We start from the raw sequence: 144,179 nt of genomic DNA, 5'->3' as shown, positions 1-144,179 counted from the left end.
ATTTCAATTGAAAACATTCATACGAATTCTGGACCCTAATATCTTAATTCGAAGATTAAACTCAATTTTGAGCATGTTATTGAACTCCAAATTCATCATATGACATACCAAAATGATCAAGATCAAATTATCTACAACATGCAAGCATCAAATCACACAAACAACATCAAACTCAAAAATTCATAATTAAATCCAAAATAGTTTGAACTTAATAAATATTATAGAAAAATACCAGTTGATGCTGCAAATATATGGATTACAAATTCTGAAAGTCCTCTTCAAGACCTTTGATTTGGTTACTTGAACGCCAAAATCGGATATCGATAACGCCTTGAAATTTGGGGTTGATTACGAAAAACACTATGAATTTAGGGTTTTTTTCTGAAAATTTATATATTTTACTAATTGCAAATGATTATTTGCACAAAAAAGAATACGGTAAGGCCTATTTATATTTACGAAATATTGGTACCCCGTTGGATCATTTCGGATATAAAATATAACACTTAATTGATAAAACAGATTCAATTCAGTACCGATTTTAGGATAATTATCTTAAACTAAGCATTTTGTAAATACAAACTTGGTCTAAGCACTTTGGTTACACAAATTACGAGAAGATAATATAATAGTTTAATCAAAAGATTTCGTTTCTCGAAAATACGGGTTTTATCGATTTACCAAAACAAATATTATATTGGAAATTTTGCTCCGGGACCCGCACATGGAAAACTGTACTCCGGATTGAAAAAGTTAAAAACATGGAAAATGCTCAGAATATTCAAATTAGGTTAGAAAGGAGTTTCCCGAGACTTCCGGGTTGTACAAACGTAAAAATGATTGAAGTCGGTTAGTTCCCGATTATACAAAATAGTTTATAACTACTCGGTAAAATAATTTATTAAATCCATAAATCCTTTATAAAATCATATTACAATATAAAAATTAATAGAGAAATATAAAAATTATCTATAATTTATTTTGGACATATAAAAATTAAAATACTCAAATTTTATCATATTTATACATTCAAACACAAGTATCACTTAACAGATAATTCACCAAAAATTCATATATTAAACAATGAATATTTATTTATTGATAAAAATAATTACACGATATATCTCGGATATTACAGAAACCAACCATGCACAAATCCTGAAGAATTAAGGATATTGTTAAAAACCTAATTCAAAGCATGGTTTCAGGCAAAGGTTGAGAATGATGATGTGAACGATCCACGTTTTGGAAGCTTAATTTTGGGACCGGAAAAAATGACATTATTTTATCAAACTTGCACGATAAGTGGCTATAAATTTCGGACCAAATCTACTTCAAGTGGTATTTCGAGAGTTATGGGGGCATTATAAAGGTGGTATCAGAGTTGTAGTTATATTCTTAGGAAACGAACCCCTAGAAATATCATACGATGAGAGAGATATGAATAGTAGAGTATGTTTAAATATTATGCATAGATATAGCTATTATAAGTGACGTCTATAGGGATATAACAAGAGGCTAAGAGGGAATTATCCCTTTACTTTAGATGATTCTTAGTTACTTATTGTAGATGAATCTTAGTTACCTATTGGTGGCCATATCTTTACTACTTTGAGTATTAGGCTTACGTATAACCGTGATAGATTCCCTACTCCCTACATGGGAGACTATACAGACTTTACATCATACTTCGAGAGTAACCATTACGATACGTATGTTGAAATAAAAAGATATATTCTAGGCCTACTCACTATGACCATTTAGTTTTAATTAGCATTAAGACTGGGAAATAACCTGCCAAATTTTCACGAAGTTATAGATGTTGTCTTTAACCAATCCATAGTGAGACCCGCACGAGGTACGCGTACCAGAGATGGATACAAAGGAAGCTGCAATAATGTGTTTCAAAATAAAGGCAAAACTATTTAAGGACTTTCTCGAACATGATGTCTGCGTATGAAGGTATGAAGGCTGTGATACATCTATTACGATATTCGTGTAACCTTACATTCAGTTTTAAAGATTTTCAATCCCTAAATGTTGCGAATAATTATGAGCGTATCTATAGTTTTAAATTAGAAAACATTATATAAGCAACCCCATTCAAGTCTATTATGATGATTCATATAAACCATAAGCGAATAGACCTTTTATTTGCTCGTCGAAAAGTAACCCTATTAATTAGAGGATTAACTTACTTGTAGTGTGAACCCTTTTTATTTCCTTCCTTATCCATGGATATCCCTCAGTAAAACTGATGAACAACCCTATTCATATAGGGGATAAAGGAATTTTTTCTGTATGATAGAAGTCTGGTAGGGAGCCACCAATTGGTCTGTTGCGTGTCATTAGATTACTAAAGGATGGCCACCTTCTGTACTTTGACTATTGTCCTAATGATAAGGTATTAGATGTTCACTGATCATATTGATCTCTTAGCTGAATCCTTTAACAAAATATCTTAATTATAACTGAACCTACCCAAACCATTACTTGAATTTATTTTGATTCTATTGGTGATTAGTGCTTGTGAGATGCATTAGAAAATGAATATTTAAGGAGTTACGAAAACTTCACTTTTTGGAAATGAAAATGTCGAGAAAATAATTGTACATATCAGTTACTAATTAAAGGATATACTATCACACTAGTTTTCCACCAGCATCTTCGGAACATATACCTATTATGCCATGATTAGGGCCTGATAACCCAAGATTTCTCTTAAATAGAGCAATTACTGAAGTGAATTTATTCATGGAGATGAGCAAAGTGATGTTGAATACACATAAAGTATGTTATATTTTATCAGACGTGTGGAGGTGTTTTATTCGGGAAATGATAAGATATACCACTGATCTTCCGTACGGATTATAATAGTTAAAGGATGACTTAACTCTTAAAAGTTTTAATATTTGATGTTTAAGATACCTAATCGGATTGTACACTTATTGAACCTCGGAAGAAAGTATTATGTGTATTAGATTATGTTAGGTCACACAACACTGTAGAAGGGGGTTGATTACAGTGTTAATACAATCAAATTGATTTAACACAAGTATGTAACAAAGATCAAGTATATTGAATAAACTCTGTTACAATATGAATTGTTGTTCTCTCTCAGTGATGAAAAAATATCAATAAGAGCTGCTAGGTTACAATGTATAATCTTCTCGATAATGATAACATAGATAGTGTAAACCCTAAGTCTGTGTTTATATAGTACACAGTTACAAGATAACTTCTAATTGATATCGAATATAATTCTATCTCCTAAAATATATCAATCAGATATCTTCTACAAGTCTTCTAGTCTTTAAACTCTTTCCATGCATATCTTCTTTTATTTCAGTCTCGATCTTCTACTATAAATCAGCTTCCTTCCTTATATGAAAGTCTTCCCGCACTTAAGTTCTGATATGACCTTAAGTTCTGATATTAAGTTCTGACTTCCAGTAAGTCCCTATTTCGGTAAGTCCTGATATGTCCTGTTTATTAAGAATTGAAAACTAAACATGAATCATATTAGACATGACATTTCAAATATATCTAACAATCTCCCCCAACTTGTAAATTATGCAAAATATACAAGTTAATAGATTTGATAATGTCAAAAACATTTAAGTACAAATGTAATAAGAGTTTAACTATATAACTAACTACAACTTACAGTACCTGTAGCTTTTGCCAATCTCACTGAGTCAATATGAATCCATAATGATTCTTGACAAAACTTGATATCAGCTTTTCTTCTTTAATTCTCAGGACTTGAGAGAGCGTAGTCTTGACTTGCTTCATCTCTTCATTCTGACTTCCAATCTGATAGATTGCAGTCCTTAAAGCAGAGATATGGTTTTTTTCTAAACCATCATTCAGTCTTATTACCCTAGGATGAGAAGAATCTTCATTGTAGCACAGACAATTCTCATTCAGTAACACTTCAAGCTTAGCAGAATCCTTCTTCATTGGAGTTTCACTTTTATCATCTTCAACAATATTAGGAATGAATTCTGTAACTCTTGAACCAGAATTTCTTGCTTTATCTCTGATGGTCTTCAATATGAAGTTTGACCATCTCCTGGTAATATCAGACTTTACCTCTAAAAGGTAATAAAAGAATGAAGTTCTTTCAATGATTTGTTCAGCACATCTGATTCTGACATCTGATATGTCCTTCCATCTTCCAGAAATAGAATCAGATTTTCCTTGACATTGTGCTTGTCATGAGCATCCAGTACTTGAACAGAGATAACCTTATCAAGATGATTCTGTGTAACATCTTCAAGCGGTCTGTCAGTCAATAGAAATGGATCTCTAGTAGCAACTTCAACTCCTGTATTAATCTTAGCTTCATCAGAACCTAGTCCAACCCTGTCTTTTGGTTCTCTAGCATTTAACCCAATAGTCATGAAAGTAGACATCATTTGGCTTTTCTTTGGATCTGATGGTTTGACATTTTTCCACAGAAGTTTCTTTTTATTAGCTACTTCCATTTTGTCTAAATCAACTTGAGCACTATCAGAGGTTGACTTGATGACTTTATGAGAACTTGTTGTTTCTGTTATAGCTTGCTGTTCTTCACTCTGAACAACTTGAGTCTTGTCAGAGGTTGTCTTTGATTCTTCAGAAATCTTCTTTCTTTTCAGAGTTTGAACATCTTTATCTTCAGCAAGATTATCATCAGTAATTTGAACCATTTTGCACACTGGCTTTATCAAAATTTGAGGAATTTTCATCTCCGGTGGCTTGGTTGGTTCATCAACTTTTCCTTTCCCTTTGTCTTTAGGATCAATCTTAGATTGTGATCTTGTTTTGGTCTTTGATGCCTCAGTATGTGACTTCTCCTTGATCACATTGCCTTTTACCTTAGGCCTTGGAGGTTTCTTTGCAACAGAAGCTTTTGGCCTTAGATTTTTCTTTTCAGCTTTAAATCTAGCTTCTTCCTCCTTGAGATTTTCTAAATCCATTCCTGGATTATGCTTTAGAAATAATCTTCTAGCAATTTCCTCATCAAGTGTCTGAATCTTGGGATCCTTGTAATAGACAGTAGTCTGTTTTCCCTTGAGCTTCAGAGTTTGCATAAACCTTTGAAAATCTTGAATTCCACCTTGTATGAGAACATCAGGCTTTGTCATCAGATTTTGCTCATCAGAACTTGATATCAGATTTTGAGTTTAAGTACTTGCTATCAGATTTTGAGTTTGAGCAGCTTCAGAACTTGTCTTCTTTTGAGTAGAAGATTTGCTTGCATCAGTAATTAGTTTCCTTGAAGAAACCTTGCTGCTTTGCCCTTTACTTTGAATTTGACCTCTACCCTTGCTAGGGTTTCCCTGGTCATCAGCTTCATCATCTTTCTTCTTCAGTAATTGATCATTAGAGCATTTGGACTTAATTATCATCTCCCCCTTTTTGGCATCATCTGATAATAGGAGTGAGAGAAGAAGTTCCACTGAAGATTGAATATCATTTAATTGAGCCTGTTGAGAATATTGATTAGCCAGAACCTCAGTAATTTGGGGTTGTTTCTTCTCTTGAGCTTTCTCAATTGCTTCTACTTTCTCAGAAATAGGTCTGATAAACCTCTTTTTGTCAAGCTTGGTCTCCATTTCTAGCTTTTCAGCTTTTTTAAGAAGCTTATCAACCTTTTCTTGAGTTTGTGAGTATAGACCCTGAAGGTTCTTGGTAGATAGAGCAGTGATCTTGAGTTGTGTCTTGATATCAGAATTTATCACAAGCTCATCAGCTTTAGCAATGTGCTCAGTCAGAACATTAGAGCTTGGAATGAAATCAGTTTCATTCCACTTCTTGGTCCACTCTACTCCTCTATGAGTCTCATTCCAAGGTACATGTGCAGCTTGCTTAACAAACTTCTTGACCAATGCTTCCTTTCCAAGTACAGGAGTTGGAGTATGTACAGAAACACTATCTCTAGAACTTGAAGAAAACACAATATGTTCTGACAACACTAGAGTGTGTGAAGCAACTGGAGATTCAGGAACAACTTCTTCTAGAATCTGAGCATCAGAATTTATCTCCAGAATAGGTGTTGTTGGAGTAGATGGTATCTCAGCATCAACATTTAAAATTGGAGAATGAGTTGGAGATGTCTGAGCTGCTGTAGGAGCTTCTAAATACAGAATAGTAGGAGTGTGCAGCCTGCTGATGTCAATTTCAGGACTTAAGCCTGAATCTTCAACTATAACATCTTCATGAAGAGGAGAGATTGGAGGTGTAACAACTGTATCAGGAACAGTGTCTTGGGCTTTAGCTGGAGGTGGCAGAGATTCAATGATAATTGGCTCTTTTGAGATCAGAGATTCCTGATCTCCTTCCTCAGCTTCAGTTGTATCCTCAGATGTAGTGTTGAATATATTTGAGATGTCATGTCTAATATGTTTCATGTTTAGTTTTCAGATCTTAACTAACATGAAATATTTGTTCTTGCTGAAATTAGGACTTACTGGAAGTCAGGACTTAAGGATATCAGGACTTAGATTATCAGAAGATAATATCAGAAGATGGATATCAGAACTTAAGTACTGGAGGACTAACAGTTAAGGAAGGAAGCTGATTTACAGGAAAGAAGATCGAAACTAATACGGAATAAGATATGCATGGAAAGAGTTCGAGGACTAGAAGAATTATATAAGATATCCGGTTGATATATTTTAGGAGATAGAATTATATTCCATATAAACTAGAAGTTATCTTGTAACTGTGTGTCTATATAAACACATACATATGTTAACTCTATAAGAGTTACGATCATCGAGAAGATTATATATTGTAACCTAGTAGCTCTTGTGATATTTGTTCATCATTGAGAGAGAACAGTTCCATGGTAACAGAGTTTGTTATATCGAATACATCTGTTTTCTGTTACTTGTGCTTTAAATCGATTTGATTGTATTTTACACGGTATTCAACCCCATTCTACAAAGCTTATCTGTTGACACACATACAGTAAAGATCCAAAACAATCATGTCTGAAGAAGCAAAAAATCCAACAAAGCCCGCTAAAATTGAAGAAACTCCAAAGACTCAAACCCATAGTCGATATGAGACCATCAGGGTTCCCATGCTGAGTCCGTCTGAATATCCCATATGGAAAGTGAAGATGGCTATGTTTCAGGAAGCTACAGATCCAGAATATCTTGACAGAATTAATGAAGGACCACATAAGCCAACCAAGCTCGCTGTTGTAGTTGCAGATCAGCCAGCAAAAATCGTACCAAAGGAGAAAAGTGAATACATATCTGAAGATATCTCATCTATTGCCAAGGATGCAAAGGTAAGGCATTTGCTGCATAGTGCCATTGATAATGTCATGTCAAATAGGGTAATTCACTGCAAGACTGCAAAGGAGATATGGGATGTTTTGGAGACAAGGTGTCAGGGAACTGATGCAATCAAGAAAAACATGAGGACTATACTCACTCAAGAGTATGAGCACTTTGACTCGAAAAGTGATGAGTCATTAACTGACTTATATGACAGGTTTGTCAAACTCTTGAATGATCTGTCACTGGTGGATAAGGAATATGAAATTGAAGATTCAAATCTAAAATTCCTTTTAGCTCTTCCTGAAAGTTGGGATTTGAAAGCCACTATTATAAGAGATAACTATGCTCTTGATGAAACTACTCTTGATGAAATTTATGGAATGCTCAAGACTTATGAACTTGAGATGGATCAAAGAAGCAAGAGACATGGGAGAAAGTCAAGAACAGTTGCTCTTAATACTGAGGAGGAATCCCCCAAAATGGCTGTCTCAAAGAAAGGAAAATGAAAGGCTCTCTTCATAAAGTCTGATTCAGAATCATCAAGTTCTGATGATGATGATTCAGAAACTGAAAGTCTACCTGAAGTAGATGCTGATGAAGAGATGATAAAGCTGTGTGCTCTTATGGTGAAGAGTATCACAAAGATAGCCTACAGGAAATTCAGAAGAGGAAATAAGTTTTCAGGAAAGGTAGAAGTTCTGATAAGAAGGGCTTCAGAAAATCTGAAGGCAAAGGAGGAAAGTCTGACAGAGGAGATTACTCAAATATCAAATGCTACAACTGTGGTGAGAAAGGCCACATATCTCCTGAGTGCAAGAAAGGAAAGAGTGATAAAGGCAAGGCATTTGTCACAAAGAAGAAAAGCTGGACAGACACCTCAGATTCTGAAGATGAGGAGAACTATGCCTTGATGGCAAATGCTGATAGCAGTTCTGATGCTGCTGAGTTAAAGGTACCTCAAACAACTTATGCCTTTCATACTGATGATATTATTGAGTTGAGATTATATCTTAAAACCATGTTTATTAGCTATAGAGATCAAACTTTAACATGTGAAAGATTAACTTCTAAAAATCTTGCTTTTAAAAAGAGGAATGATTATTTAGAAAAGGAGTTAGATATGTTCCATCAAACTCAGAAGGATAGAGATGATGCTTTCTATGTGAGAGATGAAGTGCTAAAAATGAATAAATCTCTAAAAACTAAGTTAGAAAAGGAGAGAGATTATCAGGATTTGAACTAACTCTGACAGAACAACTCAGAATATACTAAGTAGTGAGAATTTGAAAGAGGGCTTAGGTTATGGAAATGAGAAAAGTGAAAAAGTAATTGAACAAGTTAAGCCAATTATTGTTAAACAGACTACTAAGACAAAGGTAAATCTTGTTAAATTTTTAACTGAAACTGTAAAGTCTGATTCTGAAAAGATGAAAGATGTTGAGACAGAAGTGATAGTAGAGTCAACTTCTGACAAATTAGAACAGGATAAACCAACTGAAGTTAACATAGGCTTAATGACAAAGAAGCAGCTTAAACATAAGCTGAAAGAGATTACCAGTGTAAACGAGGTAAAGGAAGCTAGGAAACATAGGAATGGAAAAGAAGGTGTGAATAAAAGTAACAATTATATGCCTGTTCTTAATGCTCCTAGAAAGAAATGCTATAACTGTGGAAATTCTAACCATCTGGCTTCTTTTTGCAGGAAGAATAAGAATATAAACTCCTTACCTTTTAAGTCAGGAGTTAAGAGTTAGTCATTTTAGGTTTAAGCCATAAAATCCTTGTTTTCATTGTGGTAGTGTGTGGCATTCCATTTATACTTGTAAGGAATATCATAGTTTATACTATGATTATTATCAGATAAAACCTTCTTTGAAGAAAGTTACTTTAATTCCTTCTAGTGTAAAGTATGATGCAAAGTCTGATAATGTTAATACTGATAAGAAAATTGTTAGCATAAACTCTTATGTTAAATCCGCTGCAAATGTTAACAAACTTAAAAAGGCCAAAGGATCCAAGCAAGTCCGGGTCCTTAAAACTAACCTTTAGTGGTCTTTGTGATTGCAGGGCAACAGGAAGAACATCCTAGTTCTGGACTGTGGATGTTCTAGACATATGACTGGAAATAAGCCCTGCTATCATACTTTGTGGAGAAAGCTGGCCCAGGAGTTTCTTATGGAGATGGCAACATTGGGAAAACTCTAGGATATGGCAAGATCAATCTTGGGAATGTCATCATTGATTCAGTAGCTCTAGTCTCAGGACATAAAAACAATCTATTGAGTATAAGTCAAATCTGTGACAGAGATTATCATGTGGATTTCTTTGAAGAACACTGTGAAGTTATAAGTAATTCAACAGGCAAAGTGGTTCTGAAAGGATACAAGCATGGTAACATTTATGAAGCCAGACTTTTAACAAGTACTAATGGTTCTGCAATTTGTCTGTTGAGTAGAGCATCAATTGAAGAAAGCTGGAATTGGCACAAGAAACTCTCTCATTTAAATTTCAACAATATAAATGAGCTTGTAAAGAAAGATCTTGTGAGAGGACTGCCAAAAAACAGTATTTGCTCCTGATGGCCTTTGTGATTCATGTCAAAAGGCAAAACAAAGAAAATCTTCTTTCAAGAGCAAAACTGAGTCATCATTTCTTGAGCCTTATCACCTACTGCATGTTGATCTATTTGGTCCAGTCAATGTCATGTCTATTGCAAAGAAGAAATATGCTATGGTTATAGTGGATGAGTTCACAAGGTACACATGGGTGTACTACTTGCACAAGAAGACTGAAACTGCATCTACCCTAACTGATTATGTTAGATAGCTGGATAAATTGATCAAAGATTCTGTTAAAATCATAAGGAGTGATAATGGCACTAAGTTCAAGGATTCAATCATGGAAGAGTTCTGCAAAGATCATGGAATCAAACAGGAATTTTCTGCACCTGGAACTCCACAGCAAAATGGAGTTATAGAAAGAAAGAACCAGACTCTCATTGAAGCTGCACGAATAATGCTTCATGAAGCAAAGCTACCAACCTATTCTTGGGCTGAAGCTGTGCAGACTACTTATTTTACACAAAATGCAACACTTATAAATAAGCATGGAAAAACACCATATGAAATGGTGAAGAAGAAGAAGCCAAATCTGAAATACTTTCATGGATTTGGTTGCAAGTGTTTTGTTCTTAAGACTCATCCTGAACAGCTGTCAAAATTTGATCTTAAAGCTGATGAAAGAATTTTATTGGATATCTAGTTCCACAAAAGCCTTCAGAGTCTACAATTTATGAACAAGGGTTGTCATGGAATCTATCAATGTATCTTTTGATGATAAGAAGTTACTGGACTTGAAGATTTCAATAATCACGATCAGCTCAGATTTGAAAATGAAGACTTAAATTATGATTCTGTAAATTCTGATGACTTAAACTCTGATCCTGTAAGTACTGATGTCATTGAATCTGTGGAAAGAGATTAATTGCAGCTCAAGACCGACAGGCAAAGTACGCGAATCAAGAGCGGAAAGATGTACAATTCGAAACTGGAAACAAAGTCTTGTTGAAGATATCTCCTTGGAAAGGTTTAACTCGATTTGGAAAGAAAGGAAAGCTAAGTCCAAGGTACATTGGACCATTTGAAGTATTGCGACAAGTTGGGAAAGTGGCGTATGAATTGGCGCTGCCGCCTCAAATGCAACATCTGCACAATGTATTTCATGTATATCTCCTAAAAAAGTATAATGCCGACGCGAGCCATGTGATCGAGTTGGAACCAGTAGAAATCCAACCAGATTTGTCCTAAGTGGAACAACCAGTGCGAATTTTGGATCGAAAAGAAAGGACGCTTAAAAATAAAGTTGTACCTCTAGTTAGAGTGTTGTGGAGAAATCCACTAGTCGAGGAATCGACTTGGGAATTAGAAAGCGAAATGAAAGAAAAGTATCCCCATCTATTTGCTTAGATTAGATTCTGGGGACAGAATCCTTTTAAGGAGGGTAGATTGTAATAACCGAGAATTTTGCGTCGTAATTAAGAAAGTAAAGTATGTGTTATGTGATGAGATTATGTGATTAAGCGGTGGTTATTTGTCTTATCTGTATACTAGAGTTAAGGAGCGTGGATAAAAACGTTCCAATTTAAAGAGTCAGCTTAGAAGTCGAGCTGTGGTGTCGGGCCGTCAGGTAGAACGGAACCCGTCCTAATATGGAATTAAATAATATAAAATGTGAATTATATGTGAAGTGAATGAATAAAGTATTTCATCTTAAGAGACGTGTTGATTGGCAAATATAATGAGAAGCGTAATCGAAACGCTGAGCGTCGGGCCGTCAGGCGGAACGTGACCCGGTACGCGTAAAAGATGATAAAGAATAAAAAGGGAATACAGATATAAAGAGGAATAAATTTGTGATCAGACCTGAGTCGTTATATGATCGTATATGTGTGATTGCTAGCCCGTGTGCATGACTGTGTGCTCTGTGACATTTTTTATGGATTTAAAGGAATTATTTGATTTAAATAAGGGTTTATTTAACCTTCGTGCATTTTTATAAAATCATCCGAGTAAGATAAAAATATGGGATTTATTCTGTTATCCTTGTAAAGACCTTAGAGACTTTATAAAAATGATAAGTGAATTTGATTGTTGATCTTAGCATTTTTAAAATTGATTTTATGTGGAAAATGTATTTATTAAAGCAAGTTTGCGAAATTCATATAAAATTAACCGTTCGCTCAAATTCTTATTATGAGTAATGGATAAAAAGCTAATTTCGAGACCTACGTGTTAAAATTGTCATTTTCAATAATTCTCGACTTCCCGAGAGAGATATATTTTATATTTGAATTTTGTTGCATTTAAGTAAAAAGAGAAAGTATGTGTGAGTCAAAAAGGAATTATTAAATTACCATCTTGCCCTTGCTTTGGTGGAGTATAAATCAACCCCTTCCTCCCCATTTTCTTCTTTCTTTCCCGAGCACTCATTCTCTCTTCTCTCTTTTTCTTTCTTTCTCCCGAACACACACTCTCTCTCTCTCTCACTCCCTCTCGGCTCTCTCATCTCTCACCTCTCTCACTCGCATGCAACTATTAAAACACACTCAAACACCGAGATATTGCTTCCAATAGTTGTTATTCTTGGTATATACTTCAATTCCTACTTGCATGTAAGCGATTAAAAAGGTTTTGTTGAAGTGATCACTATGGTTGTGTTTAAGAAAAACAATTTCTTGAAGCATAACTATAAGAGTGATTTTAAGAGGTTTTGGAGGTCATAAACTCGAGAAGAGATCCGTCATGGACTCTCTCAAGTTCGACCACCACCGGCCATGATCCAAAGGAGAGCCGGTGGGTTTTCCATGATGTGATTGTTGGATTTTAATGTTGCATGTTATGGTTTCTTGAAAGCTTGAAAAAGGGTTTTGTTTCTTTTGTTGAAAATTGAGTATGTGATTGGTAAAATGATTTCCTTGATTGTAAAATAAATATGTGCATATGATTATTGCTTAGAAAATCAAAATTTATGATTTGCATGTGAGTTTTTGCTTCGGCTTTATGCTAATAAAAAGGGAAATTGAATTTTATGACTTGATCTTGGTATGAACTAAGCTTAATTAGTAGGAAATAGAGTTGCATGTTGATTTAAAAGAGGAGTTAGTGATGCATGTCAATGTTTGGTTCTTGGATTGTGAATTTTGAATGTTTGCCGAATGGAAAATGAGTTTAAAAGAGATTGATTTGTGATTAATTGAATGCATGCATTGAATAATTTGATTAAGGTTGAGTCATTAGGTGATGTTTGGCTTTGTGCTTCGGAAATCTTGATGAAAATGAGTTAAATGACTAAGTTATGGCTTAAAACAAGTTGAAAATGTGATATAGGACTTTGCATGTCAAGATTGATCTTTGTATGTGTGTTTTCTTGATAAACCCGAATGGGTTGAATCTTTAAAGTGGTTTGTTGTGAGTAGACTTGATTAAAGTAATGATGGATGGTGATTAGATTAATAAGGAATGAATTATTGTTGCATGCTAAGTTTAGGTTCGAATTTTTGAGTTAATAAGAAAGGAAATTGACTTTTGTGAGATAATCTTGGTAAACACTAAGTGTGAATAGCCTAAAAGTGATTGCATGTTAGTTTTAAAAAAAAGATCAAGATGTGCATGTCATTGATTTGTCCTTGAGATGTGAATTTGAGTTATTGCCGAATGAAATGGAGTTAAAATGGATTAATTTGATGAATGAATGGATGCATGTTGTAATTTAGGAGAAAATCAATTGTGTTAAGGAACTTAGTTGGCTTACTTGATAAAGATAAAGTGTTTGATATCGTGATAAGTTGAAATTGAATTGCATGTGAGCATGTATGTATGTTTTGGTTCGAATGGTTGTTGATCAAGAAAATGGTGCTAGTTTAAATGTGGAATCATGCTAGAACTAAGTTGTATGATGTGATTTTTGAGAAATTTGATTGTATATGTATGATTATGGTTCGAATTTTTATAATTAAAAGAAAGGAGAATGATTTTTTAATGGTTTAGAATAAGCTATGTGTTTATATGAATTAAAATGCGTATTTGGTTGATTTTAAAAGATATAAGTGATAGTTGTGGACGTAAATGTTTGGTTGTAAATGGGTCTAGTACTCGTAAAAGAGTCGTGTTAGTGTGATTTGAGAAATAGCCTAGGTCAAGCGAGTACGCTTTGATTGCTAGGTATATAAGGATATAAAAACTTCGAGAAAGGATTGTGCTATGTGCTATGTGCTGTGTGCTTATTTGTATAAGCTATATTCGTATGCTCGAGTCAAAGATATAATCGAGTTATCGTATAGAGAGATCGTTCCGGGAACGAGAGTTGGGAATCTAATTAAGATTTTTGGTTTTTATTATAGATTCGGAGCGTGAGGGCATTCGGGCTAGGAAAGGGAAAAGTATACTAGGTGGCAGTAGTTCAATCCTCAGGAAAGCAATTTCAGGCAAGTAACTCTGATTACTTGTGTAAATGATTATAAAGGAAATGTTGTTCATACCATGTAGAGTATTGAACTGTTAAAGTATAAAACCCTTGCTTTATGAAACCCTGATATTGATTTGAAGTACCCTTGTTCTTGATAACCTGTTATTGATAATCCTATTAATTTCACCCTTTGATAATCTGCCTTTCTGTTCCAGTTTCCTATAATGCCATGAATCATATTGAACCTTTAATTATCTTGTATAACTCTGTTAATGATACCCTGTTTCTCTTGATCGCCCTAATGATCCCTAAGTTATTACTGATCCTTCAAATTTAGTACCTTATTATCCTTGATACAGAATTCTTGAGAATTGTTCCTTGCGTTCTTTGATTCACTCCCTGAACTTTGTTTCTTTAAAATCTGAATTAAGAATGAGTTTCGACTTGAAAGAGTCCGAATGATTTCAAATGCTTGGTAATGATAAAATGGATTTTAGAAAACCTATTTGTTTTTCCAACTCAAGGTTTTCCGAATGAATTCCTGATGGATTGGATTGAGACGTAAGAGGCTAGTGGGACTAGTCCAGTCATGGTAAGAGGCTAGTGGGACTAATCCAATTTAAGGCTGAAATTATGCCGAATGGTACCTTAAAGATCAGAATGGAGGTCGATACGGGCTGATCACCCATATATAATGAAATGGAAAGATAAGTGATCCAATCAAGGGTTCTAAATGATTATTTAAAAAGGGAACTGAAACTTTTATTCAGTAAATTGATTTTTGGAAATGAAAATGGTTTATACTGCTTTGAAAAGAGTTGATTATGTTAATATGGAGCTTAAAGCTCAGAACCCTGATTCCTAAAATTATTGATCATATGAATGATTCTATATCTTGAAATATTGTTGCTTTCCTCTACCGAAAGATCTATTTTGATCCTATAATGAATTGTGATGAATGTCGGCTTTCGCCCTGTTTCGAGCTTTGTTTCTTGAAAGCCCAACTATTCTTCGGATACCTTTTCCTTATCCCAAAGAATCAAAAAAAATATATGGAAATCTGCCACTTAGATTAGCTAAAGTAGAATGCCCTAGTTTGTTCAAAGTATATTGAGATTTGATATTGTAGAACTGCTATTTAGTTACTTGCTGAGTTTTATACTCATTTGTTTTGTCTTAATCTAACCATGGCAGTTAAGCAAGAAGATGGTCAGGCTTAGGCGCACTGCTCGTAAGAGCGTACCTGGTGGTCCCTACCGTGTTGAGGGCTTCCAGTTGCCAGAGCAGGTAGTACAGGTTCTGAGTGAGCTCGCGCCTAGAAAGAGGTGTTTAAAGATACAACGGGTTATCTGTCGGTTCCCAGCCGGAATCGATATTGATTATTTAATAATATTTTGGGTTTGTAAGTTATATTTTATGATTGGTAGTTGTAATCTTGTCTCATACTTTATCCTGTTGATCCTGTTAGTAGTTAATCGGGGTTTATGCATATTTTATTATTGGAATAGAGGTGTGTGAGTCCTCATTTCCTAACCCCGAGATTGAGGGCGTCACAAGTTGGTATCAGAGCTACAGGATCTAGTCCCTGAGACAAATTAGGTTTTAAAAAAGGGTATTTTGGGAATATATCTATATCGCGAGAGAGTTCGACTCATGTAGAGTTGAGTTAGACTATTAGGTATAGTCTAAGGAAAGTGTTTGATTGGTAAAGCAGAAACTAGAGTTAGGGTGTGAGTTAGCTAGAAGCTTTATTTGACCCTAACATTATTTCTTGGTTGCTGTTTTATGTTTTCTCTCAGGATCCTAGTAGTGGTAGTGATTCAGACTCAGAGATTAGCTTGACTGGTACCCTGTGGACCCTATTCCACCCTCTCTAGAGGAGCCTGTTTATGTTAGTTCAGACCCAGAGGAGGACCCTTCTGAGAGTAGTGAGATCCCCATGCAGGATTCACCCTTGAGGCCTGATTCAGAGACCCCTGCCCCTGAGCCAGAGTCGGAGATGCCTAAGACTGTTCCTATCAGTGTTGGTGGCAAGTTAGCCCAGGACCGAGACTTTGTGTACTCCCGCATTCCTGAGTTGGGAGGTTTGGTGGATAGGCTAGCCAGAGAGTCTAGGCAGAGTGTTTCTGTTATGGATGATGAGTGGCGAGTTCGGGTGAAGATGGTGGAGCAGGTTGCCAGGAAGAGATTGGATGAGGGACCATCCACTAGTGATGCTGATGCTGAGGCCCGGAGGCTGCATAAGATCATTCGCTGGATGTTGGTTGTGTTGAGAGAGATCCTAGATGATTAGACGGGACTGTTGGTCGAGCCCGTAGATTGTTGTTGTTGTTTTCAGCGCCGGTAGGCTTTGGGATACTTGGTCAGATGCCGGGATCCCTTTTTCATTTATCTTGTTGTATTTCAGACCAGTGTAGTAGTAGTAGTAGTTGGAAGTTAGGGGTAGATAGGGGGATGTTTTCCAGTTTTTCCTCTGTTTAACCCTGCTATTTATTGTACCTTGTTTCAAAACCTTAAAATTGTTGCTCAATCAGGTTTGTAAGAAATGGCCAACTCACCAGATCACGAAGAAGAAGAAATTCCCACCCAAGACCCAGAAATAAACCCAGAAACCACTTTGATGAGCAGACTTGCTCAGCTTTTGCAACAACCTGTGGCCCCAAAAGTTGGAAATTTCAAGCACTTTCAATCTGTTCATCCTCCAGAGTTCTTAGGTTTGCCAGATCCGATTAAAGCACAGTCGTGGTTGAGAGAGATGGAAAAAGCCTTTGAGCTAGCCGAAGTTAAGGACGATAAGAAAGCTCAGTACGCAAGTTATTATTTGAGGGATGAAGCAAGTTTCTGGTGGGAGTCTTCTAAGGCATTGTTGGAAGGCAAAGACTTATCTTGGGAGAAGTTCACTGAGATGTTTCTGGAAAAATATTTGCAAAGTTATATGCAAGATCAGTTGGAGATGAAATTTTTGGATCTTAGACAGGAGGAAATGTCGGTAGCAGAATATGAGGTGAAGTTTTCGGAGTTGGCAAGGTTCATGCCAGAGTACGTGAATACTGAAGTAAAGAAGGCTAAGAGGTTCCAGCAGGGACTTAAGCCGTGGATTAGGAGTCAAATAGTGATGTTGGAGATCAAGAACTATGCTGCTTTGGTTCAGAAAGCAATGATAGTGGAAGGTGAGTGGGAAGCTGCTCGAAGAGAAAATGAAGGAAGAAAGAGGAAGTTTGAAAGCTCTAAGCAAGAGCAAGGAAGTTCAAAGTTCAGAGGAAAGTTTGGGAAGAATGGTGGAGGTCAGAACAAAAAGTTCCAGAAGTTTAGACCCGGGAATGGAGCTCAGAAGAACCGTTTCCAGAAAGCTGGACAACCGGGAAAGGAAAGCAGACCCCAGATGCAAGAATGCAGGAACTGTGGAAAGAGACACCCGGGGAGGTGTAATAAGCTGGATATAACATGTTTTAAGTGCAACCAGAAGGGGCATTATTCTTCGAAATATTCAAATGAAATAAGGAAGCCTGATTTGGCTTGTTTCAAGTGTGGCAAGGTAGGCCATATGGCTAGAAATTGCAAGGAGCCTGTGCAGAAGGCTAATGTTCTCAGAATTGCTGGACCGCCGTCTCTCCCAGCACCATCAGCTCAACCCAGAGCTAGGACCTTTAACATGTCAATGAAAGATGCGGTGCAAGATGTGGACGTGGTAGCAGGTATGCTTGTTATAAACTCAGTAGAAGTAAAAGTTTTGATGGATTCTGGAGCAACCAGATCTTTTATTTCTGAAAGCATTCTTGATAAGTTAAATTGTGTTGCGTACCCTCTAGAGCCTAAGTTGATTATAGAGGTAGCAAATCAAGAGAAAGTTGTTGTTAATAAGATTTGTCCTGATTGTGATGTGTCTATAGAAGGTCGGCACTTTTCTGCTGACTTAATTCCTTTTAAGTTAGGAGAATTTGAGGTTATTCTAGGAATGGATTGGTTGTCAAATCATGAGGCGCAAATAGAGTGTAAAAGGAAGAAAGTGAAGTTAAAAACCAAGGATGGTGAGGAAGTGATATTTAAAGGAAAAAGGCAAGATAAGAAGTTTCTAACGGTTATTGAGGCGAGAAGATTAATGCGTCAAGGATGCGAGGTTTATTTGGCTCATGTCGTGGACGTGGAGAAAGAATCTGTAAGGATCGACGATATTTCGGTAGTAAGAGATTTTCCGGACGTGTTTCCTGATGAATTGCCTGGACTACCTCCAGACAGAGAGATCGAGTTTACGATTGAATTGGCTCCTGGTATGGAACCAGTGTCGAAAGCTCCCTATCGTATGGCGCCGGTTGAAATGAAGGAATTGGCAGCTCAGTTGCAAGAGTTGTTGGACAAAGGAGTAATCCGACCGAGTGTATCCCCATGGGGCGCACCAGTGTTGTTTGTAAAGAAGAAGGATGGAAGTATGCGATTGTGTATCGATTACCGTGAGCTGAATAAGTTGACGATCAAGAATAAGTACCCTCTACCGCGGATTGAGGACTTGTTTGACCAATTAAAAGGAGCTTCGTGTTTCTCAAAGATTGATTTAAGATCTGGGTATCATCAATTAAAGATCAAAGCGGAAGATATACCCAAGACAGCGTTCCGAACAAGATACAGACATTATGAGTTTTTGGTGATGGCATTTGGCTTGACGAATGCGCCAGCTGCATTTATGGATCTTATGAACAGAGTGTTCAAGCAGTATTTGGACAAGTTCATGATTGTGTTTATTGACGATATACTTATTTATTCCAAAACGGAGGAAGATCATAAGGAGCATTTGAGGATTTCCTTGGAAATTCTATGAAAAGAGAAGTTGTATGCAAAGTTTTCAAAGTGTGAATTTTGGCTAAAGGAAGTGCAATTTCTTGGTCATGTAGTTAATAAAGAAGGAATTAAAGTGGATCCAGCCAAGATAGAAGCTGTAATGAATTGGGAAATACCCAAGACTCCGACAGAAGTCAGAAGTTTTCTGGGATTAGCCGGATACTATAGAAGATTTGTGCAAGATTTCTCAAAGATTGCCGTTCCATTGACAAAATTGACGAGAAAGAATGAGAAGTTCGTTTGGACAGAAAAGTGTGAGGAAAGTTTTCAAGAGTTAAGAAGAGATTGGTAACCGCCCCAGTGTTGGTATTACCAGATGATAAAGGTGAATTTGTGATATTCAGTGATGCTTCCTATAAAGGACTTGGATGCGTGTTAATGCAACACGGGAAGGTAATAGCATACGTGTCAAGGCAACTCAAGCCGCATGAGCAAAAGTATCCAACGCACGATTTGGAATTGGCAGCAATTGTATTTGCCCTTAAGATTTGGAGGCATTATTTGTACGGGGAAAAGTGCGAGATTTATACGGACCATAAGAGCTTAAAGTATATCTTTACTCAGAAAGAACTAAATATGCGACAAAGAATGTGGTTGGAATTGATCAAATATTATGATTGTGCGATAAACTATCATCCTGGAAAGGCAAATATGGTAGCTGATGCTTTAAGTCGAAAGGAAAAGTTGAATATGTTAACGTCATCAGAAGAATTAATCAAGGACTTTGAAAAGATGGAAATAGTGGTGCAGACTCCAGAATGTGGAGGTGAAGCCATTTATGCAATACGGTTTCAACCTGAAATTTTGGAAAAGATTAGATGCTTTCAAGAGCAAGTGATGAATCGCGAAAGGAATAAGTTGACGTGAAAAGAAATTAAAGCTCAAAAGGATGGAAAAGGGATATACCGTGTTAACTCACGTATTTGGATACATGATGTTGTGGAACTAAAACACGAGATTTTGCAAGAAGCGCATAACTCGAGATTTTCAATTCACCCTGGGAGTACGAAGATGTACCAGGATTTGAAAGAAAATTTTTGGTGGCCAAACATGAAAAAAGAAATTGCGGAATGGATAAGCAAATGTTACACGTGCCAAAGAGTTAAAGCGGAACATCAAAGGCCAAGTGGATTGCTTCAGCCACTGGACATACCTGAATGGAAATGGGAACATATCGCGATGGATTTCATGGTAGGATTACCTAAAACTAAGTCTAATCATGATGCGATTTGGGTGGTAATTGATCGATTGACAAAGTCAGCACATTTCTTGCCGATAAACGAAAGGTTTTCATTAGAGAAGCTGGTCAAATTGTATCTGGATGAAATCGTGATGCGTCACGGAGTTCCTGTATCTATCGTGTCTGATAGAGATCCAAGGTTTAATTCGAGATTTTGGCGACAATTCCACGATCATTTGGGAACGAAATTGAAAATGAGTACAGCATATCATCCACAGACAGACGGACAAAGTGAAAGGACAATTCAGACAATTGAGGATATGTTGCGAACCTGCGTAATAGATTTCAAAGGAAATTGGGACGATCATTTGCCCTTAGTTGAGTTTTCCTACAACAACAGTTATCACGCAAGTATTGGCATGCCGCCTTATGAAGCGTTGTATGGAAGAAAGTGTAGATCCCCTACTTATTGGGACGAAGTTGGTGAGCGCAAGTTAATTGGCCCCAAGCTAGTGCAGCAAACGAAGGAAAAAGTTGAAATGATACGAAAGAGATTAATTGCAGCTCAAGACCGACAGGCAAAGTACGCGAATCAAGAGCGGAAAGATGTGCAATTCGAAACTGGAAACAAAGTCTTGTTGAAGATATCTCCTTGGAAAGGTTTAACTCGATTTGGAAAGAAAGGAAAGCTAAGTCCAAGGTACATTGTACCATTTGAAGTATTGCGACAAGTTGGGAAAGTGGCGTATGAATTGGCGCTGCCGCCTCAAATGCAACATCTGCACAATGTATTTCATGTATCTCTCCTGAAAAAGTATAATGCCGACGCGAGCCATGTGATCGAGTTGGAACCAGTAGAAATCCAACCAGATTTGTCCTATGTGGAACAACCAGTGCGAATTTTGGATCGAAAAGAAAGGACGCTTAAAAATAAAGTTGTACCTCTAGTTAGAGTGTTGTGGAGAAATCCACAAGTCGAGGAATCGACTTGGGAATTAGAAAGCGAAATGAAAGAAAAGTATCCCCATCTATTTGCTTAGATTAGATTCTGGGGACAGAATCCTTTTAAGGAGGGTAGATTGTAATAACCGAGAATTTTGCGTCGTAATTAAGAAAGTAAAGTATGTGTTATGTGATGAGATTATGTGATTAAGCGGTGGTTATTTGTCTTATCTGTATACTAGAGTTAAGGAGCGTGGATAAAAATGTTCCAATTTAAAGAGTCGGCTTAGAAGTCGAGCTGTGGTGTCGGGCCGTCAGGTAGAACGGAACCCGTCCTAATATGGAATTAAATAATATAAAATGTGAATTATATGTGAAGTGAATGAATAAAGTATTTCGTCTTAAGAGACGTGTTGATTGGCAAATATAATGAGAAGCGTAATCGAAACGCTGAGCGTCGGGCCGTCAGGCTGAACGTGACCCAGTACGTGTAAAAGATGATAAAGAATAAAAAGGGAATACAGATATAAAGAGGAATAAATTTGTGATCAGACCTGAGTCGTTATATGATCGTATATGTGTGATTGCTAGCCTGTGTGCATGACTGTGTGCTCTGTGACATTTTTTATGGATTTAAAGGAATTATTTAATTTAAATAAGGGTTTATTTAACCTTCGTGCATTTTTATAAAATCATCCGAGTAAGATAAAAATATGGGATTTGTTCTGTTATCCTTGTAAAGACCTTAGAGACTTTATAAAAATGATAAGTGAATTTGATTGTTGATCTTTGCATTTTTAAAATTGATTTTATATGAAAAATGTATTTATTAAAGCAAGTTTGCGAAATTCATATAAAATTAACCGTTCGCTCAAATTCTTATTATGAGTAATGGATAAAAAGCTAATTTCGAGACCTACGTGTTAAAATTGTCATTTTCAATAATTCTTGACTTCCCGAGAGAGATATATTTTATATTTGAATTTTGTTGCATTTAAGTAAAAAGAGAAAGTATGTGTGAGTCAAAAAGGAATTATTAAATTACCATCTTGCCCTTGCTTTGGTGGAGTATAAATCAACCCCTTCCTCTCCATTTTCTTCTTTCTTTCCCGAGCACTCATTCTCTCTTCTCTCTTTTTCTTTCTTTCTCCCGAACACACACTCTCTCTCTCTCTCACTCCCTCTCGGCTCTCTCATCTCTCACCTCTCTCACTCGCATGCAACCATTAAAACACACTCAAACACCGAGATATTTCTTCCATTAGTTGTTATTCTTGGTATATACTTCAATTCCTACTTGCATGTAAGTGATTATAAAGGTTTTATTGAAGTGATCACTCTGGTTGTGTTTAAGAAAAACAATTTCTTGAAGCATAACCATAAGAGTGATTTTAAGAGGTTTTGGAGGTCATAAACTCGAGAAGAGATCCGTCATGGACTCTCTCAAGTTCGACCACCACCGGCCATAATCCAAAGGAGAGCCGGTGGGTTTTCCATGATGTGATTGTTGGATTTTAATGTTGCATGTTATGGTTTCTTGAAAGCTTGAAAAAGGGTTTTATTTTTTTTGTTGAAAATTGAGTATGTGATTGGTAAAATGATTTCCTTGATTGTAAAATGAATGTGTGCATATGATTGTTGCTTAGAAAATCAAAATTTATGATTTGCATGTGAGTTTTTGCTTCGGCTTTATGCTAATAAAAAGGGAAATTGAATTTTGTGACTTGATCTTGGTATGAACTAAGCTTAATTAGTAGGAAATAGAGTTGCATGTTGATTTAAAAGAGGAGTTAGTGATGCATGTCAATGTTTGGTTCTTGGATTGTGAATTTTGAATGTTTGCCGAATGGAAAATGGGTTTAAAAGAGATTGATTTGTGATTAAGTGAATGCATGCATTGAATAATTTGATTAAGGTTGAGTCATTAGGTGATGTTTGGCTTTGTGCTTCGGAAATCTTGATGAAAATGAGTTAAATGACTAAGTTAAGGCTTAAAACAAGTTGAAAATGTGATATAGGACTTTGCATGTCAAGACTGATCTTTGTATGTGTGTTTTCCTGATAAACCCGAATGGGTTGAATCTTTAAAGTGGTTTGTTGTGAGTAGACTTGATTAAAGTAATGATGGATGGTGATTAGAGTAATAAGGAATGAATTATTGTTGCATGCTAAGTTTAGGTTCGAATTTTTGAGTTAATAAGAAAGGAAATTGACTTTTATGAGATAATCTTGGTAAACACTAAGTGTGAATAGCCTAAAAGTGATGGCATGTTAGTTTTAAAAAAAAAAGATCAAGATGTGCATGTCATTGATTTGTCCTTGAGATGTGAATTTGAGTTATTGCCGAATGAAATGGAGTTAAAATGGATTAATTTGATGAATGAATGGATGCATGTTGTAATTTTGGTGAAAATCAATTGTGTTAAGGAACTTAGTTGGCTTACTTGATAAAGATAAAGTGTTTGATATCATGATAAGTTGAAATTGAATTGCATGTGAGCATGTATGTATGTTTTGGTTCGAATGGTTGTTGATCAAGAAAATGGTGCTAGTTTAAATGTGGAATCATGCTAGAACTAAAGTTGTATGGTGTGATTTTTGAGAAATTTGATTGTATATGTATGATTATGGTTCGAATTTTTATAATTAAAAGAAAGGAGAATGATTCTTTAATGGTTTAGAATAAGCTATGTGTTTATATGATTGTTGCTTAGAAAATCAAAATTTATGATTTGTATGTGAGTTTTTGCTTCGGCTTTATGCTAATAAAAAGGGAAATTGAATTTTGTGACTTGATCTTGGTATGAACTAAGCTTAATTAGTAGGAAATAGAGTTGCATGTTGATTTAAAAGAGGAGTTAGTGATGCATGTCAATGTTTGGTTCTTGGATTGTGAATTTTGAATGTTTGCCGAATGGAAAATGGGTTTAAAAGAGATTGATTTGTGATTAAGTGAATGCATGCATTGAATAATTTGATTAAGGTTGAGTCATTAGGTGATGTTTGGCTTTGTGCTTCGGAAATCTTGATGAAAATGAGTTAAATGACTAAGTTAAGGCTTAAAACAAGTTGAAAATGTGATATAGGACTTTGCATGTCAAGACTGATCTTTGTATGTGTGTTTTCCTGATAAACCCGAATGGGTTGAATCTTTAAAGTGGTTTGTTGTGAGTAGACTTGATTAAAGTAATGATGGATGGTGATTAGAGTAATAAGGAATGAATTATTGTTGCATGCTAAGTTTAGGTTCGAATTTTTGAGTTAATAAGAAAGGAAATTGACTTTTATGAGATAATCTTGGTAAACACTAAGTGTGAATAGCCTAAAAGTGATTGCATGTTAGTTTTAAAAAAAAAGATCAAGATGTGCATGTCATTGATTTGTCCTTGAGATGTGAATTTGAGTTATTGCCGAATGAAATGGAGTTAAAATGGATTAATTTGATGAATGAATGGATGCATGTTGTAATTTTGGTGAAAATCAATTGTGTTAAGGAACTTAGTTGGCTTACTTGATAAAGATAAAGTGTTTGATATCATGATAAGTTGAAATTGAATTGCATGTGAGCATGTATGTATGTTTTGGTTCGAATGGTTGTTGATCAAGAAAATGGTGCTAGTTTAAATGTGGAATCATGCTAGAACTAAAGTTGTATGGTGTGATTTTTGAGAAATTTGATTGTATATGTATGATTATGGTTCGAATTTTTATAATTAAAAGAAAGGAGAATGATTCTTTAATGGTTTAGAATAAGCTATGTGTTTATATGAATTAAAATGCGTATTTGGTTGATTTTAAAAGATATAAGTGATAGTTGTGGACATAAATGGTTGGTTGTAAATGGGTCTAGTAATCGTAAAAGAGTCGTGTTAGTGTGATTTGAGAAATAGCCTAGGTCAAGCGAGTACGCTTTGATTGCTAGGTATAAAAGATATAAAAACTTCGAGAAAGGGTTGTGCTATGTGCTATGTGCTGTGTGCTTATTTGTATAAGCTATATTCGTATGCTCGAGTCAAAGATATAATCGAGTTATCGTATAGAGAGATCGTTCCGGGAACGAGAGTTGGGAATCTAATTAAGATTTTTGGTTTTTATTATAGATTCGGAGCGTGAGGCCATTCGGGCTAGGAAAGGGAAAAGTATACTAGGTGGCAGTAGTTCAACCCTCAGGAAAGCAATTTCAGGCAAGTAACTCTGATTACTTGTGTAAATGATTATAAAGGAAATGTTGTTCATACCATGTAGAGTATTGAACTGTTAAAGTATAAAACCCTTGCTTTATGAAACCCTGATATTGATTTGAAGTACCCTTGTTCTTGATAACCTGTTATTGAGAATCCTATTAATTTCACCCTTTGATAATCTGCCTTTCTGTTCCAGTTTCCTATAATGCCATGAATCATATTGAACCTTTAATTATCTTGGATAACTCAGTTAATGATACCCTGTTTCTCTTGATCGCCATAATGATCCCTAAGTTATTACTGATCCTTCAAATTTAGTACCTTATTATCCTTGATACAGAATTCTTGAGAATTGTTCCTTGCGTATCTTTGATTCACTCCCTGAACTTTGTTTCTTTAAAATCTGAATTAAGAATGAGTTTCGACTTGAAAGAGTCCGAATGATTTCAAATGCTTGGTAATGATAAAATGGATTTTAGAAAACCTATTTGTTTTTCCAACTCAAGGTTTTCCGAATGAATTCCTGATGGATTGGATTGAGACGTAAGAGGCTAGTGGGACTAGTCCAGTCATGGTAAGAGGCTAGTGGGACTAGTCCAATTTAAGGCTGAAATTATGCCGAATGGTACCTTAAAGACCGGAATGGAGGTCGATACGGGCTGATCACCCGTATATAATGAAATGGAAAGATAAGTGATCCAATCAAGGGTTCTAAATGATTATTTAAAAAGGGAACTGAAACTTTTATTCAGTAAATTGATTTTTGGAAATGAAAATGGTTTATACTGCTTTGAAAAGAGTTGATTATGTTAATGTGGAGCTTAAAGCTCAGAACCCTGATTCCTGAAATTGTTGATCATATGAATGATTCTATATCTTGAAATACTGTTGCTTTCCTCTACCGAAAGATCTATTTTGATCCTATAATGAATTGTGATAAATGTCGGCTTTCGCCCTGTTTCGAGCTTTGTTTCTTGAAAGCCCAACTATTCTTCGGATACCTTTTCCTTATCCCAAAGAAACAAAAAAAAATATATGGAAATCTGCCACCTAGATTAGCTAAAGTAGAATGCCCTAGTTTGTTCAAAGTATATTGAGATTTGATATTGTAGAACTGCTTTTTAGTTACTTGCTGAGTTTTATACTCATTTGTTTTGTCTTAATCTAACCATGGCAGTTAAGCAAGAAGATGGCCAGGCTTAGGCGCACTGCTCGTAAGAGCGTACCTGGTGGTCCCTACCGTGTTGAGGGCTTCCAGTTGCCAAAGCAGGTAGTACAGGTTATGAGTGAGCTCGCACCTAGAAAGAGGTGTTTAAAGATACAACGGGTTATCTGTCGGTTCCCAGCCGGAATCGATATTGATTATTTAATAATATTTTGGGTTTGTAAGTTATATTTTATGATTGGTAGTTGTAATCTTGTCTCATACTTTATCCTGTTGATCCTGTTAGTAGTTAATCGGGGTTTATGCATATTTTATTATTGGAATAGAGGTGTGTGAGTCCTCATTTCCTAACCCCGAGATTGAGGGCGTCACAAGTTGGTATCAGAGCTACAGGATCTAGTCCCTGAGATAAGTTAGGTTTTAAAAAGGGGTATTTTGGGAATATATCTATATCGCGAGAGAATTCGACTCATGTAGAGTTGAGTTTGACTCATGTAGACCACAGCCACCTGAATCAACACCATGGGAATTATAACACAACAATCTGGACTGAAATAAACATGCGTATGCATATATATATATATAGATATAGATCCATAACCATGACTGAATCGAAGCAAGCGGCCAGCACAGAAGAGATAATCGGAAATGAGGAAGGCAGCGGCGGGCAACTTACCGGAAAAACACAGGGGCCGCTGGAAAGTGAAAAGAACAGGGAACCTGAGACGAGTGGCAGGAAAGGAAAAGAGATAAAGAGTATGGCGAGATTAATCGAGAGAAATCGAGAGAGAGAGGTCTCGAGATATTGATGTTTAATTAGTATTACCACTGTCTCCTTCCCCTGTCTTTGCCACACAGGTCTAACTAATAGAAGCTAAACACGTATTAATAAGGATAAGAATGCTAGTCTCTATCTGATTTTTTTTCTTTTATTGCCCCGATTTGACACTCCAAGGAAGCTATTAACGATATATATTGTGCGTTACATATCGTCAAAACAATTCCAAGATGATTTTAAAATTTCCGGAATATTAAAAAGTTATTAAAATAAAATTTTCAGAATTTTATATGTATTTCTTAAATGCGCCACATACCCGAAATTTATAATTAACGAACCGAGCTGGATTTAAAATAAATTCATAAAATCACGAAAATAGTCTTAAAATATTATAATTATCCCTAAGTTTATAATAACCTAAATTTCGAAATTTTAAAACAATTTCTAAAACACAATTTATACCCGCTTTTCTCAAATAAACGAATCAATGTGCGGGTAAAATTAATTCCGAAAATTCCCAAAATAATTTTAAAATTCCCGGAATATTCCTAACTTAAATAAATACGAGTTTTCATAATTTTTGAAGAATTGGGGAATTAAATACAGATTTTACAAATAAATGCAATCAGAAAATCGTACAGGGTTAAATAATTGATGAAATATTGATTTCCTGAATTTTATAAAATCCCATAAATAAATATTGAGATTATAAAGTCATAAAAACAATTTTAAAGACAATCCACATATTTACAAAAATAAACTTGTATTAAATCCACTTTTAAAAGTGAAAATAATTCAATTCAAGCCCATAATTAATTACATGAACCACCCTGAACACCGTAATTCACAAACATAGATAAAAGTAAAATAACACATAGCTGATAGAAGATATACACATATATTATTCACTCAATAATTTCATAATTACACTATAATTAAATATAAAAATATACGAGTCGCTACATCCTTCCCCCCTTAAAAAGATTATGTCCTCAGAATCTGATTTAACTAAACGAGTGAGGATATTTGTCAAGCTTATCGGACTCTAACTTCCAGGTAGACTCTTCTACTCGGGGATTTATTCATCGCATACTCGCTATAGATATAAATTCATTGCTGAGGACTCGCTCTCAATGATCTAGGGTTTGGATCGATCATTCTACGCATAATAATTTTGGATAAGAGAACATTGGCCCCAGATCAATAATTTGATCCGGATCAGATACATATCACCTTAAGATTGATACGTAAGACATATTATATATATACTGCAACTGCAGCAGCCACATCAACTCATGGCAACTATACCTATATTTATCAATACCTCGAATGATTCACTATATTGAGGACTCAAATTGTCCCTTCTGTTCAACTTAACCAATCTCTTTCAGGGTAAAACTTTCACCTATACCCTGATCCTCATTCTATATATTCATACTCTTTCAATGAGAATCCGCTTTCTCTCTTTGTATATTCCGAGTCATTTCAACTCTTTCCCGAGTACACGACCACCCTCTCGATGTACTAAATTAATTCAGGACTTAACAATATCTCTACTCCCACTTTCTCTCAATAGAGGGAGGACTCGCGCTTTTGTCCACACACCACTTCGCAAAGTAGTATTCTCTTACTAGCAGGGTAACTATTATTATAAAAACTCAATCCATGGTAGGTAATTACCTCAGTTTCCTTTATAACCTAACACATATACTCTCCACATTTCTTATATTGTCTGAATCATCATCTCACTTTAACCCTTCATCTAAAGATGATAGGTAATACTGATTTTCAATTTAATTTCCAACATCCAATCGCTTCTTACTCATTTTCAACAATTAAGGCTGGAAAATAATCTTATATACTAACTTCTCATCACTTTCAGATACTCAACTTCAATTCCCACAGTTTCCAATTCCTTTACTGATTCCCTAGCAATCTTAACCACATTTAATCATTTTTCTCTGCACGAGGCATAAATCACTACACTGGCTTTGCTTAGATGGTTATTAGTGAATTACCCAAAATCTCTTGTTATTTTCAACCAAAATTCATACTTTAAAACTTAGCATATAATTGCTTCCCTTTTAATCTTCGTAGGAAAATCCTTGGGCGTTCTACACAGATCTTCTTAATCCTTAGATAGCTGGGGATGTTATCAATAAATACAATTTACTTATCCAAGTACTCCTTATATACCATATTCCTTGATTACTTGTAGATAACTGATGCACTTATTACTCCACATAATATCACCAGATATTACAATGCTCATAACTCATTCTGATCGCAATCTTTGTCATTTCCTCAGGCTGTATCTTAAGTCAATCCTCGGGAAATAACAAAGTCTTTTAATTAGGTCACATAAGTAACCAATTCTTTATAGAGGTTACCTATTCTTATTTATTATTTTATTAAACTCCCGATAATCATTACGCAACCTCATAATTCCATTCTTCTTCTCTACAACATCACTGGTATGCTCACTTTCCTCCTTCTCATAACTTTTACAATTACCAACTAATTATTTTGTTCCACTTGCCTCCAGACACTCCGGGGTATTTATTTATTACTCAAACTTTTCAACTTCTAATAATCAGCACATAATCTTCATAAGTCCATTCTTCTTTCCTATAAACCACATTGGTACACAACACATAATACACCTTGTCTCATTATTCTTTCATTTCCCAATTCTGAAGTTTCCTTAACTAATTACTTGACTCCTACTGGTTCATAAGATCCGGGCTTTTGACACCAGCCTGACTCTGCATAGTAACCACTGAGAAATTATCTCTTATGTTCCGAGGTAATCCTGATAAGTCATTCAATAAACCTTTGGGATCTCACTTGTTGTCTGGATTCTTTTTAACTTAGGTACTCTCTTATTATTATCTTTTATATGCGCTAGTCACGCCTTAAATTGCTTCTGCATCCAGAAACTTACCTTACTATCGGCTTCTGTACACTTTATACTTTGCTTCTTCTGAAACCACTCCTTGCCGTAATACAGGACAACCAACTCAATCCTAAAATCACATCAAACCCCTGTAGCTCGGAGGGTGTCAGATCAATTGTAACTACGTCCAACTTCTAAATATTTGATTTCTTGGTTCTTTTGAAAGTTCTATCTCTAGATGAGCTGGATGTTGGCCCTTGAGATGTAGTACCTTGAATACCCATTCCACAACTCCTTGATTTCCTGGATTACATTTCGATGCATAATGACCCTTATGTCAATGCCTGAAACATCGCACATTCTTCTTGCACATACCACTGTGTCTCCTTTCACAGGACTTGCAATCCACTTCTCACTTGACTGACTGAGCTGGAGTGGAAACAACAGAAGTAGCACTAGACCTAGCCTGAGAAAAGCTCTATCTCAGGAATCTCTTACACCTGCTTCGGCCAAGCTGATTCTACAATACTTGACTAGATTCTTCTTGTTCTGCCTTGTCCCTAGCACCACCAGACTTCCTTTTCTTATCATTCTCTTCCTTAACAACCAACTTCTGGTCACCTTCCATTATCAGGGTGACCTGAACCATAGAGGAGTATGTCTCGAGTTGCAACGCCATAACTCCTCTATGAATTTCAGGCTTCAACCCTTGTTGGAACCTCCTTGCCTTTTGAATCTCCGTACTTACATACTCAGGAACTAATCGGGCCAATTCTGTAAACTTGGCCTCAAATTCCAACACACTTCTTCCACCTTGTTTCAGTTCTAGAAACTCAATTTTCATTCAATTCCGCACACAATCTGGGAAATACCTTTCCAAAAACAACTCAATAAACCTAGCCCATGAAACAGGGCCTTCCCTTCTAACGCTCTGGTTGATTCCCGCCAATAATTCACTTGATTCCTTAAGGAGTAATTTACATACTCAGTCTTAAAATTTTCACTTACTTGGAGAAAATTGAAAGCTTTCTCCATCTCCTTTTAACCATGCTCCAGCAGCTACTGGATTAGGTTCACCTTTAAACTTAGAAGGGTTAACGTTCTGAAAGATTTGAAATAAACACTTGGGTTTACTCCTTGTTGTTGCTACTGCAACAGTAGTTACCGCCACTAAACCTGTTAGATTAACTGCAACTGTTGTTGCTACGGCTGGCGCAACAAATCTAGAATTTCATTTATAGTTGGACCCTTCGCAAAACTACTACTATTTTCTTTAGACTGGGTAGCTTTTTTAGGTGGCATTTTCCTGAGACATATAAATAAGTTTATTTAAAATATAACAAAATATTTAACAAAATATCACCGTTTTAAAATAGTGCACCCGCATCAGGAAAATGTTGTCCCAATAAATTACCCATGTCCTTAATATCGGGGTCCATGTACAAAAGAAATCTAGATTAATAGCACTAGCAATCATAGCAACAATGACAGTAGCATAATCAATAACAGTTCAAGAAAACTAAAATACAAAGAAACTAACACCGTAGCATGACTCCTCAATACAACAACAACTAACCACTTCCCATCACTGCTCTATTACCTCATTAACACCAATCTGGTATACAATGAAACTTGGTCGGCTATAACAGCCACCAATTACACAGAACCCACTAGTAATTCAAGTCAAGCTTAAGGAATGCTAGACTCCTCTAGGCACCATGGTCCAAATTTCAACCAACCATTCCTTCAGGGATGATTTCTTATCACCCTCAATTGATTCATCAATCACTGAATTACCCTTTCTTCCCAAAGCGACTTCTTATCTCCTACCATAACCTATCTTTCACAGGGTTAACTTTTCTAAAACCGCAACCTTCAATATCGAATCATGAATCCTCTCTACTATTATCGTTTCTGAGATAGCTAGCAATCCGATGTACATCTTCTATTTCCTCCAGACAGTCAACTCTCAATTACTTTCAATGACCAGGACTGTCTAATTACAAAAGCTACTGACAATCCACTGCCTCGGGACTTCAAATGAAATGTCAAAGTCAAAGAATCAATAATACAGGGAGGACAGGAGAAGAAAACATAGGTATGACTGAGAGCAACCATACCACTACATAAGATGGTCAGTCTTAGTACCATACGGTCACAACACATAATTCGGTGGCATCCTACCAGACCCTTTTGCCACACAGACAAATGGTCAACTCGTATGCATTGTTTGCCCCAATCAACCGATAGAATTTCTGAGAAAAGAAACAATGTTAAAAAGAAAATTCACAAATAAGAAGGGGTGAATCTGATTTGTAATGATATCAATGGAACCCTAAGTAGCTTACTTCGGGTTCACAACTTTCTCACAGGAAAAGTAAACAACTTAGGGAATAGGAAACAATTACTCTGGAAGCAAAATACATTTCAAGAAAGAGATAGAAGGGTTCAAAGATATCCCCTCCCGTTCTGATCCACATTCACTATAAAACTTGGTTGTCATAGCAGCCCCTGACTATTATCATGCTATCCGAACTCACCAAGGTCACACAATCAGTCCAGTAACATTCCTTGACATAGAAAATGCAATATGTGGGAGCAACGCTGGTGTCCCCTCAGCTGACACATCAAGGGTCTGCTCAAACATTGAACTCTCGCGATCAAACTCATTTTTCTCAAGAGAAAAAACTAGGAACCTCTATCGAATATTATCAATGATACATAATCGAAGGAAACGTACTCTAGGTTAGGGCAGTTCCAGTCAATCCCCAATAAACGTCAGGGTTACGCCTCTGAAACCCTTCATTGAACTTCTAAACTTGCTCCTCTGATTGAGTTGCTGACTAACATCTATATATAAACCTTCCTGCACTCTTTTGACTCTACTCCTAACCTAAATCAGGGATTCAAACATGTAGCTCTGATACCAACTGTGACGGCCTCAACCCCGGGGTCAGGAGTTGACGTCATCAACAACAATAATAACAATCATAATTCAATCTAAATCATTAATAACACATAACTAAGACCCCTTTACCAAGACCTATTCCAGGTTTGAGTATGATTTAGGTTACAACTAACATAAACCAACTTACGACAATCGTCCTGACGCAGCTAACTTAACACAGCAACTCAATAGACCACCCTTGGTCCAACACAACCATCTCAGAGGAGTCCGACACGAAGGGAACTGGAACTCTGCCCGACGATCACAGAAGAATCTCCTAGGCATCTGCAATACATATAAAATATTCTGCAAGGGTGAGCAATTGCTTGCTCAGCAGCACCACTATATGAATAACAAGTAAAACAGTTTATGATAAAGCAATGATAGGAACAGAGATTATAGCTCGCTTGCAAAATATGTAAAATAATTCATAATCTGGATACTAAAACTAGCATGCTCTGTAGAACAATAACATCTGTAGTGTGCTGTGCATAAATACCAGAGAATAATTCTAGCATGCCATTTTCATTTCCAAATCCGCTATATCAACTACTCATGTCCTTACATGAATCACAAATCCAAATCAGATACTTAGCGGATATGTGAAGACAACTGATCAGGCTATCAACACCAGACGGCTCTAACTGCCATCCCATTTACCTGTTCCAGAATGTAGAGACTAGCTAGGTCTCTGACCTGCTGGACTAATTTTTTTATACAGCGCGCGCATCCGAATTAGCCTCTTACGCCACCTCAATAGGCCTACTCTGCCCCCAACATATCCTATATCTGATCGTTCTATCCAGTTTTCAAAATCACTTTTACCTATCTCTTGTTAAAATCAATTCTGTCACAGCACACTATTCAAATCCTCTTTTCATTTTAATCACGTTTAGAGATAGGTGTTTTCAGAAGTTACTTTTCCCCAAAATATAATTTTAAACAATATTTTCAAGTACAGGGGATACGTAACTTAAAACATTTCTGTTCCGTTACGAAAGTAAAACATTAGCTATTTATACGTACTAAACCATAAAAGAATGGTCAGGGGTACTTTCCTTGCAGAGCTTTATGACTATCACTGACTAATTTTGATAGACTTGAACGTTCGGGCTCTCATGGAAAAATGACTATCTCACTAGAAGACATCTCTGCTTCGCAACAATCTATCTCAAGATAGGATCCAAGACTTTCAGGGTTCTTCGCTTGGAAATCTCGAGGCACTTGTCGACTGACCACTAGATTATCTTAGTTCAATATCAATTCTTGAGTCCTTCGACTAGAACCTACAGAGCCGAAATACCCTACGTTAGGCGTCTAGGTATGCTTGACATATCCCCAATAACACATCTACCCATTCGATATCAATTCCCGACTAGTAATATACATAGCCTTCTAGTACTTGAAACAGCTAGGGTCCACATGCCCAAAACTTGGTTTGGCATTTACTTTTGTAAAATACATATAAGCGTCGTTTCAGTAAATCAGGGTCATCGAATATTTTGCAAAATATTTCATCGCACACGTAATTATGATTTATACAATATTTATAATTAGGTAGTTATGCGTTCGATTAGTATTCCTGATAATACACAAGACACGTTCCCGCAATTTTCGAAATCCATTTCTCGAAAATTGGACAACATCTCCTCTGTTTATCAAACTACCCGTCGAAACACAATGACGTCAAACCAACAACAATCAATCTCACAACAATCATAATCCAACAATCCAACAAATCACACAATCTAGATTTCACAATTTCCCAATCACCGCTTTAACCCAATTAATTCTTATCATTATACGTATTTTATATTTTTAACTCATATTTTATTTATTAATTTTAAAATATTAGGACTCAGAAATAATCATCACGGTCCACCGTCCGATCGTAAAAAGTCATCGCGGACGGCGGAAAAATTTATTGGTGCCCGATAACATTTGGGCTTCCAAATAAATTTCGCCGATTAAACTTTCGTAATCAACACAAATAAAATTCAGGAATCAAGAATATTTCATCGAATTTTATTTTCCGAAAATCCAGAAATCACTTCGAATAATTCCCAAAAGAAAAAGACTCGAAGTAACTCGCAAGACCATAACCACATGAATCAATACCATGGCAAATAGAACACAACAATCCGGAATGAAATACACATGCGCATGCATATATATATAGATATATAGATATAGTTCCATAACCACGAATGAACAAAGCAAGCGGCCAGCATAGAAGAAATAATCGGAAATGAGGAAGGCATCGGCGAGTAGCTTACCGGAAAACACAGGGGCCACCGCAAAGCGAAAAGAACAGGGAACCCGAGACGAGTGGCAGGAAAGGAAAAGAGATAAAGAGTATGGCGAGATTAATCGAGAGAAATCGAGAGAGAGAGGTTTCGAGATATTGATGTTTAATTAGTATTACCACTGTCTCCTTCCCCTGTCGTTGCCACACAGCTCTAACTAATAGAAACTAAACACGTATTAATAAGGATAAGAATGCTAGTCTCTATCTGATTTGTTTCTTTTATTTCCCCGATCTGACACCACAAGGAAGCTATAACGATATATATTGCCCGTTACATATCGTCAAAACAATTCCAAGATGATTTTAAAATTTCCGGAATATGAAAATGTTATTAAAATAAAATTTTCAGAATTTTATATGTATTTCTTAAATGCGCCACATACCCGAAATTTATAATTAACGAACCGAGCTGGATTTAAAACAAATTCATAAAATCACGAAAATAGTCTTAAAATATTAGAAATATCCCTAAGTAACATAAATTTCGAAATTTTAAAATAATTTCTAAAACACAATTTATACCCGCTTTTCATAAATAAACGAATCAACGCGCGGGTAAAATTAATCCCGAAAATTCCCAAAATAATTTTAAAATACCCGAAATATTCATAACTTAAATAAATATGAGTTTTCATAATTTTTGAAGAATTCGGGAATTAAATACAGATTTTACAAATAAATGCAATCGAAAAATCGTACAGGGTTAAATAATTGATGAAATATTGATTTCTGAATTTTATAAATTCCCAAAAATAAATATTGAGATTATAAAGTCATAAAAATAATTTTAAAGACAATCCACATATTTACACAAATAAACTTGTATTAAATCCACTTTTCAAAGTGAAAAGAATTCAATACAAGCCCATAACTAATTACACGAACCACTCTGAACCGTAATTCACACACATTGATAAAAGTAAAATAACACATAGCTGACAGAAGCTATACACATATATTATTCACTCAATAATTTCATAATTACACTTTAATTAAATATAAAAGTATACGAGTCGCTACAAAAAATGTGGAAGGGAAGACCCAAGTGCATTGCTGGTATTAAGTAATATGCATTAGAAAAGCAAAAAAAATTTCTTGGTGACTTTTCACACTCTATGATTACTGGAGAAATACTCTGATAACAGCATAAATTCTGATAAGCAGTCGTGACTCACTTACACTGAGAAGCCACTGTAAAAAGGAATTTCAAAAGATGCATATAATGAACACAAACAGTTGAGGTGGACTCTTGCATAAATTTGTTCTATAGTAGACATCATGACTGATGACAGATTTTAAGCAGTTTTCTTAGTTATGCCTTATTTCTAAGATGTACTGAAGTTGATCAGACTTTAATCTTTATCTGATATTTTTCTAAATGCACACACTTTCACTCCATATGAATGATGAAAATTACTGCGGTGATTAAGTTATTTCTGACAAACAGTTAAGTGTCATTTGCATAAATTCTGAGGACAAGTTCTGATGGAAGTCTGATGATTAAACTCTGAAGAAAACAAGTCAGTATTTGTATGAGGAATCACAGAAAAAGATATTCACTATTTGAGTACAGAAGCCATGTTATGATGACTGTTAAAATATGATATAAGTTAAGTTCTGATATTAAATCCTGATGGAATCTTTGATGCTTACGTGGCATTTTTCTTTACTTGACTTATTTGTGGTAAAATCTGAAACAGTCATATTTAAATCAGAATAAATTTGGGTAAGTTAAAAACAGTCATAATTATTATGGGTTAGTGATTAACGTGTTGGTTTTGAATAACTGCATGTGCACGATAATTATTGCCTATTTTACGTGCCCATTAACTCTTGTTTTAACTTTTTACTGACTATTCATGCGTTACCAGGTGAAAAGTGTATCCCATGCTTCAAAAATATAACTGTTGAGTGGATAGAGTATATATATGGGAGTTAAAAGATTTTCTAATCTTTTATTTACTTTTTTATTTTTCATCTCTCATATTCTCTCTCTCTCTCTAATATTCTCTAAAGCGGTTTTCTTTCAGGACTTTTATCAAACACCTTGCAAGCACTCTCTGTCTCACTTAATTTCTTACAGAGATGGCACCAAAAGACGTGATTTTCAATGGAGCTAAGTTTGTCCTAACAACTACTCTGCCATTCTTAGCAAGGCTGAAGCTCCATCGGAACTTCACTTCATTCAGGATTTTCTCACTAATTCTGATATTGGGTACGCTCTAACCCAACCTGATGTAGTCTCTGGAACTCAAGTGCTGGAGTTCTGGAGAAGTGGAGTATATGATGATGGTGGTGCTCAAGGGTCCCCAAGTATAATCTTTTCATCAAGGGAGGACGAGCATGTCATAACTTTGGCTACAGTACGCCAAGCACTGCAGCTGCCTGAGAACTGCGCCTATTCCACTTTTGAGGAGCCAATTCTTTAAAATATGATGGCCAGTCTGGGGCATGAAAGGACATTGGCCAAGCTGGGACAATTGAAGAGACCTTACATAAGGAGGGAATGGAGTTTCTTCTTTGACTGCATCACCAAGGCTTTTGTAAACAAATGTTCTAATTTTGATGCCATCCCCATCCTGAGTCAACAAATCGGGTATGCTCTCATTAATCAAACTAATTTTGATTATGCAAGTGTTGTTTTAGGTTTTATTGGGGATAGGATGACATAAGATAGAAATACTGTCTATTTTGCTAGATTCTGTCAGCTTATTTATAGCTTTTGTTGTGATAATAAGCCCCAAGTAGCTCATGAATTACTTCCATCATTCAAACTAGCCAAAAGAGCTTTTAATGACTTATTATCTACTGATAATAAGAAGGCTATATTGAGACCCCTCCAAATACCTTTATCTATCAAACAAGCCTTAATAATCTATGATCTGGTGAAATACACTGCATTATATCCTGATATCCAACCATCAGAACCTCAACCATCAGCACCTACCACCTGTACACAAACACCTCAGACTTCTCAACCATCAGCACAAACAACAGACCTTCATCTTCCAAACCTTCTAAGAGAACAAAGTCTGTTCTTCAACCTCCACAAAAGAGAAGGAAGATGATTCTCAGATATGAGTCTGAGAGTGAAGATGAAACAGTTGAAGCACGAGTTCATGCATCTGTGATAGTTGAAGCTGAGAATGTTACTTCTCAGAAAGAAACAGCAGCTCAAAGTTCTGATACTTTGAAAAGGAAATTTGTAAATTATGATGATGTTGAAGCAACTCCTTCATTGGCAAGGAGATTGAAGAAAATGAAGGAAAGGAGGTATTTTTCTAAGGCTATATCAGAAGATACTGAAGAAGCTGAGGAAGGGGATCAGGAATCTCTGATCTCACAAGAACTAATTATTATTGCAACCCTTCCAGCTCAAGCCAAAGACACTGCTAGTGACACAGTTCTTACCCCTCATGTCTATCCTATTAAAGCTACAGATGATGCTAAAGAACAAACTGATAATTCTGAAATAGATATTCATAATTTGAATATACCGAAAGTTCTTTATCTGGAAGCTCCATCTACATCAAAGACACCAGCTCTGGAGATAAATTCTGCTGATCAGAATTTAGATGATGTTATTCCTGAATCTCCAGTTGCGTCACACACTGTTGAGCTCTCAGAACAGAATGAGTCTTCCTCAAGTTCTGATGACAGTGTTTCTGCTGAGACTCCAGTACCTATTCTGGGCAAAGAAGAATTGGTGAAGAAATTTGTTGAAAAGGAAGCACCTATTCCTTGGGAGGATACTCACAGGGGTGTTGAGTGGACCAAGAAGTGGAATGAATCAGATTTTATTCCATGTTCTAAAATTCTGACATAGCATATTGCAAAAGCTGATGAGTTGCTCACAAATGCTGATTTCAAGACACAACTCAAGATCACAGCTCTGTCTACAAAACATCTTCAAGGTCTACATACTGCTACTCATGAAAATGTTGATACACTCAGAGAACAAGCTGATAAGCTCGCTCAGGTGCTCAAGCTTGACAAAAACAGGTATATCAGACCTATTTCTGAAAAAGTTGCAGCCATTGAGAAAACTCAAGAGAAGCAACAGGCCCAAATTACTGAGGTTCTGGTTAATCAATCTTCTCAGAAATCTCAATTGGATGAAATCCAATCTTCAGTTGAACTTTTTCTTTCTCTCTTACTTCCTGATGATGCCAAAAAGGGGGAGAAGGTAGTTAAGTCCGAATGTTCACCTACTCAAGAACTAAAGAAAAAGGATGATAAATGTGATGACCAGGGAAACTCTGAAAAGAGCAGTGGTCAAAGAAAAGTTCAAGGAAAATCTTATATTCAGAACAAGTCAAGTTCTGATGTTGTGATTGCTCAAAGACTAAAGTCAAGTGGTGATAAGCAAAGTCTGATGTCAAGTTCTGATATTCTGATTCAGTCAGGATCTGAAGACTTTGAGAAGTTCTTGCAAACTCTGAAGTTAAAGGGGAAGCAGACTACTGTTTATTACAAAGATCCTAAAATCCAGACACTTGATAAGGAGATAGCAAGAAGATTATTTCTGAAACAAAATCCAGGAATGGATTTAGAAACACTCAAGGAGGAAGAAGTTAGATTTGCTGTTGAGAAGACAAATCCTAAGTCTAAAGCTTCTGATGCAAAGAAACCTCCAAGGACAAAGGAAAAAGGCATTGTAATCAAGGAAAAGTCAAATTCTGAAACTTCAAAGTTCAGAACTAGATCACAGACTGAGAGTAATCCCAAAGACAAAGGGAAAGGAAAATTTGATGAACCAACCAACCAAGTCACTAGACTTGAAAAATTCTCAAGATCTGATGAAACCAGTGTGTAAAATGGTTCAAATATCTGATGATAATCTTGTTGAAGATGAAACTGTTCAAATTCTAAAAATGTTGTACAAGACATGCCTGTATCATAACAAGACTAAGTCATTCTGCTAACCCTAAGATTAGTTGTATTGTAACCTTAATCTGTAATTCATACAACACTTAATGTCTGTAAAATATAAATGGTTCAGACTGGAGCAATTTTCACTAAACAGTGTCAATCCTAAGAATTCTATCTGGAAGAAGATCAAGAAGGTCATGCCTCAGAAGAATTATGAAGAAGCTTGGAGTTGAATAATTCTATTTGGTGAAAAACATTCTAAGTCAAGATCTCTACAAGTCACATAATTAGTGTTATAGAGAAGTCATTCGAGAACTCAGAATGACCTATCGAGAACTCATGAATTGCCTATTGAGAACTCAAGAATTTCCTATCGAGAACTCAGGAATTGTCTATCGAGAACTCAGGAAATGCTATTGGAGATATCGATAAGTCAGATACCCATTCGAGAACTCAGACATATCGACAAGTATACATTCATTAGAGAACTCTGAGTTATCGATAAGCCAAAGTCCATTAGAGAACTCTGAGTTATCGATAAACCAAAATTCACTAGAGAACTCGGAGTTGTCGATAAGTCAAGTCAACAATGAAGTTTCAGAGATATTGACAAGCCAACATGCCTATCAAAATGTTGAGTTCTCTACAGCTTAATTGGAGATCTCGAAGTGAAGAAATTTCTCTAAGTACAGAATTGGAGAACAGTTCAATATACAAGGTTGCAAGACAACAAACAATTCACACAGCTGGATTGACAAGTCTACAAAAAGCAGCTTGAGAGATGTGCAAGATCAATGACAAAGATTAACTGACAGAGGAGATTAAACTAAACACGGGATGCTAAAGATATGCTATGCCAGAAATGGAAGGTTTGCTTTTCTATAAATAGAAATTACAAGTGACAGTTTAGAAAAGCTAATAGCATGTTTATTATCCTCTGTGTAAACCAGCAGTTAACTGAGTTATAAAGTTAACACGGTCCTCCAGTCAGTTGTAACAATCTAGATAGAAAATCTTGTATTCTCTCTCAAGAAAGGAGCTAAGTTCTAAAACAAGAACTTAGAGATTTTGTAGCAAAACACTGCTTGATTTTTAATATAAAATTATGTGAGTTTTGAAGATCTTTTTTTTTACATATTTGCATTGTTATTTATTTTAAATATCTATTCTACTAAATCATTGATAACAACCAACTGCTAAAGCCAAAGTCGATCAAAAGGTAAACATTTAAGATAAAACACATTCACCCCCCCCCCTCTGTGTTGTATTCATACCTAACAAGTGGTATCAGAGCAAAATATGAAAGTAACAGATTAGATCTTGGAAAAATGAATACACAGAAAATCAGTAGTATCAAGATTCCTCCCTTTGATAAGGCCAACTACACTTTATGGAAGAAGAAAATGTTGTTGTTTATAAGAATGGCCAATCACCTTTATATTCAGATCCTCAAGAATGGGCCCTTCACTCCTATGGTTAGAGTTGATGAAACCACATATGGTGACATGGTTATTCCAGCTCATTTTTCTCCCAAGGATCCCTCTGAGTATACTGATATTGAAAGAGAGAAAGTTTCCCTAGACAGTGCTTTGCAACTGATACTAATTGAGTCACTTGACAATGTAATGTATAATTACATTGTCAACTGTGACACTACTAAACAGATCTGGGAAAAGATTGAGATACTCTGTGAAGGAACTGAGGAGGTTAGGTCAAATCAAAGAAGGATATTGATTTCTCAGTATGAGGGTTTTATGGCTAAACCAAAGGAGGGTATTACTGATGTGTTTGAAAGGTTTAATAAGCTAATAAATGACTTGTAGCTTCATGATAAATTTTATGATGTTGAAGAAGTGAATTTGAAGTTCTTGCTTACTCTCCCTGATCATTTGGAACAAAAGATCTCTACAATCAGAGAAGGAAGGGATTTGAGTAGAATCACACTAGAAGTGTATGTACTGGACGGCTCAAGTGCACTGATTGTGAATGATGGCCAGACCTCTAATGATGAGCAAAGATCCCAAACTCCAGAAATTTCTACAAGTGAGAAAAGAGTCAATGACACTAAAGAGCAAGTCATACTAGAATTGGATGAAGAAGATGAGTTCTACACTCTTGATGAGCTGGATGAGCTAGACAAATCAATGGTTTACTTGGCTAGAAAATTCTCTAACATTAGAGTGAAGAAACTAAGATTTTTCCAGAGCAAAGGACAGTCATTCAACAAAGATAGCAGCTGGAAAGGAAAAGGGAAGTACACTCCTGTTAACAAAACTGGCTACAAAACCGGATCTATTGATAGATCAAACATAAGGTGCTTTAACTGTGATGAGTTGGGCCATTTTGCTACAGAATGTAGGAAACCCAAGAAGGCAAAGAAAGACAAAGCCTATCTTGAATTGGAAGCAAAGTATGATGCTCTTCCAAAGAAGCAACAAGGGAAAGCTTATATTGCTGAGGGCAAGAGCTGGGATGATTCAGATAATGATGAGGATGAAGAAGTTGGAAACTATGCACCCATGGCCTTGGAGCAAGGAGACTCTTCATCATCTAAATCACAGGTACCAACTCTTACCACAATTGATTTAAATGTGAGTCAATATAAGGAAACTGTTGAAAAGATGAGCACATAAATGTTCCACATTCATACAAGCATGGTTGCTGCAAATGAGGAAGTTAGCAGATTGAAAAAGATCAATGAAAATCTTGAGAGTGAAAAACAATAGACTGAATTGTTGCTGGTTGAGCTTGATACTGCTAAGAAAGAAAATGCATACTTAAAGAAAAAATTAAAGTGTGTAACTGAAATTGATGCAGTATTGAGAGAAAGGCTGGAGAAGAATGAAGTGAAACTGAAATCCTTCAAAAATGCTTCTGAGTTGATTGGCCAATATCATGAAAAGAACAAGCCATGTGCAAACATTGCCATTGGTCTTGATTATGAGGGTTTGAACAACAAAAAGAAGTCTGTCAGTGACAAAGGAAAATCAACTGAAACTGAGGATGTTCCAATTATTTTGAAGAAAGTTGAATCACCTTTGTTCAAGGCATGTGAGGTGAACTTCAGTGAAGAAGAGTTGATCATCAAACAGGAGATAGCTGATGAGGACAAAGAAAAGAAAAATAATGAGACAACTCAGTCTTCCATCTCTGTTGAAACACCAAAAGCCAATCAAGAAACTAAGGAGCCTGTGAAGGAGATTAAAGCTGAACAGGTCAAAAAGAAAAAGAAGAATAAAAATGGAAAGATTGGGATAAACAAAAGCAATAATTTTTCTTATGTTGCAGATGCTCCTAGAAAGAGGTGTGAGAATTGTGGATCAATGAATCACCTAACTCATCTTTATAAAAAAATTGTTAGCAATCCACCTGAAGGAGTTTGCAAGTACAATAAAGCTAAGGCTAATGATCCCTATTCATTCTGTGACAAGTTTGACTGCATTCCCTGCAACATGAAAGTGATGAAGAGTTGCCACAAATTGAGAATTGATCTCATAAAATCAAAAATTGGTTCTATATCTGAAAGGGAAAATGCTCAACAGTCTATGAATTCCATTTTATCTCAAAATTCTCATTCTATTTCTGCAAAATCAGTTAACAAGAAGAAAGTGCCCAACACAGCTTGGGTAGCTAAACACACTTAATCCTCATTGTGTGCAGGGCAAATGAAAGAAGGTCTATGGATAATTGATAGTGGATGTTCCAGGCATATGACAGGTGATAAGGCCCTGCTATCACAATTTGAGGAGATGGCTGGCCCCTTGGTGACTTTTGGAGACAACAACAAATGATTCATAATGGGATATGACAAGATTGTTTCTGGAAATGTTGTCATTGAAGATGTAGCACTAGTTACTGGATTAGAAGTAAATCTTCTAAGTGTTAGTCAATTTGCAGACAGAGGTTTTCAAGTTGTTTTCAACAAAGAAGATTGTGCTTTTATTAGCAAAAAGACTGGTGAAATTGCTCTTAAAGGAGTAAGAAAGGGAAGCTTGTTTATTGCAGACGTAGACTCAACAAATAAGGATGGAGTATGTTGTTTCTACACCAAGGCATCAGAAGAGGAAAGCAAATTATGGCATAAGAAGCTATCTCACTTGAATTTCAAAGCAATCAACACCTTAGTCAAGAAGGAGCTAGTGAGAGACATGCCCAATCTGGAATTTGCTCAACTGGAAGTTTGTGAAGCTTCTCAGAAAGGAAAAATGAAAAGATCAAGTCACAAGTCAAAATCTGTGAATTCTATAAGTGCATCTCTGCAACTTATTCACATGGACTTGTTTGGGCCAGTAAATGTCTTGTCCATTTCAAGGAACAAATATGCCCTTGTCATGGTTGATGACTTTTCAAGATACACTTGGGTTGAGTTCATGTACTCTAAAGATGAAACTCCAACCATTATAATTGAGCACATCAAGAAAATTGAGAAGCAAGCTGAAGGAAAAGTTAGTGTGAAAAGATTGAGGAGTGATAATGGAACAGAATTCAGAAACTCAACATTAAGTGAATTCTGCAAAAGTAAAGGCATTGTTCAAGAATTTTCAGCAGCTAGAACACCTCAACAGAATGGAGTAGTTGAAAGGAAAAGTAGAACATTGGTTGAAGCTGCTAGAACCTTGCTACAAGATGCTCAGTTGCCAACTAGTTTTTGGGAAGAGGCTGTTAATACTGCATGCTACACTCAAAATAGATATCTCATCAACAAAGCTCATGGTAAATCACCTTACTCAATCATGTCTAACAGGAAGCCTACAGTAAAGCATCTACATGTGTTTGGAAGCAAGTGTTATATTCTAAAAGACAACTCTGTATATGTGGGAAAATTTGACTCTAAAGTTTTTGAAGCAATTTTTCTAAGATATTCATTGGAAAGAACAGCCTACAAAGTTTATGTGATTGATCAAAAGAAAATTATGGAAAGTACATATGTGACTTTTGATGATGACAAGTGTCCAGGCTTGGAATGCCTTGAAGTAAATGATGTTGAAGCCCTTGTATTTGAGAATCTAACCATTGATAGTGATTCTGATAGGAAGATGAAGTTGTGGCACAATAAGTGACAAATGAAGAGACCTCTGAACAAAATCATAGGAATGAAAGCTCTCTTCAGACACCAGAATTTGATGGCACAAACTCAGGCGGAGAAGAAGAGAATGGAAATAACAGTCATGGTAATACTGAAGAAAATGATGAAGGCACTAGTCAACAGACACACACTAGAAAGTGGGATAGGAGTCATACAGTAGAAGCTATTATTGGTGATCCCTCAGCTAGTGTGAGAACTAGAAGTGCAACTGCTAATGAATGCCTACATGCATGTTTTCTATCTCAAGTAGAGCCTAAGAAAACTGAAGAAGCCCTATTGGATCCTGATTGGATATGTGCTATGCAGGAGGAGCTGAATCATTTTGAGAGAAACAAAGTTTGGAAATTAATCCCTGCACCAAAGAACAGAAGCATAATTGGAACTAAGTGGGTGTACAAGAACAAAATGGATGAAAATGGAATTGTTACTAGAAACAAAGCAAGGCTGGTTGCTAAAGGCTACTCACAAGAATAGTGAATTGACTATGATGAGACTTTTGCTCCTGTTGCAAGACTAGAAGCAATAAGAATTTTTCTGGCATTTGCTGCACACTCAAATTTCAAGGTGTATCAAATGGATGTCAAGAGTGCTTTTCTTAATGGTGAACTAGAAGAAGAAGTTTATGTGCAACAGCCACCTGGCTTTGAAGATCCAGAATTTCCTAACTTTGTTTACAAATTACTCAAGGCTCTATATGGATTGAAATAGGCACCTAGAGCCTGGTATGACACACTGTCAGAATTCCTACTCAAACATGGTTTTACCAGAGGTACTACTGATAAGACTCTCTTCTACAAGAAGTATGGTGAAGATATGATCCTAGTTCAAATCTATGTGGATGATATCATCTTTGGATCTACAAATGAATAGCTTTGTCAAAGATTCTCTAGGCTAATGCAGAGTGAGTATGAAATGAGCATGATGGGAGAATTGAGTTACTTCCTTGGCCTTTAAGTTAGTCAAAGAAGTGATGGTACTTTCATCAGCCAAACAAAATATGTGAATGACTTATTGAAGAAATTTGGTATGGTGGATAGCTCACCTGCATCTACACCAATGTCTACTACAACCAAGTTGGATGAAGACAAGAAAGGCAAGAGTGTGGATATTTCAAGCTACAGATGTAATATCCGGGATATATCGTGCAATTATTTTTGCTATTAGATAATTATTATATGTATTCAGTATCTATTCTGTTAATTATTTGTTAAGTGTTAAATGTGTTTGGATGTTTAAAAATATTATTAATTGAGTATTTCAATTTTTATATGTCTAAAATAAAATATAGATAATTGTCATATCTTCCTAATTATTTTTATGTTGATTTATGAATTTATAGGAATCATATGAATTTTATAAAATCTTTTTCTGGGTATTTAAAACCTATTTTATAAAAATGGGAACCAACTGACGTCATCCGTGATTACGTTTATAGATCCCGAAACTCTTCCGAAAACTCCTTCCTAACCTAATTGCAATATTCCGAGCATTTTCCAAGTTTTGACTTTTTCGATCCGGCGTACGGTTTGTCCTGCGCGGGTCCCGGCGCAGCATTTTCGATACAATATTCGTTTCGGTAAATCAATAAAACGCGTATTTTCGATAAACGGGAGCTTTTTATTAAACTATCATAATTATCACCTCGTAATACGTGTAACCAGGCGCTGAGACCAAGACCACAGTACAAATTGTACTGATTTGGATAATTATCTCGAAAATCGGTACTGTTTGGATCAGCTTTTATAAATAAACGTACCGTTTTATATCCGGAATAATCCAACGGGATACTAATTTTCCGTAAGTATAAATAGCTTCTACCTTATTTTTTTTGTTGTACCGAAAATCATTTGTAAAAAGTTAAATAGATAATTATCCAGAGAAACGAACCGTGTTCTTCGTGTTCTTCGCAATCAAACGAGAATTTGAAGACGTTATTGGAATCCGATGGAGGCGTATGAATAGTCAAAACGAAGCCCTCGACGAGACAATCGTAACCGTATCAAAATCTTCGAATAAGGGTATTTATTTTTCAATTTCATATTTTTCAGTTTTTAATTATTTAGACTTAAAATTCGGATTTTGATTTAACGGAATTGTTTGATGATTTCGTTGGTTGATTATGATTGTAGGGGTCCTAAGGATGAGTTTCATATATTATTTGCGCGATTTGGTTCAGTGAATAGTAAAAACGAGTTTTGGAATTTTACAAGATTTTTAAATTGATTTCTTGGTTTAATTTAGTGTTGTTGAATGTTTTGGATAGTAGGAACGTATTATAGATGATCCCAGCTTCATTTTGGTACTGGATTGATTGAGTTTGGTTAAGTAATCAGGGACATCGACGTTTTAGCCGGAACTGAGCTCGAGGTCGCCGGTTTCCATTGCTTTTCGCCGGAAATCGCGAACCACAGCTCATCTGTAGTGAATATTGCCATATATGTATAGCTGGGATGTTACTGAATGAAACAGGACTGAAAAACACATGAAACCGTGTTGTTTTACTCGCCTGTGAATCACCGGAACTCGGCCGGAGTTGGGGCTCACCGGCCGGATTCTGGAAAACCCAGAATTTTCGGCGGTGTTCTTCCCGACCCACCTGAATTCCTGGTAACCCGGATTGCGACCCGGTTATAACCTGGGTTTGATCCAGTTTTTCCCTAATTCAAAATCTGAAACCTGTTTCTGGTTATTTCATTTTAAAAAGAATTTATAAATTCATTATTTATTTTCTAAAATTCATTTATAATTCCAAAAATCATTATTTTTAATTCTGAAAATTATTTCTAAATCCAAAAATAAATCTGAATTTGTAATTAATTAATTTTAGTTAATAATTAATTATTTAATTAGTCAATTAATTTAAATATTAATTGATTAATTAATTTAATTACTTATAGATTAATTTTAATTAATTATTTAATTAGATTTAATTATTTATAAATGATTTAAAAATTCCGAAAATAGTTTCGAGCTTTAAAATATTATTTCAAATTGTTTCCAAGGCTCAATAATTATTATAAAATTATGTTGAAGCCAGATTTGGCCAACCGAACCCTGTTTATTACTCTGAAATTGATCCAACGACCCGTTTTAATTCCGAAAAATGTTTTAAAAATCATTTTAATTACCTAAAAGCGTGTTTATGACCCGAGACTTCTTTATAAACGATATACCATTGATTATTTGACGTGTTATGCGTTATATGTGATATGTTGGTTGACTGTCGGTCTATATGTTCGATGTTTACTTGTTTATAGCGTAACTTTCAATCCGTTAATCGGATTTGGGTAAAGCGAAGGGTAGATAGAAGTGTATGTTGAATAGAATCGTATGAGTTAAATATTGATAGATATTTATAATGCCTAGCAGAGTAAGCAAGGCGTAAGAAAGGGAAGCATGTGATCAGAAAATAGAATTGACATGTAGAAAATACTGCAAGTAATCAAAAAATAGAAGCGAGGCATAAGAAAAGCAGACGAGTGATTGTTGAATGGAGTCAGTAGATAAGTACAAGTGAAGATGAAATCGATTATAATAAGGCAAGTACTTATAAACCTTTCTCGAGATATATTACAAATATTTCTAAATTCTCTTGTGACATACTGTTAATACGCAAAATAGCTCTATTTTATACCAGAAATACTTTGAATCCTTCAGCCTTGAACCTGAGCCACATCATTTGATCTTTGAGCCATAAGCTTTATTCTTTGTGAACCATTTCTTGTTGATTTACCAAATATTAAACCACACAAATACGATACTACTCCACAAATATATAACCATCATATACCAAACCCTGGAACAAAATTGTTTTAAACATACAGAAACTTTTATACTCAACCATACCTTGTGACATCAAAGTATCAAAACCCTGTAAAAACATTATTCATCTAATACCCGATTGTCCTACAGGCTGGAGGCCACTTCTTTATGTACTTTGACATACCCTTTCAGTAACCATGAATTTTTACCATGCTTTTATACAAATGCTTTATTGTTATTTATTGTGATCTGGTTTTATTGAATTCTATTGTTTATCATATTGAACTGCTTTAGAATTGGATAGTTTTCTTTGTGTGGACCAGATTCGTGGTCAGACCATATCGATGTCAAGTTAGGCCAATGTGTGCCTTGGATCCAGTAGTCAGAGCAATGTTGTGTGTTTTGCTCGGGGTTAGTGCGTGACTGATCAGCAGCCTAACCTTGGTTTTAAAAACTTAAAATGAATATCCATTTCTATTGGTTGTTTAACAAGAAACTTGATTCCTTGGAATCACCTCGTTTATTATTATTTAACCTCAGTTACTGATAATATGACTTACTGAGCTAGTTAGCTCACTCTTGTGAATTTTTTTTATATATTATACAGTTAAGAAGGATATGGTTTATAGCGAGGTTTCCCAGTTCAATGTTCGAGCTAGGATTCCAGATTATGATTGATCGAGCTAGCAGGAGCTTATGGCAGTAGTGAGATAGTAAGGTTGTAAGAATAATTTCATTTCAGTTGTAATTTAAATTAGTTGGGATTTGGTGCGTTATAATAAAAGTTAAGGTTGTGGCTTGTTTTCATACTTTAACCTGTTGCGATCCGTGGTTATGTCAAGCAGGGTCATTGTAAATAATAATTTATATACAGGTTTATATATTAAGTATGTGTTATGGACCCCAAACTTCCGACCCGGGTTTGGGAGGGCGTCACAGGTTGGTATCAGAGCTACAGGTTATAAGTCACTGAAACAAGCCTATAATGTCGGGATTGGGTAGAGGGTTAGGATTAGGAATAAGAAATAGAAAGATAGGTCATCGTGAGGTAGAGTGCGACTGTATAGTAGGTCTCCGGCACGGGTCGTGTTGCGATTCAGGATTCTCAACTAGCGACGTGATATCCAGGCAACGACAATGGCAGATCCTGATTTCCCTGCATCAACTGATCGTTTGGAGCTTTCCATTTAAGAATCGTCATCTTCTTCCAGATCCGATTTGTGCCTTGTTCTTCCATCAGTATTAGCGGTATTATCTTCTTTTATGACAGTTGCGCCTCCCCAAGTTATTCAACGCTATTCTATCATCTCTCGATATGAGACTACCTATTCAAGAACCTTCATTTGCTTATTCTTGTTCTTTTGAACATTCTACTATGAATGTATCTTTTCTGTTTACTATACACCATATTCTATATCCTCAGTTTAAAAACCTTCCCAATGAAATAACAACAATTGCGAGAAAAGACACGATAGCTGTAGTAAATGGTGAGTATTGCGATACAAATTAAGGTGAGAATGAGTTTATAAAGAAGATTCAAGTGTTCTCGAGGATGGCTGTTATCAGGTTACAAGAAGTTATTAGTAATTAGGCCACTCATGACTAGCTTGTGAAATAGAGTAGATAAATGTTGAAGAGAGAGAGTTAGAGGAGATTAGGGATCTGAAGATTTCTTGAAATTAGAAAATGGTGTTGTAATGATGTGAGATATATTTTAACAAGATGATGTGACATTAGCTGGCTTGTTGACTATTGGATAGTCTGTTCCACTTATTGATTGCAAAGTGGTTAACGGGAGTACTACCAGTATGAGAGCCTTAATGTGAAGCTACGAATAAGATAATGTGCAACGATAGCGGAAGTTTTCATTGATTAAGGAAAATAATAGACCCAATGAAGGAGAGGGGATAAATGGAAGTGAATGGACCTTTGAGTGACCGTTCTTTACCTTGGTATTTGGTCATAAGAAGGACAACAACCAACTCATACAGTAAGGACAACCGGAGGAGTGATTTTCAAAATTTTCAAAATTTTTAACAAGTTTTCGAAAAAGATTTTCCTCACAAAAATTTCTAAAAGCCTTTTTGACTAAAATAAGTTTTAAACCTTGGTTGTCAAGTTACTACTTGAGTTTCTTGTTTGTTAAAAGACCCGGATTACCTGGAAGGATGCTGTTTCAGACTCGGTATTGTTAATTCGGAGAATGAGGTAACCTGCGATTATGAAGAAGTTAATTATTCCTAACAAGGTGTAAGTATTGTATGATAGGATTAACAACAGAACCAGCGTACGGAGTAACTATTCATCCAATTACTGGGATTATCAGAGTTCGAAGAATTCATTGATTTAACGGAAGCCTGAGCATGACCAAAGAAGATTTGGAAAAATTTCCAGACTTTTCTAAAGGAAGAATATTATTAATAAAAGATCGCTATATTGAAGGATTCATGATTATTCCAAATTAAAAAGAGGAAACTCAAGGTTATCGGATAAAAACGCCATTATGATCGAATTGTTAAAGTATTATACGTGTAGGTGCGACGTTAAAGACGCGAGACTTAACAAGTAAGAATCTACCATAATGCTTAGTTGCGAAGGCATTTTAGCATACTTCTAAAGTTGTTATATGATACAATTGGGATATGATCGATCAAACTCGAAAGATGAATACAAGTGAAATGTGGATGGTGATCAATGGTATCATTCTCATCCTCAACATTACAGTGTAAATTCCTTTTTAATTCCTAAAAATGTATGAACTCCTTTTCTTAATAGATTCTTTCTGATGATATCAAAACGTGGGATTTTGTATTCCTTACAAATTTAATTGTTCCCCTCAAGTTTTTCCTTCTGATTGGGACAAACAGTGTTATGATGAGACACTTTTTTGGAATGACGAAGAGTCGGGTGGGACGCCACCTAATCATATGCTGTATGCCACACGGTATGAAAGACTGGCCATCTTAAGTACCAATGTGGTTGTCTCATTTATATTCAAATCATTACTTCTTCTTTCTTTTCAACTCTAAGTTTATTAAAATTTTGAATCCTTCTAGTTGTTTCGTTGTACCGTTATTCTTTGCGAGAGCATTTCAAACAAAAGTCAACGTATTATACCCCAGCGGGCAAAGTCTCATCTACCTCTCATGCATGGAAAGGAAACAAGGGCATATGGCAAGAATTGCAAATCACTAGCCCTAGCCAGGGATGTACTAAGAGTCAAGGGAATCTACTTCAATAAGGAATACGTCTCCGAGAACAAGAATTTACGATTTTCCTGAGAAATATGTTATTTAGAATATGGATGTGATGACGTGGATGATTATTGAGGATACCTTATGCGTTAAAGTATTGAAAGATGTGGAAGCAATTTGATTGTATATCTCTCAAGGTTTTGTTGATAAGATGAATTACCCTGTCGAATCAATAAGTTTATGACTAAAGGACTAGCAAGTAAAGAACGTGCAGTTATTGAATAAGTAAGTACCCATGGCGGAATCGATATTTCTGGCAATAAGTTGCGAAGAATTGATATCATTTGAGATGAGGGAATTTGACGTTATTTTAAGGAATGGATTAACTATTCAAGTGTGATGCCCAGGTAGACCGTCGTGATGGAAGATAGTTCTGAAGACGCCAAATGAGAACATGAAGAAGTTTAAAGGACAAAGGAAAGTAAAGAATTTGTTAAGAATGATTTAAGATTACAGTGACCCAAAATATAAGTGCTATGGAGATTATAACTAAGAGTCTGGAGCAAACCGAACTTGAAGATTTTACAGTCTCAAGATATATTTCCAGATGAGTTACCAATATTTCCTTTAGATAAAGAAAATATGTTTATGATTGATTTAGCACCTGAAATGAAACCAGTGTTCAAAGCCCCGCACAGAATGGCACCAGATAAAATGAAGAAGTTACCAGAGCAAACGCATGAGATGATTAGAAGAAAAAGCAACTAGACCTAGCGTACCCCCTAAAGTGCACCGGCACGATGTGTTAATAAGAAAGATGGAAGGGTGAGATTATGTGTTAGCAAAAGCTCAAAAAGTTTACTCTCAAGAGCAGATATTTGTTACCTCGAACCAATGATTTGTTTAATTAAATGAACGAAGTAAGGTATTTTTATAAGATTGATTTAAGACTGGGTATATTACCAAGTGAAGATTGAACTTATGGACATATCAAAGATAATTTTCAGAACTCAGTACTGTTGTTACAAAATTCTAGAAATGTTAGTTGGATGAACTGATATACCAGTGATATTTAAATTTGATAAGTAGAATCTTGAAAGAAGAATCTGGATAAGATATACTTGTGTTACTTATAAAAAATTTTGCAACCTATACACTGATAGCTGAGGAGTCAAAGAAGAAGGAAGCGGTATACAAAGTTTACTAGGTGAAAACTTTAATGGCAGAAAGTATAATTCTTAATATAGACAGTCAGTAAGGAGGAGACAAAGGGGGATTCAGCAGAAAAAAAAAATTAAAAATAATATGAATGAAGAAAGACCAGAAACACCAATAAAAGTAAGTAGTTTTATCGTGGGCCAGTTATTATCAGAAATTTGTGCAAAATTTCTTGAAAGTTGCAATAATCTGGATGAAGCTAACAAGGAAAAGCAAGAAGGTTATATGAAATGGAGAAGGGTGAAGGAAGTTTTGCGAAGTTAAATGAAAGAATGGTTACAACATCTATTTTATCACTTTGAAAGTATTAGAGAGATTTGGTAGTTTATAGTGATACTTCTCGTAAGAGAGTAGGATGTGTGTTGACGCAAAGCAATAAAGTTATTGCATATGCATCTAGACAACCGAAACCTTATGAGCAGAAGTACCCTACTCATAACTGGGAATTAAAAGCAACAATAATATTCGTTTTGAAAGATTGGGAAATATTATAAGTATAGAGAAAGATGTGAGATATATACGGACCACAAGAGTTTGAAATATGAACTCCCGAGAAAAAAACAAATATAGTGGCAAAAGATGAGTAAGAAGGAGAGAGAATGAACATAGAGATTGTACTAGAAGAATTAGCTATGGAATTCTAGAAGTTGGAATTGGAAGTCAGAGTTCATGATCCAAAAAAGAGTAAGAATGTATAAGTATGACTTTTCAGTAGGAATTGTTCACAGAAGATAAAGAAGTGTCAGGATGAGGTAATGGATCAGGATATAAATCATTTAGTAGGTAAAGAATTATGCACGCAAAAAGGACGATCAAGGTATTCTTAGGTCTTCTTCTAGAATTTGGATTCCACCAGTGACGGAATTGAAGAATAAAATTTTACAGAAAGTTCATTCAATCCATTCAGGGAGTACGAAGATGTATAGAGATTTAAAGGAAAACTATTGGTGGCCAGATATGAAGAGGGAAATTGTGGAATGGATTAGCCGATGTTACATACGTCAAAGAGTTAAAGTAGAGCATCAGAGACCAAGTGGATTGCTACAGCCATTGGAGGTTTCAGAGTGGAAGTGGGAGCATATCGCCATGGATTGCATAGTTAGGTTACCAAGCACAAAAGCTAATCACGATACCATTTGGATTATAATGGATAGATGTACCAAATCAGCTCATTTTCTGTCTATAAATGGAAGATTTTCACTGGACAAGGCAGTTCATATGTACTTAAAAGAAATTGTAGTTCGTCATGGAATTCCTGTGTCCATCGTATCCGATCGAGATCCAAGATTTAATTCAAGATTTTGGGGAAAGTTTTCAAGAATGTTTGGGGACGAGACTGAATATGAGTACGGCTTACCACCCGCAGATGGACGGCCAAAGTGAAGGAACGATCCAGACAATCGAGGACATGTTACACGTGTGTACTATTAACTTTAAAGGAAATTGGGATGAGCATTTACCTCTGGTAGAATTTGCTTACAGCAACAGTTATCACGCCAGTATTGGGATGCCACCCTATGAAGCCCTTTAGGGACGCAAATACAGATCTCCAGTGTATTGGGACGAAGTAAGAGAACGCAAAGTACTTGGACCTAAATTAGTGCAGCAGACAAAGGAAGCTATTAAAGTTATCTAGAAAAGATTGATAGCAACACAAGATCGTCAAAGGAAATATACAGATTAATCAAGGAAAGATATGGAATTCGAAGAAGGGAATTTGATATTACTAAAAGTATCACCGTGGAAGGGATTAACGAGGTTTGGAAAGAAAGGAAAACCGAGCCCAAGATATGACGGACCTTTTGACATTTTAAAGCACATTGGTAAAGTAGTTTACGAGTTGTGGTTACCTCCGCACATGGAGCAAATTCACAATGTTTTTCACGTATCGATGATTAAGAAGTATAATCCAGACTCCAAGCATGTAATAGAGTAGGAGCCAATAAAACTCCAGGAAGATTTGTCATATGTAGAGAGTTCGATAGAGATTCAAAAGGCAATATAGAAAGTATTGAGAAATAAAGTGATAAGATTAGTAAGAGTATTGTGGAAAACCTAAAGGTTGAAGAGTCAACTTGGGAGTTAGAAAGAGATATGAGAGAAAAGTACCCTCATTTGTTTTCCTAAGAGATTCTGAGGACAGAATCCTTTTAAGGGGGGAAGGATGTAATATCCGGGATATATCGTGTAATTATTTTTGCTAATAGATAATTATTATATGTATTCAGTATCTATTCTGTGAATTATTTGTTAAGTGTTAAATGTGTTTGGATGTTTAAAAATATTATTAATTGAGTATTTCAATTTTTATATGTCCAAAATAAAATATAGATAATTGTCATATCTTCCTAATTATTTTTATGTTGATTTATGAATTTATATGAATCATATGAATTTTATAAAATCTTTTTCTGGGTATTTAAAACCTATTTTATAAAAATGGGAACCAACTGACGTCATCCGTGTTTACATTTATAGATCCCGAAACTCTTCTGAAAACTCCTTCCTAACCTAATTGCAATATTCCGAGCATTTTCCATGTTTTGACTTTTTCGATCCGGCGTACGGTTTGTCCTGCGCGGGTCCCGGCGTAGCATTTTCGATACAATATTCGTTTCGGTAAATCAATAAAACGCGTATTTTCGATAAACGGGAGCTTTTTATTAAACTATCATAATTATCACCTCGTAATACGTGTAACCAGGCGCTGAGACCAAGACCGCAGTACAAATTGTACTGATTTGGATAATTATCTCGAAAATCGGTACTGTTTGGATCAGCTTTTATAAATAAACGTACCGTTTTATATCCGGAATAATCCAACAGGATACTAATTTTCCGTAAGTATAAATAGCTTCTACCTTATTTTTTTGTTGTACCGAAAATCATTTGTAAAAAGTTAAATAGATAATTATCCAGAGAAACGAACCGTGTTCTTCGTGTTCTTCGCAATCAAACGAGAATTTGAAGACGTTATTGGAATCCGATGGAGGCGTATGAATAGTCAAAACGAAGCCCTCGACGAGACAATTGTAACCGTATCAAAATCTTCGAATAAGGGTTCATATTTTTCAGTTTTTAATTATTTAGACTTAAAATTCGGATTTTGATTTAAAGGAATTGTTTGATGATTTCGTTGGTTGATTATGATTGTAGGGGTCTTAAGGATGAGTTTCATATATTATTTGCGTGATTTGGTTCAGTGAATAGTAAAAACGAGTTTTGGAATTTTACAAGATTTTTAAATTGATTTCTTGGTTTAATTTAATGTTGTTGAATGTTTTGGATAGTAGGAACGTATTATAGATGATCCCAGCTTCATTTTGGTACTGGATTGATTGAGTTTGGTTAAGTAATCAGGGACATCGACGTTTTATCCGGAACTGAGCTCGAGGTCGCCGATTTCCATGGCTTTTCGCCGGAAATCGCGAACCACGGCTCATCTGTAGTGAATATTGCCATATATGTATAGCTGGGATGTTACTGAATGAAACAGGACTGAAAAACACATGAAACCGTGTTGTTTTACTCGCCTGTGAATCACCGGAACTTGGCCGGAGTTGGGGCTCACCGGCCGGATTCTGGAAAACCCAGAATTTCCGGCGGTGTTCTTCCCGACCCGCCTGAATTCCTGGTAACCCGGATTGCGACCCGGTTATAACCTGGGTTTGATCCAGTTTTTCCCTAATTCAAAATCTGAAACCTGTTTCTGGTTATTTCTTTTTAAAAAGAATTTATAAATTCATTATTTATTTTCTAAAATTCATTTATAATTCCAAAAATCATTATTTTTAATTCTGAAAATTATTTCTAAATCCAAAAATAAATCTGAATTTGTAATTAATTAATTTTAGTTAATAATTAATTATTTAATTAGTCAATTAATTTAAATATTAATTGATTAATTAATTTAATTACTTATAGATTAATTTTAATTAATTATTTAATTAGATTTAATTATTTATAATTGATTTAAAAATTCTGAAAATAGTTTCGAGCTTTAAAATATTATTTCAAATTGTTCCCAAGGCTCAATAATTATTATAAAATTGTTTTGAAGCCAGATTTGGCCAACCGAACCCTGTTTATTACTCTGAAATTGATCCAACGACCCGTTTTAATTCCGAAAAATGTTTTAAAAATCATTTTAATTACCTGAAAGCCTGTTTATGACCCGAGACTTCTTTATAAACGATATACCATTGATTATTTGACGTGTTATGCATTATATGTGACATGTTGGTTGAATGTCGGTCTATATGTTCGATGTTTACTTGTTTATAGCTTAACTTTCGATCCGTTAATCGGATTTGGGTAAAACGAAGGGTAGATAGAAGTGTATGTTGAATAGAATCGTATGAGTTAAATATTGATAGATATTTATAATGCCTAGCAGAGTAAGCAAGGCGTAAGAAAGGGAAGCAGGTGATCAGAAAATAGAATTGACATGTAGAAAATACAGCAAGTAATCAAAAAATAGAAGCGAGGCATAAGAAAAGCAGACGAGTGATTGTTGAATGGAGTCAGTAGATAAGTACAAGTGAAGATGAAATCGATTATAATAAGGCAAGTACTTCTAAACCTTTCTCGAGATATATTACAAATATTTCTAAATTCTCTTGTGACATACTGTTAATACGCAAAATAGCTCTGTTTTATACCGGAAATACTTTGAATCCTTCAGCCTTGAACCTGAGCCACATCATTTGATCTTTGAGCCATAAGCTTTATTCTTTGTGAACCATTTCTTCTTGATTTACCAAATATTAAACCACACAAATACGATACTACTCCACAAATATATAACCATCATATACCAAACCCTGGAACAAAATTGTTTTAATCATACAGAAACTTTTATACTCAACCATACCTTGTGACATCAAAGTATCAAAACCTTGTAAAAATATTATTTATCTAATACCCGATTGTCCTACAGGCTGGAGGCCACTTCTTTATGTACTTTGACATACCCTTTCAGTAACCATGAATTTTTACCATGCTTTTATACAAATGCTTTATTGTTATTGATTATGATCTGGTTTTATTGAATTCTATTGTTTATCATATTGAACTGCTTTAGAATTGGATAGTTTTCTTTGTGTGGACCAGATTCGTGGTCAGACCATATCGATGGTCAAGTTAGGCCAATGTGTGCCTTGGATCCAGTAGTCAGAGCAATGTTGTGTGCTTTGCTCGGGGTTAGTGCGTGACTGATCAGCAGCCTAACCTTGGTTTTAAAAACTTAAAATGAATATCCAGTTCTATTGGTTGTTTAACAAGAAACTTGATTCCTTGGAATCACCTCGTTTATTATTGTTTAACCTCAGTTACTTATATTATGACTTGCTGAGCTAGTTAGCTCACTCTTGCGATTTTTTTATATATATTCTACAGTTAAGAAGGATATGGTTGATAGCGAGGTTTCCCAATTCAATATTCGAGCTAGGATTTCAGATTATGATTGATCGAGCTAGCAGGAGCTTATGGCAGTAGTAAGATAGTAAGGTTGTAAGAATAATTTTATTTCAGTTGTAATTTAAATTAGTTGGGATTTGGTGCGTTATAATAAAAGTTAAGGTTGTGGCTTGTTTTCATAATTTAACCTGTTGCGATCCGTGGTTATGTCAAACAGGGTCATTGTAAATAATAATTTATATACAGGTTTATATATTAAGTATGTGTTGTGGACCCCAAACTTCCGACCCGGGTTTGGAGGGCGTCACAACAGAGGGATGATTGGATCATTGCTTTATTTGACTGCTAGTAGACCAGACAACATGTTTGCTACTTGTCTATGTGCCAGATTTCAAGCCAATTCAAAGGAATCACATTTGATGGCTGTAAAAGGGATTTTTAGATACTTAAAGGGAACTCCAAACTTGGGATTATGGTATCCTATGGGAACTGGTTTTGAAGCTGTTGGATACATAGATGCAGATTTTGCTGGATGCAGGGTTGATAGGAAAAGTACTAGTGGAAGCTGTCAATTTCTTGGTCAAAGACTTGTATCCTGGTATAGTAAGAAATAACAATCTGTGTCAACTTCCACAGCTGAAGCTGAATATATAGCTGCTGGAAGTTGTTGTGCTCAGGTGCTTTGGATTAGAAATCAGCTAATGGACTATGGTCTAGTGTTACACAAAATTCCTATTATATGTGACAATACTAGTGCCATATCTATAGTAGCTAATCCAGTTAATCATTCTAGAACAAAGCACATTGATGTTAGGTACCATTTTATCAGGGAACATGCTGCAAATGGTACCATTGAGCTCATTTTTGTTCCAACAGAGAAACAATTTGCTGATATTTTTACTAAACCTTTGGATGAAGCAACCTTTACTAGACTTGTGAGTGAAATTGGAATGCTCAATTCTTCATCCTAAGGCAAGAACTCAGCTAATGTGTTGCAGCAGATTAATTTTTAATAAATCAACCTAGTTTGATTTAATTGGAAATTAATTAAAATATGAATTATAAATATTTCAGAATCTCTGTATATTTATTTTTTCTTAAAAAAAAACTCAAAAATTAACTTAGAATATTTTAAATTCTAAGTAAACTGCTTAGTTGTTAATTTACATCTTAAATGTGTAAAATTAACACAAGGCAGAATAACAGTACTCGAAGGTATAGAGAACTGAGTTCTCGATAGGTCAAAATGACTTATCGATAAGTCATTTTAGAGTTCTCGAGTGAGTCCTCGATAAGTCTATTTACAGACTTCTCGAATGACTTCTAAGTAAGCTTTATTATGACTTATCGATAAGACCATGCAGAGTTCTCTAATAGTGTTAATTCACAGAGTTCTCGACAAGGATATTTTGAGACATATCAATAACTCAGAACTAAAATAATTTAATTCAATGAATTATTTTAGACAAATAATTTTGGAAAATTTATTCTGATTTTAATTTGATTTAATTCAAATAAATTAGAATTATTTTAGTCCATTTTCGGACAAACTGGGCATTTATCAGAGTTCTCGATAAATCATTTCTTAGTTCTCGAAAAGAATTAATAAAATGACTTATCGAATGTACCTTTTTCAAATTCAAAATTACTTCTCAATAAGTTTAATATCAAGCGTTTATTTGACTTCTCGATAACTATTTTACTTTTTCTATAAATACCCAGACTTCTCGATACTTACACTGTACTTACACTTTCTCGAGATCTCAAGTGACCTAGCTTTCAGACAAAAGGTGATTTCTCTCTCATTTTTGCTCCTTTCTCAAAAGTTTTTCTTACCCACTACTTATAAACACTAAAATGGCACAAAACATTGTTAGAGCTACCATTCCAGAGAAGGGAACTAACTTTATTGCTTTTCTTGTTGCTAACCAAGCCCCTGATAGTTTCAAGGGGTTTGTGAAGTTTCTTTCTGAATCCTATATTGCAGGTGCTTTAACTGCAAATTCTGTGCTGTATTTGGACGTTCTTCATGAATTTTGGACATCAGCTAAAACTAGGACAGTTGTTCTAGAGAATTTCACTTCTATGGTGGTCACATGCACAATTGGAGGCCAGGAAATTGAATTTTCAGCTGCTGATGTGAATACAGCCCTGGGATTGCCAACTGAGACTTATGGAGAGATGCCAACTGCAGATGAGCTGAGTGAATTCATGGATTTCATCAACTACAGTGGCCCAATCAACTTGGCAAGCCTGAACAAGACAAACCTTAGGAATGAATGGTCCTTTGTGTTTTATTCTGTAGTGAGGGCTTTCACTTGCAGAAAAACTGGCTTTGACAACATCTCAAGTGTGGTGCAGAAGCTGGTGTTCTCAATAGCTCACAACAGGCATCTGAATGTTGGGTGTAATAATCCCCAAAATTTTGAACTTTTTGTAACCCTTATGAATAGTGTTTTAGCTGAATGAGAAAACTTTTCATGCCACACTATGTAGGGGTTCTGTTATGGATATTCTGAGATTTTATTAGTACTCTATGTGGTATATAAGTGTATGTAAAGATCGTCAGAATCCAATTCCGAACACTTTGATTTTTCCCGGAAATCCATTAGATACGGAAAGAATTGAGTATAAGGTAACAGGATAAAAAGGATTTAAATTAAAGGATTATAAGAGAGGATCATAAAAGGAATATAATATATTGAGAAAGGTTAAGGGAACCTAAGTAATAAGATCCCGGGTATGATCCCTCAAACGTTAAACGAAAACGAAAGTTAAACGAACCGTATAACAGATCAGAGGTCATTAGGCAAACAATTAGGAAGTTAATCAAAGAGATTAGAGGGGAGGATGTCATCCAACCAATGAGAAGAGGACAAAGAGGGAAAGATGACATCATAGCATGACATAAGCATGACATGGGAAGGAAGGAAATGTGGTGGATTGTTAACCACACAAAACCAAGGTTAAATTGGTAATTAACCTAAAATAAAACTAATCTAATTCAATCAACCAAGCCAAACATTTCATTTCATCAAAACAAAAAACACAAAACCTCTTATTTCTTCATTGCTCTCGGCTTTTGCCATTTTCAAGAGAAAGAAATTTCAAAACTCAAGATCAAGGCTTCCTAAATTGGTAAGATAATTCCCTAGTCATCCTTATGCATAGTTATGGCTATCTTATGAGTTTAGCCTTCAATTCTTTCTCAATCTTCTTCAAGAAATCAATGAAGAAGACAATGAATAGTGATTTTAAAGTTTTTAACTTGATTTTTTCTTGTTTTCCTTTAAGATCCAAGCATCCCTAAGACTTCTCAAGGCTTCTTAAGGCTTCCTAGCTACTCCCACCACTTCAAGGAAGGTATATCATCTCCAAACCCTAGATTCCTTTGTATAATAAGATGATTTTGATTGTTATGGTGATATAGTAGCTTAATGCTTGTGGTTTAGAGTTTGGGTTGGAGTGGTAGTGAAATGGAATGGTGAATCTTGTTGTTTTGGTTAAAAGAACTTAAGTATAGTTAAATTCAAGCTTAAGCATAAGTATAAATGTTAATATTGAATTTATTGGGGATGTTATGATGTGATAAGGATGGAATTTGGTTGTATGAATGGATTGGGGTTGTTTGGTGATGAATTGGAGTGATATAAAATTGGGTAATCGCGTAAACATAGCTGTCGTAATGTCCGATTTACTTTAGACTGCTTTTGTTCATAACATTTGGACCTGAGAAGTCCCTGCTAGATTATGACCATTGCCATGTTTAGATAGTTCATGTTACGAGCTTCGTTTTGATATGTAGTTCGTTTGATTCCGATGTACGATTTAGGAGAAACGACCGTTTTAAGTAACGGCGTTTCGCGAACGAAACTTTTCCCCTCGCCTTACTTTGAAACATAGATTAAAGACCAAAAAGGGTTAATTAGTGTATGAAACGATTATGGTAAGAGTATTAGGCAGTTGGCAAGACACTCGCGAAGGAATCGCCTTAAAACTCGTAATGGTTAAATTATAAAAAATGGTGGAGCCGAGGGTACTCGAGTGACTTAAGAGAATCAGTAAGCGCAAAACAAGCGTTAGAGTCTAAGTTAGTTAAGGTATAGATTTACAAGTGACTTTGGTTTAATTCCAACTTACTTGTTGTTTATAGGTTACCAGACTCGTCCCGAGCCTTTTATCACCCCCAGTCGCTCAGGCAAGTTTTCTACCCGTTATACTGTTGTTGTGATGTATACACTTGTATATGCATTATCTTGTAATAGATGCATGATGGTTATATTAGCAAATTCTTGCGATATATTGTAGCATGTGACATGGTACATATGCATGCATGTTTCGTATTCTTACCATATATATCTGTTGGTTCAGTTGATAATACCTATGCTAGAGAATAGCGGTAATTTGCATATACCCTTAGTATAGGGACCCAAAGGTGAAAACATTTTCTAAAACCGGGAGTCGAGGATCCCGAGTAGATTATATATATATATTTATATATATATGGTTATAGTTTTCAAAACTATTAATCGAATAAGGTTTATTCGATAACTTTATTTTATTAATAAATATTATCTTGAATATTCATTCGAGGACTTATGACTCCTTTAGATTATTTATTGAATATTACTTGGATATTCATTTGAGGATGTATGACTCCTTTAATTTATTTAATGAATATTATTTATAATATTCATTCGAGGTATTATGACTCCGCATATTATTTATTAATATTCTTTATTTATTAAAGAATAATGTTCGATAATCAAACTTACTTTTGATATTCAAATAAAGATATTACTTTCGTATAAGTATATCTTTGATTATTTACTATTCATTTCAAGTATAAGTTTTCCAACTTCTACCTCAATTATTCTTTATGGGAATATTATTTAAATAATAATATTCAGATATTTCTTTATATTGAGACTGATTTACTTTATTAAATCGGCATTATTCCAAACACTCTTTAAAGTGTTTTCAAGTCTTTAAAATGATTTTCAAAAGATAGAGCGGATCCCAAAACTCATTTTTATATTTAAGATCTTCCTTTTAAAAAGGGGATTTAAATACTCGCTCAAAACCGGAGGGATCCGGCTCTGTGGTGTATTTTATATTCGCAACCAGGTTGTTGTCTTGATAAAAGAGTTTTTGATTACTTACCCAACACTCGGGAAGTAAAATTCTTGGAACAAGTTAATCCATTAACAGGCATCGCCTGGGAAATATCGGTGAGTTTTCCTTTCCAACTAGATACGACTTCTTGGTGGAGCCGTATCAATAAGTTTCTACTTGGGGAAAGTGGGGACGAGCTTTACGTTTCAGAGTCATGGATTTCATCTGAACTAGGAGTGGCGTAAGTGGTCGAGTAGCGCCGACCCAGCCTTATTATATTGGCCGAAATGGCTTGGAAGTTCCGCTAAGGCGGTCCATTCCTTAGGAGTTCAGTGTTCGGTTGACAAGTAAATCCGACAGGTTCTCCTCTACATGTAGAAAATGGTGGGGTTGTACTACTACGACTGATCATCGTAAGTGGTCTTCCTGGCGCGGCAAACTCCCGTAATGAGTTCATCATCCATTTGGATAATTCTGCAACACTACCCGTAGCATTTCGATCGAAAGGCTACTAATGGGTGGTTGCCGAAGCATTGACAGGGTCAAACAGTTTTATTGGTGTATCCATTGAATGAAGTAACTCTTAACTTCATTTCTTTTCAAAATATTTCAAAGATCAAATATTTTCAAGTTTTATTTGTGGTCTCATCTATGGGATGACCTCTTGAATCTTATTATACTTTGAACAGTAGTAGTTCAAGTAGATTTCTAAAAATGGTATAAGTATAGTGAAGTAATTGGTAACTTCATCTTCTTTTAAAAACTTATATCCAGTAAGTAATTACCTTACACATGATAAAGGATTCTAGTAAGTATCCATTTAGATACTTGTATTATTGTTATCACTATATATTATCTTGTGAGCTGTAAGGCTCACTCTTGCTTTATTTCTTCATCACACAACAACAGTTAGGAAAGATGGCCAGACTCCAGCAGACCCAGCGCAAGCGCGTGGGAAGCGTCCCGCGTCTTCCCGTTGATGTTGTAGCTGCTATAGCTACAGAGGTAGATCTATTGATAGATCAGGCATTCTACTTTTGAGAATCAATTATGTATAATTATAACTTGTGGCAGATAATGGCAATTAACTGTAAATTTATCAAGTAATCATTTTGGGTTGTAATAACTTTTAATTATGGATTCAAGGACTTGTACTTATTTCAATTTCATCTCTGAGACTATAACGGGTTGTGGTGTGTGTTAGTGTGGGGTCACAGCATAAGGTTATTTATTATTAATTAAGTGAAGTGATATTGTGGAAAGAAAGACCGTGACAACCCGGATCCCTGACCCCGGATCTGGGGGTGTTACAGAAATGGTATCAGAGCTAAGCGTTATAAACCTCAGAGATGATGCGACGATATAATAACAAACTCACAAAGATAATAAAAACTCTTGCCAAGTTCATGGTCGGACTACTTAAAGTAGTGCTGACAGTTAAAACCCTTACGGGAACCCTTATAAGTATCATGATAGTAACTTAGCTCGTTTAATGTGTAGGCGCCTGAGATAGAGGACCCTGAGATGTTCGAGCGTGAGCATGATGAGGCACTGCTAGATGTTGAGGATCAGGAGGAGCCAGAGATGGAGGAGGATGAGGAGGACCCCTTAGAGGAGTCAGAGACGGAGGTCATTGCTATTTCAGATGAGGAGGACCCCTCAGAGGAGTCAGAGACAGAGGTCATTGCTATTCCAGATGAGGAGGACCCGGATGAGGTCCCAGTAGCTGAGGAGCGTGTCGGACCTATGGTAGTGTATGCTGGTACCCCTTTACCCACACTTCCGGTGGTCAGAGCTCCTACCCCTCCACCACTATCTTGGATCCCTTATGATGACAGCTCAGAGATCCATACTTCCGAGCCTAGGCAGACTGAGGAGGCACCCCCAGCGGCTCCGGATTCACCACCTCTTGACCCTGCCCACAGGCAGTCTTCGTTAGCCCACGGCTATGTTCAGGATGTACTGAGGACCCGAGTGGCTGTTGCCGAGGCCCGACTGGATGAGGCCAGGAGGGAGTTGGATGCGGAGAGGGTGGGCAGGCGTACCCGAGCTTATGAGACTAGGGCTTCTATACCCCGATCCTTGAGGAGGGAGCTTACGGGGATAGAGCTCACGTCTCGAGCGAGGCTCAGATCGCTCCAGGGGACAGGCATGGTAGGATCTCCAAGCGGCAGGCCGACTATATCTTCCGTCATGCGATGGAAAGGGTATGGAAGCTGACCCGCTCCGGTGTGTGACTCAGGACCGATGATGGGATAGTCTAGTTGTCTAGTTAGCCGAGGCCTTAGTAAGAGCCAATTTTCCGGGATAGTTGACTTGTATATAGCATCCCTTTTTCTGACTAGACAGATAGACTCTTGTGTATCACTTTTGGGACAGATGGCTGTAGCACTGTTGTACTTTTGACCAGATCAAACTATGTATTTCTCGCATTATGTATATATTTGTTTCCTTTCGGTTCAGTTCCTTAGTGACGAGATCACTGTTTTTATCATTATTATTACTGCACTTCTTATTAGAACTATCATAAAATAAGAAAATTGCGAGATACATTCTCCCCATTATAAAATTGTGCAAGACACAATGTTGTGTTTGATTGTAACCTAACGTTGAATTTCCCAATAATTTTTTTTATTATCAGTATCATGCCGCCAAGAAAGATTGGAACTAGGGCTAACCCTGGATCTGAGGACCAGGGAAGCCATAACCAGGATGAAAGGAACCAGGAACACAGTGAAGAGGAAGACGAGGATTATGTGGAACAGGATGACTCCCTGTATGAAGAGGAAGAGGAAACATATGATGTTGAGGGATTTGAGATAGAGGCTGAAGAAGGAGAAACTGAGGTTGAGCAACCAGTACCAAACCCAGGCATAGATCCCATGGGCCAGTTCATGCAACTCCTAAGGCAGAACTTGGAACGTCAACCCAACCCACCTCCTCAAGGAAATAACAATGCTGTGGCAAACTCTTTCAGGGCTTTTAAGTCCCTTAAGCCCCCTGAGTTCCACGGATCAGCCGACCCAGTTGAGGCAAGGGCATGGTTAAAGGAAATGGAGAAATCCTTTGAGATTCTGAGTATCGATGAGGCACAGAAGACTGTATTTGCTACCTACCTTCTGAAAGGAGAGGTTAACTACTGGTGGGAGGCCAAGAAAAACATGGAGACAGATGCTATTATAACCTGGGAGAGATTCAGTCAGTTGTTTCTGGGAAAGTATTTCCCGAGGTTTATGGAAAACCAGATGGAGCTCAAGTTCTTGGAGCTAAAGCAGAATAACTTGTCTATAGCAGAGTACGAAGCGAAATTTACTAAGTTATCAAGGTTTGTGCCGGAGTTTGTGAGCACCGAGGAAAAGAAAGCTAGGAGGTTTCAGCAGGGACTGAAACCGTGGATTCAGAATAGGGTGGCAATCCTTGAGCTTACGGATTATGCCACTCTGGTGCAAAAGGCAACGATTGTAGAAGCCGGAAGTGAACAGATGCAGAAGGAAAGGGAGAAGAAGGGAATAAAGAGGAAAAGTATGAGCATGGGTAGAGGTTCCACAGGAAGGAGCTTCCCAACTAGATTTAATCGAGGAGCAATGTCCCTACCGGGAAAGAACACTGGGTTTAAGCGGCCAATGAGCGTGAGTGTGAGCCAGAGCAGCCAGAAGTCAATAATGTCCTATTCCAACCAGTCTCGACCCCCATTGCCAGCCTGTAACACTTGTGGAAGGATGCACACTAGGGAGTGTAAAGAAAAGCCAGTAACCTGCTTTAAGTGCGGTCGGGAAGGTCACTATTCTCACAAATGCCCTTCATCAGCCCCTGCCATCATTCCAACCACCACTTGTCATCAGTGTGGACGCCCGGGTCATTGGAAGAGGGAATGCCCAATGAACAAACCAGCAGCTTCAGGAGCCAGCAGGGCTGCCTCCAATAAGCCACCTACTACGAGGACTTTCAACATGACAGTCCAGGATGCTATGAAAGACTCAGATGTGATAGCAGGTACCCTTTCTCTAAATTTAGTCAGTGCAAACATTTTATTTGATTCGGGAGCAACTAAATCTTTTATATCAAGGGACTTTGCGCGTAAATTAAGACTTAAAGCTGAACCCTTGATAGAACCCTTACAAGTAGAAATAGCCAATCATGAAATTATTCCTGTTAACCAGATTCACCCAGCTTGTGAGATAGGCATAGGGGAACAATCTTTTAGTGTTGATCTGATCCCTTTTAAATTAGGGGAGTTTGATGTAATTTTGGGAATGGACTGGCTATCTAGCAATGATGCTCAGATAGACTGTAAAGGGAAGAAAGTTAAGTTAAATATCCCAGGGAAGAAAGAAGTTATATTTAGAGGAAAGAGGCAGACGCAGAAATTTTTGACTATGGCCTAGGCCAGAAGGATGCTACGAAAAGGAAATGAGGCCTACCTAGCCTATGTGGTGGACACGCAAAAGGAGGTGCCCAACTTACAAGATATTCCAGTAGTCAACGAATTTGAAGACGTATTCCCACAAGACCTTCCGGGATTACCACCCGATAGAGTGATTGAATTTGCCATTGAGTTGGCCCCAGGGACGGTACCAGTTTCAAAAGCACCTTACCGGTTAGCCCCGTTAGAAATAAAGGAATTAGCTATCCAATTGCAGGAACTCTTGGATAAGGGTATGATAAGACCCAGTGTGTCTCCGTGGGGAGCACCAGTTTTATTTGTTAAGAAGAAAGATGGGAGCATGAGGCTGTGCATCGACTATCGAGAGTTGAACAAGCTAACCATAAAGAACAGGTACCCATTACCTAGAATAGACGATCTGTTCGACCATCTAAAGGATGCTGTTTATTTTTCCAAGATTGACCTGAGAACTGGATATCACCAACTAAAGATTAAACCCGAAGATATTTCCAAGACAGCATTCCGTACCAGGTATGGGCATTATGAGTTCTTGGTAATGTCCTTTGGATTAACCAACGCCCCAGCGGCTTTCATGGATTTAATGAATAGAGTATTTAAGAAGTACTTGGACAAGTGTGTGATAGTTTTTATCGATGATATTATGATCTACTCTGGGACTGAGGCAGAACATGCAGAGCATTTGAGGATAGCTCTAGGAATACTCAAAGAGGAACAGTTATATGCCAAATTCTCGAAGTGTGAATTCTGGCGGAATGAAGTACAGTTTTTAGGACATGTGATCAATAAAGAAGGAGTATTGGTCGACCCCTCCAAGATAGAGGCAGTCTCAAATTGGGAAAGGCCAACCACACCCACAGAGGTAAGGAGTTTCATAGGATTGGCTGGCTACTATCGTAGATTTGTGCAGGACTTTGCGAAAATCGCAGCCCCTTTGACACGACTTACTCGTAAGACAGAGAAGTTTGAATGGACGGAGAAATGCGAGAACAGTTTTCAGGAATTAAAGAAAAGGTTGGTAACGGCCCCGGTGTTGGCATTGCCGGACGGAAAAGGAGATTTTGTGATATATAGTGACGCGTCGCACAAAGGATTAGGGTGTGTGCTTATGCAGCACGATAAAGTGATTGCGTATGCATCGAGACAACTGAAGGAATACGAGATTAGATATCCTACTCATGACCTTGAGCCCGCGGCAATAGTATTTGCCTTAAAAATTTGGAGGCACTACTTGTATGGAGAGAAGTGTGAGATTTTCACCGACCATAAGAGCCTCAAGTACATATTTACGCAGAAAGAGCTCAACATGCGCCAGAGGAGATGGTTAGAACTAATCAAGGACTATGATTGTGAGATTCTCTATCATCCAGGGAAAGCCAATGTGGTGGCTGACGCCCTTAGTAGAAAGGAAAGACTCAGAATGATAATGACTTCGGAAGAATTGATAAGGGATTTTGAGAGAATGGAAATAGAAGTAAAGGTAACCGGAACCGGAACTGAAAAGCTTTTTGAGATCTCAATGCAGCCAGAGTTATTGGAAAAGATCCGATTGTGCCAAGAGAAAATAATGAATGAAGGCAAAAAGTCAATGACTGAAGAGGAGATCCATACTGAGAAAGATGATAAAGGGATAATGAGGTACTCCTACCGGATTTGGGTTCCGAACATTCAAGAGCTTAAAGATGAGATTTTGGATGAAAGCCATAGTTCAAGGTATTCCATTCACCCGGGAAGTACCAAGATGTATAGGGATTTGAAGGAATATTACTGGTGGCCCAACCTGAAGAGGGACGTAGCAGAATGGGTAAGCAAATGTTTGACTTGCCAAAGAGTAAAGGCAGAGCACCAGAGACCCAGTGGACTTTTACGACCCCTGGAGATTCCCGAATGGAAATGGGAACAGATAGCGATGGATTTTGTTGTAGGCTTGCCAAGGACGAAAGCCAATCATGACGCCATATGGGTAATTATAGATCGACTGACAAAGTCAGCCCATTTCATTCCTATCAATGAGAGATACACAGTCGATAGACTGGTGGACATTTACCTTAAGGAAATAGTGACGCGACATGGAGTCCCAGCGTCCATTGTCTCAGACTGAGACCCCAGATTCAACTCCAGATTTTGGAGGAGCTTTCAAGAATGTGCGGGGACCAAGTTAAATATGAGTACCGCGTACCATCCCCAGATGGATGGGCAGAGTGAAAGGACCATCCAGACACTAGAGGATATGTTGAGAGTCTGTGCAATAGACCTTAAAGGAAGTTGGGATGATCACTTGCCGTTGATCGAGTTTTCTTATAACAATAGCTTTCATGCTAGCATCGGAATGCCGCCTTATGAGGCCCTGTACGGAAGAAGGTGTTGATCTCCCTTATACTGGGATGAAGTAGGAGAGCGGAAGATGCTCGGACCCGAAGTGGTCCAAAGAACCAAAGACATAGTGGATCTTATCAGAGGACGGCTTGTAGCAGCCCAAGACAGACAGAAGAAATATGCAGACCTAGCCCGAAAGGATAAGGAATATGAAGTCGGGGACTTAGTACTGCTAAAGGTATCCCCTTGGAAGGGATTAATGAGGTTCGGAAAGAAAGGAAAACTAAGCCCAAGGTACATTGGACCCTTTGAGATATTAAGACGGATTGGAAAGTTAGCTTACGAGCTAGCCTTACCCCCTAACTTGCAACAAGTTCATAATGTGTTCCATGTGTCAATGCTAAGGAAGTATCATCGGGATGCCAGACACATAGTGGAGTACGAGCAGGTGGATATAAAACCAGATCTGACTTACGTGGAGAAGCCAGTAAGGATTATAGATAAGAAGGAGCAGGTGCTTCGGAACAAAGTGATCAAGCTAGTCAGAGTACTATGGCAGAATCATAATGTAGAAGAATCAACTTGGGAACTAGAGAGCGCAATGCTAGAAAAGTACCCCCATTTGTTTTCTATTTGATTCCGGGACGGAATCCTTTTAAGGAGGGGAGACTGTAATAACCCCCAAAATTTTGAACTTTTTGTAACCCTTATGAATAGTGTTTTAGCTGAATGAGAAAACTTTTTATGCCACACTATGTAGGGGTTCTGTTATGGATATTCTGAGATTTTATTAGTACTCTATATGGTATATAAGTGTACGTAAAGATCGTCAGAATCCAATTCCGAACACTTTGATTTTTCCCGAAAATCCATTAGATACGGAAAGAATTGAGTATAAGGTAACAGGATAAAAAGGATTTAAATTAAAGGATTATAAGAGAGGATTATAAAAGGAATATAATATATTGAGAAAGGTTAAGGGAACCTAAGTAATAAGATCCCGGGTATGATCCCTCAAACGATAAACGAAAACGAAAGTTAAGCGAACCGTATAACAGATCAGCGGTCATTAGGCAAACAATTAGGAAGGTAATCAAAGAGATTAGAGGGGAGGATGTCATCCAACCAATGAGAAGAGGACAAAGAGGGAAAGATGACATCATAGCATGACATAAGCATGACATGGGAAGGAAGGAAATATGGTGGATTGTTAACCACACAAAACCAAGGTTAAATTGGTAATTAACCTAAAATAAAACTAATTTAATTAAATCAACCAAGCTAAACATTTAATTTCATCAAAACAAAAAACACAAAACCTCTTATTTCTTCATAGCTCTCGGCTTTTGCCATTTTCAAGAAAAAGAAATTTCAAAACTCAAGATCAAGGCTTCCTAAATTGGTAAGATAATTCCCTAGTCTTCCTTATGCATAGTTATGGCTATCTTATGAGTTTAAGCCTTCAATTCTTTCTCAATCTTCTTCAAGAAATCAATGAAGAAGACAATGAATAGTGATTTCAAAGTTTTTAACTTGATTTTTTCTTGTTTTCCTTTAAGATCCAAGCATCCCTAAGACTTCTCAAGGCTTCTTAAGGCTTCCTAGCTACTCCCACCACTTCAAGGAAGGTATATCATCTCCAAACCCTAGATTCCTTTGTATAATAAGATGATTTTGATTGTTATGGTGATATAGTAGCTTAATGCTTGTGGTTTAGAGTTTGGGTTGGAGTGGTAGTGAAATGGAATGGTGAATCTTGTTGTTTTGGTTAAAAGAACTTAAGTATAGTTAAATTCAAGCTTAAGCATAAGTATAAATGTTAATATTGAATTTATTGGGGATGTTATGATGTGATAAGGATGGACTTTGGTTGTATGAATGGATTGGGGTTGTTTGGTGATGAATTGGAGTGATATAAAATTGGGTAATCGCGTAAACATAGCCGTCGTAATGTCTGATTTACTTTAGACTGCTTTTGTTCATAACATTTGGACCTGATAACTCCCTGCTAGATTATGACCATTTCCATGTTTAGATAGTTCATGTTACGAGCTTCGTTTTGATATGTAGTTCGTTTGATTCCGATGTACGGTTTAGGAGAAACGACCGTTTTAAGTAACGGCGTTTTGCGAACGAAACTTTTCCCCTAGCCTTACTTTGAAATATAGGTTAAAGACCAAAAAGGGTTAATTAGTGTATGAAACAATTATGGTAAGAGTGTTAGGCAGTTAATAAAACACTCGTGAAGGAATCGCCTTAAAACTCGTAATGGTTAAATTATAAAAAATGGTGGAGCCGAGGGTACTCGAGTGACTTAAGAGAATCAGTAAGCGCAAAACAAGCGTTAGAGTCTAAGTTAGTTAAGGTATAGATTTACAAGTGACATTGGTTTAATTCCAACTTACTTGTTGTTTATAGGTTACCAGACTCGTCCCGAGCCTTTTATCACCCCCAGTCGCTCAGGCAAGTTTTCTACCCGTTATACTGTTGTTGTGATGTATACACTTGTATATGCATTATCTTGTAATAGATGCATGATGGTTATATTAGCAAATTCTTGCGATATATTGTAGCATGTGACATGGTACATATGCATGCCTGTTTCGTATTCTTACCATATATATCTGTTTGTTCAGTTGATAATACCTATGCTAGAGAATAGCGGTAATTTGCATATACCCTTAGTATAGGGACCCAAAGGTGAAAACATTTTCTAAAACCGGGAGTCGAGGATCCCGAGTAGATTTTATATATATATATATATTTATATATATATGGTTATAGTTTTCAAAACTATTAATCGAATAAGGTTTATTCAATAACTTTATTTTATTAATGAATATTATCTTGAATATTCATTCGAGGACTTATGACTCCTTTAGATTATTTATTGAATATTACTTGGATATTCATTTGAGGATGTATGACTCCTTTATTTTATTTAATGAATATTATTTATAATATTTATTCGAGGTATTATGACTCCGCTTATTATTTATTAATATTCTTTATTTATTAAAGAATAATGTTCGATAATCAAACTTACTTTTGATATTCAAATAAAGATATTACTTTCGTATAAGTATATCTTTGATTATTTACTATTCATTTCAAGTATAAGTTTTCCAACTTCTACCTAATTATTCTTTATGGGAATATTATTTAAATAATAATATTCAGATATTTCTTTATATTGAGACTGATTTACTTTATTAAATCGGCATTATTCCAAACACTCTTTAAAGTGTTTTCAAGTCTTTAAAATGATTTTCAAAAGATAGAGCGGATCCCAAAACTCATTTTTTTATTTAAGATCTTCCTTTTAAAAAGGGCATTTAAATACTCGCTCAAAACCGGAGGGATCCGGCTCTGTGGTGTATTTTATATTCGTAACCAGGTTGTTGTCTTGATAAAAGAGTTTTTGATTACTTACCCAACACTCGGAAAGTAAAATTCTTGGAACAAGTTAATCCATTAACAGGCATCGCCTGGGAAATATCGGTGAGTTTTCCTTTCCAACTAGATACGACTTCTTGGTGGAGCCGTATCAACAAGTTTCTACTTGGGGAAAGTGGGGACGAGCTTTACGTTTCAGAGTCATGGATTTCATCTGAACTAGGAGTGGCGTAAGTGGTCGAGTAGTGCCGGCCCAGCCTTATTATATTGGCCCAAATGGCCTAGAAGTTCGGCTAAGGCAGTCCATTCCTTAGGAGTTCAGTGTTCGGTTGACAAGTAAATCCGACAGGTTCTCCTCTACATGTAGAAAATGGTGGGGTTGTACTACTACGACTGATCATCGTAAGTGATCTTCCTGGCGCGACAAACTCCCGTAATGAGTTCATCATCCATTTGGATAATTCTGCAACACTACCCGTAACATTTCGATCGAAAGGCTACTAATGGGTGGTTGCCGAAGCATTGACAGGGTCAAACAGTTTTATTGGTGTATCCATTGAATGAAGTATCTCGTAACTTCATTTCTTTTCAAAATATTTCAAAGATCAAATATTTTCAAGTTTTATTTGTGGTCTCATCTATGGGATGACCTCTTGAATCTTATTATACTTTGAACAGTAGTAGTTCAAGTAGATTTCTAAAAATGGTATAAGTATAGTGAAGTAATTGGTAACTTCATCTTCTTTTAAAAACTTATATCCAGTAAGTAATTACCTTACACATGATAAAGGATTCTAGTAAGTATCCATTTAGATACTTGTATTATTGTTATCACTATATATTATCTTGCGAGCTGTAAGGCTCACTCTTGATTTATTTCTTCATCACACAACAACAGTTAGGAAAGATGGCCAGACTCTAGCAGACCCAGCGCAAGCGCGTGGGAAGCGTCCCGCGTCTTCCCGTTGATGTTGTAGCTGCTATAGCTGCAGAGGTAGATCTATTGATAGATCAGGCATTCTACTTTTGAGAATCAATTATGTATAATTATAACTTGTGGCAGATAATGGCAATTAACTGTAAATTTATCAAGTAATCATTTTGGGTTGTAATAACTTTTAATTGTTGATTCAAGGACTTGTACTTATTTCAATTTCATCTCTGAGACTATAACGGGTTGTGGTGTGTGTTAGTGTGGGGTCACAGCATAAGGTTATTTTTTATTAATTAAGTGAAGTGATATTGTGGAAAGAAAGACCGTGATGACCCGGATCCTTGACCCCGGATCTGGGGGTGTTACATTGGGGCTCTAATTCTGGAGGAGGTGGCTACCAGGCTTACTATGCCTTTGAGGAATAGAGGTAAAGAAATATTTTTGCCAAGGTTTATTATGTCTACTTTAGCTCATAAAGTAAATTACATACATTTGTTAGCTGGTATTGATAGCAGTAGAATTGGCAATTATAAGCAAGTGTCCAAAATAATATTTGGCTGACTTACCTCAAAGAATAAGGTGAGTGTAAGTCTTAGAATCACTCCATTTATGTTGGAGAGATTCAGGATTTATCCTTACCCTATTCCAGACATGAGGGCTCCTAAATTTGCTAGTTCAGCTATGGTTCCTGAGCCTGTGGAAGCACAAACACAGGCACACCAACAGGAACCTTCCAAAGCTGCAGCCCCTTCTTCTAAACAACTAGATGTTAGCAAACCAACCACTTCAGTCTCTCAAAAGACTGAAGTGAGTAAAAAGAAGAGAAAGGAACCAACCCTTGCTGTTGTAAATGAGAGTGAAATAATTCAAACTGAACCAGAGTCACCCTTGGTCAAGAAACTAAAGAAGAATAAGTTACCTGAGTTGACCACTCAAAACACCTCCGTGTCCTCCCAAAAGGGCACAGTTGAACAAATGGGGAGTAAACAGTTACTAGATGCATTCTCTCAACAGGGTGTATCTATTGAAAAGAGCATTCACCCCAATGCATCCTGTACTGAGTCAGCACAACCTGCACCTAGAGTGTATGGTAGAAAAAATAATGATGGCATACACAGTGAGGGCACACCACTTGAAGCTCCCTCATCCATTCAGGGGGAGCTGCCAACACTCAAAACTGAGCACACTTATCTAATCTCTCAAATTTCTTCATCATATAGAGCACTTGAATCTGATTCTCAAGTGCACCAACACTCAAGTGACATGGTTCATGAAACTGTGCTCACCACCCAGAACCAACAGCTAGATGGTGAGAGGCTACTAGCTGGGGTAGACCTTGATGACACCATCACAAATATGGGGGTTTCATCAGTTTTTACTGAAGACCCCATGGTCACTCTTGCACCTTCATGTGCACAATCATTTTCACGGATGAATAGGTTTGAGGGTAGTACTCTTGAGGGAGAGCTATCTAAATCCTCTCCAATTCAATTGGATGTTCCTCTAGAAGGAACAACTCCCCTCAAAACCCTAGCTGAAATTGTCTTGACAGTTAAAGTTAGGAGTACAATTGGCACTGACCCTGTTATGGGAGAGGCAAGTTCATCACATTTATGTGACAGTGCTCTACAAGGTGCACAAAGGTTTGAGGCTGGTATACATGATAGTAACCCAGTCAAATCCTCTCCAATTCCAATGGAGGTTCCCACTACATGTTGGAACAACAAACTGTCAAAACCACAGATTTATCTGTGAGTCAAACTGTGACTTCAGTCACAGGTGGTAATCTGGACATTTCTCAGCAGCCATCCACATCTCAATCCAGCCAACCACATGTCATGGCTCAATGGCTACAAGATATGGAAGCTCAGCCTTCTACAGTTGATGACATGTTGGTAGATCAAATATCAGGCTTGGCCAATCTCTCTCAGCAATTGCTCATTTCAGACATGGGGAACCAGGACTATCAAGCTATACTGCTATGCTTCAATGAAGAGGTTGAACAGCAGAAGGAGAAGATAGTAGATGAGGCTGAAGAAGATGGAAATGTAGATGCCTAGTTGTCTGATGACCATGTGGCAGAAATGGATGAAGTTTTGGCTAGATTTAGGAGGGAGTACATAACTATCATGGGAAGCAATGCTAAATCTCTCACTCCTCCTGAAGTCTATGATGCCATCATAGATATGCACAAAGCTCAACTCAAGGCTTTCCATCTCTTTAGAAAGGCACTTGAAGTAAAATTGACTGGACATGAAGATAAAATCAGGAAGCTGATCAAGGAAAAGATGGATGATATTGTGCCTTCTCAAAAGGACATCAAGAATCAATTCCAGTCTTTCACTGAGCAAATGTCAAGGATGGATCTGGCCTCCATTGAGAAGGAAGTGTCAAATATGAAGAGTTCTTTCAAGGACCTGTTTGATCAAGTTCAAGCTCATATCACAAATTCAAATGATACCAGGGTCAAGCTAAATCAAATGTATACTGCTAGGTATGAGCCTTCATTTCTTCTCATGGAGGGTGTCAGAAAAGCTGTTGATGAACACTTTGGGTCCTTCTCAGCCAAAACCTCTACTCCTCAAATACAAGAACTTCCAGATCAAATTTCTTCACTTCAAGCTTCCAACTCAGATTTATCTTCACAAGTCAGAGCTCTAACCACATTGCTTGAGAGTCAACAACATGATATTCAGGCCCTAGTGGAGTCCCATAAGCATATACAAATGCAGAATACAGTTGCTTTGGGAGCCATTATGGGAAAACTCAACATCCCACTGCCAACATTGCCTGAAGCTGTAAGACCTGAGATTCCTACTCCCCTACTCATGCCTGTCACCAAGACTAAGGGGGAGATAGATGCAAGGCTAGCACAATCAAAACTCAAAAGTCAAGTACAAGGTCTAGAATAAGAGAGGCTCCTTATGGCTGCCCAAGGTCCAGGAATGACACAAGAGTTTGACAATTTGCTCACTGGACTAAGGAACTCTCTCAACAAAAACTTCTTGACTTATAGAAAGACCTTGGAAAAGACTATCAATTTCATCAGGGTACTGCAGATCCCAGTCAAGGACCAGTATTTGGGAAAAGGATAGTGATCAATCTTAATGATTCTGGTGTAGACAGATGTATGCAAGTCAACTTCAATTATATAATTTCCCGAAGAGCATCTGAGGTGGATATTTTGATTAACAAGGTCAGGATAATCAACAATGAAGAGAAAATGCTACTAGCAGAGTTGAAGAAGGCTCAAGAAGCTGCATTCCCAGAAGCTTATCTACATCCAAGCAAAGGGGTGCACTATATCTGCTCTACAACCAAGCAACTGAAACATTTCCAAGTACCTAAAAACTGTGTCATGGCCAACAGAAGACTGATAATGGTGCTTGAGTCTGAGCTGAAAAGTAAGAAATTGAAGGCTAGTGAAGATGTAGCTATGATCAAGATTCTAAGGAGATACATTGATAACCCTGAAGCCAATTTGCCCAAAACACAAATCAACACAGATGACTTGGGTGATGATGAGCAGAAGAAAGATGGTCAAAACCCTTCTGGCTCAAACTCAAGTCAATCTAGCAAGGCAATTGGTGGAAAAGGTGATAGTGAGAAAGAGAAGGAAAAGAAAAGTGGATCTGAGACTCAAAGGAGGGGTGGAAGGAGACAGAGATAAAAGAATGATACCTTAAAACCCCTCCAGACCCTAAATATCCAAATACCAATTGCTAAACCTTCACATTCAACCTCATTAAAAACTGCTCAACATCAAACCTCTAAGCCTAAATATTTCTACAAGCTCACTGCAAGCTCTCTCCTCAAAACTCAAATCACTCACAGCCATACTTCTCTGAAAAGACTCAAAACTGTACCTTCATTCAAGCCACCCCATAAAACACACTTCAAAATAGTTGGAATAGGTGCAAAAGAAGCCAAGGTCAAGAGAAGATTCAGAAGACAAAGAAGACAACTGACAGCTGATTTTCTCAATGATCATGGATTTGGTGAAAAGGCCATCTGGAACAAATATGATCAAAATGATTTCCAACCTCTAAATATTGTAGATTCAGATGAAGATTACTTCCAACAGCTAGCTGAAAGAATTGTTAGAGTTTGGGTTGTTAACATCAAAGAAGTTAGAATCTACTACAGTGATGGGTCCTTTGAAAAGCTTGGAAATAGACTAATGGATTCTCTCTCAATTGTTGAACTGAAAAGGGTGATAAGCTTGATGAATGGTAAAGATTCAGCCACTAAGGCATGGAGAACAATATTGGCAGTGTTTGTGGTTAACGGAGAGGAGATGAGAGATAAGCATAGAGATTTGCTAGCTGAAAAGAGGAGAAAGTATGAGCATGACATTGATGAGTATATCAGAAGATCAGAAGAGTTGAAATCAGCAGGCAATAGCAGAATATCAAAAGATGGAAAATTTCTGAATGTAAAAGCTGGCTCTTTGTCAAGATACATGATAGGGATGTTAGCTAGTTATCCTAAGCCAGATTTGCTGAAACTAATAGAGGATCTAACTGACACCCCCATCCTAGAAGAATTGGAAATACTTGTACCGATTAAGAACATAATTGAGAAAGGATTAGAAAGCTCAGTCTTTACTTTATTATTGTAAACTGTCAAATGTTCAATGTACAAAGGTTGTATCAACTTTTGTATTATTTTATTTTCATTCTTTAACTTGGGGTTAGTCTTGTTAACAGGCATGAATTTGTGATAAGTAATTTTCTCACAAATTGGGGGAGATTGTTGTGCAAGACATGCCTGTATCATAACAAGACTAAGTCATTCTACCAACCCTAAGATTAATTGTATTGTAACCTTAATCTGTAATTCATACTTGTAACACTTAATTTCTGTAAAATGTTAATGGAGCAGACTGGAGCATTTTTCCCTAAACAGTGTCAAGCCTAAGAATTCTATCTTGAAGAAGATAAAGAAGGTCATGCCTCAGAAGAATTATGAAGAAGCTTGGAGTTGAATAATTCTATTTGGTAAAAAACATTCTAAGTCAAGATCTCTACAAGTCACAGAATTAGTGTTATAGAGAAGTCATTCGAGAACTCAGAATGACCTATCGAGAACTCAGGAATTGCCTATCGAGAACTTAGGAATTGCCTATCGAGAACTCAGGAATTGTCTATCGAGAACTCAAGAAATGCTATTGGAGATATCGATAAGTCAGATACCCATTCGAGAACTCAGACATATCGACAAGTATACATTCATTAGAGAACTCTGAGTTATCGATAAGCCAAAGTCCATTAGAGAACTCTGAGTTATCGATAAACCAAAATTCACTAGAGAACTCGGAGTTGTCGATAAGTCAAGTCAACAATGAAGTTTCAGAGATATTGACAAGCCAACATGCCTATCAAAATGTTGAGTTCTCTACAGCTTAATTGGAGATCTCGAAGTGAAGAAATTTCTCTAAGTACAGAATTGTAGAACAGTTCAATATCCAAGGTTGCAAGACAACAAACAATTCACACAGCTGGATTGACAAGTCTACAAAAAGCAGCTTGAGAGATGTGCAAGATCAATGGCAAAGATTAACTGACAGAGGAGATTAAAGTAAACACGGGATGCTAAAGATATGCTAAGCCGGAAATGGAAGATTTGCTTTTCTATAAACATAAATGACAAGTGACAGCTTAGAAAAGCTAATAGCATGTTTATTATCCTCTGTGTAAACCAGCAGTTAACTGAGTTATAAATTTAACACTGGTCCTCCAGTCAGTTGTAACAATCTAGATAGAAAATCTTGTATTCTCTCTCAAAAAAGGAGCTAAGTTCTAAAACAAGAACTTAGAGATTTTGTAGCAAAACACTGATTGATTTTTAATATAAAATTATGTGAGTTTTGAAGATCTTTATTTTACATATTTGCATTGTTATTTATGTTAAACATCTATTCTACTAAATCATTGATAACAACCAACTCCTAAAGCCAAAGTCGATCAAAAGGTAAACATTTAAGCCAAAACACATTCACCCCCCCCCCCCGTGTTGTATTCATACCTAACAGAAAAGAAGAAAGATAAGTGAAGATTCTAAAACAACCTCTGACGCTGCTCAAGTTGTTGTTCAGAATAAAGGATAGGAAGGTACAAAAGAAATAGCAAATTCTGATCAAGCTATCAAGACATCAACTGCTGACAATGCTCAAGTTGATTTGAATAAATTGACAATTGCTGATAAGAAGAAGTTGTTATGGAAGAAAGCTACTCCAGTTGAACCAAAATCCAATCTCATGATTAATCAACTTACTACATTTGGGTTGAAAGCCAAGCAACCTAGAGATAGAGTTGGATTAGGTTCTGACGAAGAGAAGATTCAAACAGGAGTAGAGGTTACTCTAGGAGATCCTTTCATATTGACAGACAAACCATATGAACAAATCAAACAAAGGCACCTTGACAAGGTGTTTTATGCTCAAGTTGTGATAGATTCTCATGATAAGGAGAATCTGAAAGAGAAATTAATCTTATTTCTCGATGACGGAAGGATTTATAGATTAGCTGATTCTGATGTATTAAAGAAGTCTATCAGAGAACTTCAACATATTCATTATCTTCTGGAAGTAAAATCTGATGTTACAAGAAGATGGTCAGAATATATTTTGAAGGCTATAAAAGATCTATTCAGAATCCCTGGTACAAAGACTTCACATTACAGTCCAATGATTATTGAAGATGATGGAAGAGAAATTCCTATGCTGAAGAATTCTGCTAAGGTGGAAGTTATTCTGAAAGGAATATGCTTATATTACAGTGAAAACTCTTCACATCCTAAGGTTATCAGACTTGGTGATGGACTTGAAAGAACATCCATTCAAGCTCTCAGAACAGCCATTTATCAAATTGGTGATAATAAAGAAGAAGAACTGATGCAGGTCAAAGCACAGTTAGCTGAAGTTCTGAAGAAAGCTGAAGATAATCTGATAAATGATTTTGTTAAGAATCATTATGGATTCAAAGTGATTCAGTGATGTTGGTAAAGCTGGATGTTTTGTAAGTTGTAATTTATAGTCTTGTTAAACTCTTATTACATTTGAACTTAAATGTTTTTGACATCATCAAATCTGTTAACTTGTATATTCTTGCATAATTTACAAGTTGGGGGAGATTGTTGGATATATTTGAGATGTCATGTCTAATATGTTTCATGTTTAGTTTTCAGATCTTAACTAACAGGAAATATCAGTTCTTACTAAAATCAGGACTTACTGGAAGTCAGGACTTAAGGATATCAGGACTTAGATTATCATAAGATAATATCAGAAGATGGATATCAAAACTTAAGTACTGGAGGACCAACAGTTAAGGAAGGAAGCTGATTTACAGGAAAGAAGATCGAAACTAATACGGAAAAAGATATACATGGAAAGAGTTCAAGGACTAGAAGAATTATATAAAATATCTGGTTGATATATTTTAGGAGATATAATTATATTCCATATCAACTAGAAGTTATCTTGTAACTGTGTGTCTATATAAACACAGACATGGGTTTATTCTATAAGAGTTACGATCATCGAGAAGATCATATATTGTAACGTAGCAGCTCTCGTGATATTTGTTCATCACTGAAAGAGAACAGTTCCATTGTAACAGAGTTTGTTATATCAAATACATCTGTTTTCTGCTACTTGTGCTTTAAATCAATTTAATTATATTCTACACTATATTCAACCCCCTTCTACAGTGTTATATGACCTAACATATAGGCTTAGCATTATACCTTTTTGCCCTCATTTTCTTCAATCTCCTTGCCAATGAAGGAGTTGCTTTAGCAGCATCAGAACTTACAGTTCTCTTTCTTTTCAAGTAATCAGAATCTTGAGCTGTAGTTTCTATCTGAGAAGTGACATTCTCAGCTTCAATTGTCACAGGTTCCGATGCATGAACCTATGCTTCCTCTTCACTATCAGATATATCCCTGAGAATCATTTTCCTTCTCTTTTATGGAGGCTGAGGAACAGACTTTGTCCTTTTTGGCCTGGAAGGTGAAGGTCTAATTGTATGTGCTGATGGTTGAGGTTGAGATGACTATGTTGGTTTGAAATATGTCCTGATGGTAGGTTGTGGTTGTGGTTGAGAAGTGGTTGGTTGTGTAGTGGTTGGAGGTTCTGATGGAGATTGGGATGGTTGGACATCAGGATATATGGAGGTGTAGGTGTTTGGGTCAGAGTTTACCAAAAACTGTTTGACAGATGTAGGAATTTGGAGGGGTCTCAAAACAGTTTTCTTATTATCAGTAGATAATAGGTCAGTAAAGGCTCTCTTAGCAAATTTAAATGGGGAAAGAAACTCACTTGCTAATTGGGGTGCATCAGGGTTACAAAAGCTGTAAATAAGTTGACAGAATCTAGCAAAATAAACTGTATTTCTATCTGATGTCATCCTATCCCTAATAAAGCCTAAAATAGCACTTGCATAATCAAAATGAGTTTGATTTATGAGAGCATACCCGATTTGTTGACTTAGAATTGTGATTGCATCAAAATTTGAACACTTATTTGCAAAAGTCCTGGTGATACAGTCGAACAAGAAACTCCATTCCCTCCTTATGTAGGGTCTCTTCAACTGTCCCAGCTTCGCCAGAGTTTTCTCATAGCCCACATTGGCCATTAGCTGTTGAAGAACTGGCTCTTCAACTGTTGAAAATGTGCAGTTTTCTGGCAGATGAAGTGCTTTTCTAACTGTGGCCAAAGTCACCACATGAGCATCCTCCCCTGTATTAAAGACAATACTTAGCGACCCATTAACACCACCATCATCATACACTCCTGACCTCCAGAACTCCAGCACTTGAGTTCCTGAGAATGTATCTTGTTGGGTCAGTGCATAACCTATCTCAGATTTAGCGAGAAAGTCCTGAATGAAATGAAGATCTGATGGGGCTTCACTCTTGCTAAGAATAGCCATGTAATTGTTGGGGACAAACTTAGCTCCATTGAAAACGATGTCTTTTCGTGCCATTTCTGTAAGAAATAAGTGAGAAAATATATTGTGCACAAGGTGTTTGATAAAAGTCTTGTATGAAAAAGCTTCAGAGAATATTAGAGAGAGGGAAAATAAGAGAGATTAAGAATAGAAAAGTAGGTAAAAGATTAAAAAATCTTTTTAACTCCCATATATATACTCTCTCCTCTCAACAGTCCTTTTTAGAAGTAAAACAGACATTTATACACCTGTCAGCCAGTAAGTAGTTAAAGCAGAGTTAGTGGGCATGAGAAATAAGCAATAATTAACGTGCATATGCAGTTTTTCAAGACAAACACGTTTACCACTAACCAAAATGATTATCACTGTTTTTATCTCACCTAATTATATTCTGATTAAATATGAACGTTACAGTATTTACCACAAATAAGTCAAGTAAAGAATAATGCCACATAAGCATCAGAGTTTCTATCAGGATTTAATATTAGAACTTGACTATTATCAGATTTTGAAAGTCATCATAATATCGCTTTTGTACTTAAAAAGTGAATATCTATTTCTGTGATTTTTCATACAAATACTGACTTGTTTCTTAGGAGTTTAATCATCAGAACTTTCATCAGAACTTGTCCTCAGAATTTATGCATATGACATTTAACTGTTTATCTGGAACAACTTAATCACCACAGTAATTTTCATTATTCATATGGAGTGAGAGTTTGTGCATTTAACAGAATATCTGATAAAGATTAAAGTCGGATAAACTTCAGTACATCTTAGAAATAAGGCATAACTAAGAAAAATGCTTAAAATCTATCATTAATAATGAAGTCTACTATAGGATAAATTTGTGCATGAGTCCGCCTCAAATGTTTGTGCTCATTTTATGCATCTTTTAGAATTCTTTTTCACAGTAGCTTCTCAGTGTAAATGAGTCACAACTGCTTATCAGAATTTATGCTATTATCAGAGTATTTCTCTAGTGATCAGAGAATGTGAAAGTCTCACCCCACAAATCAAAACTACGTTTTTTGGCTTGATTCTCTAATTCACAGAGATACGTAGGCATCTCGTAAAGGTAGAGTTAAGCTACGAAACACGAGAGCAGCCATTAAAGGCCTTGAGATCCCGTGCCTTAGTAATAAATACAGCAATTATATATATATATATATTAGTTTTTTATCCATAACAGGAGTATACGAGATTAGTTAAATCGAGGATATAAGACAAAGAATGAGAAAGTTATGTGATTGATTTTGATTAAGAAGAAAAACAATAATCAGTACTTTTATGACGAAGAATGAAGCAAAAAGGAGAATTATGGCAGGCAAGATGTAGATAACTTGAGCTAGATTACCAATTGTTTAGCATGTAATATTTTAAGTAATTGGAAGGCTTAGTTTCTTAGAATTGAGGTGGAAAGGGAATAATAGTTGTAGTATTCGAAGCCAAGTGAATTAGTTATAATATTCGAACCCAAGAGGATTAAACTCTCTAGAACTAATTTATCATGATGACCTACTTATATGCAGCTAAATACTTTACAAGGATTTACACCATTGATTCAAACTAACTTGTTATTTTAGAAGACACCAACTATAAATCTTTGATTTAGAGAACTATGACAGGGGTAATCAGAAAATAATTATATTTCAGGGAATATAATAGAAAGAAGAGTAAGTTTAAGATGTTTTCAAGATAGTTAGAAAAAGGAAGCAAAATTTATACCCTAAGTATGAGATCGTTAATATAAAGGAAAAAGTGAATTTGAGGAGGACCGAACCATGTCAATAGTTTAACCAAGTCATTAATAAGTAATTCATCGAATTCAATGGAGACCACTTTAGCTAAACGGTAAGAAGAGTACCTGATGTAATATATGGGATATATCGTGTAATTATTTTTGTCAATAAATGAATATTATGTGATTATTATATGAAATTTTGGTGAATTATGTGTTAATTGGTATATGTGTTTGGTATTTATATGTGATATAATTTGTGAATTTTAATTTTTATATATCTAAAATAAAGTATAGTTTATTTGATATTTTCTAGGAATTTATATGTCATTATATGATTTTATAAATGATTTATAGACTTAATAAATTATTTTTTGATTTAATTATTAATTATTCTGATTATTCGGGAACCGTCCAACTTTAATGTTTTTATTTTTTTACCACCCGAAAGTTACGGGAAAACACATCTCTAGCCTAATTTGATTATTTTAAGCATTTTTTGTGTTTTGACTTTTTCGATCCGGAGTACGGTATTACCTGTACGATTCACGATACAAATTTTACGATATTATCTTCGTACGATAAACCTGTATTTTTTATATACGAGATATTTTGATTAAACTACTATATTATCTTCTCGTAATTCGTGTAACCAAAAGCGGTGAGCCCCAAAACTGTATTTAAAAGCCCGGTTTTGATATTTATGCTAAATTGGTATCAAATTGGATCAGTTTTATTAATACTTAGCGATTAAGTATTCTATTTTAATATCTGATATGATCCAACGGGTTACCAATATTCAGTAAATATAAATAGTCATTATAGTATTTTATTTTGTACATATAAACACAAACAATCAGTTAAATTAGATAATAATCCAGAGAAAATACGAACATCTTGTTCTTATAATCTTACGGAGATTTGAAGGCATTATCGAAGTTAGATATTGGCATGTGAGTAACCAAAACGAAGCTCTTGAAGTGTAGAGTCAAGTTTTTTAATCAGTATAGCTGTAGAATCAACTGATTATTTTCATTTTAATTTATTAAATTCAAATTTAATTAAAATTAAATTAAAACTTTTTTATTTTGAAGTTGTTTATGTGTTTTAATGATTGCATGTTATAGATCATGAAATTATGGTCAATTTGATATATTATGACTGATTTTGAGCTTCATATCACTGAGAAATCATTGTTTAATCTTTGAATTCATGGAATTAGGGTTTATATACTATGAATGTTCTCAATTGAAAATTAGACATTTTTGATTCAAGGGTTATTATTTTAATTGGATGATACCAGTATATAGATCGTAAGAAAAGGAATTGAATGGTACTGGTGTGAAGAACAGAGGGTTACCAGAACGAGTTTTCCCGGAAAAACGAAGCCGGCGACGACGAAAATTTCAGGCCGATTTTCCGGCTTGAGCAGGGATTGTTTGCTCGATTGGTTGTCAGAGTTGTAGTCCTGGAAGCGAATAGATCATTCGTTGTTAATTTGGTGCATTTCTGGGTTGTTTTTCTGGCCACCGAAAAAGCTTCATAGCGGAGACCATAGAGTTATGGCCGGCGATGGGAAGAAGGGGGGAGATGGTAAAATTACTTTTTCATCTCCCTGTTTTGTAAAAAAATAAATTTCCGTCCCTATAGTTTTCAAAATTTACAAAATCAGGATTTCAGTTTCAAGAACTTCCAAAAATTATATTATCTATTTATTTTAGTTTCAAAAATTCGTTTTTATTATTTAAAAATTAAAAAAAACTTTATTTTAATTACAAAATTTATTTTTAATTCAGATGTAAAGCTGAATTATTTATTTAATTCATTTTAGTTAATAATTAATTATTTAATTGGTCAAATAATTTTAATATTAATTGATTAATTTATTTTAATTGATTATTTAATTGGATTTAATTATTTCTCTTGATTTAAAAATTCCGAAAAATAGTTTCGAGCTTTAAAATATTTTTCTAAATTATGTTTAAGGCTCCATAATTATTATTAAATGATTTTAAAGTCAGTTTCGGGTATTCGAACCTTGTTACTTATTTATAAAATGATTGTTTTACCCATCTTAATTCCGAAAAATGTTCAAAAAATCGTATTAAATGCCAAAAAAATCATTTTAACCCTGAACCTTCTTTGAAAAATAATTTTTTATCGAATACCATACATGCTATGTGCTATATGTTACCTGAATGAAGTGTAATATGCCTATGTGCTTATTGTTTGACTGTTTTGGTCATAACTTTGAATCCGTAAGTCGGATTTGGGTGAAACGAAGGGTAGATAGAAGCATGTAATGTCTATGTGACGATTAGAATAAGATGAGAATGAGTATTGATAGATACTTGTGTTTTCCAAACAGAGGAAGCAAGGTAGTCAGTGAATAGAATCGATAGCCTAATGCAAGTGAAGTGGAGGTCAGTTGACATAAGGCAAGTTTATTCTGAACCTTTCTCGAGATATATATAGTAAGTATTCTTGAACCTTCTTGAGATATGTTGCAAGTGCTTTGAAACTGCTTAGCCCTAAACCCTGACCAGATCATTTGATACTTGAACCATAAGCCTTATTCATTGTGAATTATTCATTGTTGAATACCCAGATACTAAACCACACAAATACGATGCTACTCCAAAAATATATATACACCATACACCAATCACTAAAATGAATTTTCTTAAAATACAATCACTCGTACAGTCTACAATACTATCTAACACAGAGAACCAAATCTTGTATAACCATTAAACCATTGTTCTTCTATTACCTGATTCTTTTGCTGGATTGAAGCCATTCTTCATACACACCTTTTTATACCTTTCTGGTACTCATGCATTACATTATGCCTTGAGATGAATGTCTTATCAATGTTGGATATGGTATTGTTTTATTGTATTACATTGTTTATCATATTGATTTTTTATAGAATTGGATGGTTTTCTAAATATGGACCAGATTCGTGGTCAGACCAGATTGCTGGTCATACTAGGCCAATGTGTGCCTTGGATCCAGTATTTAGAGTAGAGCTGTGTGCCTTGCTCGGGGTTAGTGCATGACTGGTTAGTAGCCTAACCTTGGTTTTTAAAATGAAAAGTGAATATCCAATTCTAATAATTGCTTAATAAGAAACTTGATTCCTTTGAAATATTTCATTTATTCATTGTTTAATATCAGTTATTGTCCTTGTGACTTGCTGAACTAGTTAGCTCACTCTTACGAATCTTTTTATGTTCTTTCCAGTTAAGAAGGAAATTGTTGGTAGCGAGGATTCCTAGACCAGTTTAAGAGCTAGGATTCCAAGTTGATATGGAATGTGCTAGCAGAAGCCTTATATTTTATTTTTCAAGTTGCAAGAATATTGTATTATCAGTTGTAAGTTAAACTAGTTGGGATTTGGTACATTGTAATGTAAATTAAGGTTGTGGTTTGTGTTCATACTTTAACCTATTGTAATCCATGGTTGTGTAGTGTAGGGTCATTGTATATATTATTTCATAAATATGTTTATATTGTGTGTGTATGTGTGTTGTTAACCCTAAACTTCTAACCCTAATTTGGAGGGTGTTGTTAGATATATTTGAGATGTCATGTCTAATATGATTTGTGTTTAGTTTTTCAGAACTTAACAACAGGGCATATCAGGACTTACTGAAATCAGGACTTACTGAAGTCAGAACTTAATATCAGAACTTAAGTGTCAGAAGATACATATCAGAACTTAAGTGCGGGAAGACTTTCAGTTAAGGAATGAAGCTGATTTACAGGAGAAGATCGAGACTAAAACAATAGAAGATAAGCATGGAAAGAGTTAGATGACTAGAAGACTTGTTGGAAAATATCTGATTGATATATTTTAGGAGACATAATTGTATTCCATATCAATTAGAAGTTATCTTGTAATTGTGTACTAATAAATACAGCTTAGGATTTATACTATATGTGTTATCATTATCGAGAAGATTATACATTGTAACCTAGCAACTCTTAGTGATATTTGTTCATCACTGAGAGAGAACAACAGTTCATATTGTAACAGAGTTTATTGAATATACTTGATCTTTGTTACATACTTGTGTTCAAATCGATTTGATTGTATAAACACTTTATTCAACCCCCTTCTACAGTGTTGTGTGACCTAACAATTGGCATCAGAGCTTTTCTGTTAACACACATACAGTAAAGATCCAAACAATCATGTCTGAAGAAACACAAACCCCAACTTAGCACACCAAAACTCAAGAAGCTCAAAACACCCAAACCCACAGTCGATATGAGACTATTAGGGTTCCCATACTGAGACCTTCTGAGTATCCCATATGGAAAGTGAAGATGGCTATGTTTCTGGAAGCTATAGATCCAGAATACCTTGATAGACTTAATGAAGGACCATATAAGCCTACCAAGCTCTCTGTTGCAGTTGCTGATCAACTAGCAAAGTCCATACCAAAGGAGAAAGGTGGTTATACAGCTGAAGACATCTCATCTATTGCCAATGATGCAAGGGTAAGGCATTTGTTGCATAGTACCATTGATAATGTCATCTCAAATATGGTAATTAATTGCAAGACTGCAAAAGGAGATATGGGATGCTTTGGAGACAAGATGTCTGGGAACTGATGCAATCAAAAAGAACAAGAGGACTATACTCACTCAAGAGTATGAGCACTTTGACTCAAAAGCTGATGAGTCATTAACTGATTTATATGAAAGGTTTGCCAAACTCTTGAATGATCTGTCCCTGGTGGACAAGGATTATGATCTTGAAGATTCAAATCTAAAATTCCTTTTAGTTCTTCCTGAAAATTAGGATTTGAAGTCTACTACCATAAGAGACAACTATGACCTTACTGAAACTACTCTTGATGAAATTTATGGTATGCTCAAGACTCATGAACTTGAGATGGATCAAAGGAGCAAAAGGCATGGAAGAAAGTCAAGGAAAGTTGCTCTTAAAGCTAAGGAGGAATCTCTTAAAGTTGTTGCCTCAAAGAGGGGAAAAGGAAAGGCTCTCATCATAAAGTCTGATTCAGAGTCATCATATTCTGATGATGATGATTCAGAAACTGAAAGTTTACCTGAAATAGATGTTGATGCAGAGATGATGCAACTATGTGCTCTTATGGTGAAATGTATCACAAATATAGCCTACCGGAAATTCAGAAAGGGCAAGAAGTTTTCCAGGAAAGGTGGATGATAAGAAAGGATTCAGAAAGTCTGAAGGCAAAGGAGGAAAGTCTGACAGAGGAGATAACTCAAATGTCAAATGCTATAATTATGGTGAAAGAGGCCACATATCTCCTGAATGCAAGAAAGGAAAAAGTGACAAAGGCAAGGCACTTGTCACAAAGAAGAAAAGTTGGACAAACACTTCAGATTCTGAAAATGTGGTGAACTATGCCTTGATGGCAAATGCTAATAGCAGTCCTGAAACTGCTGAATTAAAGGTACCTCAAACAACTTATGCTTTTCATACTGATGATATTACTGAGTTAAGATTATATCTTAAAACCATGTTCATTAGTTATAGAGATCAGACTTTAACATGTGAAAGATTAACATCTGAAAATCTTGCTTTTAAAAAGAGAAATGACTATTTAGAAAAGGAGTTAGTTTTTCTTCATCAAACTAAGAAAGAAAGAGATGATGCTTTGTATGTTAGAGATAAAATGTTAAAATTGAATGAATCTCTAAAGGCAGACTTAGAAAAGGAAATAGAGATTATCAGAACTTGGACTAACTCTGGCAGAACAACTCAGAATTTACTTAGTAGTGGAAACTGGAAAGAGGGCTTAGGTTATGGAGATGATAAAAGTGAGAAAGGAATTGTGCAAATTGAGCCAATTGTTGTTAAACAGACTGCTAAGCCAAAGGTAAATCCTGTTAAGTTTGTAATAAAAACTGTAAAGTATGATTCTGAAAAGATGAAAGAGTCTAGGACAGAAGTCAAAGAAAATTCAACTTCTGACAAATTAAAACAGGATAAACCAGCTGAAGTGAACATATGCTTAATGATAAAGAAGCAGCTTAAACATAAGCTGGAAGAGATTAGAAATGTGAACAAGGTAAAGAAAGCTAGGAAAAATAGGAATAGAAAGTAAGGTGTGAATAAAAGCAATAATTATATGCCTGTTCCTAATGCTCCTAGGAAGAAATGTTATAATTGTGGAAACTCTAACCATCTTGCTTCTTTTTGCAGGAAAAATAAAATATAAACTCTTTACCTCCTAGATCAGGAGTTAAGAATCAGTCTGTTAGGTTTAAACCACAAAATCCTTGTTTTCATTGTGGTAGTTTATGGCATTCCATTTATACTTGTAAGGAATATCATAGTTTATACTATGATTATTATCAAATAAAACCATCTTTGAAGAAAGTTAGTATTATTTCTTCTAATGTAAAGTCTGATGCAAAGTCTGATATAAAGTCTGATAAACAGCATTTTAGCATAAACTCTTAAATTAAATCCGCTGCAAATGCTAACAAACTTAATAAGGCCAAAGGATCCAAGCAAGTCTGGGTCCTTAAAACTAACCAATAGTGCTCTTTGTGATTGTAGGGCAACAGGAAAAATATTCTAGTGTTGGACAGTGGATGTTCAGGATATATGACTGGAAATAAAGCCCTGCTATCAGACTTTATGGAGAAATCTGGCACAGGAGTTTCTTATGGAGATGGCAACATAGGAAAAACTCTGGGATATGGCAATATCAATCTTGGGAATGTCATCATTGAAACAGTAGCTCTTATCTCAGGACTTAAATACAATCTGCTAAGTGTGAGTCAAATCTGTGACAGAGGTTGTCATGTGGATTTCTTTGAAGAACACTGTGAAGTTGTAAGCAATTCTACAGGCAAAGTGGTTCTGAAAGATTACAGGCATGGTAACATTTATGAAGCCAGACTTTCAACAAGTTCTGATGGTTCTGCAATCTGTCTGTTGAGTCGAGCATCAATTGAAGAAAGCTGGAATTGGCACAAAAGACTCTCTCATTTAAATTTCAACAACATAAATGAGCTAGTAAGTAAAGATCTTGTGAGAGGACTGCCAAAACCAGTGTTTGCTCCTGATGGCCTTTGTAATTCATATCAAAAGGAAAAACAAAGAAAATCTTCATTCAAGAGCAAAACTGAATCTTCAATTCTTGAGCCTTATCATCTACTGCATGTTGATCTATTTGGTTCATTCAATGTCATGTCTATTGCCAAGAAGAAATATGCTATGGTTATAGTGGATGAGTTGACAAGGTACACTTGGGTGTATTTCGTGCACAAGAAGAATGAGACTGCATCTACTCTAACTGATCATGTCAAACAGCTGGATAAATTGGTCAAAGATTCTGTCAAAATTATAAGAAGTGATAATGGCACTGAGTTCAAGAATTCAATAATGGAAAAGTTCTGCAAAGAGCATGAAATTAAGCAGTAATTTTCTGCACCTGGAACTTCACAGCAAAATGGAGTTGTAGAAAGAAAGAACAGAACTCTCATTGAAGCTGCACGAACTATGCTTGATGAAGCAAATCTACCAACCTATTTTTGGGCTGAAGCTGTGCAGAATGCTTGTTTTACACAGAACGCTACACTCATAAACAAGCATCGAAAAACACCATATGAGATGGTGATGAAAAAGAAGCCAAATCTGAAATACTTTCATGTATTTGGTTGCAAGTGTTTTGTTCTTAAGACTCATCCTGAACAACTTTCAAAATTTGATCTAAAAGCTGATGAAGGAATTTTTATTGGATATCGACTTTCCACAAAAGCCTTCAGAGTCTATAATTTAAGAACAAGGGTTATCATGGAATCTATCAATGTATCTTTTGATGATAAGAAGATTATAGGACTTGAATATTTCAATGATCGTGATCAGCTGAGATTTGAAAATGAAGATTTAAATTCTGATTCTGTAAATTCTGATTCTGTAAATTCTGATTCTGTAAATTCTGATGACTTAAACTCTGATCCTGTAAGTTTTGACGGGTTAAGTTCTGATGTCATTGAAATTGTGGTAACTACTCCAAGGGAAAAGGCACCTATCCAGGGGGAGCAAGCTGAAGATCCTACCACAACTCAAGACTCTCAAGAAGCATCAGAACCTGTCACTGGCTCTTCAAGTTCTGATTCATCAAGTTCTGATGAGCCAAATTCTGATAATTCTGGAAACTCTGATTCTTCAAATCCTGAAGATTCCAACTCAAATTCTGAAGTCTCAGAGAGCATAACTACAGGGGGCATCGGAAAATGCTGATGGAGACATCATGGATCATGGGGGAGGATCCAGTTCTAGAGAACAACTTCCATCTGCATGGAAGTGGACTAAGGAACATACACCTAACTTAATAATTGGAGATCCTGAAGCAGGTGTCAGAACTAGAACTGCAACATCAAATGAATGTCTCTATCATTCTTTCTATCTCAGATTGAACCAAAGAAAGTGAAAGAAGTTCTTCAAGATGCTGATTGGGTACAAACAATGCAGGAAGAGTTAAATGAATTTGAAAAAAAAAGTCTGGACCCTAGTGTCAAGACCAAAGAACAGATCCATTGTTGGCACAAAATGGGTGTTCAGAAACAAAGCTAACAGTGATGGCATAATTACAAGGAACAAAGCAAGGATGGCTGCTAAAGGTTACTCTCAACAGGAGGGTATTGAATATGATGAAACATTTGCACCAGTTGCTAGATTGGAAGCCATAAGAATCTTTTTGGCTTATGCTGCTCACAAAAAGTTTAAAGTATTTCAAATGGATGTGAAAAGTGCTTTTCTCAATGGAGAATTGGAAGAAGAGGTATATATTGAACAACCTCCAGGATTTATAGATCCAAAATTTCCTAATCATGTCTACAGACTTGACAAAGCACTTTATGGCCTTAAGCAAGCTCCAAGAGCATGGTATGAGACTTTAACTCAATTTTATCTAGAAATTGGATTTAACAGAGGCACAATTGATAAAACACTGTTCTATCTCAACCATAAAAAAGAACTTACTTTTGGTACAGATTTATGTTGATGATATCATATTTGGTTCTACAAATGCCAAACTCTGTGAAAGGTTTGCAAAGCTAATGCAGTCAAGATATCAAATGAGTATGGGGGAGAACTTAGCTATTTTCTGGGACATCAAGTCAAGCAAAATGAAGAAGGTACTTTTATCAATCAATCCAAGTATACCAGAAATTTACTCAAGAAATTTGGAATGCAAGACAGTTCAACTGCATTCACTCCGATGGCCACTGCAACCAAGTTAAATAAATATACTGGTTCATCAGTTGATATTACTAACTACAGAGGTATGATTAGCTCTTTACTCTATTTAACTACAAGTAGACCTGATATCAAGTATGCTACCTGTCTTTGTGCAAGATTTCAGGCTGATCCAAGAGAACCTCATCAAATAGCTGTGAAAAGAATTTTCAAGTACCTCAAAGGTACAGCTGATCTAGGATTGTGGTATCCTAGAGAATCAAATTTTAAGCTAATAGGTTACTCATATGCAGATTTTACAGGATGCAAAATAGACAGGAAAAGCACTAGTGGAAGCTGCCAATTTCTTGGAGGTAGATTGGTTTCTTGGTTTAGCAAGAAACAGAAATCAATTTCCACATCAACTGCAGAAGCAGAATATATTGCTACAGGAAGCTGTTGTGCACAGATTCTTTGGATGAAGAATTAGTTACTGGACTATAGGTTAGAATTTTCTAATATACCTATTAATATGACAATCAAAGTGCAATTGCTATGACAGGTAATCTAGTTCAACACTCAATGACAAAGCACATCAGTATTAGGTACCATTTTATAAGGGAACATGTGATGGAAGGTACAGTGGAATTGCATTTTGTTCCAACAGATTAATAACTAGCAGATATCTTCACAAAACCACAATGTGAAGCTACTTTTACAAGACTGGTAAATGACTTGGAATGGTTTCAGATTCTTTCTCTAGATCTGCTTAGTTTTTGTTCTCATGCATCAGATATTATGATCGGTGTTTACAGATTGTCTTATCTTCATATAATCTGTGCTTAAAGGTAATACATTAGATACTGATTGTTATCAGATATGGATCTATATACTCTGATAGTGTTTTGAATGTTCTATGTCTATTCAATCCAATGAGGATAACTGTGCTAGATGCTAACCTAGTAGTCTTTAACATACTAGAAATCCCATGTTTGAATTAGTTGTTTATGTGGAAACTCATTAACACAAGCAAATTCTGATGTTGAACTTAGTCAAATTTACTTTGTGTATCTTATTAATAAGTCACAAACTAGATTCTTGCTTCTTATCTGTCAAATTATGATGTTAGTAAATCTTAAGGATGAACCATATGATGTTAGTAAATCTTAAGGATGAACCACATGCTTGATAAGCCTCACTTATCTAAAGAAATGAAAAGAAAATTGAAGTCAGGTATTCCTTTGAGATCTAGAGTAAATATGTGGAAGGGAAGACCCAAGTGCATTGCTGGTATTAAGTAATATGCATTAGAAAAGCAAATAATTTTTTTCTTGGTGACTTTTTACATTCTCTGATTACTGGAGAAATACTCTGATAATAGCATAGATTCTGATAGCAGTTGTGACTCACTTACACTGAGAAGCCACTGTAAAAAGAATGTCAAAAGATACATAAAATGAGCACAAACAGTTGAGGCGGACTCCTGCATAAATTTATTCTATAGTAGACTTCATTATTGAAGTCATCTTTTAAACACTTACCTTTGTTATGCCTTTTTTCTAAGATGTACTGAAGTTTATCAGACTTTAATCTTTATCTGATATTTTGCTAATGCACACACTTTCACTCCATATGAATGATGAAAATTACTGTGGTGATTAAGTTGTTTTTGACAAACAGTTAAGTGTCATATGCATAATTTCTGAGGACAAGTTCTGATGGAAGTTCTAATGATTAAACTCTGAAGAAACAAGTCAGTATTTGTATGAAGAATCACATATACAAACATTCACTTTTTGAGTACAAAAGCCATGTTCTGATGACCGTTAAAATCTGATAATAGTCAAGTTCTGATATTAAATCCTGATGGAAACTTTGATGCTTACGTGGCATTATTTATTTAATTGACTTATTTATGGTAAATACTGTAACGGTCTTATTTTATCAGAATATAATTAGGTGATAAAAAAACAGTCATAATCATTTAGTAAGTGGGAAGATATTTTACTTGAAACACTGCATGTGCACATTTATTACTGCTTATTACCCGTGCCCACTAATAATATTTTGACTAATGATATGCTGCCAGGTGTCTAAAGTCTGTTCTGCTTCAATCATAACAGTTGTCAAAAAGAGAGTATATATATGGGAGTTAAAAGATTTTATAATCTTTTACCTACTTTTCTTTCTCTAATATCTCTTATTCTTTCTCTCTAATATTCTCTGAAGCTAGTTTCTTACAGGCCTTTTATCAAACACCTTGTGTACACTCTATTCTCTCACTTATTTTTCACAGAATTGGCACCAAAAGACATCATTTTCAATGGAGCCAAGTTTGTTCCTAACAACTACTTGGCTATACTCAGCAAGGATGAAGCCCCATCAGAACTTCACTTCATTCAAGACTTTTTGTCTCGAAGTGAAATAGGCTATGCACTGACCCAACCTCAATCTTTCTCAGGAACTCAAGTGCTGGAGTTTTGGAGGAGTGGTGTGTATGATGATGGTGGAGCAAATGGGTCCCCTATTATTATTTTCACAACAGGGGAGGATGAACATGTGGTGACTGTGGCTACAGTACGCTAAGCAGTATAATTGCCAGAAAACAACACTTATTCAACAGTTGAGGAGCCATTTCTTCAACAGCTAATGGCCAACTGGGCTATGAGAAAAATTTGTCAAAGCTTGGGCAGTTGAAGAGACCCTACATCAGGAGAGAATGGAGTTTCTTCTTTGACTGCATCACCAGGACTTTTGCAAACAAATGTTCAAACTTTGATGCAATTCCTATCCTAAGTCAGCAAATTGGGTATGCTCTGATTACTCAATCTCATTTTGATTATGTTACTGATGTACTAGGATTCATAGGGGATAGGATGACAGAAGATAGAAATACATTATATTTTGCTAGATTCTGTTAACTTATTTACAACTTTTGTAACTGTGATGCACCCCAACTAGCAAGTGAGTTGATTTCACCATTTAAATTGCTAAGAGAGCATTTACTGACTTATTATCTACTGATAATAAGAAAACTATTCTAAGACCCCTCCAAATTCCACAACCAGTCAAACAGTTTTTAGTAAACTCTGACCCAACCACATACACTGCTAAATATCTTGATGTCCAACCAACCCAACCTCCATCAGCACCTCCAACCACCTCAACCTCAACCTACTCAACCTACCATCAGAACATATTTCCAACCAGCTCAATCCTAACAACAACAACCATCAGCACCTACCATCAGACCTTCATCTTCCAGGCCTAAGAGGGCAAAGTCTGTTCCTCAACCTCCACCAAAGAGAAGGAAGATGATTCTAAGGGATGAGTCAGATGATGAAGAAGCACAGGTTCATGGATCATAACTTGTAACTGATGAAGCTGAAGAGTCAACCCATCAGAATTTAGATGAAGCTGCGGGTTCAGGTAATTTGAAGAGGAAAACTGTAAGCTCTGATGCAGATCAAGCAACTCCTTCACTATCAAGGAGATTAAAGAAAATGAGGGTAGGAAAGTACATGGCTAAGCCTCCATCTGAGGATACTAATGAAGCTGAGGAAGGGGATCAGGAATCTATGATCTCAAAGCCAATTGTGATTGAATCTTTGCCACCTCCAGCTCAAGCCAAAGACACTGCTAATGATACAGTGATCACTCCTACTGTCTCTCCAGTCAGAGAAACAACAGTTGAAGATTCAGGATTAAGTCCTGAAATTGACCTTCAAAGGCTAATTATTCCTACTATTTTATTTCCGGAAGCTCCAACCACAGCAACTCAACCCAATTCTCCTATTCTACAGGCTGAGATACCAACAACTCCTATTCTGGAGATAAATTATGATGATCAGAATTTAGATGAAGTTGTTCCAGAATCTCCAGTTGCTTCACATACTCTTGTATTGTCAGAGGATAATGAGTCTTCTTCCAGTTCTGAAGACAGTGTTTCAGTACATACTTCAGCTCCTATTCTTGGAAAGGAGGCATTGATCCAAAAATTTATTGAACAGGATGCACCTATTCCTTGGGAAGATACTCACAGAGGTGTGGAGTGGACCAATAAGTGGAATGAAACTGATTTCATTCCAAGCTCCAAAGTACTGATTGACCATATTGGAAAAGCTGATGAGTTGCTCACAAATTCTGATTTCAAGACACAACTCAAAGTCATGGCTCTGTCTACCAAAAATCTTCAAGGTCTACACTCTGCTACTCATGAAAAGGTTGACAAACTTCTTAAAAAGGCTGAAAAGTTGGATATGGAGACCAAGTTTAATAAAAAGAGGTTTATCAGACCTATTTCCGAGAAAGTTGAAGCCATTGAGAAGATTCAAGAACAGCAACAGGCCCAAATAACTGAGGTCCTGCAAAATCAAGCTTCTCAAAAAGCTCAACTGGATAAAATTCAATCTTTAGTAGAACTTCTTCTTTCTCTCCTACTACCTGATGATGCCAAAAAGGGGGAGAAGGTAAGTAAGTCTAAATGCTCAATCACTCAGATACTGAAGAAGAAGGATGACAAAGGTGATGACCAGTGAAACTCTGATAAGAGTAGAGGTCAAGGTCAAGGGCAGAGCAGTAAGTTTTCTTCAAGAAAACTATATACTGATGCAAGCAAATCTTCTACTCAAAAGAATACAAGTTCTGAAGCTACTCAAACTCAAAATCTGATAGCAAGTGCTGATAATCAAAATCTGATATCAAGTTTTGATAAGCAAAGTCTGATGACAAAGCCTGATGTTCTTATACAAGGTGGAAGTCAAGACTCTCAGAAGTTTTTCCAAACTCTGAAGCTAAAGGGGAAGCAGACTATCGTCTACTACAAGGATCCCAAGATTCAGACACTTGATGAAGAGATTGCTAGAAGATTATTTTTGAAGCATAATCCTGGAATGGATTTAGAAAATCTCAAGGAGGAAGAAGCTAGATTTAAAGCTGAAAAGACAAATCTAAATCCAAAAGCATCTGTTGCAAAGAAACCTCCAATGCCTAAGGTAGAAGGCATTATGATCAAGGAGAAATCAAATACTGAGGCATCAAAGCCCAAAACAAGATCACAGATTGAGATTGATCCCAAAGATAAAGCAAAGGGAAAAGTTGATGAACCAATAAAGCCACAGGAGATGAAAATTGCTTAAATCCTGATGAAATCAGTGTGCAAAATAGTGCAAGTTACTGATGATACTCTTGCTGAAGATGAAACTGTCCAAATTCTGAAAAGAAGGAAGATTTCTGAAGAATCAAAGACAACCTCTGGCAGTGCTCAAGTTGTTCAGAGTGAAGAACTGCAAGCTACAACTGAAACAACAAGTTCTGATAGAGTTATCAAGACATCAACCTCTGACAGTGCTCAAGTTGATTTATACAAGATGAAAGTAGCTGACAAAAAGAAACTTCTATGGAAAAATGTCAAACCATCAGATCCAAAGAAAATCCAATTGTTGTCTAATTTCATGACTATTGGGTTAAATGCTAGAGAACCAAGAGACAGAGCAGGGCTAGGAATCGATGAAGCTAAGATCAAGACAGGAGTTGAAGTTACTACTAGAGCACTACACCAGAAACTGAATCACACAACACTACTTACACAATGGTTGATCAAAAAACTATTGTCCCAAATCATCAGACAACGGTGAATGATTCGTTGACTAAAAAGCATTGTGCGACTTCCCTTCACAAAATGGTCATTCAACTTTTTCCAAAGTGTTATCTACATGGTACCAGTGTGCTCCAATGAGATAATGGTTATAGTTCAGCTTATTGTGTGACTTCTCTTACACAAGTTGTTTTTAGGTCATAATAAACCATTGTGCTTACTTTAAATTGAGACAACTGATTGTCATGACTGTTGTGCAAGCTAGACAACGGTGTCTCAGAACACATGTGTTCATGTATTTTAGACAATGGTGCTGAAAAACCATTGTTAGAAGCAAAACATGCAGACAATTATTTATCACCTCCGTTGAGTAAATGAGTGTCACACAATAGTGTATTACCTGTTGTCTGAATCACCTCCATTAGAATATAGGTGACAACAGTTTTCTTGTAAAACCATTGTCTGATTACCTGAGAGTTTGTTTTTTTTTAAAAAAATCCTTCACATAGATATTTCAGACAATGATTCTGAATTATTAATTCTAGGCAAACTAATTCATGATACATCTGACAATGGTTTCCGCTAATAAATGGTGTATGCATTCTATCACACAACAGAGCTCACCAAAAACCGTTGTCTGAATTTATGTCTCAATTTAAACTAATTACGTTTCTTTTTAATTATTTTTACTGTAAATTTTATTTATATAAAACTAAAAAAGTCACAATTTCTTTATCATTAGATTACGAATAGACTATTCTGAGCCGTTGATTTATAAAAAATTAAAATTTTCGTTTCCCCCTCTATTTTATTTGGATTCCCGCCTGAATTTTGAAAAAAAAGTTGAAATTTTTTGAAGGTGATTTAGGTTTGGAAGAATGATTTTCTAAAATATAAGACAACAGTTTTAAAAATTAAACCATTGTACGAAAGTGTACAAACAAGCCTTTTTCAGGAAATAATTGTGTCATGACATCAACCTTTTTGACAAAATATAAGACAACGGTTTGGGCGAAAATCCATTGTAAGAACCTGTACATACAAGTATTTTTAGTTCAAACCATTGTTTATTGACATCAAATTTCTTGACAATCCCAAAGACTTGAATGGGAGTTGAATCATTACCATACGCTTTCAAAATGTGCTACAAGAGAAGTGATTGACATGTAAAAACTCACATTATCAAACACATGTTTAAATATCACTAAGGTTATACGAAATAAATAACTTATATTTTTTCGTTATAATATGTTGTATCGTAATCTTATACGTACGTAGATCCTGTCATTACTTTCGATATATAGTCGATAACTATACATATGAAAGATTGGGGACTTGTTAAGTTTACAATATTACATAGAGACACCGTATGAGTAATGAAAAGTGAAATGAGATATTTAATGTCGATCCATTTTAATATTTCATTTTTTCTTAATTTAATTCGATATAGGGGTTTTAAATTTGGATAATGATTTTCTAAAATATAAGACAACAGTTTTAAAATTAAACCATTGTACGAAAGTGTTCAAATAAGCCTTTTTTTAGGAAACCATTGTGTCATGACATCAACCTTTTTGACAAAATATAAGACAACGGTTTGGACGAAAATCCATTATAAGAACCTGTACAAATAAGTCTTTTTTGGTAAAACCATTGTCTATTGACATCAAATTTCTTGACAATCCCAAAGACTTGAATAGGACTTGAATCGTTACCGTACGCTTTCAAAATGTGCTACAAGAAAAGTGATTGGCATGTAAAAACTCTCATTATCAAACACATGTTTTTAATATCACTAAGGTTATACGAAATAAAAATAACTTATATTTTTTTGTTATAATATGTTGTATCGTAATCATATACGTACGTAGATCCCGTCATTACTTTCGAAACATAGTCGATAACTATACATACGAAAGATTCGGGACTTGTTAAGTTTACAATATTACATAGAGACACCGTATGAGTAAAGAAAAGTGAAACAAGCCATTTAATATCGATCTATTTGAATATTTCATTTTTTCTTAATTTAATTCGATATAGGGGTTTAAAATTTGGAAGAATGATTTTCTAAAATATAAGACAACAATTTTAAAATTAAACCATTGTACGAAAGTTTACAAACAAGCCTTTTTTAAGGAAACAATTGTGTCATGACATCAACCTTTTTGACAAAATATAAGACAACGGTTTGGGCGAAAATCCATTGTAAGAACCTATACAAACAAGTTTTTTTCGTTCAAACCATTGTCTATTGACATCAAATTTCTTGACAATCCCAAAGTCTTGAATGGGACTTGAATCGATACCGTACGCTTTCAAAACGTGCTACAAGAGAAGTGATTGGTATGTAAAAACTCACATTATCAAACACATGTTTAAATATAACTAAGGTTATACGAAATAAATATTAACAAGATTCCCGATTAACAAGATCAATTTGTAAAATGATTTTTTTAACGATCCAACCGTACGGATGTTAAGATATATCGATTTTAACCATATGAAAAAATTATCAAAAAATTTCAAAGTCTTCTTCCATGTTAGGATTAGAAAAATATAGTAAAAGTACCATTCCCTTCTACGAGACTCGTTCCTGATTTACAAGATTAATTTTTAAAATGATTTATTCGACGATCAAACCGCACGAATGTTAAGATATATTGATCTTAACCATATGAAAAAATTATCAAAAAATTTCAAAATCATCTTGCATCTGGATTAGAAAAATCTAGTAAAAGTACTATTCCCTTCTACGAGACTCGTTCCTGATTTATAAGATTAATTTTTAAAATGATTTTTCGACGATCAAACCGCACGGATGTTAAGATATATCTATTTTAACCATATGACAAAATTATAAAAAAAATTCAAATTCATCTTACATGTTAGGATTAGAAAAATCTAGTAAAAGTACCTTTTCTACAACAGAACTCGTTCCCGATTTACATGATTAATTTTTAAAATGATTTTTCCAACGATCAAACCATACGGATGTTAAGATATATCTATTTTAACCATATGAAAAAATTATCAAAAAATTTCAAATTCATCTCGTATGTCAGAATTAGAAAAATCTAGTAAAAGCACACAACAAGGAGACTTGTTCCCGATTTACAAGATTGATTTTTAAAATGATTTTTTCGACGATCAAACCGTACGGATGTTAAGATATATCTATTTTAACCATAAGAAAAATTTTATTAAAAAATTTCAAATTGATCTTGCATGTCAGGATTAGAAAAATCTAGTAAAAGTACTCTTTCTAAAATGAGACTCGTTCCCGATTTAAAAGATTAATTTTTAAACTGATTTTTCGATGATCAAAACGCACGGATGTTAAGATATATCTATTTTAACCATATGAACTATTTATCAAAAAAATTCATGTATAATTTCTATTTTACACCTCCGGACAACGAGACTCGTTCCCGATTTACAAGGTAACTATATGATATTAAAAAACATTCATGTATAAAATAATTGTTATTTTTAAAAAGAAAATTTTAATTAATTATTTAGTACCAATATGTAATATAATAAATATAGTTATATTATAATATTTATAAATTAAAGAATTTATTACCCAATTTTCACGGTGTCCATGATTTATGATGATACAGTAAGTATATTTTTTCTGAAATGATATACTCAAAGTGTCCTATTATTTTTTAAGCCATCCCTACACTCTAAACATCTTCAATGAAGTCAAACCCCTAGTAAACCATATATCCGTTCTCATGTTGCGTTATCAAGAATGTTGGTCAATGGATCAGGGGCATGGTGTAATGACCGAGAATTTTGCGTCGTAATTAAGAAAGTAAAGTATGTGTTATGTGATGAGATTATGTGATTAAGCGGTGGTTATTTATCTTATCTGTATACTAGAGTTAAGGATCGTGGATAAAAACGTTCCAATTTAAAGAGTCAGCTTAGAAGTCGAGCTGTGGTGTCGGGCCGTCAGGTAGAACGGAACCCGTCCTAATATGGAATTAAATAATATAAAATGTGAATTATTTGTGAAGTGAATGAATAAAGTATTTCGTCTTAAGAGACGTGTTGATTGGCAAATATAATGAGAAGCGTAATCGAAATGCTGAGCGTCGGGCCGTCAGGCTGAACGTGACCCGGTACGCGTAAAAGATGATAAAGAATAAAAAGGGAATACATATATAAAGAGGAATAAATTTGTGATCAGACCTGAGTCGTTATATGATTGTATATGTGTGATTGCTAGCCTGTGTGCATGACTGTGTGCTCTGTGACATTTTTTATGGATTTAAAGGAATTATTTGATTTAAATAAGGGTTTATTTAACCTTCGTGCATTTTTATAAAATCATCCGAGTAAGATAAAAATATGGGATTTGTTCTGTTATCCTTGTAAAGACCTTAGAGACTTTATAAAAATGATAAGTGAATTTGATTGTTGATCTTTGCATTTTTAAATTGATTTTATGTGGAAAATGTATTTATTAAAGCAAGTTTGCGAAATTCATATAAAATTAACCGTTCGCTCAAATTCTTATTATGAGTAATGGATAAAAAGCTAATTTCGAGACCTACGTGTTAAAATTGTCATTTTCAATAATTCTCGACTTCCCGAGAGAGATACATTTTATATTTGAATTTTGTTGCATTTAAGTAAAAAGAGAAAGTATGTGTGAGTCAAAAAGGAATTATTAAATTACCATCTTGCCCTTGCTTTGGTGGAGTATAAATCAACCCCTTCCTCCCCATTTTCTTCTTTCTTTCCCGAGCACTCATTCTCTCTTCTCTCTTTTTCTTTCTTTCTCCCGAACACACTCTCTCTCTCACTCCCTCTCGGCTCTCTCATCTCTCACCTCTCTCACTCGCATGCAACCATTAAAACACACTCAAACACCGAGATATTGCTTCCATTAGTTGTTATTCTTGGTATATACTTTAATTCCTACTTGCACGTAAGTGATTATAAAGGTTTTGTTGAATTGATCATTATGGTTGTGTTTAAGAAAAACAATTTCTTGAAGCATAACTATAAGAGTGATTTTAAGAGGTTTTGGAGGTCATAAACTCTAGAAGAGATCCGTCATGGACTCTCTCAAGTTCGACCACCACCGGCCATGATCCAAAGGAGAGCCGGTGGGTTTTCCATGATGTGATTGTTGGATTTTAATGTTGCATGTTATGGTTTCTTGAAAGCTTGAAAAAGGGTTTTGTTTCTTTTGTTGAAAATTGAGTATGTGATTGGTAAAATGATTTCCTTGATTGTAAAATGAATGTGTGCATATGATTGTTGCTTAGAAAATCAAAACTTATGATTTGCATGTGAGTTTTTGCTTCGGCTTTATGCTAATAAAAAGGGAAATTGAATTTTGTGACTTGATCTTGGTATGAACTAAGCTTAATTAGTAGGAAATAGAGTTGCATGTTGATTTAAAAGAGGAGTTAGTGATGCATGTCAATGTTTGGTTCTTGGATTGTGAATTTTGAATGTTTGCCGAATGGAAAATGGGTTTAAAAGAGATTGATTTTTGATTAAGTGAATGCATGCATTGAATAATTAAATGAAGATTGAGTCATTAGGTGATGTTTGGCTTTGTGCTTCGGAAATCTTGATGAAAATGAGTTAAATGACTAAGTAAAGGCTTAAAACAAGTTGAAAATATGATATAGGACTTTGCATGTCAAGATTGATCTTTGTATGTGTGTTTTCTTGATAAACCCGAATGGGTTGAATCTTTAAAGTGGTTTGTTGTGAGTAGACTTGATTAAAGTAATGATGGATGGTGATTAGATTAATAAGGAATGAATTATTGTTGCATGCTAAGTTTAGGTTCGAATTTTTGAGTTAATAAGAAAGGAAATTGACTTTTGTAAGATAATCTTGGTAAACACTAAGTGTGAATAGCCTAAAAGTGATTGCATGTTAGTTTTAAAAAAAGATCAAGATGTGCATGTCATTGATTTGTCCTTGAGATGTGAATTTGAGTTATTGCTGAATGAAATGGAGTTAAAATGGATTAATTTGATGAATGAATGGATGCATGTTATAATTTAGGTGAAAATCAATTGTGTTAAGGAACTTAGTTGGCTTACTTGATAAAGATAAAGTGTTTGATATCGTGATAAGTAGAAATTGAATTGCATGTGAGCATGTATGTATGTTTTGGTTCGATAGTAATCCGACCGAGTGTATCCCCGTGGGGCGCACCGGTGTTGTTTGTAAAGAAGAAGGATGGAAGTATGCGATTGTGTATCGATTACCGTGAGCTGAATAAGTTGACGATCAAGAATAAGTACCCTCTACCGCGGATTGAGGACTTGTTTGACCAATTAAAAGGAGCTTCGTATTTCTCAAAGATTGATTTAAGATCTGGGTATCAACAATTAAAGATCAAAGCGGAAGATATACCCAAGACAGCGTTCCGAACAAGATACGGACATTATGAGTTTTTGGTGATGGCATTTGGCTTGACGAATGCGCCAGCTGCATTTATAGATCTTATGAACAGAGTGTTCAAGCAGTATTTGGACAAGTTCGTGATTGTGTTTATTGACGATATACTTATTTATTCCAAAACAGAGGAAGATCATAAGGAGCATTTGAGGATTTCCTTGGAAATTCTGTGAAAAGAGAAGTTGTATGCAAAGTTTTCAAAGTGTGAATTTTGGCTAAAGGAAGTGCAATTTCTTGGTCATGTAGTTAATAAAGAAGGAATTAAAGTGGATCCATCCAAGATAGAAGCTGTAATGAATTGGGAAAGACCCAAGACTCCGACGGAAGTCAGAAGTTTTCTGGGATTAGCCGGATACTATAGAAGATTTGTGCAAGATTTCTCAAAGATTGCCATTCCATTGACAAAATTGACGAGAAAGAATGAGAAGTTCGTTTGGACAGAAAAGTGTGAGGAAAGTTTTCAAGAGTTAAAGAAGAGATTGGTAACCGCCCCAGTGTTGGTATTACCAGATGATAAAGGTGAATTTGTGATATTCAGTGATGCTTCCTATAAAGGACTTGGATGCGTGTTAATGCAACACGGGAAGGTAATAGCATACGCGTCAAGGCAACTCAAGCCGCATGAGCAAAAGTATCCAACGCACGATTTGGAATTGGCAGCAATTGTATTTGCCCTTAAGATTTGGAGGCATTATTTGTACGGGGAAAAGTGCGAGATTTATACGGACCATAAGAGCTTAAAGTATATCTTTACTCAGAAAGAACTAAATATGCGACAAAGAAGGTGGTTGGAATTAATCAAAGATTATGATTGTGCGATAAACTATCATCCTGGAAAGGCAAATGTGGTAGCTGATGCTTTAAGTCGAAAGGAAAAGTTGAATATGTTAACGTCATCAGAAGAATTAATCAAGGACTTTGAAAAGATGGAAATAGTGGTGCAGACTCCAGAATGTGGAGGTGAAGCCATTTATGCAATACGGTTTCAACCTGAAATTTTGGAAAAGATTAGATGCTGTCAAGAGCAAGTGATGAATCACGAAAGGAATAAGTTGACGGGAGAAGAAATTAAAGCTCAAAAGGATGGAAAAGGGATATACCGTGTTAACTCACGTATTTGGATACCTGATGTTGTGGAACTAAAGCACGAGATTTTGCAAGAAGCGCATAACTCGAGATTTTCAATTCACCCTGGGAGTACGAAGATGTACCAGGATTTGAAAGAAAATTTTTGGTGGCCAAACATGAAAAAGGAAAATGCGGAATGGATAAGCAAATGTTACACGTGCCAAAGAGTTAAAGCGGAACATCAAAGGCCAAGTGGATTGCTTCAGCCACTGGACATACCTGAATGGAAATGGGAACATATCGCGATGGATTTCGTGGTAGGATTACCTAAAACCAAGTCTAATCATGATGCGATTTGGGTGGTAATTGATCGATTGACAAAGTCAGCACATTTCTTGCCGATAAACGAAAGGTTTTCATTAGAGAAGCTGGTCAAATTGTATCTGGATGAAATCGTGTTGCGTCACGGAGTTCCTGTATCTATCGTGTCTGATAGAGATCCAAGGTTTAATTCGAGATTTTGGCGACAATTCCACGATCATTTGAGAACGAAATTGAAAATGAGTACAGCATATCATCCGCAGACAGATGGACAAAGTGAAAGGACAATTCAGATAATTGAGGATATGTTGCGAACCTGCGCAATAGATTTCAAAGGAAATTGGGACGATCATTTGCCCTTAGTTGAGTTTTCCTACAACAACAGTTATCACGCAAGTATTGGCATGCCGCCTTATGAAGCGTTGTATGGAAGAAAGTGTAGATCCCCTACTTATTGGGACGAAGTTGGTGAGCGCAAGTTAATTGGCCCCGAGCTAGTGCAGCAAACGAAGGAAAAAGTTGAAATGATATGAAAGAGATTAATTGCAGCTCAAGACCGACAGGCAAAGTACGCGAATCAAGAGCGGAAAGATGTGCAATTCGAAACTGGAGACAAAGTCTTGTTGAAGATATCTCCTTGGAAAGGTTTAACTCGATTTGGAAAGAAAGGAAAGCTAAGTCCAAGGTACATTGGACCATTTGAAGTATTGCGACAAGTTGGGAAAGTGGCGTATGAATTGGCGCTGCCGCCGCAAATGCAACATCTGCACAATGTATTTCATGTATCTCTCCTGAAAAAGTATAATGCCGACGTGAGCCATGTGATCGAGTTGGAACCAGTAGAAATCCAACCAGATTTGTCCTATATGGAACAACTAGTGCGAATTTTGGATCGAAAAGAAAGGACGCTTAGAAATAAAGTTGTACCTCTAGTTAGAGTGTTGTGGAGAAATCCACTAGTCGAGGAATCGACTTGGGAATTAGAAAGCGAAATGAAAGAAAAGTATCCCCATCTATTTGCTTAGATTAGATTCTGGGGACAGAATCCTTTTAAGGAGGGTAGATTGTAACGACCGAGAATTTTGCGTCGTAATTAAGAAAGTAAAGTATGTGTTATGTGATGAGATTATGTGATTAAGCGGTGGCTATTTGTCTTATCTGTATACTAGAGTTAAGGAGCGTGGATAAAAACGTTCCAATTTAAAAAGTCATCTTAGAAGTCGAGCTGTGGTGCCGGGCCGTCAGGTAGAACGGAACCCGTCCTAATATGGAATTAAATAATATAAAATGTGAATTATATGTGAAGTGAATGAATAAAGTATTTCGTCTTAAGAGACGTGTTGATTGGCAAATATAATGAGAAGCGTAATCAAAACGCTGAGCGTCGGGCCGTCAGGCTGAACGTGACCCGGTACGCGTAAAAGATGATAAAAAATAAAAAGGGAATACAGATATAAAGAGGAATAAATTTATGATCAGACCTGAGTCGTTATATGACCGTATATGTGTGATTGCTAGCCTGTGTGCATGACTGTGTGCTCTGTGACATTTTTTATGGATTTAAAGGAATTATTTGATTTAAATAAGGGTTTATTTAACCTTCGTGTATTTTTATAAAATCATCCGAGTAAGATAAAAATATGGGATTTGTTCTGTTATCCTTGTAAAGACCTTAGAGACTTTATAAAAATGATAAGTGAATTTGATTGTTGATCTTTGCATTTTTAAATTGATTTTATGTGGAAAATATATTTATTAAAGCAAGTTTGCGAAATTCATATAAAATTAACCGTTCGCTCAAATTCTTATTATGAGTAATGGATAAAAAGCTAATTTCGAGACCTACGTGTTAAAATTGTCATTTTTAATAATTCTCGACTTCCCGAGAGAGATATATTTTATATTTGAATTTTGTTGCATTTAAGTAAAAAGAGAAAGTATGTGTGAGTCAAAAAGGAATTATTAAATTACCATCTTGCCCTATCTTTGGTGGAGTATAAATCAACCCATTCCTGCCCATTTTCTTCTTTCTTTCCCGAGCACTCATTCTCTCTTCTCTCTTTTTCTTTCTTTCTCCCGAACACACTCTCTCTCTCACTCCCTCTCGGCTCTCTCATCTCTCACCTCTCTCACTCGTATGCAACCATTAAAACACACTCAAACACCGAGATATTGCTTCCATTAGTTGTTATTCTTGGTATATACTTCAATTCTTACTTGCATATAAGTGATTATAAAGGTTTTGTTGAAGTGATCACTATGGTTGTGTTTAAGAAAAACAATTTCTTGAAGCATAACTATAAGAGTGATTTTAAGAGGTTTTGGAGGTCATAAACTCGAGAAGAGATCTGTCATGGACTCTCTCAAGTTTGACCACCACCGGCCATGATCCAAAGGAGAGCCGGTGGGTTTTCCATGATGTGATTGTTGGATTTTAATGTTGCATGTTATGGTTTCTTGAAAGCTTGAAAAAGGGTTTTGTTTCTTTTATTGAAAATTGAGTATGTGATCGGTAAAATGATTTCCTTGATTGTAAAATGAATGTGTGCATATGATTGTTGCTTAGAAAATCAAAATTTATGATTTGCATGTGAGTTTTTGCTTCGGCTTTATGCTAATAAAAAGGGAAATTGAATTTTGTGACTTGATCTTGGTATGAACTAAGCTTAATTAGTAGGAAATAGAGTTGCATGTTGATTTAAAAGAGGAGTTAGTGATGCATGTCAATGTTTAGTTCTTGGATTGTGAATTTTGAATGTTTGCCGAATGGAAAATGGGTTTAAAAGAGATTGATTTGTGATTAAGTGAATGCATGCATTGAATAATTTGATTAAGGTTGAGTCATTAGGTGATGTTTGGCTTTGTGCTTCGGAAATCTTGATGAAAATGAGTTAAATGACTAAGTTAAGGCTTAAAACAAGTTGAAAATGTGATATAGGACTTTGCATGTCAAGATTGATCTTCGTATGTGTGTTTTCTTGATAAACCCGAATGGGTTGAATCTTTAAAGTGGTTTGTTGTGAGTAGACTTGATTAAAGTAATGATGGATGGTGATTAGATTAATAAGGAATGAATTATTGTTGCATGCTAAGTTTAGGTTCGAATTTTTGAGTTAATAAGAAAGGAAATTGACTTTTGTGAGATAATCTTGGTAAACGCTAAGTGTGAATAGCATAAAAGTGATTGCATGTTAGTTTTAAAAAAAGATCAAGATGTGCATGTCATTGATTTGTCCTTGAGATGTGAATTTGAGTTATTGCCGAATGAAATGGAGTTAAAATGGATTAATTTGATAAATGAATGGATGCATGTTGTAATTTAGGTGAAAATTAATTGTGTTAAGGAACTTAGTTGGCTTACTTGATAAAGATAAAGTGTTTGATATCGTGATAAGTTGAAATTGAATTGCATGTGAGCATGTATGTATGTTTTGGTTCGAATGGTTGTTGATCAAGAAAATGGTGCTAGTTTAAATGTGGAATCATGCTAGAACTAAAGTTGTATGGTGTGATTTTTGAGAAATTTGATTGTATATGTATGATTATGGTTCAAATTTTTATAATTAAAAGAAAGGATAATGATTCTTTAATGGTTTAGAATAAGCTATGTGTTTATATGAATTAAAATACGTATTTGATTGATTTTAAAAGATATAAGTGATAGTTGTGGACGTAAATGTTTGGTTGTAAATGGGTCTAGTACTTCTAAAAGAGTCGTGTTAGTGTGATTTGAGAAATAGCCTAGGTTAAGCGAGTACGCTTTGATTGCTAGGTATATAAGGATATAAAAACTTCGAGAAAGGATTGTGCTATGTGCTGTGTGCTTATTTGTATAAGCTATATTCGTATGCTCGAGTCAAACATATAATCGAGTTATCGTATAGAGAGATCATTCCGGGAACGAGAGTTGGGAATCTAATTAAGATTTTTGGTTTTTATTATAGATTCGGAGCGTGAGGGCATTCGGGCTAGGAAAGGGAAAAGTATACTAGGTGGCAGTAGTTCAACCCTCAGGAAAGTAATTTCTAGGAAAGTAACTCTGATTACTTGTGTAAATGATTATAAAGGAAATGTTGTTCATACCATGTAGAGTATTGAACTGTTAAAGTATAAAACCCTACCTTTATGAAACCCTGATATTGATTTGAAGTACCCTTGTTCTTGATAACCTCTTATTGATAATCCTATTAATTTCACCCTTTGATAATCTGCCTTTCTGTTCCAGTTTCCTATAATGCGATGAATCATATTGAACCTTTAATTATCTTGGATAACTCTTTTGATGATACCCTGTTTCTCTTGATCGCCCTAATGATCCCTAAGTTATTACTGATCCTTCAAATTTAGTACCTTATTATCCTTGATACAGAATTCTTGAGAATTGTTTCTTGCGTATCTTTGATTCACTCCCTGAACTTTGTTTCTTTAAAATCTGAATTAAGAATGAGTTTCGACTTGAAAGAGTCCGAATGATTTCAAATGCTTGGTAATGATAAAATGGATTTTAGAAAACCTATTTGTTTTTCCAACTCAAGGTTTTCCGAATGAATTCCTGATGGATTGGATTGAGACGTAAGAGGCTAGTGGGACTAGTCCAGTCATGGTAAGAGGCTAGTGGGACTAGTCCAATTTAAGGCTGAAATTATGCCGAATGGTACCTTAAAGACCGGAATGGAGGTCGATACGGGCTGATCACCCGTATATAATGAAATGGAAAGATAAGTGATCCAATCAAGGGTTCTAAATGATTATTTAAAAAGGGAACTGAAACTTTTATTCAGTAAATTGATTTTTGGAAATGAAAATGGTTTATACTGCTTTAAAAAGAGTTGATTATGTTAATGTGGAGCTTAAAGCTCAGAACCCTGATTCCTGAAATTGTTGATCATATGAATGATTCTATATCTTGAAATACTGTTGCTTTCCTCTACCGAAAGATCTATTTTGATCCTATAATGAATTGTGATGAATGTCGGTTTTCGCCCTGTTTCGAGCTTTGTTTCTTGAAAGCCCAACTATTCTTCGGATACCTTTTCCTTATCCCAAAGAAACAAAAAAAAATATATGGAAATCTGCCACCTAGATTAGCTAAAGTAGAATGCCCTAGTTTGTTCAAAGTATATTGAGATTTGATATTGTAGAACTGCTATTTAGTTACTTGCTGAGTTTTATACTCATTTGTTTTGTCTTAATCTAACCTTGGCAGTTAAGCAAGAAGATGGCCAGGCTTAGGCGCACTGCTCGTAAGAGCGTACCTGGTGGTCCCTACCGTGTTGAGGGCTTCCAGTTGCCAGAGTAGGTAGTACAGGTTAGGAGTGAGCTCGCGCCTAGAAAGAGGTGTTTAAAGATACAACGGGTTATCTGTCGGTTCCCAGCCGGAATCGATATTGATTATTTAATAATATTTTGGGTTTGTAAGTTATATTTTATGATTGGTAGTTGTAATCTTGTCTCATACTTTATCCTGTTGATCCTGTTAGTAGTTAATCGGGGTCTATGCATATTTTATTATTGGAATAGAGGTGTGTGAGTCCTCATTTCCTAACCCCGAGATTGAGGGCGTCACACATGGAGCAGCCTGTATATACAAGTAAAAGTTGTCCTATAATAGGTGATTCAAGAAATTGTTTCTTGAACGGAAAGGTAGATACAGATTTTCTCAAGTGGAGATGGCAGCCTGATACTTGTCAAATTTCGAGGTTTAATCCAAAGTTGTTTCTTAAGATTGTTAGAGGCAAATCCTTGGCGTTCAGAGGTAACTCTGTTGCTAGAAATCACATGGAATCACTACTATGTCTTTTCTGAAATGAAGATAAAAGAGATAAAGAGGTGAGGAGGACTTTTTGGTTTCATAGATTTACAGGAAGTGCGAGGAAACCAGAAGTAACCTGACCATTTCCTTTTGTGATTTAACTACTCATGCCCTTGAGTTTATATATTGTTATAATGTGCTGAGATGTGCAATGTATTGTATTATTATGCATACTATGTATTTTGCTTCATCTCAATTTTTCAATTTTGTTTTATAATTTATGGTGCAATTTAAGTGGCATTCTTGTGAGAAATATTTTAATATAAGACCATAACGATTATCTTGATATAAAAGCATGTTATTGAATTAATACCGATTGTGTTGGGGTAAGAGTTTTTATATTGCTCAGCCTCTCTTTTAGTTGAAAATAATTAATTATACACAAGCACACACAAACTCTTAGGGTTAGCCATATATTAAAAATATCAAGAAATTAGTGTTCTTTTATTAAGTGAATGTTTCTATCTTTACTATAAATCTGTATATTAGATACCCTCCTGGCCATGATATTGTTTATAGTGGTTGATGTTTATTATCTCTATAATGCTACTGGGCATATCTACAAATTGGGTGAAGGCATAATATTGTTAATTACAGGTTTTACTCTTTAATTTTATTTTTTTCTGCCTTCTTTTTAACTGTTCTTGATGTTCTATATATTTTTCTCACATTTAATTCTTGATGCAGCAAACCTTCATGTATATATGATACTTGGAACAAGAACTTGGTGGGCAAGAACAAGAACTAAGACTTGGTGTGCTAATTGGAGTCTTGCTTGTTTGGAAAAATAGACTAAATACGTATGCAAACTATTAATTGTGTACCTTAATAAGCATGTTTAGAAATAAATTTTTTAAGTTATAGTTGTAATTCTTGTAGAGAACCTTTGTACTGTTAATTTAATTTCAATTTTTAAATAACAGTTGGATTACCATAATACCATTTTATTTTAAAATTGGTTTATTTTAAATAATGAGATTATTTTTCTAAACAGTTGTGTGAAATCCTCTTAAAAAATGATGAAAACCATTGTATGTCTCACTGCACATATTTTAAAAAAAATGTTGTTTAAAAAAGTTCCAACAATGGTAAATATAGAATACCAGTTGTGCCTTCTTGATTCTAACAAGTATTGAAAAATGTTGAATAGACTACGAAAAATCTACCTTTCAGATAACGGTGCAAAATTGTTGTGTGTTTGTAAATTTCTTGTAGTGATAGCTAAAACACAATACCCAAAAAACAAAAAACCGTTGCCTAAAGTATCTCATACATTTGTTTATTAATAAAAACCATTGTGTAACTAGATGAAATAAATAAGTAAACTGTTGTAGGAGTCAATTCTCATAACACTATTTTTAACTATTGTGCCTGTAAATTGTTACAACGGCTAAAAAACTGTTGTTTGTAGAATATTATAAAGGGTCATATGCGTTGTGTGAATAAAAAGAGACAAAGGCTTTATATCCAGTTGTGTGATGTATTTGTTACAATGGTGCGTAACCATTGTATGAGTGCCAAACACACCGCCCCCGGATAGACAACGAAAAATTCATCTTTCAGACAACAGTGGAAAATCATTGTCTGATTTAATATTTCTTGTAGTGGAGATCTGTTTCTATTGACTGACAGACCTCTTGAAGATGTTACATAGAAACACCTTGATAAGTTTATCTCTGTTCAAGTGGTACTGGATGCTCATGACAAGCATAATGTCAAAGAAATTCTGATTTTATTTCTTAAAGATGGAAGGACATATCAAATGTCAGAATCAGATGTGCTAAAAAAATCACTGAAAGAACTTCAATTCTTTCATTACCTTTTAGAGGTAAAGTCTGATATTACCAGGAGATGGTCAAATTTCATATTGAAGACCATAAGAGATAAAGCAAGAATTTCCGGTTCAAGGGTTACAGAATTCATTCCTAATATTGTTGAAGATGATGGAAGTGAAATTCTAATGAAGAAGGATTCTGCTAAACTTGAAGTGATTTTGAAAGAGAAATGTCTATGCTACAATGAAGATTCTTCTCATCCAAGGGCAATAAGACTGAATGATGGTTTAGAAAGAAACCATATCTCTTCTCTAAGGACTGCAATATACCAGATTGGAAGTCAAGATGAAGAGATGAAGCAAGTCAAGACTACAATGGCTCAAGTCCTGAGGATTAAAGAAGAAAAGCTGATATCAAACTTTGTCAAGAATCACTTTGGATTCAGATTGACTCAGTGAGATTGGTAAAAGCTACAAGGACTGTAAGTTGTAGTTAGTTATCTAGTTAAACTCTTATTTGCATTTGTACTTAAATGTTTTTGACATCATCAAATCTATTAACTTGTATATTTTGCATAATTTACAAGTTGGGGGAGATTGTTAGATATATTTGAAATGTCATGTCTAATATGATTTGTGTTTAGTTTTTCAGAACTTAACAACAGGACATATCAGGACTTACTGAAATCAGGATTTACTGAAGTCAGGAATTAATATCAGAACTTAAGTATCTGAAGATACATATCAGAACTTAAGTGCGGGAAGACTTTCAGTTAAGGAATGAAGCTGATTTACAAGAGAAGATCGAGACTAAAACAATAGAAGATATGCATGGAAAGAGTTAGAGGACTAGAAGACTTGTAGAAGATATCTGATTGATATATTTTAGGAGACAAAATTGTATTCCATATCAATTAGAAGTTATCTTGTAACTGTGTACTATATAAACACAGCTTAGGGTTTACACTATATGTGTTATCATTATCGAGAAGATTATACATTGTAACCTAGCAGCTCTTAGTGATATTTGTTCATCACTGAGAGAGAACAACAGTTCATATTATAACAGAGTTTATTGAATATACTTGATCTTTGTTACATACTTGTGTTGAAATCGATTTGATTGTATAAACACTGTATTCAACCCCCTTCTACAGTGTTATGTGACATAATAGGTGTCACACCTAAAACCATCCAAGACTAAATGGTTAAGCTATTGTTAACCATTGACACTTGAGTTACAGTTTTATTCAACCAACATAGAGAAGAAATGACTAGATTTTAAAAATGAAGGAATGTAGATCTTATCGAAGAATGTTAATAGCTACCAAGAAAAAACCTATTAAGATCTACCACATACCTTGAAAACAAGATATTGCTTGCCGTTAAGTATGATGGTGAGGTATGAGATTGAGGATCAGAAGTTTATTGTGATTAAAGTTATTCTTACCCAGGACATGCATGCACAATTGAGTTAAGAATTACTAGATCTTTTATATCAACGATCTGCATAAGTAGGTTGGACATTGAGTGTTTGTTCTCGAAGGTACATCTAATTAAAAAGTCAAGAGACAATACTTGTTGATATAATATGTCCAGGTGATCTATGGAAACTTAAGATCAACAAACCCGGTCCTTAACTTACTTTTATTTCAAGATATAAGAGCTTGGTCTATATTGGAAATGGTGACCTAGATATTGGATGTTTAAATCAATGTAGTGAAATTGTGTAGGCTAAGAGTTACAAATAACAAGAGGATAATAAGTGTGATAAGAAATAAGAAAAGAAGTTTAACAATAATTCTAGCCAAAAGATTAGTAGGTTAAGTGTAGTAATCCTAGTTGGAGTAAAAAGTTGTTGTAGAAAGTTAACCTCTATGATTGAAGAGATTTTACTTTAATGAGCACAAGCATATTATATGGGAACTCGGAAATGTAACACCGCCGACTTAAAAATAAATATTAGATGGAATGAATGGAATAAAGATTCTAATTATGTGTTACTTGACATCTGTGTTTGATGTTTACATGCGATAAAATTTATGAATTTCAATTTTTATATATCTAAAATAAAGTATAGATAAATTTGATATTTTTTTAACAATTTATATGTCATTATCTGATTTTATAATCGATTTATAGATTTAATTACTTATTTTTCAAATTAGATATTATTTTTTTTGAATAATCGGGAATCGTCCAACTTCAACGATTTTTACGTTTTCACCACCCAGAAGTTTCGCGAAAACTCTTTTCTATCTTAATTTGATTATTTCGAGCATTTTTCGTGTTTTGACCTTTTCAATCCGGAGTACGGTTTTACCCATACGGTTCCCGGTACAAATTTTTACGATATTATTTTCGTTTCGGTAAACTGATAAACCAGATATTTTTGACATACAAGATATTTTGATTAAAATCCTTTCTTATCTTTTCGTAATACGTGCAATCCTATCTAATCTTTTCATAGTACGTGCAATCATATCTTATATTTTCGTAGTACGTGCAATCCTATCTTATCTTTTCGTAGTACGTGCAATCCTATCTTATTTTTTCGTAGTATGTGCAATCCTATCTTATCTTTTCGTAGTACGTGTAACCCAATCTTATCTTTCCGTAGTACATGCAATCATATCTTATCTTTTCATAGTACGTGCAATCATATCTTATCTTTTCGTAGTACGTGCAATCCTATCTTATATTTTTGTAGTACATGCAATCCTATCTTATCTTTTCATATTACGTGAAATCCTATCTGATCTTTTCGTTGTACGTGCAATCCTATCTTATCATTTCGTAGTATGTGCAATCCTATCTTATCTTTCCGTAACTATAAATAGCCCTTACAATACCTTTTTCAGAAAAATAAAAATAAATAGTAAAATCTTATAATTACCCAGAGAAAATATATATATTCATAATGTTCTTCATAATCAAATGAGGATTCGAAGGCGTTATCGAACTCCGATTTTCGCGTGCAAGTAGTCGAATCGAAGCTCGTAACAAGTAAAATCAAGTTTTAGAAACCATCACTGTAGATTCAAGTGGACAGAAGATCGATAGTAAAATCAATTCGAAGTTCGGGATTCATAGAGAATAAATTAAGCGGTGCACAATAAGTATATATTGTACTATTTCACTGTTGATGTTTTGATCTTTAAATGATGATTGATTTGATTTGATTGATGATTCAATGATGAAAAATGAGTATTCTTGCACTGATACTTGATGAACTGATGATTCTAAAAAACAATTTGTTGTTATTTGATGACCCGAAGAACTCTAATTTTTCGGATAAACCTCAGTTGAATTAATATGATATATGCTTACTGAGTTTTATGAGCTCACTCTTTTATGTGACTAACATTTACAGGAAATAATTTTGGAGTAGGAAGTTCGGGAAGGGAGAAGATGTGATAAACTAAGGTTTTAGTGAGCGTCGAGAGGCATCTAGCATCGTGACGAAAAATGTTGTAATAGACGTATAGTTGTACTCTGTTAGGATCTTATGCTATATCATACCTTTTATGGTAAATTTGAGAATGTTGTATGAACTTTATGTTAATAAATAAGTTTTATATTTTATAAGCATTTATTGAGTTGTTTAGTTTATTTGGCGTTCCCGGGTCGGGTTTCTGACGACATCCCGAAGTCGGGGGCGTCACAGGTGGTATCAGAGCTAGGGTTTCAAAGGGGGACATATATAGGATTTAGAATTCTGAGTATTAAAACACATAAGCGTAAGTTTTAAACGTGACCACTTTAGACTGTATAATGTGTGTAGCGCTCGAATGATCGTTATTGTGGCGTATATCATGATGTGTGTAGTACCCGATAATCGTTACTGGGACATGTATTCAGAGGTTTCAAGAAGGACTGAAACCAAAAATAAGAGAAAAAGTATCCTTGTTGGAGTTGGAGCAATTTGATAAATTGGTTGGTAATGCTAGGATTGCAGAGAGAGAATATGAAGCTCGCAATCAATTCCTTAATAATAAGAAAAGAGGAGAGAGATAGAATTGAAGAAAGACAAGGATATTACCCATTAACATAAGATGTTTCCTGTCGAGACTTTATTGGAAATATATGGCCATTTCGAATATCGAGTGATTATGAATTTAGTCTACTGATGTGATAAAAGTAGTATGGGATTTGCTGAAGTGAGTTCAGGGAAAATAGTCAGGTATGTTACGATTAAGATTTTGGAGGATTGATTGATATACTCACTGATTTAAGAATTAAGAGAAACACCCTATCATTTATCAGTACAAAACTAGATATATTATGTAAGGAGAAGTATTAAGAAAAATTCTGAAGAATATGTGATACAACAAAGAAGTCAAAAACTTCTAGGATATAGGTTTAACAATGAAGTAGTGTCTATAGAACTTGATAAGATTGCAATAGTGTTATACTTGAGAAGAGTTAAGAGGATGATGTAGTTTGCAGTTTTTTAGCTTATCATGATATCGCAAAAAAAAGTTTGTGAATGAAATATTTTTAAAATTGATATACTACTAACAAAAAGAACAAGACAAAATGAGAAATGGAATTGATGACAACAAACAAGGAGAGTTGTGAATAATTATAGAAGAGTTTTATCTCATCACAAATTTTTAAATTACTCAATGATACAAAAAACCTTTTTATATTTAGTGATGAGCTATAGAAGTGACTAAGATGTGTATCGACAGAATATGGAAAATGAGTTGTTTATGAATTGAAAGACAAGAAAGAGTATTGAAATATGAGTTGTTGAGTTCGTTACAAAAACTTTTGATTCCCGATTGAGAGAAATCAATGGAATGGTGAGAAAATTGAAAATTTGCATGAAATAAATGATTAGGTTAAAGATTTATCGTCCCATTAGAGAAGCGAAATAGGGTTAAATAGTTATCCATAGTTTTCAGAAGTTATAACCATATCGTAAAATATTATCCACAGAGAAGTAATTGTTGTCTATAATTTGAGCTATAAAGTGAGGTTTAAGATGTTAATTTCTCCGACCAAGTTGACTACAACTATAAAGTTACGAATCAAGTTCACACAATTGGAAAAGGATATGAAATGGTTGGGAAACCTAAATAACTTGCGAAATATAAAAATATCAAGGAAGATTAATGAAAGAGAGAAAGGCTGAAGTGACATGAGAAGAGTTCTTGAGTAAGAAGAATGATAAGGAAAATAAAGTATTGCTTCTAGAATATTGATGCTTGAGAATGTTGGACTAAATGAAGAAGTTTTAGATCAATCACATAACCCGTATATTCTATAGGAACTGCAATTATATACTATGGTATTAAAGGAAATTACTGTTGGGAAAAAATAATAGTATGGCGACTAAATAAACACAACGAGGCAGTTATATTACAAATAACAAGAACAAGGCAAATGACCAATAACGAAAACAAGCCACGAAGGTTGAAAATATAAAATAATCAGAAACTGCTAAATAATACAAGACAAAAAAGAAAGCTTATCGTAATGAAGCTTTCACAGCTGAGTCACCAATCCCTCAAGAGGAAGAGGCTGTTCTTGAAGAGTTTATTGCCCCCACTTACTGTGTTCAGAGTCTGCAATAACCCTCCCAGGATAAAATAGAAACAGAACACCGGGCTCACAGCAGCACGATGCTCAACGGCGAACAGACCTCAGTCACCCGAAAAACCTATGTATGTATGTATATTTTTCATAGAAAGAGAGAGAGAGAAGGGAGATGAGGAGGCTACTCGGGTTTTTCAGATATGTATCTATCTATTCATATCAAAAACGTTTTTCTTCTTTTAATCTCAAAAATTAAAACATAACTGATCAATTTTAATTAACATAAATATTGTACTTAAAGCATATTTCAATATGAATTATTTAGAATTGTAACAGTTAGACATGCCCAATTTACCAAGCCCAAGCCCATAAATTCTAGGCCCACTAACAAATTCTAACACATAATATTTATATTAAAATATTATATTAAGTCACTATTTATTTAATTAAAACAATAGTAAAACCCTTCGCCCAGGTCGCCTCGAGTACGCGAGACACCGAGATATTCTCCCAAATCGCCCTTCGACCCGACTCCACCCGAGTCATGTCATGTCATGGCGAGGCGAGGCGGCGACGGCGCGCGTGTATGTGTGCGGGAGGCCCACCCAACACCCATGCATACCCACATGCCTTAGTAGTTATGCACTACACTTGCATGTTAAACAATATAAAGCCACCAACTCTCTTTTACCATATCAATGTGGTACTTAAGTTTTTTTTTATAACTTAATCAACTACAAACCCATTTCAAGCTAGCCATTACCACTCCATTTATTTATGGATTCCACTAAAAAAATGTCTTAGATCCAAACATGAAAGTTTAAGTCCTCTTAGAAAGGAACAAACTTCCAACTATAAGTCATTGCTAAAAAAAACTCAGCAAGAATTCATGGCCATGAATTTATATTCATGCCCATAAATCTCTGTTGTATCCCAGAAAAAATTCATGGCCATGAATTTATATTCATGCCCATGAATCTCTGCTGTAACTCAAGTTGGTTCCATTTTCTAACAATCTCCCACAAATCCATATAGAAATACATATCTGATTTTATCATGACTTGTTTTTCAGAGTTGGTACCCTTCCGGGTTTGAACCCTCTTAAGTCCTCTACTTCGATGGCTACCGGATATAGATGGAATATTTCACTTTGAATCTTTATCTGTGTATTGTAATCACACTCCATAGATGACGACAAGTCAAAGGCTATGGTCAGATCTACGGCTTTGAGACGTTATGGTCGTGTCTCTATCCTGTTCGTCGAATGCTTCGAGGAATAACCCTTTCCTCTAATTGCGACCTCACAATAACATTCGCTTAGTTGGGCATCTCCAAAGATGTACTGCTACATCTCGTCTTACGACTTGACCCCATTCAGAGTTCTAAAAACTCTTGTTACACGATCAGTTTCAGTACCTTTTGAGGTTTCCAGGGGATAGACTCAGATACATAAGTATTAATCTATAAATAGTAAAGGTACTACCGATTCATCCTTACAACTTGTTATTACCATATTGAATACACTTCGAGGGATCTCCTCTCAGGTGTATTGGGTTCCCGCTGTAGATGAACCATGATGGGTTATCAGTCCCATCCACAACCTAGACTTAAGGACCACATCATGCTCAAGCCCCTTAGTCAAAGGATCAGCTATATTATCCTGAGTTCCTATGAACTCTATAGCAATAATCCTATCAGACACAAGACCCCTTATAGACATAAGTCTAACTTGGATGTGTCGCTTTGTTTTAGCATTATACTTAACACTTTTGACTTTGTCGATAGTTGTACGCCTATCACAATGAACAGAAATGGCAGGAAACGGCTTGCTTACTACATGTAACATACTCATGAATCCATGTAACCATTTAGCCTCCATCCCCATGGCATCCAATGCACACAACTCAGCCTCGAACGTAGACCGAGTAATTAAAGTCTGTCTAGAAGACTTCCAGGACACTGCTACACCCCCAAGGGTAAACAGATATCCAGTCACTCCATTGGAACCAGATTTCTTAGCTATCCAACTTGCATCACGGTACCCCTCGAGTACCCCCGGAAATCTCCGATAATGCAAGCCAAGATAAATTATTCCCTTGAGATATCTAAGAACTCTATCCAGTGCCTCCCAATGAGTCTTGTTCGGACAGCTTGTATATCTTGCTAAATTAGACACAGAATAAGAAATATCCGGTCTAGTCACATTAGCAAGATATTACAAACTCCGAATAATCTGAGAATACCTTAACTGAGACACAGGAACACCTTAACTATTCTTGATAATGCCAACTTTAGGTTTGAATGGAGTACTAGCGATTCTACAATTTGAATAACCATACTTCTCAATTATAGATTTCTCTATATAATGAGACTGTGACAAGGTTATTCCATCAGTTGACCGAGTCAACTTGATCCCAAGAATCACACTAGCTTCACCCATATCTTTCATCTCAAAGTGCCTTTTCAAGAAACTCTTTATCTCGTTAATATTCTCAATATTGGTTCCAAACAACAAAATATCATCCACATATAAGCACACAATCACACATTCAATTTCTCTAACCTTATAGTAGACGCACTTATCACTTTCATTAACTAAAAACTCAAAGCCTAAAATAGTTTCATCAAACTTTTTATGCCAGTCTATAGGAGCTTATTTTAGGCCATAAATGGATTTGACTAACTTACATACTTTCCTTTCGTTACCAGAAGCAACAAATCCCTCAGGCTGATCCATATAAATCTCTTCTTCAAGGTCACCATGAAGAAAAGCTGTCTTTACATCCATCTGATGGATGATAAGACCACGTATGGAAGCCAATACAATAAGCAATCTGATTGTTGTCATTCTAGCAACAGGAGAGTATGTATCAAAATAGTCAATTCCTTCTCTTTGCCTAAAGCCCTTATCAACTAGCCTAGCCTTGTACTTATCTATTGAGCCATCAAGGTTTAACTTCCTCTTAAAAATCCATTTACATACTATAGTAGCACACCCAGGAGGGAGATCGACTAACTCCCATGTTCCGTTAGAAATAATAGAGTACATCTCACTCTTCACAGCGCCTTTTCAGTGCCTCGACTCCGAAGAATCCATGGCCTGACGAAAAGTTAAAGGTTCGTCCTCGACATTGTAAGTGATGTAATCACTTCCAAACTCCTTGACTAGCCATGCACGCTTACTCCTTCTAGGTTCCTCTACTTCGTTAGGAGTAGAGCTACTACCAGGATCCGCCCCACATTCGTCATCCTCTCCACATGATCGGGAATGGAACTCGATGTGCGAGTGGGATCATCATCAGAAGTACCTTGTGGTATACCAGTCTTCATAGGGAACACATCCTCAAAGAATGTTGCATCACGAAACTCAACTATCGTATTCGTCATAATACCATCTATGTCAGATTTTAAAACCAAAAATCTCATAGTAATTGTGGTTTCAAGATAGCCCAGAAAGACACAATCAACAGTTTTCGGTCCTAGTTTCTTTCTCTTATATTCGGGGACAAGCACCTTGGCAAGGCACCCCCACACACAAAGATAACTCAAACTAGTTTTACGCTTTCTCCATAATTCATAAGGAGTATTATCCATGTGTTTCAGAGGGACTCTCTTCAGAATATGGCAAACCGTATTTAGAGCCTCTCCCCACATGTACTTAGGCAACCCCGAATTAATCAGCATACTATTACTCATATCTTTAAAAGTTCTGTTCTTTCGCTCTGCCACCCCATTAGACTCAGATGTGTATGGAGGAGTCACCTCATGAACTATACCATTGCTTGTGCAAAATTCATTAAACGAGGTACTCATATACTCACCACCGCTGTCTGATCTCAACCTTTTAAGTACTTTGCCAGTTTGTGTTTCAGCTTCAGTTTTAAACATAATGAATTTATCTAGTACTTCATCTTTATGTTTAAGCAAATAAACATAAAAATATCTACTACAATCATCTATAAAGGTAATGAAATATCTACAGTGACCCTTAGTCAACACACCACCAAATTCACATATGTCTGTGTGTACTAAATCTAACAAGTCAGAATCCCTAACAACATTATGAAATGGTTTCCTTGTTAATTTAGCAGTCACACATACTTGACATTTAGTTTTTCTATCAATGGCATGCTTTGGAATCAACTCTAAATTCATCATATTCTTTAGAGCTCCAAAATTTAAATGACTAAGTCGTAAGTGCCACAAATCAGATGATTCTACACAATATACAGAAGGTGCAACACTATCATTAATAAAATCACCCAAAACGGGTTCAACATTTATTAAAAACAAACCATCAGACAAGTAACCCTTGCCTAAGAATGTACCAGTATGAGTAATAACTATTTTATTACACTTCAAAGAAAGTTCAAAGCCGTTTTTAACTAAACAACTTCCACTTATAATAATTCTACGAATAGAGGGAACATGATGCACTCTAGTGAGAGATAGAATCCGCCCAGAAGCAAACTTTAGGTCCACATTTCCTATTCCAAGCACTTGTGCAGCACTAGCATTCCCCATCGTCTCTGTCACTCCATGACTCTGTTGATAAGATACAAACAAGCTAATATCATCACAAATATGTACATTAACTCCAGTATCAATCAACCACTCATATGACAGATAAGTGGAAAGTAGTACAGGGTTGTAAGTAACATACCGGTCATCGGTTCCAGAGGCAACAACCTCACCAACAACCATGTTAGCCACAGGCCCACTAGTGGTTGCAAGTCCAAGCACAGTGTTTGCTTGAGCTACCACTCCAGCTTTCTTTGCTTTCTTCACAGGACAGTCTTTACTCCAATGACCAACCTGTCCACAAGACCAACATGGTTTGTTTGCCTTTGGTTTCTTATCATTGTTCTTGTCAGATTTAGTGTTATCCTTCTTACTGACAGATTTCCTTTTCTTCCCAACAGTCACTACATTCACCTTCGAACTGTTCCTATGTTCAACATGCATCACATGTCCTTGTTTGGACTTGTGTTATTCCTGCACTGAGATGTCCAGCATAAGGTTTGTCCATGTGATCTCTCCTTTCTATCTTTTCAGGGAGAGACCAAACTCTTCCCAAGACTTAGTGAGTTTTTCAATCACAGCCATCACCTTAAACTTCTCAGGTAAGTCCATTCCAGACTCACCCAAAGCATGCACCAACATCTCAAACTCATGTACTTGCTCATTCAAGAAACCTTACCACAGAATACTTCTCAAGACCTTGAGAATCCGTATTATGGGTTTGGTCCAGCTTCTCCCATAACTGCTTAGCACTATAGGTATCTGATGAATAAATATCAAATAGAGTGTTCGCTAAAGCAGCCAGAATGGCTGCCCTAGCCACTCCATCTTTCTCAGCCCATAGCGCATAAACAGTCATAGTTTCAGCCTTTTCTTAATCCATAACAGGATGATCATAATGCACCACCAGCCATAGACCCTTAACAGTTAACCAGAGCTTCATATTTTTCTGCCAGCGAGAAAAAGAAGCCCCCACTGAATTTATCAGGCATGCCCGATAAATCAATATACTGAGGAAATCTGTACGTGGTCCAATCTATGATGGACGCAGTAACTCCAGAACCAGAACCACCATCAACAAGAGTCTTCTCAACATTAACAGGAGTCACACTTTTGTTAACCATCTTATTAAATCGCAATATACCAGATAAACTCTTCAAGATTGTTGGGAAAAAATAATAGTACGACGACTAAATAAACACAAAGAGGCAGTTATATTACAAATAACAAGAACAAGGCAAATCACCAATAACAAAAACAAGCCACGAAGGTTGAAAACATAAAATAATCAGAAACTGCTAAATAATACAAGACAAGAAAGAAAGCTTATCGTAATGAAGCTTTCACAGTTGAGTCACCAATCCCTCAAGAGGAAGAGGCTGTTCTTGAAAAGTTTATTACCCCCACTTACTGTGTTCAGAGCCCTCAATAACCCTCCCATGATAAAACAACAACAGAACACTGGGCTCACAACAGCGCGATGCTCAACGGCGATAAGACCTCAGTTGCCCGGAAAACCTATGTATGTATGTATATTTTTCAGAGAGAGAGAGAGAAGGGAGATGAGGAGGCTGCTCAGGTTTTTCAGATATGTATCTATCTATTCATATCAAAAACGTTTTTCTTCTTTTAATCCCAAAAATTAAAACGTAACTGATCAGTTTTAATTAACATAAATATTTTACTTAAAGCATATTTCAATATGAATTATTTAGAATTGTAACAGTTAGACAGGCCCAATTTACCAAGCCTAAGCCCATAAATTCTAGGCCCACTAACAAATTCTAACACATAATATTCATATTAAAATATTATATTAAGTCACTATTTATTTAATTAAAATAATAGTAAAACCCCCCGTCCAGGTCGCCTCACGTACGCGAGACACCGAGACATTCGCCCTTCGACCCGACTGCACCCGAGTCGTGTCATGTCATGGCGAAGCGGCGGCGGCGCGTGTGTGTGTGCGCGAGGCCCACAAAACACCCATGCATACACACATGCCTTAGTAGTTGTGCACTACACTTGCATGTTATACACTATAAATCCACCAACTCTCTTTTACTATATCAATGTGGTACTTAAGTTTTTTTTATAACTTAATCAACCACAAACCCATTTCAAGCTAGCCATTACAACTCCATTTATTTATGGATTCCACTAAGAAAATGTCTTAGGCCCAAACATGAAAGTTTGAGTCCTCTTAGAAAGGAACAAACTTCCAACTATAAGTCATTGTTAAAAAAACCAGCAAGAATTCATGGCCATGAATTTATATTCATACCCATGAATCTCTGCTGTATCCCAGAAAAAATTCATGGCATGAATTTATATTCATGCCCATGAATCTCTGCTGTAACTCAAGTTGGTTGTATTTTCTAACATTACAAGTGACCTAGTATGAAAAGATAAATGGTGAATTGGACAATTAAATATTTAACCTGTCACTAAATGAAAGTTAGCACTAGATTATTACAACTATAAGTGGATTTTATAAGTGGAATGCCATAGGCTAGAACAAGTCTTAATTTGATTAGGATATAGTAAAAAAACTTACCAAGTTAGAAAAAAAAAGTTTCTCATGAATACGTAAGTAAGTTGAGAAATTGATGACCTTGTTTAAGAAAATCAGGGTTAGACATAGAGCAATCTATCTCTATGTTATCGAGAAGAGATGCTTGAATCACCTTAAGAATTCAGAGAAGATTTCCAGAATGTCCTGAGAGTTGTTTAAACTCGTCAATTGAAAGTCTAAGTTGAAGAATGATTAATACTATAATATATATATATATTACAAGATTAAGCATAAGACTTCAAAGGAAGTATAGATAATCATTTGTCACTACTTTTCATTGTCCCTAACGATAAATGTCATTCAATTATTGGATTGCCATCTAGGAAAATTATATGGACAAAGGTTTCCAATTTATTGGGGATGAAGATGGTGAAAGCTCCTAGAATTTTGATATAGTACTATAATAACATAACCTATTTAGATTATTCACAGGTGAACCAACCACTCAAAATAGAGAAGGAAGAAGATTGAAAAAGAAAGGGTAAGAAGGAGTATAATTGAAAGTATCACTTTATAGAGGTATAAATGAAATTTAGAAAGAAAACAAAATATGACTAAGATATATAGGACTCTTTAGAAAGAAATCAATTAGTACACATTTTCTATAAGATGGTATTTATTCTCGAGAACTTCATGTATATATTCGGGGCATATGTCATATGTTAGTAATAAAAGTTATTATTTTGACTATAGTCATGAAATTGCTATCCGATCATTTGAGATAAGTACAATTTAAGTTACGAATTTACTTTTGTGAATATTGTGTATTAGAAGATACGTGAATCAAATAATATAAATAATCAAAATGATTTTGAAAGAATAATAAATAGAAAGAGCTATGCGGGAGCTAAAACGTGAAATGCTTAATAAATACCTTCGCTATTTGACGATGTGAGCTGATTCTGGGGGCGGAATCCAAAAATAGAGAAAGACTATAATAGTCATAAAATTTTGAATAATATTATTTATAAATTTATGTATTAACTTTTTTAGGCTGATATATTTATTATTAATTTCAATGGATTTAAACTATTTTAGGGATACAACTGTATTACTATTTTATTTTATTATTTATTTTTAGTGGATGAATTTTTTTCCTCATAACTTCACATAAATGAATAATTTGATATGAGTATATAATATAATTTTATGACGCTAATTAAGTATAAGGTTGTATTTTGTCATAAATATTAAAAGCCCATTAGAGCCCAATAGTTTTAATACTATCATACATCAGTAGTTTCTTGAGAATTATAGAAAGTAAAAGAGAGATGTAGAATTTCTTAGAATTTTCTAAAAATATATTTTTTAGTAAAATTGTTAGAGTAAAATTATAAATTTGGTTTAATTACATCTTTTTAATGAATTATAGTTAGTTTTAATTATTTTTCCTACTAAATTAAACCAAACATACTCAGTATATCCCGCTTAACGCAGGGTCTGGGGGGTAAGATGTACACAGCCTTCCCCTCATTCCGAGAATAAAGACGCTCTTTCCCGAAAGATACCCGGCTTGTGTGTGCATATTAAAAATACGTAAAAAGAATGATATAACATATACGCAAGAATCAATTCTCACTTCAAACAAATAAAAAATTTGATCACTTAAATTCAAAAGAGTCGAACAAACCTTAGCCCATGGTATAATTCACATGGGACTAACCTACTAATTATTTGTTGCTTGTTGCTTGGTATCCATCAAGTTGCAACCAATAGGGTAAGAAGTTTGAAAATCCATTTTAAAATATGTAATGATGAACAAGTACGTATACGTGTGTGACCGGTAAACACAAAAAGTAACCGCTCGAGAAAAAGGTGTTTCCTCCTTGATCTTAATCTTGTAATAAGTAGGGCAAGAAAAGTTGAAGATGATAATGGCGGTTACGTAAATCGCGAGCGAGAGAGAGTTTCCCCATACTTCAATTTGTGGTAGAATCACAGAAATTAAAAGCCCCAAATAAAGAATCATGCATTCGAAAGGGTCTTCCGAGTTTGGAGATGATGAGGAGAAACTTGTCAGAACAGCAAAAAAACCAGTGAGTTTGTTTTTTCTACTGTTTTTAATAAATAATGAAGAGAAACGTATGTTCTTCTTAGATAGAGAATAAACTCCAATCGGGTAATATTAGGTTTTTAATTAATTTGGAAATTTTTGAGAATATGTTGTATTGATAAAATTGGGATGGGGAAAGAAAGAAATTGAGATGGTGAAAGAAAGAGGAGAAGTAGATGAATGTTTTGAGGGTTGTTTGGTGTTCGGTGGTTACACTGAAGAAGGGAGATGGGGTTGTGTCTGTGTGTGGTTGAGTGTTGTGTATGTGGGTGTTGTGCGTGTATATGGACGAAGAAGAGAGACTTCGGGGAGAGATGAAGGGTACATAGAGAGAGATAGCTAGAGAAAAAGGGTAGTTGTGAGAGAGTAGTAGCAAGGAGATAAAAGAGAGAGAGACTGCAACAATGATGTGGTATAGCCGACAACAATTTCGGCCAGTGACCAACGGGAAATTGTGAAATTGATGGATAATGATGTAGTTATTTGGGTTTAACATATCTAATTGTTAAAAGTGTTGTAAGTATATTATTTGGAGTTAATTACAATTTGGAAAAAACTAAAAAATTGGACCTAATAAATATATACATTGGATTTTTTTTAAAAGAATTAATTCAGAAAATATTATGGGTATTATTAACTAGGGCGGAAACCGCGCTTCATGCGGTTGCAAATTTTTTTAAAAAAATGTATGATCGAACATATTATATATATTAAAAAATTTAAATGTAGCAACAGTTTTGAAAATAAATATTATGTTAAAGTTATGTTTTCTTTTTAAGTAATTAATTTTTAATATTTTTAACAGCTAATCCATTGAAGCTTTAAAACACATGTAAAGCAACTATCGTCTTTATTGTTTTAGAAAATTCATGTCACTTAAATTTAGTATAATGTCAAAATTTTTATTCGGGTTAGAAAATGAGAAAATTATATTAGTTTTACATACCGATGATAATATTAACTATTGCTTCTAATTTTAAATCACTTTTTAAGTTGGTTCATATATTTTTCAATTTAAAGTCAAAATTCACTTAAAGATTTTAAAATTATATATAGCTCTGGGGAGAGTTTGAGAGACGGGATAGTTTTAGATGCTACGTCAAATTTTATTTAGTATAATGAACGATGCAGCAAAATATAATTATTTAAAAAAAATATAATAAAGATTAAAAAATATATCTTTACTTTTAAATGAACAAAGAAAAAACTGATTATGTAATCCAGTATTAAAAGATTAAAGATATATAAACAAATCATGTAAAAATTGAGACAAGTTATAATTCTTCACTAAGTTGGATACATTAAGAACATTCCCCTACCAAAATTAATGTGCGTTTATAACAACCAAAATTCCTGAGCAACTGCAAAACTAATAAACTAAATGGACTTTATGGATAATCTCTAACTACTTGGAGAAAATTGCACCCTGGAAGTTTTCCTAATTTAAACTTGATAAATTTTTGATTTTTTTTTGTTTTTCACTGAATTAAGGTACCTCCTTATGTCCCAAATCCTCGGTAAAGTTAAAGAAGCCTCTGAAAATCATTTTTTCATCTTTGCTCATGTATAAAACATAAATCATATGTAAAGTGAATTTAAAGAATAATAGGCAATAATCTTAATACATTCTAAATATTTTGATGGACCCAAGAGAACATGTAATTTGGTGGTTGCAAAGCAGCAAAGTATTTCAAATTTAAAAGGTAACAAATGACATAACATGCCCAAAATGCATCTTTGGAATGGACTCCTCAACCGGAAAAAATAACAATACCAATAAATATAACTTTATATAAATTACGTGGTCAATTAACATGTCTTGTTGATTTTGTACAGATTACAGTACGAACATAAGTCTAAAAGAGTATTAAAAGAGCAATAGTATTAAAGGACCAATGAAAGTGAAATGATAATTACTACTTTTTGATCAATCAAATGAGTGGAATATGAATTAGGTGTCTGGAAAGATATGTGAATCCATCAATCCAGAAAACAGTTTAATGAAAGAAGTGTACTACTTTAAGTCATGCCCCCACCACCATCCAAAGTGACTCTTTCTCAATATTAGAAAAATAGCTTTCTAATAATACAATAACAATTATTTAAACACATGACATATGAGTTCCATTCCAGAAACAACCGGGTGGATACCAAAATATTGTTGGAGTCTTTACCCACATTATTTTTTATCACGGTCTAGACCTTCTAATCCGTATCAGCGTTTACTACAACCAAGCCTTCTACAGCAGTGACTCTTGACCACTCTACATATACTTGTCCATATATTAACACCTTTTTAGGAGGATACAAGTCAACTCGTTTGAAAGATAGGCGTTAACATTTATTAATTGTCATTACCAAATATGGTGTTACAAGTAACCGGCGCCTATTAAGTTTCAATGGGTAATTTGAGTTTTTCAGAAATATAATTAATAAATAAATAGTAATATTCAAACCTGAGTTTTTTCCTTCAGCTAGATATCACGATTTGGGGTGCTGTAATATTGCAAAAAACTTTATCTTTCAAGTATACCTTGGTATACAAAAAATTGCAAAAAACCTTGTCTTTCAAGTATACCTTGGTATACAAAAAATTGCATTTTTAAGAAATCAATTGCTTGCTAATCTTCAAGCCATCTAAAGATAACACCCATATTATATAAATGATGATGAATGAATCGACCTAGCATTCGGCCTACTAATTATTTATCACGAACATATGTCTTTGGTAAAAGTGCAAAACTCACTCTAAAGAATAAACCTAAACATTGATGCATCTCTACTGTCATCCTAACTATAGCATCATTAATAATATTTTTTTATAAATGCTGGGAGTTGGGATAATAGGTTCCTCTCAATAATATACTTTTATCTGTATCAACACTGACCATTTACTTTAATGGAAGTAGCCAATTTTACTTATCGTAAAACTTTTCGGCAAGGTTAATTCCGACATTATATCATATTTCAGTTGCTGATAAAAGAAGTAAATCGGGGATAAGTTGATTTTGGAGTATTATACTAATTCTACATCATAAATTTCAACCCCAAAAACCTAAATTATGCATATAAACAGATCAACAAAAAACATAATTGCAAACTTTAACTTGAAAATGTAACTAGAATAAAAAAAATCAGATCTTGTAAATCAACATGACATCCAAATTATTTCAGGCATGTCAATAAGGCCATCTATTTGATTGTGTCTATAAAGTTCGATGATTTACCATGCAATCATAAGCAAATAGTTTGAGGCGTTATAACAATCTGCATGCCACATACAGAGATTGAAAATTAGTATAGTTGTGCCCTGCAATAACTTCATAGAACAAAAAACAAACACTGATTAACACTTAAAGTAGTGAACATTTGTAAAAAAAGGAAGATAAGTTAGATCTAAGCCAAGTCCAACCATTGATTGTTATTTTGACACAGGCTAAAACTGACACATAAAAGAACAGTTTTAGGGGAAAATCTTAAATCTTAATCATAAGAGCTAATTATTTAAATGATGGTAGCACCTAGCATGATATATTTTGAAATTCGAATAGCTCTCGATATAGAAAATATAAATATTCAGAGAGAGACACTGACATAAATATATACAATCATTTATACATATCACTTTTGACAAAAAAAATTATAAAAAAATCATGAATTTTTGTGATCGCATGTAACTTATCTGTTATATTATAGACACGGATCCAAAACAAATACATGTAATTTTGTTGGAAGGACACAATTGAAGAGAGACTTGGTAACGCCACGACTCAAACACTTTTAATTTTTCTTCACCACTACTTTTTACAATGAACTTAACTTTCTCTGTAAGCAAAAACAAAAAATGGTCCAATTAACTTAAAGTTATGCCAATGTGGTGGCTTCTCAAACTAAAACCTAAATATGATTATTTTTTTAATCCATTCCGTACCTAAAAAATTTGGTCTCTACCTAAATATCAGAGTTCTCTCTTTCATTCCTCCCTACTGTCAGGTAAAAATTTGGCAAATTAGAAACATACAAGGTTTTTCAAAAAAAGGAACGCATTAGTACTAAAAAGATGTGGCAACTCTTTTTTCATACCGGAACACCCTGCAAAAGTTGAAAAAGTGGAATAAGACATCAAAATCATACAAACTCTCAAACCGGGCTGAGTTCTATGGAGTCCACCTTTTTGTCGGAGTCCTCGGAGTCCATCTACGTTCTGCAAATAAAATATATTGTAAAACGTGTTATTTTGCAAAACATATTACACAAATAACATAACTTCAACAAAATCATGCAAATCTCATATATTTACAGTACAATATATATGTTCTGCAACATGAACATTTATGTTCTGCAAACTAAACATATTTTGTAGAATAATATATTTTTGCAATGTTCTGCTTGTAAAATGTATGCAATCTACAAGATTTTTAATAGAATAGTGATGTTTGTCGAAAAATAAAATGTTTTACAATATTTTAAGCTATATTTTACTTGCAGAACATATATGGACTCCGATGACTCCAATTAAAAGGTGGACTCCGTAGAACTTTACTCCTCTCAAACCCATGAAACAACAAATCGACTTGACAGAAAGCACAACACAATATATTGTCTCTAAGATTTACTGGCTGGAATTATTATTCCAAAAAATAGTCATATGGATCTCATAAAAATAGTGATAAAAAAGCAATTATCTAAAGATTAGGGGAAACCCTAATATTTCGCGGACAAAAAATTAAAGAAAATATCATACATCATATAAGATGAGTATACATCTCAAAAAATGTTAATTGAAACTATCAAAAAACAAACCTGGTTGATCGAAACTTTCCCCTCTCTCGTCGGAGTATAGCTTTTGTGGTGCATGACTGCAAACACATAAATAAGCGTGGATTGAATTGAATTGAATTTTGAAGGCATAAAGACTAAAACTGATTGATTTTGGGAGATGGAACACTTCACCATATATGGATTTTACCTACATTTTTTATGTTACAAGCAAAAATAGTGCCTTAAATTACTAAAATTTGATGTGATGCAACACTTTTTTTTTGTATTATAATAAAAGTTAGTCATCGTTACCATACACATGATCAAATTGATATTGTAACAAAAAATAAAGTACTAGGATTGATAATAAAAAATATGTTATCATATAATTAAAAAATTAGGAGGTACAATTGGCGGGCCAAATTTTGAGCAAAATTTGGGAGACCAAACACTAGAACTAGCCAGCTCAGTTTATTATGTCAAAAAAACATGTTTCCTTTACTAAATAATCCCTCCTTTACTTATCCAAATACTCTCACACATTCCAAAAATTTATCAATCTCTTCAAAATTTCACTGTGATTAACATGTTTCCCTGCAATCGCTTTCTTTGCAATCACTTTCTTTAATAAATTAGGTGAATTAGGTTTATAGTAATTTGGGGCTTTCTTCTTAGTCAGGATTTGGCAAATTAGGTTTTTTAGTTGTCTCTTGGAGCTTTCTTATTGGAGTAAATTAGGCTTTCTTCTATAATTTAATTCTTCGATAATTTAATTAAGTCAATTAAAATTTGATTTCCAAGTCCAAGTGCTCGATCTGTTTGGCCCACTAAGGGATGTGTTCGGGTCGGTTTTGGTCAATTTTGTTCACTTTGTATACATACATGCGCACACTTCAGTATACACATTATCACCTAGCCCTGTTTTAGGTAGTTCTTATTTTATATATATGTACATACAATCAATATTAATCTTTAATCTTATTTTTCTCAGAACTACTAGTGTATAGTTGCTTGTATTGTCCAGTTAAAATTATGAGAATACCATGTCCCCACTTAATTTTGCAGGTTACATTTCCCTTTTTGTAAGATTAATTTTTTGCATATGTATGTATCTTTTTATGTTTATGTGTGATTGTTTTGTTCTTAATTATATTTAGAGTTCTGATATGTCGATAAATGATTTATTCACTAGTTTCGTAAGCTCGGTTCATTGAGGCCATTCTGGATTTTCTGTAGTAGTTGACATTTTTGTCAAGAGTTTTAAACTGATTGAATCGATCAATTTGAGGAAGGGTTCTGAAATGAGAGAAAATTATTTAGAGGAAGTTAAGCACTGCCACATCATACATCTATGTTCTTCCTTTATATATAAATATATATATATATATATATATATATATATATGTGACAATGAACACGGGGAGATGAGAGTTTGTATGCATGCATGTGTGGATATGGACCTAAATGTCACTATTTCACTAAAAAATGCCTAAAATGTCACTTTTGAGAATTATGCCCCAAAATATCACTTTAAGACCGAGTATCGTGTAGTGTTTTGGAAAGAGGACAAAACGCTAAACGAAATAGTGTTAAGGCCTATTTTAAGATGTACATCTCATGCTACTTCAAGTAGCGTTGATTTGTTGGTTTTTTTAATAAAAAAATTAAATTTTAAGCTTTAGTTGTTTGTTGTTTTGGTGCCAAAAACACTACTTAATGTTACATTATCAATAATCATTTTCAAATTAATGTTTATAAATTTAATGACATGCCATAATTTAACAATTTTTAAATTTTGGTGTTCACCAATCCCCTTTTGGATTTTAGAAGTATTAAAAAAAAACGTACACCGATTTAGGGTTTAGGATTTAGAGTTTAGGGTATTTAGTCCCTAAACTCAAAAGCTTAAACCCTAATTTTATTTAAGTTTTAGTGCCAAAAATATAAACTTTAAATTAAACAATTTTAAAATTTAAGGGTGTAACATAATTTAATAATTTTTAATATTTTAGGATTTAGCAATTTCTTTTTAGGTTTTAGAAATAATTAATTTTTTTTATTAATTTAGGATTTAACAATTATTTATTTGGATTTAAAAAATTTATTTTTAATAAAATAATATGTTTAAAACGCTACATGATGTAGTGTTTTGGTGCCAAAACACTACATAATGTAGTGCCTTGACTACTAAATATCTTTTTAAAAAAAAAGTTAAACCACACTAAAGCTACATAATGTAGTGTGTGGCCTTGAATCCAAACAAAAGAATACAAAACGCTATAACGTGTAGGGTTTTGGGTTGTTTCCCAAACGGTACACGATGTGACGTCTTGAAATGATATTTTGGGCCATAATTTTCAGAAGTAACATTTTGGGTCATTTTTTATCCCAAAGTGATAATTGGGGCTAAAATATCACTCTGGGGTGTAAAATTGTCTAAAATATCACTTTTGAAAATTATAGCCGAAATTGTCACTTCACCACGTTACATCGTGTAGCGTTTGGAAAACCACCCAAATCTTGACACGATGTAGCGTTTTGTTATTTTTTTTACTTTTTAATGTTGCAACGTTACTTCATATCACGTTTTGTGTATTTATTTTTTCTTATTTTGAGCTTCTTTTGGTGTATTGTTTAGGGGTCCGGAAACATCACTTAATGTTATATTTTTCATATCTCTTTTTATTTATTATTTTTTAAATTTAAGATTATACCATAATTTAACAATTTTTAATATTTAGGGTTCACCAATTCTCTTTTGGGTTTTAAAAATGTTAAAAAATAAATTAATAAATGTTACACCGATTTCGAGTTTAAGTAACCCTAATTTAAGCTAGGGTTTAGGGTCCCCTAAACCCTAGAAACCAAAACTGTAATTTTTTAAGTAAATAATTTTAAATTTAAAAATATAACTTAGTTTAATAATTTTAATATTTTAGGAATTAACAATTTTTTATTTGAGGTTAAAAATATATTTTTTTTAAAATTATATGTGTATGATGCTAGATAAAGTAAAGTTTTGGGGCCAAAATGCTACGTGATGTTGTGTTTGGAACCAAAACTCTACATTATCTTACGTTTTGCACATTATAAAAAAAAGTAAAGTGTCAAGACGCTACACAATGTAGCGTTTTGGGCTTTTGCATAAACGCTACCCGATGTATTGTCTTGAAATGACATTTAGGGCCATAGTTTTCAGAAATGATATTTTGGGCCACTTTTCAACTCAAAGTGACATATAAGACCACCATAATGAAGCAAAGTGTAAATGTGCATTCATTATTTGATTATTATATCAATTTTACGAAAATTATGATAATTTTAATTAGATAACGGAGATAAATTGTAACTTAAGAATTTGAGATAAATTTGTTAAAATAATGAAGCATTTGAATATTTTATTAGATGGTGAAATGAACTCAAGCATGATACTTTTTAAAAATATTGGTAAAATTATTTTAAAAAATGATTTTGGTTGATTTTATAAGATGTTGGGAAAGTCGAATTTTGAAAAAAATAATTTTATATGACTTCAATAATTTAAGAGGCTAATATAGTAATTTTTTGTTATGTTTTTGAGGATGAGAAAAGGGAATAATCAATTATTCTCTTAAAATAAGATATAAGGTAGAAATTTTATTTAACTTTTAAATTTATTGAGAGATTTATCAGTAATTTTTGTTTGAGCTGAATGATGATGAAGTCGCTTTATAATATTAACTTCAATAATGTGATTATTTTATTAATTTTTTAAGAAATTTAGTATTGAGATATTTGTTTAAATTATTTCCGGAACTCGGTTTTTACGTGAGACGCCCCCAAATCCACCTTTTCGGGGATTCAGTTCATCACGGTACCATGCTTCACACACCTATATTAACATTACAAACCATAATATAATATGTCCATCACTGTGGATGCCACTTCACAGATCTCAGGATCGGGTGTCCACACATACCTGTTTATTACATACATAATAGAAATCCTACTACAAGTCTGTAAGATAAGGTACAAGTATGGGAAAAGTCATAGTACATTACTACATATAATAATATTTAAGATATCCCTGGCTAAGCGCCCTCCCGGAAGCATGCTGCAGCTCTAGGATAGAGCCGAAAAGTATATCAAGGTGGAGGAGAGTATGAAGAAGACGAGTGTGAATAAAGAACCTACTGGAAACAAGAAGCGAAAGACGAATCAGGAGTACGATGCCAAGGATAAGTATTCACGAATTGGCAAAAACTTTGACTCCTCCTCTTTTAAGAAGAATCAGCAACCAAGGTTCACTGAATATGCAAGGTTGAACGCTCCAAGAAGCCAAATCCTTATGGAAACTGAGAAGGACAAAGAGTTTAAATGGCCGAAGCCACTAAGGAGAGACTCCAAGAAAAGAGACAAGAGTTGATACAGCAGGTTTCACAAAGATGTTGGTCATATACTGATGATTGTAGGAAACTCAAGGATGAGATTGAGTATTAGATCCGAAGAGGAAAATTCAGATGTTTCACCAATGGTGAAGAGGCTGGAGGCCAAAAAAGAGATAATGATCGAAGATATGATGATCGAAGGGGTAACGACAAAGATCACAACCCACAGACCCGAGGGCCAGTAATCAATATAATCTCAGGAGGTCCTACAGCAGCTAGTACTATAAGAAACTCCCGAAAAGATTATGCGAGAGAAGTAATGAGCATAGTTGGAGAGCCATCTAAGCGTTCTAAGTCAGAGATGGTGCTCGAATTTGGTGACCCGGACCTTGAAGGTTTGAAATTTCCTCAGGATGATCCTCTGGTTATCACTCTGATAATATCCTGTTATGAGGGTCTTAGTGGACAATGGAGCTTCCGTGGACATTCTGTTCCAGGACACATTCATAAGGATTAACTAAAATGATTCTCAACTAAATCTATCTGACGCACATATAGACGGGTTTAACCATGTGAAATGCAAAGTCGAAGGAGAAATACAACTTCCCTCAAACTTTCAGGTTGTTAAGGCAGCCTCTACGTACAATGCTATCATGGGTAGAACAGGGATCCATGCTTTTAAGGCTGTGCCCTCAAACTACCACATGGTACTGAGGTTCCCAACTAGGAATGGTGTTGGAGAAGATAAAGGAGATCAGAAAATGGCCCGTAGTTGCTATGTTGCAGCACTTAGGCCAGATGGAACCGGGGGCAGTTCTTCCCCATAGAGGACATGGATGTACGAGAGAACGACGAACTACGAGGGAAGCTAGTCGAGGACTTGGTCCCAATTACTTTAGACCCCTTAGACCCGGAGAAGGTCACGTATATTGGGGCATCTCTAGAAAAGCCCTTGAAGGGACAAATGATAACTTTTATGTAAGAGAACAATGATGTATTTGCTTGGATAATAGCTGATATGCTTGGGATTGACCCGAACATTATAACTCATAGGTTGAACTTTGACCCGAAAGGTTGTGAAGCAGAAGAAGAAAACTTATGCCCCTGATAGGATGAAAGCCATTAAGCAAGAGGTCGAGAAGCTTTTAGAAGCTGGATTCATTGAGGAAGTGCATTTTCCTGAATGGTTGGCCAATCCCGTAATGGTTAAGAAGGCCATTACGACTGATACCCTGATCGATGCTACTGCTGGACACAAGATGCTAAGCTTTATGGATGGCTTTAGTGGTTACAATCAGATTAGAATGCATAAGGATGACACCCCCAAGGTATCTTTCATAATTGACTTAGTGTATTTTGTTATCTTGTAATGGAATTTGGACTTAAGAATGCAGGAGCTACTTACCAAATATTGGTAAACAAGATATGTGTGCATCTAATTGGGAAGACCATGGAGGTCTATTTTGATGATATGTTATTCAAATCCTAAGCAAGGCCGATCATATTAGTCACCTCAGAGAGGCATTTGAAGTGTTGAGGCACCACAAGATGATGTTAAACCCAGCCAAGTGTGCTTTTGGCATTGGGTCTAGAAATTTTTTGGGTCACATGGTCTCCATGAGGGGAATAGAGACCAAACGCGACAAGATCAAACCCACCCTAGACATGGAGCCACCACGCTCCATCAAGGATGTTCAGAAGCTGACCGGAAGAATCGCAACTCTAGGGAGGTTCATCTCTAAGTCTGGAGATAAATGCCTGCCCTTTTTCAAAACCCTTAAGAAGGTGAAGAATTTTGAATGGACAACTGAGAGCCAAGAGGCATTTGAACAGCTAAAGAAGTACATGACTGAAGCCCCATTGTTGGCCAAACCAAGTCCAGAGGACACCCTTTATTTGTACCTCGCGGTATCTGAACAAGCCGTGAGTGCAATACTCGTGAAGGAAGAGCAGAAGCTCCAGAAACCTGTGTACTATGTAAGCAAGGTGCTCCATGGAGCAGAGTTGAATTACTCCACCATAGAGAAGTTCACGCTTGCTCTCATTACAGCCTCTAGGAAGTTGAGACCATACTTCCAGGCTCACAAGATCGAAGTCCTGACGGACAGACCCTTGAAGAACATTCTTCATAGCCCGAAGGCCAGTAGTAGGCTCATCAAGTGGGCAATTGAGTTAGCTTAATTTTATATCAAGTACAAGCCTCGAATGACCATTAAGGCTCAAGCCTTAGCAGACTTCATGGTCGAATACACCATTAACGACCAATAAGTCGGGGGCAAGAGAAAATAACCCCAGAAGGAGGAGAGAAAAAGAAGGATAAAGAAACAGCTTTGAAAGAGTATTGGGTTCTCCATTTTGACGAAGCATCCAAAATAAAATCTAGTGGTACAAGCCTAGTCTTGCAAAGCGCTGATGGGTTTAGATTGAGTATACTTTAAAGTTGGACTTCCCAACTACGAACAACGAAGCAGAATACAAAGCGTTGATAACAGGCTTAGGCTTGGCTACAGCCGTGAGGGCCAAAAACCTGAAGGTCTATGGAGACTCAAGACCTGTAGTTGCTCAAGTTAATGGAGAGCTTGAGGCCAAAGATGAAGGTCTGATGGTATGTGCTGATGGTTGAGGTTGAGATGATTGTGTTCGTTTGAAATATGTCCTGATGGAGGGTTGAGTTGGTTGAGGTTGAGAAGTTTGAGGTGTTTGTGTAGTGGTGGTAGGTGCTGATGGAGGTTGGGTTGGTTGTACATCAGTATATATGGAGATGAAAGTGACTGGATCAGAGTTTACTAAAAACTATTTGACTGAAATTTGAATTTGGAGGGGTCTCAAAATAGTTTTCTTATTATCAATGGATAATAAGTCAGTGAAAGCTCTCTTAGCTAGCTTAAATAGTGTGATCAACTCACTGGAAAGTTGTGGTGCATCAGAGCAACAAAAACTGTATAATAGCTGACAGAATCTAGCAAAATAGACTGTGTTTCTGTCTTCTGTCATTCTATCACCAATAAAACCTAGTACAACACTAGCATAGTTAAAATGAGATTGAGTAATTAGAGCATAATTTGTTGACTGAGGATAGGAATGGCATCAAAATTTGAACACTTGTTTGTAAAGGTTCTTGTGATGCAGTCGAAGAAGAAACTCCATTCCCTCCTTATGTTCGGTCTCTTCAACTGGCCCAGCTTTGCCAATGTCTTTTCATACCCCAGACTGGCCATAATTTGTTGAAGAGTTGGCTCCTCAACTGTTGAATAATTGCAGTTTTCTGGCAGGTGGAGTGCTTGTCAAACTGTGGCCACAGTCACAACATGTTCATCCTCCCTACTTGTGAAAATCAGAATAGGGGACCCATTTTCGCCACCATCATTATACATACCTGACCTCCAGAACTCCAGCACTTGAGTCCCTGAGATAGCTTCAGGTTGAGTCAAAGCATAGCCTATCTCACTGTGAGCAAGGAAACCTTGGATGAAATAAAGATCTGTTGGGGCTTCATCCTTGCTCAGAATAGCTAAGTAACTGTTAGGAACAAACTTAGCTCCATTCAAAATCAAATCTTTTGGTGCCATTTCTGTTAAAAATTAATTGAGAAAAAAGAGTGTTTGCAAGGTGTTTGATAAAATTCCTGTATGAAAAAAACTTCAGAGAATATTAGTGGGTGAGAGAAAATAAGAGAGATAAGAGAATGAGAGAAGTAAGTAAAAGATTGTAAAATCTTTTAACTTTCTTATTTATACAACCCACATGAAGTATGTCAGACAGTTTACACCTGGCAATATGTGAACAGTCAATAGTTAAAGCAGGAGTTAATGGGCACGGGAAATAAGTAATAATTACTGTGCACATGCAGTTTTTCAAGACAAGCACGTTTACCACTAACCCAAATGATTATGACTGTTTTTATCTCACCTAATTATATTTTGATTAAATATGACCGTTTCAGTATTTACCACAAATAAGTCAAGTAAATAATAATGCCACGTAAGCATCAAAGTTTCCATCAGGATTTAATATCAGAACTTGACTATTATCAGATTTTAACAGTCATCAGAATATGGCTTCTGTACTCAAAAAGTAAATGTCTGTTTCTGTGATTCTTCATACAAATACTGACTTGTTTCTTCAGAGTTTAATCATCAGAACTTCCATCAGAACTTGTCATCGGAATTTATGCATATGACACTTAACTATTTATCTGAAATAACTTGATCACCATAATAATTTTCATCATTCATATGGAGTGATATTGTGTGCATTTGTAAAATATCAGAT

This window comes from Apium graveolens, chromosome 7 (genome assembly GCF_009905375.1).
Source record: "Apium graveolens cultivar Ventura chromosome 7, ASM990537v1, whole genome shotgun sequence".
Classification (NCBI taxonomy): domain Eukaryota; kingdom Viridiplantae; phylum Streptophyta; class Magnoliopsida; order Apiales; family Apiaceae; genus Apium; species Apium graveolens.
This window is presented reverse-complemented; position numbering follows the sequence as displayed.